This window comes from Neopsephotus bourkii, unplaced genomic scaffold, assembly GCF_033783945.1.
Source record: "Neopsephotus bourkii isolate Nb327-2 ecotype Australia unplaced genomic scaffold, CSIRO-AGI_Nbou_v1 NB_768, whole genome shotgun sequence".
Taxonomy (NCBI): Eukaryota; Metazoa; Chordata; class Aves; order Psittaciformes; family Psittacidae; genus Neopsephotus; species Neopsephotus bourkii.
The window spans coordinates 857,538-1,001,716 of NW_026901264.1; positions in this window are offsets into that span (position 1 = coordinate 857,538).

Genomic DNA, 144,179 nt, shown 5'->3' on the forward strand with positions numbered 1-144,179 from the left:
AATGCTGATTTATTGGCTCTCAGAGTTGTTCCTCTTGATCTCACAGCTTCAGAATGTTGTAACTTACTTAGAGCCGGTATTTGCTGTGTTAGTGTTTATCAAGTGTGGGGCTTGGGCTAAGGTTCCTGTCTCACTGTACTTTATGGCAATGACTTGTAATACGGGCGGGCTCCAGCAGCAGGGCGGGACGGACGTGGCCGTGGACTGGTACCTGGCCCTCCGGCTGCTCCTCACCGTCCTGGCCCTCGCCCTCGCCTCCGTCTGCGTGAGGCTCTGGGGAGCCGAGGGGGGGCGGCCCCGGGAGCCGGCGGCTGCTGAAGGGGGCCGGGAGAGCGGCCCCGGGGACCGAGCGGGAGCGGGGCCGGAGGCCGGCAGGGAGCGGCTGCCGGTGGAGGAGGTCGGGGCGGTCGAGGAGCGGAAGGAGGCGGCTGCCGAGCAGCGGGAGAAGGCGGCGGAGGAGCCGAGCCCCGCGGCCGAGCCCAGCCCCGCGACGGCCGAGAGCATTCCCCGGAAGCCGCCCGCCGAGCCCCAGGAGGACGCAGGAGACCCCGCAGCATTTCCCAGCAAGGCAGAGGAGGAAGAGCTGGACTCAGGAAAAGAGAAGCTGGTGGTGGGAGAGCCGGCAAGCACAGCAGCTACACCAGCCCCAGTGACAAGTACAGCAGCATCGTTTGAGAGTTCTGAAGGTTTTGAATGGCCTTTGGGTACCCTTGGGACCTGCCTGCTGATTGTGATGGGGATCAGCATGTTGGCACACACACAGAGTGTGTTTTACCCACCACCATTTTGTCTGATCTCAAAAGTTAAGCAGAGTCAGGTTTGGGTCTTGTCTGGGGTTAGACAACAATATGGGGGGACCAAGAGATTTTCCCCAAGGGTGGACAGCCATGAGTGGCAGGGCATGTGGGACAGTATGGGCAAGTAGTCCACTGGGCCCCTCCAGTGCTTTGGAAGCATTGGAGATGGAAGGACAGTGAATTATTTTGAGCCTGGTGGGCCCATGACCCTTAAGGCTATCAGAGCAGAGATGCAACACAGAGATGGACTCATGGTCGAGGGGTGGACTTATCAATGGACACTACTGCCCAGGTTATTCACAAGTGTGAACACTTCACACAGCCTCTCATGCTCTGAAAGACTGTTACAAGAGATGGAGCCTGGCATCATGGACCAGATGGACTCAACAGCTTTATAGGGACTGGTCCATGCACTAAGATAGAAGTGCACTGAGATCAGAGTGATGGTATATTGAAAATGTATATTGAAAATGAGCATGATGTGAATGGTATGGAATAAGGGGTGGATAATGTCCTGGGTTCAGCAGTAGCAGTCATGTTTCTCTTTCTTGGTAGCTGGTGCAGTGCTGTGTTTTGACTTTTGGGCTGGGAACAGAGCTGATAAACAATGATGTTTTGGTTTGGCCAAGGACTTTGTGGGCCTCATGCTCTGCCAGGGAGGAGGGGAGCCAGGAGGAAGCAGAGACAGGACACCTGACCCAAACTGACCAAAGAGGTATTCCATACCACAGCACGTCATGCCCAGGATGTAACTGGGAGGGACCCGGAAGGGGCTAGGGTGGACTGCAGGGTTGAAGGAGGTATCGGTCGGTGCTTGGTCAGGCTGGGGGGCGAGTTATCGGTCGGCTGGTGCTGAGGTGTTGTATTCTGTTCCCTTGTTATCTCCTTTATCATTACTATTATTGGTGGTAGCAGTAGTGATTTGTGTTATACCTTAGTTACTAAACTGTTCTTATCTCAACCCGTGGGAGTTGCATTCTTTCTGATTCTCCTCTCCGCCCCTCCGAGAGTAGGGGGAGGGCAAGAAAGGGGGGGAGTGAGTGAGTGAAAGCTGTCTGGCATTGGTTAAACCACGACAGATGGTTTCTTACCAAGTACAACTCTCCATAGAATACCGGGTTGTGAGCATCCATGGGAGGGTGCTGTGGCAAGGAGGAGGGAAGGTATTTCATCATAGGATATTGAGACCAATTCAGAGGTGGTAGAAATTCTGACCTAGTCCACTCCTTCCAGCCCTTGCTTCCAGCCTTCTCCTGAGCTCTGGGTATAGCTGGTGTAGATGGAGCCTACCATCATTTCCAGCCTTCCACCAGTGTAGAAAAGAAACTGGGGGAGCTGGACCATAACAGCAGCTGAGGCCAGCAGGGTGCTGCTGGCAGCGCAGCTGGGAGTATTACATCTTCACTCGGTGTCAGCTGGAAATATATAGAGCTTAATGAAGAGCAAGGAAGGAACACGGGATGTGGGTGAGTGCTAGTAGGGATTAAGGAAAGATCCATTCTGGTGGAAGGAGGAAGCAGGAATGGGAAGACAGAATATCTTCTGAGCAAAAAATTGATTTTCATGTAGATCTTCCTCAGTCTTTGTTCATTGAGGAGTTTATAGGATGCTTCTGAATCTATGGGTTGGTGGGTGCAGCATCCTACAGAAAATCAGATATAGTTGTCCTGCATCTACTTTGAGCTGTTATTTTTGATTTGTCATCATCTGACAGTTTCATTTGAGGATCAAAGACCCTCCTAAATACACAAAAATGACTTTCATAACACAGAATCATAGAATGGAAGGGACCTTAAAGACATATGGATATTGTCACCTTCATTTTTATTAATGACTACCTAAGTGGCCCAGAGACACAGCTTGATCCAGTATCAGGGCATCCCATCTCTCCATCACGTGCTCTGCCCACCAGCAGGACCCCCACCTGCCACATGTGGCAGGGACAGAGTGTACCACGGGTGGTTTTTCTCCCTGGAAGCCAGTAGCAATGTCCACTGACACTATGCTTAACCAGATCACTCTGTGGTCAAAATAGGAAACATTATTCATCCTTCTTTAGGGACTGCAGCAAATCCCTGCATGGAAAATGGTCAGCTAAAGAAGTATGCTTTGACTAAAGCTGCATGATTTAATTAACCATTAGATTAACTCTCCCCAAAGGCACCAGCAAAAACCACCACAAGCATATATGCAAAAGATGGATGGTTGTGGATGGACCTACACAACCTTTTTCACAACCTTTTATATAACATTATTACAGGCTTAGACAAAAAGTAGTCTTGTTCTTTCTGAGCCAGCATGAAGTGCAGCCAGGAAGTGTTAGTCATCAGAGAGTTTTGGTTGTTGTAGTTTGGAACCCCAACTGGAGTGTTTGCTTTGTACAGTGCTAATAAACGCTAAAACATCTAAATCAGGAGTTGGCCACTATCTCTGTCAAATCATGTTTCTTTTTAAAATAGTTTTTGACTAAACTATTGTTGTTAGAAGAAATTTTCCTCTTTACACCTTCACACCACGAGTCAGATGCAAAAGAAACAGCCCTCTCCCCTTCCCCAAGGAACTGAAACAGCATATTTGCTGTAAGATCTTGCAGGATTTCATATTAAAATATTCTGAACTGTGTTTTAATGGGGAAAAATAAAAAAAGAGAAATTATTTGTTTTGTAACCAAAATAGAACAGATGTAAAATTTTTCTCAGAAGATTTTTATTCTCTAGAATGAAACTGAATATTTTTCATGGGTTAGTCTGAAAAACATATTTCCAAATCTTGTGAAGCAATACATCTTTCTTTAGTTATGAGCTGTTCACAAGGGTACATTACCCTGTAGGCTCCTGTGTTCTGGTCACTTTGGAAATTGCCACTTTTGGCCAAATAAACAACATTTTTGCACGGAAATGAGATTTGCTTATACAATCAATATGATTTTCAGCAAAGCATTTGAGCAGTAAGTACAATTGGTTATGTGCACTTTGAATTCCTGAAGTGACTCATAGAAACTCTACCATAATAACGTGCTGTTATTAAGTGCTGTACAGCTACAGTTGCTATAAAAACAAAGAAGAAATCTGAGGGGATGAAATAAATCCTCAGCTGGTACAAGTCAGTGTGGCCTTACGGAACTGATGGGAGCTCCATTGATTTAAACAAACAGAAGTTTTGATATGGCCCATGGTTTATTCAGTAAACTGAATGAACTGTGGTGAAAGAATAGGATTTGTCCTGAAATCCACATTCCTAAGGATCATTTAAGAAGGCCTTCTCAAAGATGAGATACAGTGTGAAAAACAGTGTAGAAGGTATGGTGGATAAATGATGCCACAAAGGAGACAGATGGGAATCAGGACGACAAGCTGAGGCTACCAGGTGCTGGAGCAGGTACTGAGGTTCAGAGGTGGGTGCTGGCTTGAGATGGAGCTGAAGCACAAGCTACCCCGCTTTCTCCAAGCTGCTCACGGCCTCTTTCTCCTGTCCATTCTGTCTTCCCTCTCATGACTATCACTGCCATTCAGCTAGATGGTCCACTGCCCCCCCCAAACCACACAGGGTTAAAATTAATTTGGCAGAAGACTGGGTGGGTATAACCTGGACATGTTCACAAACCATGCAGATGAGGCCCTCAATGCCATGGTTTAGTGGTGGCCTTGGCAGTGCTGGGGAATGGTTGGACTTGGTCTTAAAGGATTTTTCCAACCATGTTGATTCTATGATTCTATGACTCTAGTGAAGCAGATCCCTTATGACTGCTCCACAGCACATGGCTTAGGCTCAACCCCTCCCAGCAGGGTGGGTCTTCTCAGTATGTGATCTCCTCCCATTCCTGGAAGCAAACCAGGGATGTGTTACCTCAGTGGCGGATCTGCCTTAAGCATCACAAAGTAACACTGAGCTGTGAGAAGCGAGACTTCAGAGGAGGTCAATTGAATTCAGGTCCTAACAGGTATGTTATTCTCAGCCCTGCAAGCTTCTGTTTGGAACGTTAATTTGCTTAAAGAGTAAGATTATTTTAATCACTAATGCACCCTTTTCAGGCATGTTGCCTCTATTTTGTGCAGGACTTTGAAGAATTTCATAACAGTGCTCTTACATCATTGAACCCAGACACAATGTTAACCATTGTGAGATAAAACATGTTTTTTACATTTGCATTAGTGTGGAGCTTTCCATTAGCCAATATTTTCCTTTTTCCATTATGAATATTTCAAGCCATGTATGTTCTTACAGCAAATGATAAAGACATCTGTATTTTAGGAAAAACAATGCTGCTTCTAAGTGGCAGCAGAGCAGGGTGGTTGTATGTTACCTACTCATAAAGTATGATCAAGACTATGTCAGAAAGTGGTACAAAGCAGAAGGCATGGAGGTATGATGCACTGTTTCCCACTTCATGGTAGGTCAGCACCCCTGCATGCACTATTTGGACAGTTTTCATTAGGCACCAGTTGACAGAAGGGCTATTTAGGCAGAAGTTCTTCCCTGTGAGGGTGCTGAGGCACTGGCACAGGTTGCCCAGAGAAGCTGTGGCTGCCCCATCCCTGGCAGTGTTCAAGGCCAGGTTGGATGTGGCTTGGAGCAACCTGGTCTAGTGGAAGGTGTCCCTGCCCATGGCAGGGGTTGGGACTGGATGAGCTTTAAGGACCCTTCCAACCCAAACCATTCTAGGATTCTACTTTCCAGCAAATGATAACTAAGGATCCTTATGGACTGCAGTTGAAGGAGTGTGATAGCAATGATCAAGATAAAATGAGATAAGAGTTATTTATATGATTGATATTCTGCCTCAGTGTCTCTGCACAAAGCCCTTTCTCTCTGCCTGCCATGCAGGCACTGCATTCCCAAGGCATTCTTGCAGCCTACACCACATCAACAAACAATAGCTAGCCTTCTTTCATTTCCCTGCCCCGTTTCTGTGAACAGCACTCTGTTGACAACCAACTCTGTTCTCACTCTTGAAGAATTCCAAAAATTGAAGGATATAAGGACAGCCTGTGACTTTCAGGAGGCATCTTAAAGCATCCTATTTTTAAAATTGTGGTTTGCTTCTGCTTTTTCTGTTTTGTTTCTGTTTCAAATGAAACCTACAAAAATGCAGTTACCCTGCAAATCCCTCCTCTGACCAGATATCTTCTGAATGCAGCGTCGCTAGTAGCACAAAAATGCAAATACATGGATTACTTTCTCTGTTTGACCATTCCAGAACAGCCTTTCCTCTCTAAACTATGATGATAATGCTGAGTGCCAAACTGTGCAATGGAAATCTTTTGCACAAGAAAAATAGATGGGTGGATATAGGTTTGCTTTCCTTGACAACCAGTCCCATACTTAAAATGGACAGGACGCATGTAAGATTGAGAAAGCCCAGCCTTCTTAAATGCTCATCCCAACTCCCTCTCTTGTTCCCAAATAATAAGGAGTTTTGGTCAGGGGAGAGGGGAGGGGAGGGGAATGGAGAGAAAAGGAGAGAATAGGAGAGGAAAGGAAGCTAAACTTGCTATGTTGCTACACCATGTCACCTTTTTTGTGGTACTATGTTTCCTTTGCACTACCAGGCTATTATCAGAGACTAGAAAATGAGCAAAATCTCTCCCTCTGTAGTCATCAGGGATAGTTTTCTATTTTGGAAATAAAGAAAAAAATACAGTCAACTTTTAGTGCATTTTCACAGTAATATAATTATTGTTGGTATGCTTGATTTAGGGGGTGTGTGCATGTGCATTTATACTATGTCTATCTGCTAAAGAAGCCTGATGAACTTGAAGCACCCTGTCTTAAGATCACTTCTACAAAACCTCAGCACTGTCTGCATCTTACTACAGGACCTTATATATAAGAATGCCTCAAGGAAAGCCCATTCGTAATTTAGGCCAAATTTGTTCTTGGCTTCTGACTTCTCTGGGTGAATCTGTCACAATCAAGGCCAAAATGGAACATCAATGAACAAGTGATGGCGTCACTGAAAAATTAAAACAATTGGAAAATGAGAGTCAAAGGAACGTGAAAGATCTAATCCCCGGGCTTCCTGTTTCACCTGAGTTTATTCAGATGGCCTCCAGATAATCTAAGCCAAATACAGGGCACACAGACTTATTATGATGTTTATTCCCTTGGCTTTGTTAGCTGTCAAATGCAAGAGCAGTCTATCCTGGATGCATTTATGCCTTACTATTTCCACACATGTTCAGATTTAGGCTTTGATTTATGGTGATGCTATGGAAGCAGCATGGGATTGAGAAAGGGTCTAAGAAATATAAATGAATGAGAAAAAGCAATAAATGTCTGTCCTCTGTAGGCCATTATTTCTATAGCAATTACATATACTTAGTATAAATATTTCCCATAGAATAGTGTAAAGGGACTACTAATACTCAGAAAATCAGTCCCAGATCATGCTAAGTGTTGCCTGGAAGAGGTAGTTAGCTAGGTCAGGTTTAGATAATTCAGCTGTCAAAACAATACAAGAGCAAGGACAAACTACTTTTGTCAGAATCAGAAGTCAAAGTCAAGTCATTTAACCAGGTTGAATACCTGGTTAGGTTACCTTTGCTGCATGTGAGTTAACAGCCTATGGTATCTTCACAGTGAGAGTCAAGTCTATTATCTCCACAGGAGTAACATGGAGGCTGCAGCACTGGAAGTCAAGGTGGTACCCAGAGGGCAGATACTAGCCTAGGCAAGAGGAAAAAAAGGACAAAGCTTAGAGTGGTACCAGCATTGGTGAACAGTAAATGCACACTGGAGAGCTGACAGAATGTTTTGCCTGGCTTATTCCACTGTAAAGACAGTTGTGGTCAGTTTTCCAGCAGAAACGGTTTGCGTTTATCCCTGCTGTAGCCACACTGAAGTCTGGGACTTATAGAAATATAGAAATATATAGAAATTTGGAATTTCTAACTCTAAACCCAAAATTCTCAAGCAAAACAAAGGAAACATTCTAAGTGCAACATTCATGAAACTACTAAGGCAAACAGATCTCCTTAGCAACTTCAAAGTTCAGGAATTTGGTAAGTGCTACAATTTGAACTAGACAGAACTACTGGTACATGCTTGAAGAGTGTTTCTGTCTTATCCACGCATGTGTCCAGGATGATCATATGCGAATATGTAAGAGTATTTTCAGAATACACTCATTATAATATTATTTTGAAATGAATCTTTTTGTTTATTGTTGTTACACTGACTTAGGTGCTTTATCTGTCATAGGTTTTACATTTAGTGCTTCTAAACCTAGGATCTGTTCCAAGTATTATAGCAATCGTATTAATTAAGTGCTACAGCCACTTTCCTTCTTTTATGATACAGTTTATATTATGAAAGCTCTTAAGTCACAGAACCCTGGAATTCATTTTGCATAATACACACTCACTAAAGGTCACTAAAATAATTTCCTGAAGGCTGGTTATTAGTAGCAATTTTAATGAGGCTTGCTCATGTATTTAACTTCAAATGAATGCTTAAGAACAGAACCTGAACTGTATATTTGGCTGAACTGAGAGCAAGAGTTATGAGCCCAATCAGAGTCTGAACAGCTTGAAAGTTGTTATAGATACCCAACCTCTGTCTAAAGCCATGGTAATACAGACATCACTACACACGTTGTATGGCTGTACATGAAAAATGTAAATTAACACACGCACTAAGATATCCTGGTATTTTTCGTAACAGTTGGCTAACTTCAACCTCAAGTCATATGTGATCTACTGTCTAATTACATATAAAATAGACAAGGGAAGTTCTTAATGACCTGCAAGACACAAAATGTATCTATTATACAATACTGATGAAAATTAGTCCTATGTGAGTCTATGTTTTAGGCACAAGTAGTTCCAAGAGTCCCAGTTGTGTGCTGAGCACTCCCAAAGCCAACACAAAGGTACAGGGGTGATAGTGAAGAACTGGCACCCAAAGGCAGCTTGCAAGTTCCCAGCAGAAGGCGTAGCCAGGAGGGGTCCTAGTTGGGCAATCCTTCCCTCGAGGAAGAATTCCCTTCCCCATCCTCTCATGCTGGGGCCAGAGACTGGTGTTCCCATGGGAAACACTCCTCCTTACCTGTTGGCAGAGCAGTAGTTTGTAGGCTGTGCTCTATGGCTGTCATTTGTGCTTAAACATGTTGGCCAAAACTGAAGTAGACTTCTCTTGTTTAGTGTAGGCAACCAGAAACCACAGTGAGTGGCTGACGTCACATTACAATGAGAAGATGAACACCCTCAGTCCCAAAATGGTGAAGAGCTACTTGAGGTGTTGCACCACATGACAGCTGTCCTCCTGGGTTGAAAGCCTGATGACGAACACAGAGGAGGGCTCTTGCCCATCAGGATGTTGGTACCACAACAGAGGTGTTTCTCCTCACCCTCAGCAAAATAGATGGCAAGTAAAAAGCATTTGAGCAAGCTTAATCTGCAATAATTATATATTACAAATGTATTTATTCCATTTAGGGAAAAACTCCTGTAAGGCTCCAGATGAGACATTTCTCACATAGCTTTTCCTTAGGCTTTAATGAATTGCTTTAAATTACAGACTTAGATATTGATTAGCCTCATTCAGTTGAAATCTAGGCTTAGCAATCTATACTTGTCTATAGTTTATTTGTGATATTATTCCTAATAAAGAACTGCAATTAATCCACATCAAGAAAAATCAATTAATACAGATTTGTATCACAAATAAATCCTCTTCATATCTGCCCACTAATCCTGAAGCTTAGGTCTTTCTTTGCTACCAAGGAGGACAGATAACAAATATTGATTTCACCCTATTTTTACAACTTCTAGTGATACAATAAGAGCACACGGAACAGACGGGGCTTATCAATTAAAACTAGCTTTGCATGTGATGAGAGATGAGGACATACAAAGCCTTTGTTCTCTGCATTATTAATAATTATTAATATTATGGACTAGTAGTTCTGTAATGAGAATAATCACTCCATGCATAGCTCTGAAACTGCCTGGCTTCACTTCTGGTAGGGTTATGAATTTTACACCCTATGAGTTCCAATCCAGTGATGGTTCTGGAAGTGAAATTGCTGTTAGCTGCAGCTGCATGGGAAAGGAGGACTATTCTGTATAATTTTACACTAATGATACAACATGAAGAAACATAAGATGTTATTCAAGCTAACATCTTTCTAATTTTATCCAGTTCTGTCATTTTAACCAAGCTAATATCTGACCTAATTTATTAGAAAGAAAAAAAAATCATAGCAGAGTCTTCTTGCAGGAAGCATCACATAAACACTATGAATTAGATTTTGCAATTTTATAAGCCAAACTTTACCCTTGCTACACAAAGAAGACGACAATGTGTCATTGTCCTTTCACAATTCCTACTGTAAATAGTTTATATGATTTATTCTTTTGCATGCTAGATAATTACATATTTTATACCATTGTATCATCAGTATGCTGTTATTCTGACTGCCCTGTGATAGAAATTGTGTATTTTCCCACTGCAGTGAATGCTATTCTTAACATACATTGGCCTCAACTAGCTAAAAATACCGCAGTACTATTGCCTGTGGGAAAGTTTTGCTGCCATTTATTTCTATTAAAAGTTTAATATTGGTCTCTTCCATTTTTCATATTGTCTGTGCCATTCACATTTAATGCTGTCTTCTCTGACACACACTTACTTGCAAGTCCTTCAGTGTCACATATGAGGCAAATAATGCCCTAATTCACTCTAATGCTACCATTAATATGAATGATTAGGAATGAGGTTCTAAAGAATACCATTTTAAAATAAATTATGATGACATATCAACAGCTCCATGAAGGATTAAGGAGCATGGATTATTGCAGGTTAGGGCTCAAGATATCGAATGATATGGCTCTGTGTTTGTTCTTGCCAAGGACACTGAGCAATTAGAGGCTCAAGCAGCCAACTATAATTCTTCCACTGAATGTCTGGGTTACTTGGGGGTTTTTTAACTCCTATGAATTTCTGACAGACAGTAGATTCTGAGAAAAATTAAGGACCGACATGCTGTGAGCTGTCTAAATCCACAGACAGCTCTTTAAAGAGCCATTGAATGTATCTGGCAACCTATAGCCAGTCAGGCAATGCAGATAAAAAGGAAAGCTCTAATTTTCTAAACATTCTCTTTTGAACCTAAATTCACACAATCGATAAAGATGCCTCTAAATTAATATTAAGATTTATTTTCTCTGCTGATCCACCTTTACATTTATCTCCTTGTAATAATGTATTTGTTTTTCTTTCTTTCTCCAGAGGAAAACAGCAACCTATTCAGAACCCTGAATTCACACAACTAAACCAGTAATAAGCACGTTTTATAGCTCTCTACCTACACAGTCTGATCCCCATTCTTCTGATGTCTCCATACAACACTTAAGCATTTCAGCAGCTTATAAATCAATCCTGTTTCATTTAAGGAAGTGAGCAAGGAATTGAGAAACGTCATCTATTCCTTGTTTAGATTATCAGATTTGGGAAGGACCAAAGAAGATACCATCAGCTTTTGGCTCAATCTCCCTTTTAACACAAAGGAGAAAAATATTTTAGCCCCTGAATGTCTGACCAAATGTAAATACCTTCAGCCTCACTGAAGTTTGCAAGTGAAGGAATATCAGTAATCTACATATTATGATTGTTACTATGAAAAAGTGATGGTGCAGTTGAGAAAAACACACAAAAAAACCCAAGTAAATTATCTTCTTTTGGTAGCTGCCACTTAATGTTTGTGGAAGCTTAGGCCTGGTTGAAACCTATTGCACTGCTACTCCAGAAAACCACTGAGCTCCTTTAGAATTCCTGGGTACAGATATATGAATATTTTAAACAAACAAACAAATAAAAGGGGTGATGGTTTAAACTTAAACAGGGAAAGTTCAGGTTAGATCTTAAGAAGTTCTTCCCTGTGAGGGTAGTGAGGTGCCGGCACAGGTTGCCCACAGAAGCTGCTGCTGCCCCATCCTTGGTAGTGTTCAAGGCCAGGTTGGACGGGGCTTGGAGCAACCTGGTCTAGTGGAAGGTGTCCCTGCTCATGGAAGGGGGCTGGAGCTGGATGAGCTTTAAGGTCCCTTCCAACCGAAACCAGTCTGGGATTCTATAAAAGTTATACAGACTATGAATATCTTAACTCTGATTTCAGTAGTTTGTGTTTAATAAGCTGCTGTTGAAACTTTATTAAAGTTATTATTGGAAAGGAAAACATTTAATGATCCCTGTACTCATTACACAATATGATTTTTTTTCTGAAATAAAGCCCGTTCTATCCCTTTTGCCTGATTGTTCTACTATCTTCAGCTAGTGAAAAAGATTAGTATTGTTCAGGTTTTCTGCTTAATCTATTAAAACCTGAGCCTGGTGAATACAGATCTGCCTGTTCTCAAATTTCCCCTATTCTTCTGCAATTTTAAGCTTCTTACTCACACGTATTGCTACAAGCTTCCTCTTCTTCACCTACATAATAAAATATATATAAATGCAGTAGTTATTGTGCCCTCTGTACTAACCTAGAACTTGTTGATGTTTTTAACTACACCTGTCTTTATTAATTGTGGCTTTTCTGAATGCTCAGTGAACCAACTTCACTAGGGTTACTTATATGCTTAAAGTTAAGCACATGTTTAAACATCTCCTTGAGTTGAGGTGTATCTGGTTTCAATTAAAGAGCAAAAGAAGAAATAACAAAATTGGTTTCTCTTAATCTGGAAATGTGAATAACTAGTATGGCATATAGCCAGATTTTAGCATAACTTCCTCTCAGTTTGTTCCTATTTTCTCTTCTAGTCTGTTTCTGTTTGATGTTTGGATTTATTTTCACCTCTTACTCTGTTATTTTAAATCCATCATGCATATATGCCCTTGTGAGGGCCCTCTCTTAGATAATGGTGTTCAATAAACATGTGCACACACACATAAACGCATACACATACACACTTGTTTCTTCACTTGTGTATAATGAACGTTTAACATATTTTTCCAGCTGTTTCACTGAGCTCAATGTACTTAAATGTAATGAATATCCTATTCATTAAACAACAATCATAACTGAACATGAGCACGTTTAATACATGCGCATTAAAAAAATATTTTCCTTTAAAGGTGACCTGCAAAGGGAATTGAGGCAGGGAAATAAATCCTCTCCCCCCCTCCGTTTCTATTTAGCACATGCAAGTATTGCCTGTAAAATTCCACTCTCTCCCCCCTTCCCTCTTCTCTATCTTCCTGATATTTTAAGAGCCTGCCTGCCAGCAAGTGCTTTGCCACTCTGAGTATTTTTTATGGACAGAAACTAGAGCTATTGAAAATGAGTGCATCAAGTGAAGTGTGTCCCCCAGAAGCTAATAAGGTTTTGGGTGTCCGTAGGAGAGGGATTGTATATTAATGTATCAAAATCACTCTAATTTAGATGTGTTGGCAATAATTTTGTGTGCACAAAAATACTGAGATACAGAATAACAACAAGAAATATATTAAAAAAAACCAAGCTGTGAACTCTTTCAAGCTTCCATTGAGAATCATCAAGAAGCGATGAAAAGTATAAATGCAATAAAAATAATCATTTAAAGGTCACTTTAGAGTTCCCATGCACTGTACCTCTTTTATACTTTCCCTTCTTCCTATTAACTTTTCCATCTTGTCTGCTTCCTTCACCTCTCAGCCTTCTGCAGGAGACTGCTGCTGTCTTTACAATCTCACCAGACCTCCTCAGGGAGTAAAAAGACAACATCTTGCCCTAATAAGATTCTGGCACTTCCATTTGAAGCTTCTTCTGGAACCTGGATGGTAACAAGCATGTGAAAATGAGGAATATTGGGAATAAACTGCAATTCACATCTTTGGAACTTCAGAGGGACCTTGGACTGAGGGCTGAGGGCAAGGCCTGTTCACAGATGGATCTAATTACAGCACAAGCAGAGTAAAGTCAGTGTGAGGACTCTGAAATCCAGGAGAGCAGGATTTTCTGAAGGCTGCCATCAAACGCTTGGAGCCCCACACGGCTGAGCATCAGAGCAATCTGTGATAATGTTAATTCAGACAAATTCTGTTACTGATACATGATTCATCACACTGCAAGACATGAAGCCAGGGAGAATCAGAAGGTATTAGTCAGGACATTAAAATTTATTTCTAGCTAAACCACTTTGTAGTTTGTACAGCTTTGTAGTTTGTACATCTTTCTTTCTCTTCACCTCCTCTCTAAAATATTTACATCAAAGTAGGGACCATAAGAAGACTGGTCAACACAACTGGATAGTAGCTTTAGATAGGTTCTGTAGGCACTTCTGTAATACAAATAAATCTTCAGTAATGACATATCACTGATAAACTCCAAAACAGCTCAGAGAACAATGCACAGACATGCCGTCATTTTATATGCATTCTAGGCAAACATACATATATATATATGGAACACATACACCTATGTGTAAATATATTCACACACATATATATAGAATCATCATAGAATCCCAGACTGATTTGGATTGAAAAGAACCTTAAAGTTCATTCAGTGCCACAACCCTGCCATGGGCAGGGACACCTTCCACAAGATCAGGTTGCTCCAAGCCCCATCCAGCCTGGCCTTGAACACTGCCAGCAATGGGGCAGCCACAGCTTCTCTGGGCAACCTGTGCCAGTGCCTCACCACCTTCACAGGGAAGAACTTCTGCCTAAGAGCTCATCTCAATCTCCCCTCTGTCAGGTTAAAGCCGTTCCCCCTTGTCCTGTCCCTTCAGACCCTTTTCCGAAGTCCCTCTCCAGCTTCCTTGTATCCCCTTCAGGCACTGGAAGCTGCTCTAAGGTCTCCCTGGCACTTTCTTATCTCCAGGCTGAACAAGCCCAAGTCTCTTAGTCTGTCTTTACAACCACCCTGATATCTGCTGGAGGGACAGTACGGCCCAGCACAGCAATCCAGGAGGTTCCTTGATTGTGTGGAAGACAACTTCCTTCTGCAAGTAATAGGGGAGCCAACAAGGAGAGGTGCCATGCTTGACCTCGTGCTCACCAACAGGGAAGGGCTGGCTGGAAATGTGACCCTCCAGGGCAGCCTTGCTTGTAGCGATCATAAGATGGTTGAGTTTGAGATCCTCAGGACAGTGAGAACAGCATACAGCAAGCTCACTGCCATGGACTTCAAGAGAGCAGACTTTGGCCTCTTCAGGAACCTGCTTAGTAAGGTTCCATGGGACATAGCCCTAGAGGACAGGGGGGCCCAAGACTGTTGGTTGATATTCAAGGATCACCTGCTACAAGCTCAGGAGTGTTGCATGCTAACCAGAAGGAAGTGCAGCAGGAGGGCCAGGAGACCTCCTTGGATGGATAAGGAGCTGCTGAGGAAAATTCAAATGAAAAAAGAGGCAAGGACAGAAGGTGGAAGCAAGGACAGGCGGCCTGGGAAGAGTACAGGGATGTTGTCCAGGAAGCTAGGGACCAGGTTAGGAAAGCTAAGGCTCAGTTAGAATTAAACTTGGCTAGGGATATTAAGGATAACAGGAAGGGATTCTATGGGTACATAGCAAATAAAAAACAGACTAGAGAGAACGTAGGCCCCCTCAGGAAGCTCTCGGGTGAACTAGCTACACAGGATTTGGAGAAGGCTGAGGAACTGGAATACTGTGTGCAGTTCTGGTGTCCTCAACATAAAAAGGACATGGAACTGTTGGAACAAGTCCAGAGGAGGGCCACGAGGATGATCAGGGGACTGGAGCACCTCCCAGATGAAGATCGGCTGAGAAAGTTGGGGCTGTTCAGCCTGGAGAAAGAGAAGGCTGCATGGAGACCTCATAGCAGCCTTCCAGTATCTGAAGCGGGGCTATAGGGATGCTGGGGAGGGACTCTTCATTAGGGAATGTAGTGATAGGACAAGGGGTAATGGGTTAAAACTTAACCAGGGGAAGTTTAGATTGGATTTAAGGAAGAAATTCTTTACTGTGAGGGTGGTGAGGCACTGGAATAGGTTGCCCAGAAAAGTTGTGAGTGCTCCATCCCTGGTGGTGTTCAAGGCCAGGTTGGACAGAGCCTTGGGTGACATGGTTTAGTGTGAGGTGTCCCTGCCCATGGCAGGGGGGTTGGGACTGGATGATCTTAAGGTCCTTTCCAACCCTAACTATTCTATGATTCTAAATCTGTGCATGTGTGTATGTGCATGTGTACATATCTCACTCTACAGAGAAAGTATAGAACAATTGGAGCAAATATTAAAAACGTTTGAATTCATTATGCTATTATTTAATAACTGCGCTGTGATTCTTCACTAATTTTAAAATGTCTTGTTTCAAGAATTCCTGCAGGAGTTCAGAAAGATGTTAATGGATGGAGCTGTACACCACTCTTGTGAAAGAGCTGAGTTCAAAGTGTTACAGACAGTAAAGCTAAATCTAAAATGCTGCTGTTTAACCAAGTTCATACAAGAGGATACGAGCCCATGTACGTAATGAATGCAAGCCTGCATATCCTACCTGCTGCCAAAAGCTTGATGCTATATGCATGAAACCTAACACAGAGAAACCCAAGTCCTTTGAAGGTCCCTTCCAACCCATTCTATGATTCTAAGGGGCTGATCTGTTCTTTGTTAAATTACTGAGAATTTCACTCATGGTGTGCTATGCATGCAGGGAAGGGATGTCCTTCTGTACATACCAGAAGGGCTGAAAAAAAGGTGGGGTCATAGAGCAGAAAGTTTCTATCCCAAACCTGGAAATCCTGGCAATCCAACACAGCAAGCCAGCTATGACAGAAGGTGTGCAACTGTGTTTCTGGTGGGGTCAGGGGGTCAGGGGCCATATGTTAGAGTGCATAAACCCGTAATTCAGCAATGGAAATCACTTATTTCACTGTGAGCAGGAATTTTCTCCTCTCATTGATGTAAATGGAATCAGTTCCTGAAAGAATCTGAACTTGGCTCTATAGCCTGGAAAAGGGTCATTTCTCGGATTTTGGTTTTGCTTACTTTCTAGTTGCCGATGTGCTTTGCTTCTATCACACACATTTTCTACAGTGAGAATCAGTCATTCTGTCCTCACCCTGTATTCACCACAGCTTCAGGACATGCCTGCTGCTTCCCTTTCTTCTCACTTGGTCTTTACCCCTTTCACATTGCACTTCCCATAGCCCCAGCAAAAAATGAGGATTGCCTGATGCTGGGGAATATCATGTCCTTCTGTTTCCTGACTGCACACTTGCCCTATACAGTCAGAAATCCACCTTGCAGCACTTGTTTGCTTCCACCAGAAAAGTAGTCGTTAATTATATTATCACATGCAGTTTTGGAAAAATGATGGAAAATTGCCACAGCAGCAGAAGAGGTTGATAGCAAGACTGCTACTGGAGTACGCACATACAGTGTCCACTAGTACCGAGTTTAAGACAGATTCAGTTGCAAGCATGGCACTTACCAACAGTGCCCCCAGCTCACACTATAAAGGCTCTCCATGCAGCATTGATTTAGCACATGACAGCTGATGAGCTCACAGCATGTGGCCCACTTGGCTGGAGGCATTGCTCACCCTGGAGAAGAGAAGGCTCTGGGCAGAGCTTAGAGCAGCTTCCAGTGCCTGAAGGGGCTACAAGAAACCTGGAGAAGGGATTTGGACAAGGGCCGTACAGGGAGAGGACAAGGGGGAATGGCTTTAACCTGACAGAGGGAAGATTGAGATGAGGTTTTAGGCAAAAGTTCTCCTCTGTGAGGGTGGTGAGGCGCTGGCACAGGTTGCCCAGAGAAGCTGTGGCTGCCCCATCCCTGGCAGTGTTCAAGGCCAGGCTGGAGAGGGCTTGGAGCAACCTGGTCTAGTGGAAGGTGTCCCTGCCCACAGCAGGGGGTTGGGACTGGATGAGCTTTAAGGTCCCTTCCAATCCAAACCATTCTAGGATTCTGTGATGAATTTACTGCATCACACCTTAACAACATCAGCTGATATCACACTGGTAACATGCATGCCAATGTATACTAATCTTTGTAACTTCACTGATATGGAGCTGTTGCATAATTAATGGTGGGTAATTTACTCACAAGACTTTGTCTTTGTTTGCTGTTCTCATACATTGCGCACAACCTTTGACAACGCACAGTCATATAATCATAGAATCACAGGCTGGTTTGGGTTGGAAGGGACCTTAAAGCTCATTCAGTTTCAACTGCCCACTACAGGCAGTGACACCTTCCACTAGACCAATCAAATGAGTGAGGAAGGTTTCACCACCAGAATATTCTGTTAAGCTGATACAACAAGCACAACGAACCTCTTTCCTCACTCCCTGTAACAGACACCTTTTCATGTTTTGCTTCAGCTTCAACATTTATGAAATGCTACCTTAGCATCCAAGAAATGGGCTTAGTCCTGGTAACAGAAGAGGAAGGCTCCTGGCACAGATCAACAGCTATTGTACTTGCCATTGATTAGATGAACACCAGGAACCCTTTCAGAGAGGCAGAGGAATCTTTATGGCTATCAATTACATCACTTCTTCCAGCTAACAGCAGCTGTGCTGGTGATTTCTTTTATACATGATGCTACACATGTGAAGGAGTAGACTAAACTGCCTCTTGCCTTTTCTTTAAGACATCTAGTCCCTACTAGCAATTGGTAACCTTTTGAAAAGAGCCTAAAGCCTCTTTTCCATAATGACTTAGTCACAGGCTTCCACATAAACTTATTCATTCTGCCCTTCGGGTTGTGGTTACACACACATTTCTCCAGGCCAAGGATGCCCACCATGACTTGCTGCTGCTTGCTCCCACGCTTCTGCCAGCCCTCCAAGCAGGACAAAGAAGGCAGTGTAGGTGCTGCCTCAAACAGCCTGTGGAAGTGGCAGCACGACCTGCTAGAGGCAAAAGTTGCCACAGAGAGAAATGTTTGTGGAATCACAGCCTCAAGCGCTTTTCAGTTGGGTAAATTTATGCCCATGGTGCTCCATGTTACCACAGTTAGACTGCTACCAATGCCTGAGCTCTAGAGGTAACCCAGGTAGATTTCCACATCACTCTGACAGGTGCTTCAGAGGCTTCTGATGCTTTTTATCCTGTAGCTGCTGGTTTGGATTTGAACAGCAGTAGAAATAGTGCCTTTCACTCTTCAAGAAGCTAAGTCCCATCAATTATTGTGTTTCAACAAAGCAAGCAAGCAAGCGTGAAAGTACCTGGAGATGGACAGCCTTGGGCTAACAAATCCTGATCCCAGAAGGCCTACTGCTTTGCCTACTGCAAACACACTATCTCATGACTATAAATCACAAACTCCTTATGTAATGGCCATGCCATTTCATAGACAAAGATGCATTTCACACAGAGCATGGTTTTAATAAACAGGCAGCCTTTCAGTGGCTAGACTGGAATAAGCCAGTGATCTCAGTCCAGTTCCTGTTGGAAAGGTAGTCACAGCACAAAAACCACCAGCACAAATAGGCAGATTGTTAGGGGACTGCAGCAAGAAGCCAAATGGATTCCTTGCCCTGGCAGTTTAGGGCAAGAGTGCTCCTGCCTCGTGCAGTCTGGGGTGAGACAGGCATGGCCAGGGGCTGCTCCTGCCCCACAGCTGCACTATGGACCTGGATACCAGGGGATGCTTGCTGGAATTCTACACTGACTGTGCACACAATGAACTTCAGACCTCTAATTAATGCATCTAAATGTTACCATGTACTAAACGAAGGGATGGATACTACATAGGGCTGACTGAGTTATGACCCAAACTCCCATGTGCAAAGCATGTGCTTCTGCAGTGCAATGGGAAATGCTCATTATTCTTGGACAGAGCTCCTTTTTAGTTCAGCAGCCACAGCAGCTGTCGTCACTTACTACATTAGCAAGCCCTATTTCTGTGAATTTATATCAGTGTGTCCTGGAGTTCTTTGCCAGCAATATGCTTAACCCACTGCTGCAAAATAATCCCATCTATATTGGCCACATATTTGAGATATTATGATTAGACTTTTTAGAGGGTGTTAGGAGTTATTTTTATAAATGTAGTGTGTGTATGTATGCACAAGGGCTTTTTACAATCAGCCTTAAAAGCAAAAGAAGTATAGTTTCATTTTTTAACTTATATTTTGACGTGGCTTCCCCTGGTTTCTGATAGGCATCAGGCTAATAAAGTCACGCTGGTCCTGTGAAATACGTAGGGAATAACTGTATTTTTCTGAATTATGGCTTTTACATATTTCCCATAGACTATCAAATCTGTTATTATAATGGAATAGGTGTTGGTATCTAAGAATATCTGATGATATCATTCAGAACCCTGTGCCTTTAAGAAACAGCCACCTTACTACATTGTGCACTTCCAAATATGCAATAACCTTGTCTTTCCTATATCATCACATCTTCAACACATATTAAAAAACACATTGGGAAATCCCAGATAAAAGCATCTTCAAATTTTAATTGTCATAATGATACAAAAAGGTAAAAAGGCTGACTCTTTCTGGTTTTTACAACTTTCAGAACCCAAAGGCTTCAGTCTGCAGAGAAAATGTTATATATTCCAGCAGAAACACACCTGCAGGTTCATATACAGACAAATCTCTTCTGGAAAATTCATTCTAAAAATTGATTTAATGAAGGAGTATGAATCTTACGAATAATAATCACAAAGTAGTAGAATCTACTGCAGTTAAATAAAATGGCATGTGTGACTGCAGTACATTAGACAATCTCTCACCACAGAGGGTTTGAAAACTTCCATTTCCTCTACCACTGAAATCCAAAGGCCTCTGGGATGGGGAAATGACAGCTCCACACTCCAAAGTTTGAACTGAAGATGCAAGTAGGTGCTTTACCCAGGGAGCAGACTCTGCCTTTCTTCCATGTTTTTAGTGTTCCTTTTATGAGACAATATTCTGTCTTGTTTCTTCCTGCTACTTCCCTCCCTCATACCTTTTAGCGAGCTATATCTTTGCCAAATGAAAAGGAAGACCCCACTGAGCTCAAAAGACAACTTCATTTGCTCACATTTCCTGTGTGCCAACACTGACTCAACACAAATACACTTTTCCAAAGGGCTGGAACAAAGTCTTATTCCAGCAAAAGAAATTCAGTAGCTGTAGGTATCACTATTTCTGATCAGCCTGCAATTTCTTTTTGCAGCTTTGCATAGCTGAACCTGTGAATGCTCTCCAGTAAGCCAGGTACTCACTGTCTTGACTCAAATCAGCAATTCAGGACTGGTGTGTTGTCTCAGCAAACTTGAGCAGACTTGGTCATTGGCACCACCAGTGAGATTGAGACTTCTGACTACAATAGCTAGCAGAAATTTCCATAGTTTGGTGTGCCAGTAAAACAGGGATACTCCTTGCAACAGTTGCTCCCCGAGGGTAGAGCAAATTAGAGGGAAACACGGCGTGAAGTACAGCTACCTTGCACTACTGAATTGGCAGGAGCTGGTATCATCATCTGGCAGAACCTTGCTGTAGGAAAGTGCTACAGCCACGTCTCTTGCAACTCAGCAGCAAAGCTAGAATCATAGAACTCAATAATAATAATTCAATAGTTAGTAAAACTAACTGAAGGGCCTGACTCTACAAAGACATGGTGTACTTACACTGACTGCTTTACAGGACATTTAGCTCCCTTCCAGACTGGATCTGCCCTTCAGAGCAAGTCATTGTAATAAATTCTTGACACTGGTATGACAGTCTGATCCTGTGGGACACTGAATTCCAGGAAAGTTGTAGGTGCTGTGATTAGACTTGTAGATAAAGAAATCCTAAGAGATCTTCCTGCCCAGCAGTTAACATTTTCAGCAAGTTACAGCATTGAGTCTTGTGGAAAAGGGTCTTAATTCGATCTTATTTAGAACGGCAAGAGCTTCTGTCTACAAACTGCCTTGATATTTTTACAACATCAGCTATTAAAATCAAAGCTATGTGTTGCATCACACTTTGGTTCTACCTGCAAGGAAAAACCTGTCACTAGTGCGGAACGATAGCAATCACTAAATGAATGAATTGGGGTTAGTGATACCCTCCAGTCCTTTCCCTATGTAAGTAAAAGAAGGTGTTTTGAAAATAAAGCAGGGTTTCCTAAGAGTCTTGGCAATAACAGATGGTTTTCAGTGCAAACCATGTGAGGAGCCTCAGCAGCAGCTCTCAAGCTGCTCCTGAATTGAATACTGCTTTTCTGCATATTCCCCTTCCTGGAGTCATTTCTGCTAGTTAAAGGCATCCACTGTGCCTTTTACTTCCTATTACATGCGTTTGCAAGCATGGGGGAGCACAATCTGTTTTCAGCCTGACCCCCAGATATTTTGCTTATGAAAAGCATCGAGTTGATGCAAAAGCCACGCCTTCCATACTGTGACTCTCCCCACTCTCTATGCATCCTGTCCCAAATCAAAGTTGCATGTTCTTGCTAACCTAGTTTTGTGTGTGTGCATGCTTCTTTTTTTATTAACAGTAGGCCTAAATCCATATTAATGATCCAAAAAGTGACCGGGCCTCAGCACCTTTTGTCCTCTATACATTAACTATCCAATAATCAACAGTAGCTGTCCTGTACTCTGGTGTCTTTAGCCTAATTCATAGGGACAGATATTTATCATCACCCTTGAATTGGGTGACCCATTCTGACAGGTCGACATCCTTATTTATGTAACAATGTCATAGACAGTAACTGCTAATGAGTGGAGTGACACAGAGGTCTGTTAGATGGAAAGGCAGAGGAAAGCTGAAAAGGGCATGAGGGGTTAATGGGACTTTTCTGTTCCATCCTCCTGGGATGTGTAATTATGTTCTAATCAGAAATGAATGTATTGATTAGATTAGTGTGCAATTGTGTTCGTGTGCACACATATAGTGCCACATGCATATAGGCAGTAATTGTGTGCACCTCTATTTTCTTCAGTATGTGTTTTTAATGTAAAGCATCTTTGTGCTATGGCCAAAAACAAACAGTACACTTCCACAGTCCTCTTCTTGTCCTCACCATGGCTAACTCCTTGTGAACTCAAGTGGAGGTTAGCTGAATAAATGCTGAATTTAACTTTTGTAAACACCAAATAAGAGCTTCAGGATTAGGCCCTCACAAACAAATTATTTTCTATTTGCATTGTTTGGTAGAAACACCTACCATCACTTAATAGAGCAGTAAAAGCAGCCAATACATTGTAAACAGTGTCATCTGCTCAGGAGACCTTCTGCCAGCCGGAGTAGGCCATGGTCATCCCTAATGTAAATCCACTTCTAGCAGCCTGCTTGCAGTAGGGAGGAATTTGGGACAGCATTCTTTCTCATCAAGCAAAATATGTTCCCTGACAGGTCAAGGAAAGCATCCTTCACATGCTCACAAAGGGCTGATTCTTCACAGCATCTCCTAAGTGTATGTCATCTGAACTTGAGGGTGAATTCCCTTGATGGGAAAGACATAGCAATAAAGAAAAGTGGGGGAGAGGGGTGTATAAGGAAAGCATGTTTGAAAATTAGAGCTGCCTATGGCTCAGGAGATGAAAACAGCTGATAGCTGTACTCTGCCCAGAGCCTCTTACTGGTGCTAATACGGGAAGGCAGCAGAATTGCGGCTTTTTATGCCTTATACATACTGTCCAAATTCCAGCTATAAGCACAGCCACCTACCTCCTGTGGACTTGTATGTGATGTTGGAGTAAGGAAGGAATAAACAAGGCTAGCCTGGTAGCAGGAATAGACTTTTTGGGTCCCTTGTTCCTGGGATAATGAAGGCCACAGCACCAGCATGCACAGGCCTTTGACAAATGAGTACCTGCAGTTGCATGCTGGATAAATAAATTACTTTGTAGTGACTCCCTCTGGAAAGAAGCAGCACTATTAGGCTTTAATGGGATTTCCTTCTAATCCCACTCTTGACTAGGACCTTTGTGAGGCAAAGGGAGATGGAAGGGGGAGGAAAAATGGAAGATTCTTAAGTCTGAGGAGGGCCCACTTTACCCAACTATAAATTCTGTGAACTGTGGGTAGGATTCCAGATGTGCTACTCAGAAAGGCTATGTTACACAGATATAAAAAAGGTCTTACAGGGCAAGATTTCCAAACATTTCAGAAATGTTTCAAATAGCTAATATAAGAACACATTGTAAGATCAAGTGTCACAAAAGAAGAACCTCTTGAAAATGGGTTCTCCTTAATCTATTTATTTCCTAAAGAATGAAAGATGGATGGTGTTAAAATACAGCACTTGTAACATGAGGACCAATGGAGACCTCCAGTCTTGCCATGATCATTGGTTAATGATTAAACACAGTTCTTTCCCATTGCCATTCTATTGCAGGTTTTTCCATCTGGGGAGCACTAAGGAGTTATTTTTTAAAGTGGTTTGATGTGTAAAATATTTTAGGGAATATTTAGGGAATGTATTTCTAAAAGAAAATGTGTTTATACTCCCTATAAGAGAACATTAAAATCCAAGCTAGATGTAGCTCTGAAGGTCCACCTTCTAAAAACTTGCCTCAAGGGTCAAAAGAGAGAATAAAATCCTGGCCCTGGTGATGGCTGGCTTCAACAGGGCTGAGATTGCATCTGAAATCAAAGCACTGCAGAAGGGACAGCTGACCAAAATCATGGTATTTTCTTCCAAATAACGTATGATGCTAAAGCAAGTTCAGCATCCAGACTGAGTAACAGTAATGCGCTCTGAAAGAAGAGGCATTCGTAGTACCACAGTTCAAATCCAGAACTGAACAGTGGGTGCAGGGGAGTTAGTTTTTCAGCAGCTGCTGTCCCTGTCACTCCTGATAGCTGAGGTTGAGTTCACATTTGAACACTCACACAAAATTGATTTCCCCATTATATTGATGGGAACTTTGCAATGTAATGAATCATCTTCAGCTGGCTGATTTATTTCGCAGGGCAACTTGAGGCAGCAGACTTGGAGCAAGGTAGCCCAAACTAGGCAGAAATATCTTTCCCTGTCCCATTTATTAGTGTCAGCATCAGCATAAGCTTTTCTCCTTAATGGACCGATCTTTCATTCAGGCCATAGAGGATCCTGAGAAAGTTTTCCTCGTTTCTTTATATTTTGCCAAACTTCTAAGCGAGCTCCTAAAAACTTATTGAAAGAGCATTACTCAGTCTGACACATTCCATTTATTTCAATATGGTGACAAAGAGGGAAGATCTAGTTAAAAATATTGCAATAGCCTTATGGGATACTTATGGGGGTTTTAAATGTAATACATCACAATAGAATACTTTGGTTTTTGTAGAAGGGCATTCTGTATTTGCCAAAAAGCTGCTGACTTAATCATTAGTTATGATGAGAAGAGATTTAGTGCTCTCTTTCTTTACACTGTCACTGAGAACAATGTCTATGAAAAAGCCTATGCTTCCCATGATAAATCACTATAAGCTCCATGAAAATTTCTCCTGGGGTTTAAGTGAGCAGATACTTGCAGATGCAGCCTCCCAGTAGTAGCGCTTTATGCCTAGCTCTGCAAGTTTATGGAATGTTATGGTTCACTCGAAGTCCAGGCGCTACCACTGCATGCAGTTTCCATTGTTCAACAATTTATGAATGGCTAGAGTTTGATAGAAAATGAAATATCTACCAGTTTCTTCCTCTTTGCAGACTGGATATGTTTTTGAAATGCTTTCATTTTTAACATTAAGATGTATCACTGCTTATTTTTTGACTGTCTTTTAGAAAACACAGCATGCCCTCTACTCCTACATCCTCTGATGTTCATGAGAAAGCATTTCAGATCTTATTTAGGGGAAACAAGAACCCAGAAACAGAGTCATTCAAAAAAGAAATGGTTTATAGGTGCTTCCCTTCACTGAATAAAGAACATTGGATCACATCGTCTTAAGAAGATAATTCAACCCTTAAATGATTTGGTGGGGGGGAAGTTCTGAGATGTAGAAGCACCTCTCAAAATAATTGTGTAAGAAATATAGATTTTAGAGACCTAGAATTAAGTATCCAGGTTTAAAAGTCTTCAACCTTCTTCTACACCTTCCCTCATTCCCTCCTTTCCCATATCATAGTCACATACAATGGCTGGATGTTTTATTGTATAAACTTGTAAATAAAAGTAAGAGAGTGAGCATTCCACACATCTGACAGCATTTATTGTTTGTTTGCTGGCCTATGCTGACAGCTTTTTTCTTTGTGTTTCCTAGTTTACTAGAAGTCTATCAAAATGTTTTGAAGAAAAGAAGCCAGGACACTTTTTCCTAGTGTCCTCTAATATATAGATTCATTCTACTGAGTTAGCTTCTTATTTACTTCTTTTCACATTTCTTGAAGATAATTCTCATTCCAAGAGGCAGAGAAGCACTTGTTTCATCACAAAGTGTCTCAATTTCCTCCTTTATGGGTTTAAGTCTGTGAGCCCTGTTCAAAATTCATATCACTGGGTTTGGTTTTGAAAGGGCAGACTTTGATTCAAAGTTCTCAGCCAGCCACACTGGACCTGCAGGGCCACTAGAAATAGCTCTTGTCTGCTTTTTTCCTCAGGAACCAGAATAGACACATTCCCTCTGGTCTGCCCTGAGATATGGATTTAGCTTCATAAGCAAATGCCAGCTGCAGAAGCATTTTGCATAGAAACTAAGAGCCTGTGTCCTCTGAAAAGATACAGTATTAGTTCATTGATTTATCATAACAATTTTTAATTTCTCCCAAATGAGCTTGGAGATGGCCAAGAATGATAGTCCAAAATAAAATTTTTACTGGTCTTTGATTTCAATTTGATTATTGACATTATTACTAGGAATAAAAGTAATTACAAATCTGCAGTGAAACATTGTATGCCTGTATAATACATATCTACAAGACTTTTGTATTAAAAAGTAACAAGATCAAAACACATGTATTATAGGTCCCTGATTATTATCACAGCTCCCAGAGTCACATGCTGGCATGAGGAGTCCAATTTTCACATAAAAGTAAGACATGCCTTAAGCCTCATAAGTAAATAATGCCTGAAAATGTTACCTACCTTAACAGTTTTATGGACATCTGGGATGTCAAGGTGTGCCAGCCCTCTTAATGGGCTGAAATGCTTCCTGGAACAGATGCAGCATTGTGGTTCCCAGGGTCAGCAGGAGTCACCAGCATGGCCTCCATCTCACTGCTGTGGGGCTGAGCTCTCCAAGACACACCTCACCCTGCCCAAAGATAAAGAGCAATTGGTTAAAACAGTTTTCCAAGGAGACGTCAACACAAAAGATAGATGTGTGGGTGACTTTACCATTTACAGATAAAGGGGAAATGAGGTCCAAGTGCAAGCCCATCACTGACTGCCAAAGCCTCAGACTATCTCAATCCATCTAGAGTCTAAAGAGCTTGGAACAAAATCAAAACTCTTTAAACTTCTTGACAGTACCAAATCCTCCACTAATCAAAATCACTAGCATGTGCAATCTCCATCCTCACCAATACTGCAGTGACCACTGACAAGTTCCTCAATCATGAGCCTACTTCCCAGGCTTTTGTAGATCTGTGTTCATGAAAACACCTTCCCTTGCTATGTGAAGTTTTTAATTTCTAATATTCCTGGGGATTGAAAAACCTGTGGTGAAATTAAAGCTAGAATGACACGCAAATGTAACAATTGTTACAGTGACCTCCTTGACTGATCCATTTGCTGTCACTGGTTTCCTTGAGGGTATATGAAGGTTTCTGCCATCCAGTCTTAACACTAATCCAGTCCTCTCCAAAAACACACTGTGCTTTGGTTTTGCTTTGCCCCACAGCTTCTTAAGACACTATGAGGCCAGTCTATTGCCCCTGGCACTCAGCTGCTATCTGGGAGTCTATCTGTGACAGTAACAAATAATGCCTGCTTCTTAATGCTACATTGGTATTAAGGAATTTTTCTCCCAACTTTTGGTGACATACCCAAACTGACCACCCTGGATTTGTGCTAATCTTTCCTGGGGAGGCACTCAGGAGAACAGATGGCTTTCTCAAAAGGTTATTGTCCTTTCTGCAGGATTTCTAACTCTAAACTATAGACAAAAAAAGCAAAGCAAATGTGACCCTTGCAATTGAGATCTGTTAGTCGTACAAGCAGCTCTATTAAAGTTGAACGGGAACATACATCACCATAATTAAAGTGGGCATGAGCTGGCTTTGAATTGCAGGAATTCTGGGTGACCACATTTCACTTTCCTTGTCACTGACTAAGATAGAATTTCCTCCTTCTCATCAAATGGCAACTCCTTTATTTATGGAATACATCTATGCCTTGGAAAGAGGTAGAATTACTGATAAAGTTTTCCTGACAAAACCATGCTACATTTTCTTTCAGCTTCACAGATGCCAGCAGTTGATCACATCTGTTTTCCAGCAGACATCAGTGCACTCAATTAGACAGAACACAGAATGTTTTAGAGGTCTTGGGGTCATTCAGCCAAAAGATTTGGGATTTGTAAAAGAACAAGCCAAATGTACTATGTGCTATTTTTCATGATAATCATGGTAAAGTATTCTGTTAAAACTAGTTATACAGATGTAATCCTTAGCATTAAATATATATATATATGTAAAAACCCAAGAGTTTGGGGGTTTTAACTATTATTATCTTAAAAACTGCAATGACCAGTGAGTTGCAGTCCTGCCCATGGCAGGTTTGGAACTAGATGATCTTAAGGTCCTTTCCAACCCAAACCATTCTGTCATTCTATGATTCTATGCCCATTGAACTGATAGGAAAGGTTGGGGTGTTCATTGCCACAAAATATTTCAAAGACAAAAAATAATTAAGCCCTGCTTTTCCTTGAAAGAAAGAAACCTTTAGTAAATAACATCCACTACTCAAAAGGATGGAAAGGTTATCAAAATGTGGCTCTTAAGTTTTATTAAGTATTTTAAATTTTCATCTTCAGCTTGATACAACAAATTTACTGCATTAGAAGAATCTTCAAAATATGAATGGCATCAAGGAAAACAGAATTCCTAGAGAAATACAAAGGCCAAGATATCAAAAAAATTATCAGTTCTTGGTTCCAAGTCTGAAAATGTCTTTAAAGTATCTCTTTCAATTCATTTCTTGTTTTTTCCACTAATGTTTATGTTTATGATGTCCTCCTGGTACTCTGTAAATAACTTCACAGGATCTGACAACTGAAACCAGAGGGCCTCCAATCCATATGTACAGACTGGTTAGCTGAGTTGGTTTTTGAAAAGGCCTTTGAACCACAAGCCAAAATAGTCTCCCTTCTTGCTTATTCGCTGCTTAGGTAAGCAAACAGGACTACATGAAAAATTGCATTTTCCTCTTCATGGAAAAAAAAGGCAAACCTTGTAATTCTCTGGCTAATAATAAATTTTAAGAAAGGGTCAGCCAATATTAAATTCTATTGCATGTTTTTCAGAGAAACCTTGAACACTAAGAACTTTTTTCTTCTCCATGTTATGTTAGTAACATTAGAGACATTCAACTTTACAGACTCATAGAATCTTAGAATGGTTTGAGTTGGAAAGGACCTCAAAGCTCATCCAGTTCTAACCCCCTGCCACAGGCAGGGACACCTTCCACTAGACCAGGTTGCTCCAAGCCCCCCCCAGCCTGGTCTGCAAATGTTTCTGAAAAGCTAGCATCCTCTCCTGGACTTTAGAACCTTCTGGACTTTGAAACTCCCCTCATGGCAAAGATTCATACCTCATAAGCATTTCAGCAAAGACTGAGACCCCTTGAACTGACTCTTCCACAAGGCATTATCTAACAAAAGCAGATCCTGTCACAGAATGCTGGTATTCTTGGATAGACAATGGCTGGAGTGGATCACAGTCTAGTGTGAGGTGTCCCTGACCATGGCAGAAGTTAGATCTAGGTGGTCTTAAAGTCCTTTTCAACCCCAACCAGTCTGTAATTCTGTGATTCTATGATCATCCAGATACATTTTGACTGAAGTACTGTGATGGAGCTTCCCTCTTGTAGGAGCTGAACCCCCACTTTGGGACTACCAACCAAATGGCCTAACAAACACATTATGCTAGCAGTGTGCTGCACTGCAGCTTTCCTTCCAAAAAGTTTGACCTTCCACTGATGGTTTTGCAACAGAGCTGTTAAACCCCTCAGGACGAAAGTAGCTCTGTGAGACCTTGTTATATGTTGAACATAAATAGGTATATTGTAGTCTTGCATGCAGTCTATTTTACTTGTGCAAGTATGTTTTTTGTTAAACACATAAAACAGAGTGAGATTTAATGGTTGATCAGATCCTGTTAAAGCAAATTGCATGTTTAAATACAAAGGATGAAAGAATCCCTATTATTCTACAAATTTCTAGCAGCACTGCACCTTAAAAGGAATTTTATAGCAAATTTGTAGCTTTGCAACAAGCTCATGAACCAGGGCATAAAAAGGACATGTGTTCCAAGAACAAATGGATTCCATATTTCAGAAATAATAAGTTCTTGCTTGAACCCAGATCCCATCAATACCAAGAAAGGATTTTGCATCCATGGGAAGAAGGACTTTGCTGTCTTAAGCAGAACCTTATTTCTTTATGATTGCTAACCTAGTCTACGTTATAGCCAACCTGAAAGCCTCTGCTGTATACCTGAAAGCCCCAATGCCCTCCTTGACTGACACTTTCATAGCAATCCACACAAATATTCAAGCATCAAGATCTACATGAGTGGAAACACTGACCCTGTTGATCAAGCTCATCAGAGGTGAAAAGATTAAAGTACCCTATCAGCCAAGCCTAGCAATAAGGTTTACAAAAGAAGTACCATGCATCTGCAGGTGATGGTGCCTTTCAGTACACAAACATTCTCTTTATGCAAGTGAATCTGCACATAGCCAGGGAGAAAATTTTCATTTAGTCTTAGCATCTTGCTATGAAATGAAGGTTGTAGGATTCAAAGGTGCAAAACATACCTACATCTCACAGCCTTCAACTACAGTAATACTTGAGCCTCTATCCTGTGTATTGATATGAATGTCTGTAAATGTGTGAAAATGTTGTTGTAAGTTTTACATTGACCTGTGTTTAAGCCAGTGGATTAAGGCAATATTATGCACACTGCAGCCTATGGCTATGAGGAATGCAGATGCCACTTAACCAGAAATGAGAGAAGAAAACTCCAGGTTCTCAGTGGTGTAAAATCTTATTCTGAGAAGAGAATTGGAAGCTAGAGGGCTTGCTGCTTTTCCTCTTCCTTCCTGCCATCTGCAAGATCTTGTATGGGGTAAGACCGGGAAATTACTTGAGCAAATTTTCAGTTTTCCTCAGTTTTCTTTAAATAATGTCCTCAGCTTTCTGCCTTGTGATTTACATAATGAGAAGACTGTGTTGTGTTATTACATCAGTTTCATTTCTTTGGGGAAAAAGGTTCCAGATGTATTTGATTAAGTCATTAGTGCAAACATCCCATTTTTGTAACGTCATTTGCTAGATTGACTGTAAAGACACACTGTTTATTCTGGCTACAGGCTTAGGAGTGGACAGACACTACCACTTGATCTAAGCAGCTGCTTCCTTGTTACTCCCTCCAACTTCATTGTGGAGAGAAGTACAAACCCCTAATAGATCCACAACATAAGCACCGATTCATAAAACCTGGCAGATGACTCCTCTGATAAAAATCACCATTGTAAAAGTATGCAAGGAGAAGAGGAGGAAAAAGGTTTAGCCTTCTTTAGAGAGTTTACTTCCTTTGTCAGGGTGTTTTTCTTCAGTTATATGGGAATGAAATTATTAAAAAGTACAGAGTGCTGGATCCTGACACTTTAGCTCCAGTGGGACAGTAGGTCTATTAGAAGTCCTGCAGATGCTTGTAGAGGAAGGTACTACTTAAGGTAAGAAAGACTACAAAAGCCCTTCCTGACTGAGTCGAAAGTGTCAGTGAAGTGTAACAATGAGCAATGTATGATCCAGCCTAGCTTCAGAAATAAAAGCATTATTAATTTCACTGCTGTATTAGCTGTTTGAGCCGACTCAGAACAAAACCTTGACTACACCCAATTATTCCCCGCAACCATATCCAGCAGGAGGAAGCTTTTTTAAGTGCAGATAAAGCATCATTGCTTATTTATAGTTACTTATTTACCTCATCCTGATCATCAGAAACAGAAAAAGTTAACTAAAATGTGCAGTTTGACATTGTTAGCAAATTGTTCCAGATGGCACGATAGTGCAGGTGACAAAACTGTGTAACCATGTTGCCTGAAATCCTTGAGCTGCCACAAAGCTGTTATAAAGTAGAATATACACAGTTAAGTAGATGAACAGCTTATATAAGAAAATAACTTAAATAACTTATTTAGGAATCAATGTCTTAAAAATGGGTGAGTAATTCTTGTAGAAGCCAACATGCTGTTGTATTACATTTGTGCCACAGACTCTGTTTACTTTCCGGATGCAATCAGAAGATTATGATTTCTTTGTAAAAGTTACAAATTGGACATGGACTGTCATGTACACATACAACAAATGCTGTATTTTTCATTTAGAAATTCAGAAAAGACCTAGCATGATACAAAGATATGCAACAATTACAATGTACAAGTATGGAAATGAGCAAGCAAAAATACCATCATTTTAATATTCGGCATATGCTCTCCTACAGAATTATACCCTGTTAAATGGTAAAAAATTGCACTTACTGCTGTCTAATGGATTTGTCATAACTGTTGCTGTGCAGGAGATGTGGTACTTGCACTTAATTGCATCATTTGAAAGCCTTAGAAGAGAGTATTCTAATGATTAAATCAATGTAAACCAGGTTCCAGAGCCAAAATAATCAGAAGTTTGACCAAAACAAATGTTGACCAAAACAAACTGATCTTGCCAAACACAAGTGCTAATTAACACCTGATTCTAATTTCGTGATTGTGAGAGTGGCAATGGAGCCCTATGATTTTGAAAGTGGAAATATCATTGCTTCTCTCAATTGGTAGATAGCATGAATTGCCTTTGTGGCCAAAATTCCTCCTTTCAATCCACTCTGGGGACAATCAATCAACACGGGGCAGCTACACTCAAGCTGTACAATACTTCTTTTTAAGGATATTTACCATTGCTTGGTGTTTTCCCAACTGTAATGATTCCGAATGAAGTTTTATCTTCCTTGATGATGGTCTTCATTGAAAATTTTCAAATTATTAAAGCTTAAAATCTCACATTGACAACAAATGACAAACCCAAGGGGTCACAACCTCCTTGCTTATTTTCTCTTATGATTGTTTCACATTTTAGAGGGAGGAAAAGTACTCTTTCCGCCAGTTTCTACACATGGACCTAAACACCCAGCACCTCCTATGCCCCATATCAACTCTTTCATTCAGCAAGACACTTATACCAAAAGCCGACACATTAACTAATTTTTGAAGTCACTGGGTGTTTGATCACTCACCTGAATAACTAAGGGTTTTGCCTTGTGTTGAAAAGGAGGAACTCTTTAAGCTCTTTGTAGTGGGTGAAGGCACACAACAGACCCAGCCAAACATCCTAGCACCTAACGGTATCTTTGTTTCCACATCCACCGCCAACCAAACTGCCAAGACTGACTCTGCCAACAGAAAAAGATGGAACTAAGTAAGGAGTGTTTCCAGTATACACAGTAAGTCTCTCCTTTGGACAGCTGCAACACTCCAGACCTTGGGACCATTAATCTAGTGTGGACAGCTGGAATATTCCAGACCTTGGGACTATTAGCCTAGTGTAATCTCCCAACATAATCCCTTTAAAAATCTTTTTAAAGTGCACATTCAATAATACTCTCACATATCTTTGGACAAAGGCATGCTTCAGTGGCACATTTCCACACTGAAACAAAAGTGGCACTCCACAAAATTAAGCTACTGCTACCTTAGACATAAAAGTTGCACCACTTCTCACTTATGATATGCCTGAAATGATCTGCACTCCACCCTCACGTGCAGCACACACAATTACCAAGGCATACGGTATATAAAGCGTCTTCAAAAAGAAAGCTACATCATTTTAACTTCTGACTGTCATTGAATTTGGTTATAAAATCAGCACGTCACTCATTTGATCTACCCAGCAGTTACATTACCATCTACTGTCTTTCTTAATAGTTTACTCAGTCTCTCATTTAAAAAGAGGGGAGAAAAAAAAAAAAAAAGCCAAATTTGGAGTGCAGGATCTGTAGAAATATTTGCAAAGACTCCTAAGTATTTTATTGCCTCTGCAGTGCAAATGTATTTGACTGTGTGTTTAAAGCAACTGCAGTTTGTTCTTATAAAGCTGAATTTGCACTATAAATGGCATGCTCTCTTTAGAAACAATACTTTCTTTATCTACTTGTGTTCAAAAGCACCTAACAGGGAAACCTAACTTATCTGTTTCATCTTCAAACTGGAGCTGCCTGTCAAGCTTCGACAATCTTCAGATCCTTTTGGAAATAGGAAGTAACCCATTGTGTTTAAATTTGCTCTTAGTGACAGCTGATCCCGCAGGAGCATCTAGTTAGAAAATAATTGGTAGCACTTGAAACAGAAAAGATTGCAAATCAGGTATGACAAGTTTGCATTCAATGTCAGTGGCAAAACTAATTGTCCAGTTAAGAAATCAGCTTCAAAAGTGGAAGAAAACTGAAGGGAAAGGAAATGAGAAGTTTGTTTATTGCACATACACTTTCATTCTGACAACATTTTCCTTTTAAAAGGCAGGTCTGGAATAACCAGTACATTAAAGGGATGGGCCCAAAGCAAAACCTCTAAGCTGAATACTCCAAACTTTATGACTCAAGCCCATCTGTAGTTTGTTATAAACAAGTCATAAGACATAAATGAAAAAATCTGGATGCAGAAGGATAGAGGCTCGATCCTGCTACTATTGAAGTTAACAGAAAATCTCTTTCTGACTACAGAGGACTTTGGATCAGGCATTAAAATTCCAAAGTAATACTGGCAGAGCTTCAGTCAGGTGACTGTGTGTGCGCATGCTTGTGCATATATATACACACACAGCCCAACACTAGGAATTTTTAACCCCGAGTCTTATATCAGACTGTGCCACTGGATGTCAGAAATGAAGATAACATGGGAGGAAGTTAATTTTGATGAGGAAATCCCTAAATGCTGTTGAAAATATGCTTGGAATGGTTAATTAGTATGTAGGGGCTTTAAAGGAAATGATATCTTGTAGCTTGACCATCATCTTTTTGCCAGGTTTCCCTTCGATATATCTCTTATCTGCAGGAAACTGTCTCACAGCTTCTGAATCTGCTGCTGGCTAAAAAGAGAAAAAGGACAATGACTCATTGTTGGGAAACAGCACAAGTTCTGTTGGGATATTAATTTCCATATTAATGCTAGTCAATGTCATATCTAATATACTTCAGCCCATCAAGGGGGCATCCAGGGTGGGCTCTGAAACTAACCAAAAGTGAAAGTTCCTTCACAGAAGTAACAAACAGTAAATAAAAAGAAGACTTTAACACCCAAGGGAATAAACCACTGAGTAATGCAAATAGTATCTGTTGTATTTTCTATGACTAAGTCATCAAAAAGGCCTTATTAATACATGAAAGTATTGTAAATAGGCAAGTAACTGGTGACGGGATGCAGGAACTGATACCCCCCCTTTAAGGTAATTGCTGACCAGAGAATATGAAGTATGTTGAGTGCTGTGGCTGATATGCAAAGGACTATTTTCTTGCACCATCAAACAATGAAGGATTCCTTACTCTGCAGCTTTTAGTGAGGGCTGGCAACCAAGATCTGCTTTGACTGCACGTGGTGGGAGAGGTTGCTGTATCTGGCAACCACAAATGGGAGCTGAGGCTGGGAAAGCACACTGGAGGAATGTTTGAGTGTCCTGGCCCCTGAGCTGGAAGTTAAGCTTGTCTGTAAAAGCTGAGTTTAAGGAAGTGCTGCAGGAGGGATGAGATGCATCAGGCAGTCACTGTGCCAACATTAATGCGTACATCAAGGAAAGGATTAAGAAAGGATGGGGACATGTTGCTTCCACTCTCTCTCCTACAATGATTGCTCCAGTGTTTTGAGGTGTGGCTTGATTTGGGTAAGAACTGAAAATTCAGTGGCTTCTCCAAAAATGACATAAAAGGAAAGAATGACATAAAAACACGATCTAACCGTGTAAATATGTTTTCCAGTTTCACAGACCAAATCCCAAACATGTCATGCGTCTTGAATTTTTTATTTCCCCAGCTCTCTTTCCCCAGTGCTGAGCTAACATCTGAAATAAGAGTACACAATCAGTATGTTAATAATCAAGGAGTCTGCTTGCTGCATTCTACAGACATCAGAGGAATTTCTTCTACTATCTGATGAATATTATAAACCGGTCCATTTGTATTAACAGAGCCTTATGTAGAAAATCCAAAAGTGACAAACCCAACAGGTTTGAGTGGTTACATTCCAGCTCCAAATGTCCGAAGTATCAAAGATCACTAGAAACATTCATCCAGGCTGCATGTCGTAAAACAGGGAGTTGGACTAGATACTTGGTGTTGAAGCAGATGACTATGACAATGTTTTTGAACTGCCAAAGTGACATTACAAATGCAATCTGGTATTGTAGCTGGAGAGCCAGAAATATTGTATCAGTTACCAAGAGGGAAAGTATTTGTTCTAGAGAGTGACACTTCAGGAAGTGTTTACATCTGAGTCATCATCTATGACAGCATGTGTGTCCATCAGCAAGCAGAGCTTCTGCAAACCATTTCAGGGAAGTCCTAAGATCTGCAGATCACTGTGGACCTGATTCACTACCCTGAGAAGTCAAAGGAAAGGTCCCCTTTCTGTAGGCTGAGGACTGATCCATAGATGGTAATTCCTGAGTTTAGCAATGGTAATACAAATCCTATGTGCATGGTCAAACTGACTGAATTATGACCTGAAACCTAACATTTCAGGTACAGCTCCTTCCCCATCCTTGTTACAGTACGTAACACGCAAAAGCAACAGGGGATGGGAGGAATAGCTGGAAAGATGAGAATCATAGGAATGCTCATGAGACTAGTAACTAGGGTTTTATTGTTTATGCTGTGATAGTTTCTGCAGGCTGCTCCTGCATCAGCTCTGAGCTTGGTAGCTTTCCTGCTTTTTTCTGAGGCCTTTTCCCTCTCCACCATCTCAGCCCCTTGGGAATCCTCCTGGAGCACATATATGCAGGCTGAAGTGGGAGTGGGTCTGCCTCCTTGCTGCAAAGCATCATCATCAAACACATGCGCGAAGGTAGCGAGGCTGAAATCCTGAAGCATGGTGGACTCTCAGCTGAGGTGGGTGCCTTTTAGGAGAGAAGGCTGCATGTCTCCCAGTTTCATACTTGAAAACTGAAAGGAAATGCAGGGCATGTTCAGACAATTTTGAGCTGACCATGAAGGATTCTCTGTGTCTTCTCTTTGATGACCATGGCTTATGCACCTTGGGACCATCATCCTTGAGGACTGGATCAGAGATGCTGGAAGAAGGAGTTTCATTCACTCAAGTTGGCTGATGCTTATTTGTTGTTTATTTCAACCAAGTCACTTGGGTTTCCAAAGTGGGCCTGGAAACTGTGAAGGAACAATCTTTCTCATGAGATTTCCTGTTGGTGCTGCATCCAGTAGCACCGGAAATATTACAAGAATAGCTTTCCTTGTGGTATTTTATTACTTCTGTTTCTGCTTTTGGCAGGAACTAGGAAGTACAGAGGTGCATGGAAATGAAATAGAGTGGTCAGAGAAGAGTCTGCCAAACATTTGGAAATTGCAACAACAAGAAAGGACACTCTTGTTGTCTCAGTTCTTATTTTCTTCAGAAACATTTCCATGGTGCTGCTTTTGGAAGTAATTCATTCAAGGCTGGCATCAGTACACATTCAAACATCAACTATCTGTGGTTTAGCTGTGAGCACTGCTGGTACGTTCTTATAGAGAAGTGACTTCTGCTTCCTAAAATGTTTAACTGACATAATCCATCATCAGAAGAAACAAACAAAAAAAACCAACAACCCATCCTGCTACATCTCATAGTTGCACTGCCTTTATTTAATCTTACGGCATTATGATTAGTCATATTAGACAATTCTGAAACCTGTGCCTATACCTTCCTTGCTCAAAAGAGCATCTACTTGAATTTATTTCCTGCTCAAAATTGTTTCACAAATGCTTTGTGAAGACAGAATCTGTCTGGCAATTGTTTGTGAACACACATTGCAAATAATTTTCCGGCTCTCTCAGACAGTGGTTCTTGGTGGCAGTAATGACTAAGCCGCTGCTAGCAATGCAGCTGCTAGCAATTCTCCCACAGCCATGTTTGCCCTGAAGGCACAGTAAGGCAGCTCAGGGGCTTGATTCAGATGGAAAGGGAATGTCCAGGCAGGACTGGACACTTAGGAGCAGTTAGAAGAAGCGGAAAGCAAACAACAGGTCAGGCCAGCAAAAGCTGTTCGGCAATTTACACCCTTGGCAGTGCAATCAAAAGTACCTTAAAGCACATGGGACTGTTTCCATTTCCTGTTTGGTTGATGTAACCTTCATAAGTTATTCCGTTTCTTCCTAAAGTGAATTCTCCTTCACTGTAAAACTAATTTTGTTCCATTATTAAATAAGTGTTGGCTGCTAATCAACACTTTGCCTTCCTGAACATGCCCCATTTGCAAGCAAACCAAATTTAAAGGGGAATGAACACAGATGAAGAGAAATTCAGCTTCAAAGCCAGGACAAGTTTTCCTTGTTATCTGACTGGCATCCTAAAACTTTGCTCAGTTTAGGTTATACATGTGAAATTTTGCTAGAGATATACCGATGTCAGAAGGAATAATCCCAAGTACTTTCAATTCCTCTTTTTTTTTTTTTTTTTTTTTTTTTTTGCCAGGAATGTAGGATACTTGCCTCACTCACGAATAACTGAAGTTGTGGGGACTATTTCATAAAGATAAAGGTAAAAGAGATTGGGTCTGTTTTTCTTCTGGTGTTTTGGAAAGCTAAAGGCACATGCAGATAGAAGAAAAGAACTGTAATAGTTGGTTCCGTATGCTCTCTAATATAATGGGACCAAATTCTGCATTGACAACATGTACAAGCATGACAGAAAGCACTTCTTTTATAGCTACAAAATATGCTTCCTTCCTCACTCCCTTACAACTGCACAGATATTGTGAAGCATGGTTCACAGTTCAAAGTAATTATTGTTGTAAAATACCTTGGTATCATCAAGGACTTTGTTGTTGTGCTCTTCAGATGGCATGGCTCCACGCCCAGATATCTGCTCTTGTGCTTTGTCCAGCACAGATTTCTCTTCTTGCTTTGTGCCAAGGAAGAAGACAGTTTGGAGTCATCTTCACAGGTTTTCCTTCCTACCTCCCTAGGCCATATGGTACTGCACAGGCAATCAGGTTGCCAGCCTACTCCTCTCTTGCTTCTACCTGAAAGTTGATCCTGACACAATATCCCATGGTTCTGCTATCAATCTCAGCCAGGGAGACACATCAAATCTAATTACCTACTGGGAGGGGGAAAAGAAGTGGCAAGTTCAGGTAGATCCTAGAATTGCAGGAAGACAAACAGATACACTGTTAGAAGCCAGGCAAGAATAAAAGTTCTGACAAAAACTTTACGTTTTCTGACTTCTTAGTTTGGGATGCAACAACACACGTGAGATATGTTGCTGCTGGAGCGAGTCCAGAGGAGGCCACAGGGATACTGCGAGACCTGGAGCAACTCTGCTCTGGAGACAGCCTGAGAGGGCTGGGCTGGTTCAGCCTAGAGAAAGCTCAGGGCAGAGCTTAGAGCAGCTTCCAGCGTCTAAAGGGGCCACAAGAAACCTGGAGAGGGGCTTTGCACAAGGACCTGTAGGGACAGGACAAGGGGGAATAGCTTTAACCTGACAGAGGGGAGACTGAGATGAGCAGAAGTTTTTCACAAAGAAAAATAAAAAGCATCCTTTATCACTCACTCATATAAATAGGATAGGTCAACTCCCTTGTGTTTCATGTTCTGTTCTGAGTTGATACTGTTGGATGACATTTGGGTCATATGTAGTGGCTACCTGTATATTTATTGCATACCTATACTTTTCACTGTATTAAAAGTTGACACTGAACTATACTTCTGTGGTCAAGGAGAATTGCATGGTATGTTTTATCGGTTGTGCATAAAATGTAGTTACATAATATATGTAATTTGTATGAACAGAGAACAAAAATCACAGGTCTTTTACAAGTAAACTGAAAAGCATTCTTAAACATTAGCAAATGAAATCTGCTTAAGGACTTAAAGATTACTGTAGACCAACCCAAGCAAGTATTCCCTGTTTCAGTATACTTTCCCCCACATTATAACTTGATATCAACATAAAACATTATGGAGATGAACATTTAAACCTTCAAGATCACTCAGCAGCAACCTTAATCTAGGGCACAAGAATGACTCCCCATCATCATCCCAGAACTGCGAAGCAACTTGATGGCCTTTCCTTTACACCTTGTGCTTCTTCAAGTAAGACTGTAAAGGTCTGGAAGGAGAATTTGGGGAGTTTTGACTGAAAAAGACACAAAATCTCTTTTCTCTGGTATTTGTTACCATAGAGTGAGAGTCTGAAAATCCATTACATGCACATACAAAATTCGTTACATGTACCCAGTGCACTTTTGTTTCATCACATTGCATAAAATGGAAATACTGTATGGGAATGGATGGTCCAGATCCCTTTCCATGATATTCCCAAAAATACCTGAAACAGCAACTGTTTTTCATGCTGTTTCACAAGCCTGAAGTGTTAATAGTACACTCACAGCATGGAAAGTTTTCAACGTGCCTTAGTAACTATTGTGGCTGGATAGTAAAAAGTTTGAACAGCTGCAGATTCCAATCTTGAGCTCTGTTTTGGACAGACCTCTTTAAGCTTGCAGAGTAAATGCAAAAAAGCTTAAGCAAAGGCACTGAATACACGTGAGCAGATTGCAAACCACTCAGCAGCCTAAAACGTGTCATTCGACTACAGTGCTACCCTGCCATTTTTTCCTGTTTTCTAGAGAGCAGCAGCAACCCTGAGGGTAGGTGCAGGTTGAAAAACTGTGGCTGTGCTCAGATCTTGGACAGTGTAGAAGTAACATGGAACAGCTCTAAATTCATTCACTAGTGATACTTCACTAGAACTTTGCTGAGAGTCTTTTTTAGCTGACTTTTCTGCAGTTAGAAATCAAAGGAGGAATTCTTCCAAGTGACAGTCCTTGGAATGGGAATGTAATTGAATTAAAAATAGGTGCAAGCTGCAAAGCTCAGCTCTGCCAACAGATTAAAAACTTAAGTGCAATGAAGATGTTGACTGAAAGGTCCAGATGCAGCCAGAACTGGGGGGGTCTGGCCAAATCATAATGTATGAGTCTGGATTCACTTCCATATTTCTCCGGCATTTGGAAGTGTTTGGCTCTGAGGTTTTATGTTGAAATTTCAGCTACCTATTATTACAATTTTAGTATCTATGGTTTAGTTCTTCTCTAACCCTTCAGTGAAACACAGACTTTTGGTTGACTTGATTAACTCAGTGCTCTCTGCTTGACTTTTCAAAGTAGCACCTATAAATTAGAGGATAAGGAAGTAGAAGCAGTTGAGGGTCAGCCCATGATAAAAGTTCCCCAGTCAGTTAGAGCTGGTTGAGGTCCTGTCCCTGCTGCATGGGACAGAACTTGGGTTTGATTCTCAATAGCCTCCTAAAATTCTTTTGTTATCTCTTGCATTTCATGTAAATGAAGGACCAACAATAACACCCTGATTTCCCAGAAGACTTTCAAAGATAAATTAATTCATATTTACAAATCATTTGGATTTTAGAATGGAGGAGGGAGGTGAAAAAATGGAAGAAATACTCAGCTGGGCCACAAACCAGCAGATTCCTTCAGTAAGTGTTCAGCAGACCACGTAAACATGTACTTAAATTTGAGAATGTGCTTAAATCTACCCCAGTGAACAAGGGCATAAGTCCACAGAGTTAATGATGTGCTTTGGTGCTTTTCTAAATAGGGAAAATTAACAGGTATAACTGAAAAATGGAGGGTATACAGCTGAGCACAGCAGGCAGCCAGCACCTTCTGTGCTCCTTCACTGGTCTTCAGGCTGGGCACAGCTGCCTTCTTACTGCATTGAGCCACTTGTCAAATACTGGATCTACCCAGGAGACAATCACAGGCATCAACATTCGGGTACCTGAAAGCAGAAATTGTTTAATTATGTTTGAAAGTTGTAAGGATATAAATTAAATATAAGTTATATAGGTTAGATATTAGGAAGAAGTTGTTCCCTGGCAGTGTTCAAGGCCAGGTTGGATGGGGCTTGGAGCAACCCGGTCTAAAGGAAGATGTCCTTGCCCATGGCAGGGAGTTGGAACCAGATGAGTTTTAAGGTCCCTTCCAACCCAAACCATTCTGTGATTCTAAGTTTTAGAAGTCCTCAATAACAGATGAAGAGAATGCTGGAACAAGCCATGCCATTCGTGAGCCTAAACCACAACCCTGGGTGCAGAGCAGGACTTGGGGGTTGGGGGATTTGTACTCTAGATGAACTTTGCAACTCCTGCTTAGCTCTATGAAATGAAATTGAACTGGAACACATCCGTAACCAGGAGATATTTTATCAGCACAGCAAATGGGCACAGGCTCAGCACTGTCCCATCCCTGAGAACGGAGAGAGCTCAGTTCTCTCACAGTTACTTAAGGAGAATTCTTTTAATATATTTGAAAGAAAGCAACTCAGAGCCTGCAACATTATCAGTGCTGTGCATCTCAGGGTCTAACACATTTTGGATGTGGTTATCAGTTGCAGGAAAATCCACATTTTATAAGCTTCAACCCTTGTGCCATATTTGTAAAAGCTGAAGTGCTATTACCAGAACAAGTGCTTCTTTCATTGCTTTTCTGGAAACATACAGTTCATTTAAAGCCTAGCAAATTAAATTGTGCTTGTCTGGGAGACAGCATAGAGACACAATCTGCTTCAGAAGTCAGCAGGCCCCTGAGTGGGAGGAAAGCTCAATTAATTTGTCAGAGAGCTGAAAACAGATGATTTAAATCAGCACGGAAAGATGACTTCATGGCAGCACCCGCTGCAGAAGGCATAGGTTGATCTTCAGCACAGAGACCAACGCGGCTCCCGGGGCCCCCCGCCCAGCCGCAGCGGGGATAGGGGCACGGATCGCCCCGGCTTTCATGAATAGACACGCCACCCCATTGGCTGAGCCGCCCGCCGGCACTCGCCAATGAGCGGGCGGGCTCTCTGCCGGCCCGGCTCTGTCCCGGCCTATCCCGGCAGTATTCCGGCGGTATTCCCTGCCGTATGCCCTGGCGTATCCCGGCGCTGTCCCACACGTCCTTCACTGCAACTCCCCTCCAGTGGCTCCCCGCACCTCCAGCTCGGCTGCTGGTGGAGGCCCGCCGGGGGAGTGCACTGGAATACCGGGGACCGCAGATCACGGCTGGCCCTGGCCCCGGTCTTCTGCACCCCGTAACCATGAAAACCCCCGCGGGAGCCCCGCCTGAGGCTCGCTGCTGCCCGGGAGGCTGCAGCCTAGCCCTCCCTCTCTCGCCGTTGCTCACCAGGAGGCTCTGGGCTCCACACTGAAATGCACCTTGTATTATATATATATAAATATATTTATATATTAATCATACAATCATAGAAGGGTTTGGGTTGGTAAGGACCTTTAAGTTCATCCAGTTTCAGCCCTCTGCCATTGGCAGGGACACCTTCTACTAGACCAGATTGCTCCAAGCCCCGTCCAGCCTGCCCTTGAACGCTATCAGGGATGAAGCATTCACGACTAAAATATGTCACATATAATGTAACATACATTTTAGTCGTGAATGCTATATATTACAGTATATAGATAATATTATTTCCCACCCAAAAGACAGAGATAATCTGGGAGGGGGTTATATATGTTATATATACAAAAAATAATATATATACACATATATATTATATGTATGTATAACACAAGTCATATTATATTATTATATGTGATATATATATGTGTGTACACATATATAACCCCTCCCAGGCTATCTGTGTCAGTCCTTTCGGAGGGAAATCAAATCCATGACCATGGTTTTAAGAGCCCATACAGACATTGTGCTTCTGGGTGGGATATATTTGCCCTCCCTCTAGCAAAAAGCAAACTCAATGGATCTTATTTTCTTGCCTAAATTCCCCTTTAAGGTCCCTTCTAAGCCAAACCATTCTATGATTCTACAACATATCTAGTAGAACACAAAACTGCAATGAATGCCTTGGGCAGGATAAGCTGCCTGGGGCGATGGCTATTGCTTGGATAGAGGCAACCCACTACCAGCAGCACATTCCCCTACCTGTGCTCTGCAGGACTAAAACTGCCCTGGTTTTCATACCAGTTCTCTGTTCCAGCAAGCTTCACCTATGGTCCACTGTCCTCTTTAAAACGGAACTTGCCTTTGATACTAAGGAATTCCAAAACACCTTAGAAATGGATGTCATCAATTCAACCCTTGGACACAAACCCAAACCCAGTCTCCAAGCATCTGGACTTGTAGTGTCATCACAGGTCACTGAAAAAGCAGAGTTTCTCTCACACAACAGATTTTGTCCTCTTCTATGTAACGTCAATTTAGCATTAACTGGGGGTTGACAGAAGAGAGATAAAATGGATGTTATAAATCACCAGAAGAAAGTCTATCCAGCTCCTAACAAAGTGAACAGAAGTGGGATTGCTGTCTTCAGAGGGTAATCATGAAGTTGTACATATGAAAACTGATCAAGTTAGCTAACAATATCACATCCTGATACAAAAGAAAATGTCTACAATGGGCAAACATCCAGCCATAATGGACAAGCTCGTGCATATCCAGCCACTGTCCTTCTCCACAAGCTACTACCTTGGAGTCAACACCTGGCCAGTGAATGGACAGATGTTTGCTTTGATTCCCTTTGGTCACTGAAACATGCTGGTTCTCCACAGCCTTGGAAGCACTTGGATTTACAGGATTTCCCAAAGGAAATAAAGGATCTGCTTCTCCCTCTGCCCTTACTGTCTCCCCTTTATTTCTTCAGGAAGATCTGGCAACAATGTGGCATATGCTCACTCTTTGGGCACCCAGTATTTACTGTCTCCGGCTCAGCATGTGCTTATGAAATCACACGGGGGACGCCCCTGGTCACTGCAGGGAGGTTAGACTAGATGACCTTTGAAGGTCCCTTCTAACCCAAACTATTCCATGATTCTATAATTCTATGACACAATCTGATGCCGAATTAATTGCTCTGGTTTCTCAATACCTAAAAAGCCCTAACCTGGTACAGCTACTTACAAAGGAGTAACACAAACAGTATAATAATGAATTCATTTCTCAAGAAATGAAGACAAAAAAAACTACCAGAAAAAAAAAAAAAGTCCCTTTAAAAGTATATGAAAGAGGGTCCTGTAACCCTTTCCTCCAAGGCATGGACCACATGATCTCTGATTTCAGTGGAAGCAGAGTGAGTGGTTTTTTGCTGCTAAGCACATGCCAGCTTGTCCATAAAGAGGTTAGCACCCTGTTGCACATGGTGTTGTTGTAAAAGTAAGAAATGATTTATATTCCATAGTCCTTTCCAAACTCAGACTCTAACAGTAGAAGCTAAACTATACAACCACCTGAATCCAAGCAGATAATCCCGCTATTCAAGTCTCAGCTATTGCTGTAAAATTATATTTGTACTATTTATGGAATGTGCAGATACAGGGAAAATGTATTTATAACTGTTTTGACTAGTTCTACTGTGTGCTTAGAGAAGAAACCATGGAATTTGGGGTTTGGAATTTTTGACACCAGGCAAATTAGAGGGCCCCTAATTATATCGCCTGCCATTTGCTCCACTGTGGTTAACAGGTCAGGCAGGCATCTTTGGCTGGAAGTGGCATCACTCATGTCCTCTTCAGCTCATTATCCATGAAGTGCTGTGACCAGCTTCTGTCCCTTGACTGCGGGAAATGCTGACTGAACTCAGCCACATTTTGAAAAAGCTGTCTGATATCTCTGATTTAGAAGAAACTTTGTACTGAATTTACTGCTATTTGGAGTCAAATCTTTCCCCTACACTTGGCATGAGAAAAGGTTTGTAGGTTTTGTCATGAGAAATAAGAGAGCTAAATCCTTTCACTATGACTATAAATTAAATGTCTGCTTTTCCATCATGTTTAAAATTGGCTTCTTTAAGCACTTTGGTATTAAGCAATTATATCAGCCATATGTTCTCAGGTTTCTTTATATCATATTCAGTAAGACATAAAATATATAGTGTTTGTTAAAGTTCAAAGAATACAGCACAGCCTGTTGGTTTGATGAAGATAGTTTATAAGAATGGAGTTCTGGATCCTCCAGTGAGCACAAGGAAGCTGTTTGCCACTTTAACCACTTTTTCCCTGTAAAAATGATGCAGTTGGCTCCTGCTACACAGGATTTGGAGACCTCCCCAGTATACCCAGGCTGTGGCTTCCCATTGTAGTAAATCTGGGGTTGGAGGTGCTACTACCAGATCAAACATGTCACAGCTTGTGACAAAAAATGCAGATCATTCTTATGGTCTCAGTTGTTCAACTATCTGTTGAGAGGGTAAGTTTTCACTGTCAGGGTTCTCACTGAACCAGGTATTGTCTGTCCACACCATTTTGTGGTCTCTGCCTGTGGCAGGGGTTGGAAATGAATGAGCTTTAAGGTGCCTTCCAACCCAAACCACTCTGAGATTCTATGATTTAATTTAGATTGAGTCTTGCTTGCCCTTTCACAACTAGCATACTGTTAGCATAAACTGCATAGCCTGGTGTCTAACAAACTTAACATGAAAGTGATTAGGGACTGTAGTGATAGGACAAGGAGTAATGGGTTAAAACTTAAACAGGGGAAGTTTAGGTTGGATATACGGAAGAAATTCTTTCCTGTTAGGGTGGTGAGGCACTGGAATAGGTTGCCAGGGAGGTTGTGAATGCTCCATCCCTGGCAGCGCTCAAGGCCAAGTTGGACGAGGCCTTGGGTGATATGGTTTAGTGTGAGGTGTCCCTGCCCATGGCAAGGGGGTTGGAACTTGATGATCTTAAGGTCCTTTCCAACCCTAACTATTCTAGGATTCTATGATGCAGTGCTCAAGCCTGATACAAATCAAATTTATACAGCTGTGTGATCTGATAGCTCATGCATGCACCGTTTATGATAACATGATCATGTCTTACAATTATAGTTAGTATAACATTTTATTTGCAGTTACGCATCCTGAACTGATAATTTATCATGCTATTTACTTTCCCTGGTCACTGAATGTTCTTAGGAATAGAGGACCTTTCTTGAATTCCTCATTGGACACAATTACAGAACAAAATATTTCACCAGAACTTCTTTCCTGTGGACCAAATAGAATTATCTACTCATTGGTAGAGATGTGATTCAACAGGTAAGTCATGGGGCACTTTTTGTGTGCTGCAAGCACTTACAGTGTGGCTGTTTGAATGGAGAACTTTAAAATGCATTTTCTGCCATTACTTATGCCTATGTAACGAAATCACATATGTGTATGTCAGAAAAAGGGCTGTGAGCATAGTCCAAGAAAAAACTGACCAGTCATAGATTTTCTTTCCTTTTAAGAATTAGTGTCATTCAGTAAAGCACGCTAGCTTTACTGTATGGGAACATCTTGAGCATTCCTGACTGTGGAGATGCTGTACCATGATCTTCAGATACGCTTTTCCTTTACCACATGACTCCAGTGATAAGTAGAGTCAGGTGAGGCTGCTGGGCTGACTTAGGTGCATGCTGTTGCTGAGAGGGAATGGGTGGTACCCCCAGCCCAGCCAATGCATGGGCCCATCTGCTTCATGTCCCTGTTTCTGATACTCGTTCTAGCCTGATCTCTCTGTGAGCTAATTCAGCCCACTCAGGCAACCCAGGAGAAAAGAAAAAGTGATAAATTGAAGCAGCTTAGGATTTTGCTCTCATAGGGAATTGAATCAGCTTGCCAAGGTGTCATATGAGCACCCACCTCAGCATTAACATAGTGTCCTGCTCAGGAAGGGGAGAGGATGGGTTTGCCTCTTTCACTGACAGCAAACTGTCATCTTACATGAATTAATACAAAGATCAGGCACTGGGACAAGTGAAGAAGAACCATTTACAAGTAAAAATATCAACAGATCCTTGCAACACTATTGCAATATTATGGTCTTTATTGAAGGGAAGACAGAAAATTTTCTCCAGCAATTCAGAATGCTTCCTTTCTGAGCAGGAAAGAAAAGAATCATCATAGCCTAGCATTGTGCTTAGTAATTATATTATTTTATCAGCATCGTTCATTTAGAATCATAGAATCACATAATGGTTTTGGTTGGAAGGGACCTTCAAAGGTCACCTAGTCCAACCCCGCAGCAGTGTGCGTTGACATCATCAGCTAGATCACGTTGCCCAGAACCACATTTGTATATACTGATAGCACTTAAGAGAATCCAATCAGGAATCAGGCCTCTGTTGTATAACACATGAAACAAACACATACTAAACAGCCAGTCCATGCCATCAGTGACTTTATATACTTGGGGTTTTAGAAAACCTTCAAACTGGAATATTTTTTGATGAATCTAGGCATTCCAAAATGAAGCATCTGAAGTAATAAGTAAAGGAGGTTGTATTGGAAAAAGTCATGATTGCATTTAAATAAATTGGCCTAGTTAGATTAAATGAATAGCTTTTAAAGAAGTAATTCTTCCTTCATTCTGTGCAGAGGTTCTGTCGCAGACCACCAGTATTCAAAGTAAAGAGCTTGTGAGAAACAGCTGGATTGAGTGAAAAATTGAGAAACAGTCTGATATGCAGTCAAACCCATTTAATTACGCTTGCTAATTATATTTCCCATGATAATTATACACAGTATTTAAATCTAGCATGCTATTTCCTGTTCAGAGTGATTAAAACCACCCCCATGATTGGTGCAAAGATCTTGGTTACACAGAGGACATTTCAGATGGTGCTGATAAGCCCTGCACCCTCGCAGACAGGAAAAGAGCTGCAGTTGGAGCAGCTGGGAATCTGGGAGGCAGCCGGGGGCAGATTTAACCGCACGGCACCTTCAGGGTACATCATGGCTGTGCCCGCTCCCCACCTGAGAGAAGATGCCAGATAAATCCCTTAAACTATCTGCTCTATCTGTGCTTGTGGGTCAAAATATTTAGATCTGGGTCCTTCAAGTTCAACATCTCGCTCCTTATTAACACATCTGAAGAAGAACTGCGGAACACCCAAGACTCGGAGGGATCAGGAGCCAGGAATCCTGATCCCTTGCCTTTTCCCTGCTGTGCTGGTAATTACTAGTTACAATTACGATAGTGCCCAGGTCCTCACAAGTATTATACTCTACACCTATACAAGAGAATAAGGAAGCTGAAGAGGAAGGAAGCTGGGAGCTGGACTAGATGATCTCTGGGTGGTCCCTTCCAACCCTTGGGATTCTGTGGGATTCTGTGAAAAGGAAAAGCAAGGAATATGGTGTGGAGGAAGCCATGCCCCTATGGGAAGAGATTCTGCCCCACAACAGCCATCTGCAGAGAATCATAGAATCACAGAATCAACCAGGTTGGAAAAGACCTTAAAGATCTACTCCAACCTTCACAGCAGGACTGACAAGGCCGCCCCTAATCCATGCCACTAAGAGACATGAGGCACCTCTTTGAGCTGCTCTTGCTCCATGTCTTAACAATTAGGTGTATCCGTGAGTTTGTAGGACTAACGTACCTGGCCTCAGGGCAAGCTGCAGGACAATGGGAAGGGAATCCCTGCATTTCATCATGTAGATGTCGCTTACAGGAGAGAATTGGATTTACCAAGTCCCATCCATCCCCCATGACAGACTGCAGCAACAGCCCTTTGAATAATTTTCTCCCTTTTGGCTTGCTGAATTCACACACTGTTGTTTTTTGGTTTTTTGTTTTTTTTTTTTTTTTTTGCTAGACATGGAATATTTGTCATTATTGAGAAGGCATGCCATTTAGTTTATAAGCATGTTCTCCTGGACAGTCCCAAAAGGGGAGTATTGCTTCTTGAAATGTTGGAAAGGAAAACGCTTCCAGGAGTTGGCCTTTGAACTAAGTTTCTGCTTCATTTAACTGCTGAATTTGACAGCAGTAGAGCTCCTAATGTCTTTATAGAATGAAATGCTTTCACTTCTGATCAAAACAGACTAAAAGTATTTGCAACACTGCAGGATACTCTATGGAATAGTTATTAATATTACATTAGACATAAATAAGCTGAATACAGCATGAATTTCTGGAGAAAACTACAGACCATATTTTAATTAGGCAGAATACAACAGGAATATTGGATGACTGTTGTTACCGTGGATGCAGCTATAACCTCAGCAATCAGAATAGAAACATCAACCCCCCAGGTCTCGAGAATGTTTCTTACTGGAATCTGCATCTAAAATAAGTGAGGAGAACTTCATGTCAGACTCTGAGCCATTGGGCATTTTTAGCAGGGATAATCAAATAACAGGACTATTTCAGTTAACCAAAACTCAGCTTATTACTGATAGAGATGGAATCAGAACATGCATTAACAGCTTCACTTTGTCAGTAACAGAAAACACAGTCTGTAATATAAGACAGCACAGTGAGATGGAAACCTCTGTATGTGGAACGAATGCAGTCATTTATTCATCTACTGCTACTGTGCAAGATATTTAGCAAATACCAACTGAAAGTGAATGGGGAGTAATTTATAACAATTTATTTATGTTGGCCATTCTTGCAATTTTAAGTACTATTGATAAGCCAGCACAATAAGAGGGAGTTAATTTGTTATGCCAGTGTAAATCTTGTATGCAGGCAGTCTTTCCTAATCCTGAATAATTCCAGATTTATACCACTCTGACCAAGACTGGTATCTGGCCCAGCATCACTATACAAGGCAAGTATATACATCTGGGAGCACATAAGTACCAGAAACACCAGAATCTTTGATTAAAAAAACAAAACAGAATAAAACAAAACCAAAAACCAACACCACCTTTCCACCCCCCCACCCCCCCATCATTCAAACTAAGACATGTGTCTTAATTTACTGGCTTGAGGTTTTCCAGTTACATTCCCTGACTGTCCTTCTGTCTTATATGTTCCTTCTTTCTGCCTCCCTCACTCCTTGTGAGTGAGAAACAATGCCTTTTAGGCCTTTCAAATCAGTTTAAACTCCGACCTAAAGCTCCATTCCCATTTCAATCCCATGAACCAAGCTGCTTGCACTGTTTCAGCAGTTAATTAACAATGAATGCCTGCTTTTGGAGACTGGGTGAAATAGGGTGGGGATAAAAGATGAAGAAGGCTGAGGACAGACATAACAAGAATGGGGAGGGAGCAAAGTGGGTGGCTTATCAAATTCCACAAATACCAGACATGGAGAGGTGTTGATTTGTTGCCGGGAAAACCCTGTTTGTTTATGGAGTTTAATCACCTGGTTTATGTTTGTTGTTTGAAACATATGGGAGACAATGGGATTGTTTGCCTGCAGTGGACTGAAATACAGTACAGTAGGAGCTGAACACAAAGGGATTTTAAGTCCCTGGTATGTATAAATTGGAACAGCTCAGATCCCTAACAGCTAACCTCCTGCTCAGGCTGTGCAAAGGAGGCAAAGATGAATGTGCCCAAGGTTTACATTCAAAAGAAATGCCTTGTTTGTGACCCATAAAATAAATATAATTCTCTGAGGTGAGGCAAAGAATTTTGGATAACAATGTGTCCCACACTGCCCTAATATCTGTCAGCAAGGTCCTAGTCTCTTTTTTTGTTCTTTTCTTTAAAGATGAAGCTGGGTGGGCAAGAGCAGATCTCACTGCATCACTATAAAAGACACACCAATTAAAATGCTGTTTCTGAACAACTCCACTGCTTGGGCTGCTTGGAGCAGAGGACAGTTTTGCATCTCCCCAGAGAGCACAATTCCCATGCCCCATATACAAGCTGCCTGCAACAGGACTCTCCTACTTTCATCTTTTATCACTCTGGTCCTGCCTCCTGCTTATCCTCTTGGCTCACCTTACTGTATCTGACTTTTAAATTTGGTGATGTTTTCTCTTCTGGCACTGGAATTCACACCTTTATGACCCTTTTTGTTTCTGTGCTCTCTTTTCTCTCCTTAAAATTCCCTATCCTCTTCGCTTATTTTAAGGACTGGTTTCCAAATACAGAGATATTGTGGAAATACATTTCCCAGACAAAACTTACAGCACACTTCTGTGGTTTACCTCATGAATAATGTAGATATCAATGTAAACTCATCACCTAGCTATAAACGTAAACTCAACTTGCTTAAACAGTGTTGTGTACTTTCTTTTGCAACTCCATTCCTTTTTTCATCAGGTCTGCACATTCAGCAGCATCTTCAACTATCCCTCAAATCTTATGATACCTTATCCCATCAACCTCCATCCCTATGAGCTCTGCCAAAATGTCAGCTTCTTCCACCAATTCTTCAGGGACACTTGCATCCCTCACCAATAAAGCAAACTTGCAACCAAGCACTTTTGTCTATATGTTTTCAACAGAAATATCTGTAAAGTCACTCAGTTATCTTTCTTCAGATAATGACGCTCACCAGTAAGCTTGTAAAGAAGAAACTGTAACTTTACCTTGCACTGATTGCCTGGAACAGCTTTTTTGTTTATACAAAAACACTTTTCAGCTTGGGCTTAGCTTGTAACCTCTTTGTGACAGGGACCATCTGCATGTCCAGCTGCTAATACAGGTAATTCCTGTTCCATGTGTAGATGGAAATATGTCAGTAGAAAAGAACAGCAAATATGAAAAACCTACAGGCTTTTCTAAGACTTTCAGCTTTCATTCACAGTTGAAAGAGAGCTATTGCCCCTCAGTTTTGTATGAAAAACCATGCCATGCTGGTTCACATTCATGGAAAAGCTCTAAAATGAGAGGAAACCAAACATCTGTTAATTCTTTTTAAATACTAATTTCGTAAGCCTACCTCCTTATTCTAGACAGTCTAGACAGTCACTCTATGGGATAAGGTCTTAAAAAGTTCACACCATTCATACTATGGCAAGCAAGTATCTATCAGTTTCTTCAAAGAGAAAGAAACCAACATCAGCATCACTTCAATGATGTGACTCATGTTGTTGACACGTTTTGGTAACAGCAATAATTTTTATAGTGATTAATGGTGGAGGATAAAGGCTGTCTATTGAGTTGTGTGAGTCCATCCCAATGTTTGCAGGTTCAGAAGGATCATACATAATAGTGGGGTTTGTGAACCTGGATTTTCAACTTGAGCCTTGGGTTTAAGCACAGCAAATTTGTGAGTTGTTTTTCTTTTTTTTGGAAACTGGAATCCAGATCAGGATTCAAACTCTGCAAATTTCTTATCTTCATTTATTTATTTTTATGGACAATATTAAAATCTGAGCCTTGAATACCTACTTTTGTGGAGATCACAGGGAAAACTCGATTTTGTAGAAATGTGGCATGAAAAGAGTGTGAGGTGTCCCTGACCTACGTTCATGGCAGAAATAGGGTTCTTCCACAGACAAAAGGTTCCACATGAAATGGAAATCGTGACCTCGCTCAGAGTCTGAACAAGGCAGTAGGGCAAAATTACCTTGGAGATGGCTGTCTACCTTTATCCTGGCTTCATGGGGATGATAAAGTTGGTGTTTAGATTTTGTTTAACATCTCAGTTTAAAACCAGTCTGATGCTCAGTGTCGTGGACTTCTCAACTCTGGTCTCAACTCTTTACAGACTCCTGGTAAATTGTCAAAGGCATATAAATGATGTAGGAAGCTAAATGCTATTTTCCAAAGGGATTTATATATGTATTAGGAATGTATGAACTCAGCACACTTAGGCAATAAATTCAACTGATTTCAGAGAAGTTCTCAGGTAGCTTTGATATTTTGAATAGGCAGCCCTTTGTCTAATGGGCTGAACTTTTTCTCATTTCCCTCCCTATTACAATGAAATAAAACTTGACTATCTGCCATGTTCTAAAACATGTGCTGGAATTCAATCAGCAAAAATAGAACAGTGACAGTCACAGCTGAAATCTAACTTTATCTAGCTTTTTCCCCCTGCTGAAACTATATTTCTGTGAGGTTTTTTCCATGAGTACCAAAGAAGCCAAGTTCACCTAGAGAATGAATCTGTCTGCTAGCTTCAAATGGGGCAGGTATAGTTGAGCAAGTTGAGCTGGGACCATGTAACATTTGCTTTTATATGTCTCTGACACCAACACCTAAAACATTGCAAGAGAAGACCATGCTCTGCACTGGTGAGGCTGCACCTCAAATCCTGTGTTCAGTTATGGGCCAGATACTCTCTTGAAAAGTTTGGTTCTAGTAGCCAGAAAGATAAAATGTTATGAATGGAATAAGTAACTGTAGAAAAACTTGTTCAGACAGTCACCATTCTGTCCAAAGGGCCAATTCCCATGTGTACTTCAAAAGTCACTGGTGCTTAATGAAACTTATTTTTAACTTTCTTATCACTTTTACGTAGCTGTTTTTCTCCATTGTAGTCCGTCCTTTGTTTGCTATTTGGATATTAAAAGATGGTACCTGCATTTGAAGAGCTCATCTTTGATCCTCACACTGTTGACATCTAACGGTTTTGTGATTCTCTTCAGTCTTTATACTGGAATGCTGTGTTCAGTTCTGGGCTCTTCACTACAGGAGAGACACTGAGGTGCTGGAGCAGGTCCAGAGAAGGGCAACAGAGCTGATGAAGGGCCTGGAGCACAAGTGTGATGGGGAACAGCTGAGGGACCTGGGCAGGTTTAGTCTGGAGAAGAGAAGGCTCAGGGGAAACCTTATCACTCTCTACAGCTGCCTGAAAGGAGGATGGAGCCAGGAGGGGGCTGGTCTCTGCTCCCAAGCAACAAGTGACAGGACAAGAGGAAACGGCCTCAAGCTGCACCAGGAGAGGTTTAGACTGGGTGTTAGGAACAGTTTCTTCCCCAGAGGGTGTTCAGGCATTGGAACAGGCTGCCCAGGGCAGTGGTGGAGTCACCATCCCTGAAAGTATTCACAAACTATGTAGATGAGGCCTTCAGTGCCATGGTTTAGTGGTGGCCTTGGCAGTGCTGGGGAATGGTTGGACTTGGTGAAGCTCAGCCAGTGCGTCGCAACAATATGTTGAAGTTATTTATACCACTTCTTGGCAATTCAGACCAACCCCCTTTTTACTGAAACTGTTAAGACGAGCATCAGCTGTTTCTGATTGTGAAGTGTCTTCCCTGAATCCAAGTTTTGCTTTATGTACTCCAACATGAAGTTATTTGAGTCAGTGGTAGGTGACACAAGAGTGTGACCATCCTGCAGAGATCAATGTTCCCCTGAGATCAGTAAACCTGCTTCAAATACTGATTTGTCATAAGCACCCAGAGACAAAAAATCCCAGAGATTCCAAAGCCAGTGTTTCTAAACATTTGGAGAAGGTGAACCCTTTTGGAAACATCTGTTTTCATGCAGTCCCCTGAGTCAGCAGCCATTCCATGCCCCACAGAGCAGGAGGAGAGTAAGACTCAGCTGTAATTTTGGCTTTAGGGATAAATGCTTGCTCCCCTTCTCTGGAGGAACTGAGCTGCTGCCAGCAATTAAGGCACTGAAAAGCAATTTCTCATTCCCGAGAGAGAGTAACCTCTTGCCACCCATAATTAAAGCTCCTCCTGTGGCTGTGGTTTTGCTGGCACAACCCTCCAGTGGCACTACTCCTCATCTGTTGCTCATGGGTTGCAACATACTACTCCCTCTGCTACACCAGTACAGCTATGGATGCATCTGTGCGATGAACTGGAGCAGGGAATAATTCCAGCTTACAAATAGCCTGGCAGAGTAACACTCAGGTTTTTTTGTGTGTCTTCCTCCAAATTGGATCAAATTCCTGATCCATTTCACAGCAGAGCCACAAACCAACACAGGCCAGGAGAACTGAGGGGCCCATGCACTGCAGGAGGGAAAGATGAAACAAGCAAGAGGGAAAGGCTGGAAAAGGAATTCCAGAAGCCAGAATTGGTGCTGAAGACTTAATCTCGTGAAACCACAGCCTCACTCTTCCAGCCAGGGAAAAGTCAGCAGCTGCTGAGCAGCACTGTTGTTTCTAACACCTCAGAACTCCCTCTGAACTCTCTTTGGACCTGGGGGGATTATAGCCCACAGTCAGGGAAACTCTGTCCTAGGCTGGCCATTCCATCTTAATGCGCTGGGACCAATTTTCCAAGGAACAGAAATTTCCCTAGATGTTGGCACACAAAACCTGTCTGCTGGAGAATGTGCCTCTTTCCACCCAGCAGGGTGAGAAATCCTAGGAATTGTGATGGGGAAAAATGTAAGAGGTCAAATACAGCTCTGTTTAGAAAATCCTCTTCCCCAACAACATGTGTTGACAACAAGAGTTCCAAAAGTATTTTATTTCAAAGATGGATAGCAAAAATTGGTTTTCAAATTCATTGTAATGGCAAACTGTTGCACTGATAAAAATAAATAATTTCTTAAGAGAACCTTTGATTTTAAAAGTGTTGGCCATATTTAAACCACCACTGAAAATGAGAGGTCTTGCTTTGAAATGTTTGTCTGCAATGTACAAAAACTCGCTGAGATTCATAGCAAAATGGAATGATTTGTGACTCATAAGGAAAACATGAGTTTCTTCTTTTTATTTTAGACTATAAATGCAAAAATCTGTGTCTGAACAAGGAGCTAAACAAATGTTTGCATTCTTTGGAGCATACATTTCATCCACTTTGAAACTGAATACCGCTTTCCTGAAAGAAAACAGACTGCTGCAGGACAGAGTCTCCAATTATCGATAGGAATATTCATACGTATCTCGTTGCTGGAGCAAAGAGGCAGGCAAAAATGAATGACAGATTCTTGGAAATACTTGCATATTTTACAGAAGTAATTAAACCCATGATGGTTAAAGAACATTCTTTAACAATATTCTTCCTTTCTGCCACCCTATGTTCTTTTATTTCTTTGGTTATTCAGTGCTTGTATTCCGGATGGATGTATAACTATGTACATTATATTAAGCAAATGTTTCAGTGCTATTGGCTTTAAAGTTCTAAAGTTAACAGCATGTTTTAGTGGTTCCCTGAACAGAGTTTAAATCTTCTTTTCTTTTTTTTTTTTCTTTTTCTAGACCCATTACCTTTAGCTAGAAGCTTTTTGAGACAATAGTACCAATCTTGATTTAGACCTGTACTCTATATAAACAAAGAAGAGTGTCACATTATTCAAATGTCCTCTCCAGTATGGGCCATTATTTACTGCAAGTTGAAGAAAAAAACCCCAAACCAGTCAATTTTTCTAAATGAATTTCACATATTTTCTAAAGAAACATAATTAGTAATTTGGTCTCAAAGATTTTCTGTTTCTCTGGGCATTCAGTTTCTTAAAATGAGTGTTTTATTTAATTTTTCACCAGTAACATCTGAGAATATATTTATACTCAAATTGGATGGCATTGGATCCCATTCAAAGTGACCAGAATTCATCTGGGCTGTGCTTAGTCTTAAAATAACAAGGCATCTACCCCAAAAGAGAAACTGCGATTTGGCCAATTTTATTTTAGGCAATGCCTGAAAGGTAATAGTTTATAAAGGAAAGGCTCAGCATCTCTCCAAGGACTCCAGCAAGCACTCTGTTCTCTTCCAGTGGTCTATGAACCACGGCTTGGAAGCAGAGCAGGAGACAGTAGAGCGGTATGGTCTGACTCCATCCACCTACTCCAGTTGAGGGGGAAATGTACCATTAGATTAGATTGATGCTGCTTTTAATAGTTAATTTACTAAGCAAATTTACCTTTACATCTATTTCCTTTTCCCTTTGTTTTTTTCCTTTTTTTCTTTTCCTTTTCCTCTCAAGCTCTGTCTCTGTGAGAAAAGACGTGAGATCTCTAGTGAGGAGAAAAGAGAATCTGTTAAATACCTCATTACCTCTGTGGTCTGTTGATTTAGACTTCCAGTAAGAGAAATGGAGTTCAGTTCATCTGTGTCTGAACTGACACTGCAGATAACCCTGGCACATCCATCTCAAATTGTCAGCTCAAGACAAATTACCTTCTCTCCAGGATACTCTCTTTCACTGATTACCTACTACTCAAATTAAATGCCAACTGATTTCTGAGAGTCTTTTGTTTATCAGATTCCAATGGATTATGCAAAAATGATGGGAGGAGAATCTAGTGTGTTTGAAGTCTTGGGAATAGAGTGGACAGGCCCTGCTTCCTCGTCCAGCTTTGGTGGAAGAGTTCAGGATTTTCCTAATCTGCTTGCTACCCCACAGCCTAGTAAACTTTACTGTCAATAAGAAAGATAAAGCCTAAAAGCCTCCTGAATAATGCCCTAAGGCAAGAAGATACTGTGAAATCCTAATGTTTAGTGACAAATGTTTCACACAACTAAATCTGAGCCAGAGTTTAGAATGAAGTGCTGGGTTCAGTTCATTTAAATATTTTGTTTAATTCCTTTATTTTAATGTGTGAGAGAAAAAGACTGTCAAGAAATACATCAAAGGTGGAACTAGTAATTGCAATCATGTTTACCTAAAATTTTCTCTCCAAGATTTTTGGACTTTTTACTTCATTAAACTGTGATTGTTTGGCCAAATATTTTCCATGTATTCACCTCAGGCTGTTTTATGTGTTTTGTTTCTTTTTTTTTTTTTTTTGTAGAAACTTTCCCATTTTCCTAAACAAGATAAGAGGAAAAAAAAACCCAAAACAACATTTAGATGTTTTGTAAAAAAGCACTTTCAAGAAAGCCATACTTGAGAGAAAGGATTTAAATTAGAACAGATCAAGGGCTGCCTCCTGCGTTGCTGTTGAGAGTTTGCCCAGAATTAGCTAACCTACAAACTGCTGAGGGGTTAGAGTCTGCCCTATACTATGGCAACACAACAAGAAATACATGTGTGAAGGCTTCAGATATTTAACGGGTCCTGAGCATGTCCTGAGCACTGTCCTGACACGGGTAGTAGGGGCTCAAGAGCCTCCAACCTGATACTGCCGAAGGGACTAAAACCCCTTTGTCCTGATCCAGTGGTTGCTCAGGAGTTTCCACGCAGCTGTGGGCTGCTGTGGTGGTGGGTGTTGGAGGAGAGACAGGGAAAGGTCTTCCTCTGCCCCAGCAGTCCCCAGGCAGAGGCCTGTCAGGAGGATAGGTGATGCTCCTCAGCAAAGCCCTTTGGAGCTGGGCCCTTAAAGTGCATAGTGGATGGTTTAACAGAGAAGGCTATAACGCAAAGCCAAGCAGTTTGTAAGAGCAGAACTTCTCAAATGAGGCACGCACAGTGGGCATCGAGTTTGGAAGTAAATCTCCTGGTGAAGCAGCACCACAAGTAAAGCAAAGAAAGCAAAAGTACCCCAAGTAAAAGTAAAAGATGCTGGAGAGGACTCTTCACAAGGGACTGTAGTGATAGGACAAGGGGTGATGGGTTTAAATTTAAACAGGGAAAGTTCAGGTTAGACATAAGGAAGAAGTTCTTCCCTGTGAGGGTAGTGAGGCACTGGCACAGGTTGCCCAGAGAAGTGGTAAATGCTCCATCCCCGTCAGCGTTCAAGGCCAGGTTATACAGGTCATGGGCGACATGGTGTAGTGTAAGGTGTCCCTGCTCGTGTCAGGGGTTTGGAACTAGATGAGTTCTAGATGGAACTAGATGAGTTTAAGGTCCCTTCCAACCCAAACCAGTCTGTGAGTCTGTGATTCTGAGATGTTGCAACATCTGTGCATTAGTCTGCAGGAGGCAAGTTTGTGTTCACTTACATGTTTATAGGCATTTATGTTATAGCCTGTGTAGTTTAGCTATGAGGCTTACACTCATTTTCGTACATATAATGTATGAATAACAATAAATGTAGATGTATGCATACACATAATAATAAAACTGATATTTACATTTGAAAATATGTTAGAGCTGGTGTCATTCTTTGCACATTTCAGGATTAACCTCAATACAAATGCAATATGTTGCTAGAATTTTTCAGTTACAGCAAGGGCTTGCCCTTACTGCTCTCCACAGGATCTCTGGCTCTTACAAATACGTCAGATGTTGTGTTAGGAAGGTCAGCAAGGATATAGATTGCAGGTATATCTGTGGGTAAGACTGCATCCTAGTGTCTTCCTGAATTCACAAGTAAATGTTCATTCCATCAACTGCAGCTAAAATGTTACTACTAACGTAGTATTTTAAAGCTACACTAATGTCTTAGACTACCAACATTTAGATTCCGTGAAATATTATTTACTAACCTGTTTGATGAATAGCTCACTGATATCAATATCCAACCTGCCAACTCCTGTGAAGACATTGAGAATTTGACCAAATTAAGGAGTGAAATTTAAGTTCTGTGATACAAATTCTTTAGTCTTGAGAAAGAACAGGTTTTGAAAATATATTAAACTGCACATGCCATTTCTGTATGAAGAAGCTCATCATAAGACAATCTCCAATTTAGCAGGTACTATCTCCTGGTACAGGTAACTTAGAGTGCCTAACACTGATAGAGTGAAGGTGAAAATTAACCTTTTTAATTCTGAAATTACTACAGAAAAGCAATCTTTGCTAATAAGCTGCTTACAGAAGTATCACATTCATGCAGTTAACTCCCACCCTTTTTTTTGCTATGCGTAAATGTTTTCCTTAAATATAGCTTTGAAGGTTTCCACTTCGCTGGAGAATGAAAGCTCCTGGTGGTAACATCTCTGGAGACGAGACAGTGATTAATAGTCACACATTGTTCCTGCCAAACTGGTAGAGCTTCAGACAGCTGGGGAGAAGAACGGCTCTGCAGAGGGCATGGAGGATTTAATTTCACATAAATACAGCAGCAACACTGACAAGAATTTGCATCATCCTACTCTAGCTCCAGTGTGTTTCTCCCTATTTCTCCCCTACTCCTGCAGCACACTCCAACACCCTTCTGCTCTTCTTCTGGTTTCCTGAATCCCTTTCTGCTTAGTGGCACAGCTAGGACAGAATGGACAGACAGCATCTTCACCCAAAGCAGTGCATTGTTCATTGGCCAGAGAGCTGTCATGGGAGGTAGGACATGAGTCTTGAGTCCCCTGAGGCAGAGGAAAAAACTGAACCCTGACCTCTTCTGTACGGAGATCAATGGTCATGGGGCCCCTGCATGTCCCATGTCATCAATTTCCCAGGGCTGCGTGCCTTTGGTTGTCGAGCCTCCTGCTAACCCAGTCCTCGCAAACAGTCCCTTTGCATTCAGTCTCACACTTCTGGCTCCCTTCTGGCCACTGAGAGCTGACATTCTTGGTGTCCCTTCTGAGTGTCTGCATGCTAGGTAATAAAATGCAGTAAAAAGCCTCCTTGGCATCCTGCTTGTGCACTCATACTGGCAGGAAAAGGGAGAGAAACACACATTCATCTTTGAATTGCCTTGCTTTAAGTGCACACCTCTTTGTCCTTCTACAGATCCAGTCACCTCCTTCCCATCTTGGTCATCTTTGCTACTGGAAACGCCATTTTCCCATCAAAGAGAGGATCGCCTTCATTGAATGTTTCTCATATGAGCAGTGGTACACGGAGATGGAAAACCATCAGAAGCTGAGATCCTACCCTGATAATACTGTTCACCATTTCATTTAATGTGTGCCTGGGTCATGAGCCATCACTAACTTAAACTGCTTCCCCAGTCCATAGTTTAGTCTTTCTGTTGTTTACAAGTGGAGTTTGGGGCTCCCACTTCAACTCCCTCCTGAAACCATCTTAAACACCACTCATGACATAGCAGGGAGGATCTTCTGTGGCTGGATGGTAGCAGTGGTCACCACTCCTACTGGCTTTGATGAGTTAGATGTTACAGTATGAGATCCCTGCTGTTAAAGAGCAAAGGAAGACAAACTCCTCTTTTTTGAGTTTTTGTGTTTTGTGAAACAGGCTTTGAGCTGCTCAGGGCTGCCAGGAGTGAGGTGGTTGTACTGTGCAGAAGTACAGGATTATAGGTCAAAAAAGATTTTCAAATAAAAACTGTCTCTAGACACAGTGCCTCTAGAATATAGGCACTTCTGGGGTTAGTAGCTGTTAGTCTGGAATCCTGAGAATTACATTTTACATGTAGGTGCCCAAATTTCCCCTTGGGGTTCCTAAATCCTTTTCTGCATCTCACCCACAATATCCTACATCTCCAAACACGGAAGATAATGCCTCCTTTCCTTCATTTCTTCCTTGCCTCATTTATTTAGACTGCAGGATCTCTGGGGCAGAGATAACTCTGAACAGTATTAACATATTCAGTGTATAAGCCTGCAAAGAGTAGGGATTTTTTTGTCTCCTTGGGTTTTCTAAATGTAAGTAATTTCTAGAACATTCCATATGATAGAACCGTTACATGTATGCATGTATTTAAGGGTTCTCTGGCTATGTATAAATATGGAAAGGGAACAGGCTAGGAGAGTGGCTGAAGCACTGGAACGTAGCTACCTCTCCTTGTATACCTTCAGCATGCTCCTGGGTATGGTTTTGGAGAACAGGACAAGGGCAAATGGCTTTAAGCTGATAGACGGGAGATTGAAATTAGTGTTCAAGGCCAGGTTGGATGGGGCTTGGAGCAACCTGGTCTAGTGGAAGGCGTTCCTGCCCATGACAGGGGGTTGAAACTGAATGAGCTTTGAGGTCTCTTCCAACCCAAACCAGTCTGGGGTTGTATGATCATTACAGAAATGTGAAAGAGGGCACCCAGCACCTGGTAGAATGGCATTAGTTATTCATAGCTCGACTTCCTTCTTTTGGCCCTTTGTCCATCAGGCCAAGAAAAATACAAAACTGAAAACTTCACTAAAATGAATGGTAGTTGTGGATGCCGTGCACATCTCATGATCAGATCTGATTTTGTTCACACTATTTTCGCCTCAATTAAGTTTAAATATGAATCTCAGTTGTGCAGAGGACATCTGGACTGATCTCAGAGGGCCCAGCGAAGTCTGGCCAGGGCAGGCTGTGCCTCAGAGACTTCAGGGGATATGAGCTCTCCCTTTCACAGAAGGGCTCTGTATTCTGAGTGTGACTCTTCCAGACTCAGGTGATTTCAGCCAAGCCTTCTTGTGGACCCAGACGTGTTTGTTCAGGAGGCAGAGTTTGTAGGTGCTTGTAAGGAAGGCATGGCCATGATAAAAGATGTAATGAGAAGAAAGAAAAAGCACAAAAGGCTTTTTAAGCTAGATGCAGTAGGAAAGAATTTTCTAAGAATCTAGATACATAATAGGGAAGAACTGGGGAAGAATAGCAACCCAAAGACATTCCATCCCATGGACCTTTCACAACTAGATAGTGATCAAGCATTCTGCAGAGAACATTCCTGCACTGGCATGAATATGCCTAGATGACCTCAGAAGCCTTTTGCTTCCTTAATTGCAATGACTCTGTAACAATAAAAAGGCAACAATGTTGTGCATGATAAAAGGAGCATTTGCAACTAAAAAAAAAGAGTATTTCCACATTAAGAAACTCACTGGTTATCCAACAACAGTAAATATTTACAACTGCATCACAGTGAGAAAGAGCAAAGAAGATAGCAACAAAAGAGAGAGGGAAAGAGAAACAGAAGAAAGGTTTCAAAGGCAAATTTTTCCACTGTGTATAAGCTTGCTACTAGGACAAGACAGGGATAGTATCATCGCTCATTAACACCACCAGGCATTAATGAACTGTGTTGCAAACTTGAAGCTGAAATTCATGCATAGTCATCAGGAGAGAAAATGCTTTAAATTATTTTAATTGCCTTTTAAATCCAGTGGCTACCAATTCAGTGAATCTCTGATAGACTCTGTTTACTAGAACTGCTTAGAACATTGGGCCCAAGTTCTAAATACTAGCCAGCTATTTCCATTTCTAGCAACAAAATTATTATTATTATTATTGAGCAGCTCTGAACTGTACAGTGAAAAATTGATATTTTTTTCCAGAGAAAAAGGCTTACTGTATTTATATAAAATAACAAATGATGATTTAAGTGTCAGCACGATGTGTTCTTAGAGCTTGGATGTCAGCTCCAAGCACTGCAGAAAATGTAGATTCATACTATCGTCCACTGTATTCAGCCCATTGATCTGCATTTCCACATTCAGTGAATGCTGCAGGGTGAGTTCCCATGCAGATTTTCCTCATATGGCTTCAGGAGGTTTTCAGTTCATTACTATTCACTCTGCAACTGTAACTGTAAAATCAAATGCAGGTCAAGAGACAGTACTGTGTAAAGCAAAGGAAACCCTTCTGTTTCCCCTAAATCTAACTGTTGAGTTTAGCATCTAATAGCAAAAGCTGTGGAGATACGCTTCTGACTTCTTAAAAAATGCCTCAGAAAGGTTTTTTTGTTTGGGTTTGGGTTTTTTTCCCTTTTTGAATCTTTCTGAAATCTCTGCTTTTGCTCTGTGCATGTGTCTGGTTATTTCTTCGAAACGTATGAAGACTGGGCCTGTGAACTCAAGCAGCTTAAGCAGCTGTTTAAAGTTAAGCATAAGGCTATGAATATTTATGCTGAAGTACTATTTCACAGCATAATGAAATCAAAGTGCCCAAACTCAGTAGAAGGCAAGTGCTTCAGTTTCAGTTTTGCTGAAAATATTAGCATTTTGTGATTGGGGAGAAAACTAAAGTTTGAGAAAGCACATTTTCTTTCAGCTTTGTTGGATGAAATGGTTTTATAGCCATACCTCATATATTTAAAGGCAGATGAATGCCTAAGTCTGGGATTCCCTTATCCCCAAATACATAATTGCAGTGTAGTGAGGGAAACCCACAGCAGTGCCTATGTCAGAGTTTGTTCCTGACCCGAGTGAAGATAATTAGTAAGAACTTCCATAATATCCTTTGTTTCTTTTCAGTTTGCTGACTGCTTTGTAGAATAACCACAAAGATCCCAGCCTTTCCTTCCTCTGCACTCTCAGCTTTACAGTTCTCCTGGCTTTCCTTAGCTTTGCTTTTCATTATTGCTCTTCTTACACTTCTCTAGCTGTGTAAGTGATTTAGCAATGAAGTCACCTGATCTCTCAGCTGCTGCCAAGCAGATGGTGTTCTTTTGGCACTTTGTGTGATAACTCACTTTTCCCTGATCCACTTTTCTACAGAAGGCTAACAAGGGGAATCCAGCAAACAATTCTGAAGAGGGAATCGTTCAACCATCATGTTTGCCAGCTTCAATACCCACCAGATAAACCATGCCGTCATATTCCGATAGGATACCACAACATTTCTACATAGCAGCCATTAGTTAGAAAATTATTAATTAATGCCTCATAGTAGCAGCTAACAGGGCAAATCCGAGTTTCTTAGTACTTGCATGTAATAAATGTAAATAATAAACAAGTGATTTTGATTTGGCCATGGATGCCATGTAAGTAGAGAATAAATGTTCCCCTAGCTATTTATCTGAAAGTGAGGAAGAGGTGTCTTGCCTAAGATTAGGCACAAGATGAGGCAGCAGAAGGCTCTGGTCCTGGACTCCTCATCTTTCTTTTAGAAATCAGTGGAAAAAACCTGGCCATCTGACAAAGGTCAGAAAGGTGAGCATTTGCCTAGCATTTGGGGGAGAGTTTGTTTGCTTTTGTAACCATAACTAGCCTCAGGAATGTTCTGTCTTGCAAATATTCTGCTCTCTGGCTTGTTTATATCCTTGAAAATTTGACCCAAACTTTTTGATTTCAATGAGAAATACCAGTTTTACAGTGGGTTTATAATGCAAGATTTAGGAAAAATGGATCATGGTTATATCAGGCAAGGAGGCAATAATGACAGAGATGTAGCAAAGGTGAGCTGGTCACCTATTCAAAAATCTAGGATATCAGAACACTCCAGGAAAAAAATCCAGACTTTCCCAGTAGTCAGCAGATGTCAGATGAAGTAAAGGGACTGCTTGAAGCTGAACTTCAACAAAATCAGATTGTCCACCAACACAGCAATGTGAAAGATGTTGCTCAACAGTGGCAGAAGATCATGTCTGGTGGCATCACTTCATTTGGAACAAGTCACATATGAGAGGAAAAGAAAAATAATCCAGGGAAATGCAAGAGAGAACAACCTCCTTTAGGTCAGTCTGACATTGCTGTCCTACTTGTGAGAAAACATTCCCAGCCAAGAATGGACTTTCTAGTCACAGGAGGGTTCATAGCCAAAAATAAACAGTGAGAAGAAACTGGGGGTAATGGACAACCACGAGTGCTCTTGCCTGTTCTACAGAAAGTTTTTTCATTTCTCTCCAATGATTTTGTACACAAAAAAAAATGTATAAAAAGACTTTTGACATTACCTTTGCTAATGCATCCAGGATCTTTCACAGAATACAAACGCAAATTTAAAAGGCTGCTTTGCTAGCTGTCTTCAAAGGTTAGCATTAGTCTTAGCCTGACGTGAAAGGTTTGAGGAGATTGTTCTCAAGACCACAGAATGATTTATTCAGTAAGAGGGAAAAATATTTCAGCTAACATCATATTTTGAAACAGTACTTTGTTTTTATGAAGAATCACATACTGTAAAATGTAAAAGGCATCCAGCATCTCAGGGGCTAGAATGACTTCAAAGCAGGTGCTGGCCTCTGCTAACAATGTAAGTGGAAATTAGACTTGGGGAGTACATGTGAAAGGGACAAACTCTCCATCCCCTAAGACTGTAGCCTGGAAGAAAAGAAGTCATTGACATTCCAGAGGAGGCTGAGTTAATCAGTAACACACCTGATTAGTGTCTCACAGCTTCACTCCACAACAAAGATCCATTCTCCCACTGTTCACATCCCTTAGACTGGGCACTGAAGTAGAGAGGTGCTGCCTCTTGGCCTGAAATGTTTTTCTACAGCAGGGAACAGCCCCTGCAACAAAAAAGTGAAGTTATGGAAACTGATGATCCTTCAGCAGCTCGTGTCCACATGGGTACATCTCACTGTCAGAGATAAATGGTCATTGACATTACCTTCCTTTTGTGCAAACTCAGTGCTGCCTCGGCCTCCTTTGACAATCATATGGTCCCCCCTCACCTCTGGCAAAGTTCAAACAGTTGCTCATGTGTGTGGCCTGATTCAAGTGCATTTTCAAACACCTTGGCCTCAGCAAATCATTCAAGACCTTCTTGTGACTCAAGAAAATGACAATATATGCTTCTCCCAGAAAAGCTTCTAATTGACATCTGATTTTTCTCTTCTACTCCCTATGTCACAAGCTCTCCCTGAAACCTGCGAGAAAGTGTTAAACAAACTATTGAAATACATTGTGACTTGGGATTGCTCAGCAGGAGCAACCCCTAGATCTGGAAGGAATTTCCTCTTTTCTGAGGGCTCCTGGAGTTTATATATGCCTGTGAGAAGAGGAATGAAAACTTCCCTCTCCCACATCCCAAGTAATGATTAATGTTTTTTTAGTGCCCAGGGAGGGCTGCTTCAAAGTAACAAATACATGAACCAACTCCAAGATTCCCTCATAGTACCAGCTTCCCCTGAGAAGAGGTGAAAATGGAACTACAGTTTCAGTGCTTGATTCTAGTTTGCAAAGAAGAGAAGGCCAGAGTTTTGCAATTGCTGCCAAGTGCTTGCAGATCCAAAGACAAGGGAACTTCAGTTCTAGCTGTTTTTGGCTGGCTCTGTAACCTTTTTGCCTTTCCCAGGTACTTCCCAGCACCTTGTAGCTATTAGGCCAGCAAGGCTAAAAAAAAAAATAAAATAAAATAGAAGGAAAAAAGAGCTTAAAGGACAACAATTTAATCCTTTCCAGTGCATGTATCTGTCTCATTAAAGCATTCTCTTGGAGCGGTGTAATGATACATCAAATGGAATCCATTTCAAGGTAAAATGAGTGCTGCTGATGGCTAACACACTGCTCCCGAGGCCTGGCTTAGGCCCCAGTCCTTGTGCAGCCTAGCACTGAAGTAGATTAAATATCAACTCAGGTCACGTTCTCATGGCCCAGGCACAAGTGCCAACATTCTTCCAATTATTCAAGGCCAAAGAAAGAGCAACCTGCTTAACAGAGCTGTGACACAGCTTGATTAGATTTAGCTTAGAAGCCTGATGAAAAGGATACTGTGGTATTTAACTCAGATGGAGAAAGGAACGGCATCTCTTCTTTAAAAAAACTGGAGGGAGGAAAGGAAAAATAAAAAGGCAGAATACATTTCTGTGATGAAGGAGAGTATGTTTTACATTTAAAATGACAGTTTCTCCCTAACGCAGCTGGTGTGTTCTATATGTGTAAAATGGTTTAATTATACAAGGTGGCTTCATTTGGCCTTTATTTAAATAATAGCATTTTTCAAATAAATTGATTTTATTTAATAGATTGAATGACCTTAGGTAAAAAGGGCTGAAGGTGGCAAACAGGACAGAAAAGCATGGACAGACACCAGGGTTGACTTCATACTGACATTTGAACCTGAAACTGTAAGAGGAATTTGGATAGGAGAACACACAACTCCAAAGATCAAATAATCAGAGTGACTTGGCCATGACTTTAAAGCCTAGGGAAAAAGGCAATGTGTGGTCAGTGATTCAGCCCCGAGTCTCACATCTAATCTAACTGGCCGGAATTCCAGGAGTGTAGTAAGTCAAGCGTTGTACTGCACTGCTGATTTCCCACTGACCCTCAGCCAGAAGAATGCTGCTGCTCCATCTCCTGACATTCCTCAGAGGCCTGCTTCCCAAGCATGAGGCAAAGCTCAAAAGCCTCTTTATTAGGGAAAACTGATACATTTTTCCATTGAAAATTAATCTAACAAGAGAAGGAGGAAAGGCAAACGTGAAAATCAGACAATCCAATTTTACATTCAAATTAAAAAATATCTTTGTTTCCACAAAAATGTTTGCCATCATGCTCCCCCATATCTGTCAGGGAGAATTTGGGGATGTTTTCCACCCTCTTTTGTGAGGTATTACTGGATTCCAATATCACAGAATCCCAGACTGGCTAGGGTTGGAAGGAACCTTAAAGCTCATCCAGTTCCAACCCCCTGCCATGGGCAGGGACACCTTCCTTTAGACCAGGTTGTTCAAGCCCCATTCAGCCTGGACTTGAACACTGCCAGGGACTGGATTACTGTGTTAATTCTTGAGATTCGTGAAGGGCAGGATGACTTTTTTGGTGTCAATTGCTGTTGAAAAAGCAGCAGAATATGAACATTTCAATTCAAGGTATCAAGGGACTGCCTGTAATCACACATATTCTTTGAAGAGATGCCAGCTGCGAAGGCAGTAACTCACACATCTAGTAGACTACACAGAGTTTTACATGATTTCACGATTTAGGACTCTCTACACACCTAATTTGCACCTTCAGCTATATTTTTTCTTCCCACAGAGAAAGGGAATATATTAATATATTCCTATAAGATTGTAATTTAATGGAGAGCATGGAAATATCAATACCATCATTCTGGTTAAAGTAAAAAGAAAAAAATAAAAATCCTATTGGCATCCAAATTATTACACCAAGCTATAAACTACATGAAAATCAGGTTGAAGAGGAAATACAATGATGTGTGTGTATTTATGTATATATATATTTAAATTTGGACACCTACATTCCAGAATCCTGTTCAATTGAATGCTGGCATGAGAAAAGTATCTGTGTAAAAGGAAATTAATGACCTTTTCAAATACTTTTTTAATCATACATGAATCTTCATAGCCAAAAGAATGAAGGTTTTGTGATGAATATTCTTTCAAATATTGGGTTTATTTTGAAAGTCTTGATTCTTCATCTCACGTATTTTCAAGACAAAACACTTCATATTTTCATTTTGTAGGAAAGTTTTACTTGGATCTTCAGTTACATTTTATTTAAAAAAAGACAAATTAAATCTTCCAAATGAGATGTCTCAGTCTGAAATGCATTTCCTCTCCCATTTATTGCTTGTAAGCTGGTTTTACTCCCCTCCAATTCCTTCCTCTCCTTCTTTCCCCGCTTTTGGTTCTTACAGAAAATGTAGTTGCACAGCTGAACTCATAGAGCACATATATTTAGATTTTACTACCATTATCTTGGCATAAAAATTCTATTAAAAGTAACTTTTTAGTTTTAGGTTATTCTAAACAGGTATTTAACCACCAGCAAAGGGGCAGAAATTATACAGCTTTCCTGGGTAATGTCAATGTACTCTCATCTGAAGTTCCTTAGCATTTTTTCTGCTTGGGGACATAGTTTATCACCCTCTGACAACCGCATCCCCACATCAGCATATGGAATGATGGTGAACTGTACTCTATCTTGCTATACCTGAAGGCTCTTATGTGCTTTCTGAAAATATTCTGAATTTCTTTTGCATATTACTCTTTCTCCCTCTTTTTGCCACCACAGTATTCCTTCCCACCACAGGTTTTACATGTCTGAGTTGGCTTTCACCACTCATTCAATTTTGTGATAAAATCTAATAAAGGTTTTCTTTTTAATACAACGTGATTGAGAGAGTTCAAAATAGATGTCCTTGAACCTGGAGTCAAAGCCACTGCATATACTCCTTTTAAGACCAGAGCCCAGAGGGACCTATTCTCCTTTTTTTTTTTTTTTTCTGTCTGGAAATGGGCAAAGAAAGTTCATTCTCAGCATTCGGTATCAGTCACTTCATTTTGAGAGGGTTATTGTGACCTACACAGTTTTTAATCTCCCCTTTGCCTTTTCAGGCTTTTTAAGGAGAAGCTAATTTTGGCCTTCTGACTACAGGAGGTTTTTAACGTGGGAGTCATATGGAATGTGACACTAACTAAGCGTCCACATGGGAGAAGTAAACACCTTGCACCTCAAGTGTGGCTTTTTGCACTGTCTGCTACAGAAAGCAGATGGGCACTCATTTGTAAGACAGAGATTTGTTTTCATGGAGGAGGTCTCTGTGCTGAAGGGAGCAGCCTCAAGGAGACAATCCATTTTCTCAACTTCATTCAAGCAGAAGAGACCATGAGGCTTGACAACCTGTCACTAGCAAAATCAAATTCCCTCCCTGGCCAAGGCCACTGGACACATTTTTAACAAAAGAAACGTTCTAAAATGAATGAGTCAAAGAAAGAACAACCTATTCCTTCCATCTCCTAGTATGGCTGACACATAGCACCCTGAAGGAAATAAATCCAAATAAAACATCATGTCACACTAGGAAGTTGCAATAGTTATCAATTACCTTAAAAATCTCAATTCATCTCCAGAAGTAGATGGATTTATCTATGAATGCAAAACTGAATTAACCTCCAAAGGAAAGGCCAGTCCTACAACTCCTACAAACAGAAATGATCCATTCTGACCAAATGGAATCATTCATCTGAAAATGGGTCATATAATCAAAGCCTTCATTTTTTCATGTGGTAACATAATATATATTTTGCCTTGTCAAACAAACTGGAAAAACCACAATGAAACCTTGGGCATCCTGGGTGTAGTATCAGGTCTACAATCAATCAGATATTATGTGTAGTCCTGAAAGAAAAGTGCTGTTATTTCATGTCCACTCCTGTTCCTGGCAATGTCAGTTTTATAAAAAATTACTTCAGACTTCTAGCATTTAGTCTGCTAAACTGTAGGAAAGCGTAAGAACCCTGCCCTTGGACGTGGAAGTAAGTTCCATACCATTTTCCTTACACAATGATCACACAGATCACAAAGTCCATTAGAGGTCATCACAGTTCCCAGTTCTGAGTACTACTTAATACATAGAATCACAGAATCCCGGACTGGTTTGGGCTGGAAGGGACCTTAAAGCTCATCCAGTTCCAACCCCCTGCCACGAGCAGGGACACCTTCCACTAGACCAGGTTGCTCCAAGCCCTGTCAGACCTGGCCTTGAACACTGCCAGGGATGGGGCAGCCACAGCTTCTCTGGGCAACCTCTGCCAGGGCCTCGCAACCAGAATAGGTTGCCCAGAGAAGTTGTGGATGGACCATCAATTGCAGAGGTGCTTTTTAAAGTGCCTATGTGATTTAGGAGCCTGGAGCTCACCAACTTGTAGTTAAAATTTTGTTTCCAAATTGTTTAGGCATTTGCAAATTGTCCTTTTTTTAGTAGAGGACATGACAGAGATGGAGACACTGACTTTCCAGTGGTTTAAGTGCCGTTTCAATGTAGTCACACTGATATAGCCATAACTATATTTGTGTAACAGCCAGCTGAGCCATTTAGACAGTCTGAAGACGCCCAAGAACAGTTCTGCTTTCAGTTTTGAAACTTTGGATTCACTCTTATAAAAGATACTGGACTTGAGCACAGAGACATAACAGTCTCAAAGGCATTCAGGTCTGACAGGAGTCTTGGTAAGTCTTATCTAGCACCTAAACCCTCAAGTTTCTTTCTGGTCTCTGAAGGTCTACCCAACTGTATGTGAAAGATGAGGCACTCAAGAGGCAGTGGGTTAAGATGGATAGAAACCTCATTCTCCCATTGATGTACAGTGTAACTCAGACTTCTGAGAATCTATTCATACTCTTCAGAGGGGAAAAAACCCTGGATATAAAGTTTTGATTTAGAAGTAATTTTAGCAGAAATCTTAATTTTAAATTTTAAATCTAAACTTTCCCAAATGTCATGATTACATACTATTACTGGTTAGACATTTTCCTAGTTATGGTAATTTCCTGAGGTGCTTAGGCAAACAAGAATCAGCAAGAAGGAAGATTAGATAAGGCAACTGACACACCTTCTGCCAAGTAGTAGAAATCCTTGTGAAATAACAACAGAAATGTTAGAAATCAAACCTCAGCTAACAGAAATTGTACTAGCTGCAGTGGGACAAGTTGTGACCAGTTCAGGACCCAAGCTCATAGCTCCCGTTTGACCTCAAACCAAGTGGTACAGGAGAGAAACAGCCTCCACTCCAAGCCTGTTTCACCCACTGCATGTCCACTTCATTACCGTCTATTAGAAACTTAAGATCAGTGTTTACAGGCTGACTTTAAAATGGACAAAATATTGGGGATAAAATCCATCAGAAGGAAGAATATCAAGCTGTTGGATCTCAAGGGATGTAAACTTGCCAACATGAAAGCAGTATAGCGACAGTGTTGGGAAAGATCCTGTGGCATGCTTTTTTTCTGGTAAGGGCAATGACCATTATGTCAGCCAATGACAGTCCTTTGAATCCTGACATTTACTATAATACAGAGGAAACCAGAGTGGAATGCTTACAATAAATAAAACATTTTAAAGCATCCTCAGACCAAAAAGACATCTGCTTCACTGCAGATACGTAGGCAAATGTCTTGAAGAGTGTCTATACTCCACTGCTGTGTTCCTCCTGCTGACAATTACTGGGAGATCTCCCAGTAATCGTGGGCTGGATTTGAGAATTTTAACTTCAGAAACTTGCCATAAAATTCATAGGGAGATGGTTGTGATGGAGTCGAAAGTACCAGAGCTAATTGAACACTGCTTCTGAGTCTGTTCCAAAATCATAGTCACAGAACCATAGAATGGTTTGGGGTGGAAGCCACCTTAAAGCTCATTCAGTTCCAACCCCCTGCCATGGGCAGGGACACCTTTTACTAGACCAGGTTGCTCCAAGCCCCATCCAGCCTGACCTTGAACGCTGCCAGGAATGGGGCAGCCACAGCTTCTCTGGGCAACCTGTGCCAGCACCTCACCACCCTCACAGGGAAGAGCTTCTGCCTTATACCTAATCTAAATCTTCCGTGTTTCAGTTTAAACCCATAGCCTCTTGCCCTGTCACTACAGTTCCTTGTAGGCCCCTTTCGGATACTGGAAGGCTGAAGGTCTCCATGCAGCCTTCTCTCTTCCAGGCTGAGCAGCCCCAACTTTCTCAGCCTGCCTTCATATGGGAAGTGCTCCAGCCCCTGGTCGTTCTGGTCGCCTCCTCTGGACTTATTCCAACAGCTCCATGTCTTTCTTATGTTGAGGACACCAGAACTGCACACAGTGCTGCAAGTGGGGTCCCACGAGAGCAGAGTAGAGGGGCAGGATCACCTCCTCCGACCTGCTGGTCACGTTCCTTTTGATGAAGCCCAGTTCACGAGTGGTTTCTAGGCTGTGAGCACACACAGCTGGGTCCTGTTCAGTTTCTCATCAACCAGCCTAAAAACACATCCTTACAATCCCTCCACAGTGAAAGGGCTTGTTTTGGAGTCAGGGCCAGGGGCTTCTTTAGGTGTCTCCACAGTCAAAAGAAGCCTTATGAAACAACTTTCAAAATAGTACTGGCTATCTCCAGAGCAACTGTGTCTTTTTTGAGCAATTGAAAATAAAAATTATTGTTGTTGATTGGCTGTAGTAATTCAAACTTTCTTTTCTCCTTCTCCAGTTACTAGCTATACCCCCAGGGCATTGCTGATGTTCCAAGGACTGAGGTTCCCCAGTATATGATACAAGTAATCTTCATTGCTGCTGCTGATGGAAAAAGGGAGTATAAATCATGAGGAAAGCTCTGCCAACCTAAACCAGCTTGGTAGTTTTCAGATGCAAAATTCTTTGGCATTGTGTTTAGCCACACTTTAGAAACAACTGCTGCCTTCTCCAGAGCTGCCTGCTTTTGTCTGTGGCTGGTGTGTCAAAGTGCCCTTCCAATCTATACATTTCATTCTCTTTCCCTTTGAAATATTTCACTAACCATTTCTTGTACGTGTGCTGCAGCTTTTCAATGTATTCACTGCCTGGCTTGCTGATACCTACTTCAGAGCTGCCAAGCAGCAGTGGAATTCCGTAGGAGAGGGCTGATCTGGAGAAATGCCAAGAGTCATAGTAATGTCATAAAAATAACAACAAAACCCAACAGGGTATTATAGATGTTCAACACTATTCGGAATCAGATACTTAGTGTGTGAAGCATGGCAAGTTTTGGAGCCTCCTGCACAGTCTAAAGGAACCCTGCAAACACTGTATGTAATGCAATAAAATGCGTAAGAGCATAGGGATCTCTGCCAAGAACTATGGACATTACATGTGGCCATTTGATAAATATATTTGTATGTGCTTGGTATTAACAAAAGCATTACCATGTGTTTACCTTCCACTAATACACATCAGATTTTTGCACAAATCCTGGCTTGTATTGCGTAAGTCTAAGCTAGGCACTGTATCCATCAGAATGGGTGACAAAGGTTTAAATCAAGCAGGCCATGTTTCAGCACGTTATTCATAAAACTAGGTCATGGGATAAATGTACCATTGGAACACAGCTTTATACTAATTTTCCCAGTAAGATGCATTGTAAATATTAACTGTCCTCAACACACATAGGCGGGCTCATGGCCTTGGCTCCAGGCCCTTCACATGGAAGCTGGAGAATGAGTTCTGACTTAAGGTAGGGAGAATGCGGGAACTCTAAATTATCAATAATAGATTCTTTGCTGCCTCAAGCTTTTCCAGCCAAACAGTAAGGCAGCACTGCAACATGGAGCCTGGTCCTGTGACTCCTCATTGTAGGCTATGTAGGTTTCAGGGTTGTTTGTCTTCATATGCTGCCCCTTTAGCAGCTTTTAAACTTACACAAACCTGTGTCTCTTCCCTATTTTCAGGGCAGCTCTACTAATAATGTGGGCCACGGAACATGCAGCTTTCCCTCCTTCCCCAAACACACTCACTCACACACTCTCCATTGTACTATTACCTCCCAGCACAGTTTCCAGCTCACTTGTGATATCTGAAGCAGGTAAGGTCTGCTCATAGCATGCCTCGTATGCTGCGGGGATTTCCCAAAACAAACAGTGTAGCAATATCTAATTATATACAGCAGCAGTGCAAAAGAGGAGATTGTTTCTGATCATGGGTACACATCCTTCTTTCAATTCTTATGGTATTTCCTGCCTGAGTGAAAGGAGGAAGAACCAGAAATCCACTGAGAATGTCTGTCTACATTTTTTTTTTTTCAGTCTCAAGAAGTATAGCCAATAATAACAGTTTTCAGAGTGCTTTTCCCTGATAATTTTCAAAGTGCCTCACAAAGAGGGATAAGAATAATGATCCTTATTTTATAGACTTTAACACGACCAACAAAAGAGCCAAGAATGGAACCCAAACAGCTTGCCCTTTCCTCTGGGCTTTGCTATTGTTGAAGGATTAGGAACTACATTCAGGATAACACCTGAACCACAGACCTGACTTCAAGCATTTGCTTAAGTCACATTGATTTAAGCTCATGCTTAAAATTAGACATATTCTTAAATATGTTCCCTAACCAGGGCTTAAATAACCCTCCAGTCTTCTGGGTGCATGTTCAGATAAAACCAGACTCCAGTTCAAGAAAGAACAAGAGGAAATGGCCTCAAGCTGCACCAGGGGAGGTATAGACTGCATATTGGGAACGATTTCTTCCCCAAAGGGTGTTCAGGCATTGGAACAGGCTGCCCAGGGCAGTGGTGGAGTCACTGTCCCTGGAAGTGTTCACAAACCATGTGGATGAGGCCCTCAGTGCCATGGTTTAGTGGTGGCCTTGGCAGTGCTGGGGAATCGTTGGACTTGATGATCTTAAAGGTCTTTTCCAACCTGGTTAGTTCTATAATTCTAAAAACAGGACTCCGATCAAGCCTATGCTTTATATGCTGCTCAGCTGGAAGGAAAAGAATGTTTTTCAAAAAACACATTTCAAATGTGTGCCCAAGCCTTTGTTGAGGAACATATCTCAAATTCCCATTGAGATTACACTCAATGGGAATTGAGTGAATTACACTCCCTTACTGTTAGCCACCTTACTCCATTATTGGTTTCCATTCTTTCTCCAAGAAAAGAACTAAGGGATCTTTTTTTCTCAATTTAGCAGCCCAAATCTGCTTGAGTCACAATTTAATACACCCAAAATGAGAGAGAGTTAGGGCCCAGTTATTGAAACATGGCCTTCTGGGTAAGCTGATGTCTGACGGCATAGCACAGATATTGCATATAAGATGTCTGTACCTGATATATAACTATTACTACCTAGTCAGAGATATTAATAATAAACACAAAAACAGTCAAACCAAAATTAGACAGACATCATCCCACTGGCAACATACAAGCAAAGACCAGGAGACCCGCCATCCTTAGAGGTTTCTCATTGTCCACCACCAATTCCATTACCTTTTCTGACTTATGTGAGGTACTTATGTTATTGTTAGATAACCCTTTCTCTGGGCTCTTTATATTCCATATACTGTGCTCTCTAAAGATCACCCCTAAAGTTCAAACACTCTAGCAGGATATTACTGGAGAAGAGTGAGACCAAGCCAAATTTACTTTGAAAAGTTCATTTGGCTCTTAAATGACCACAGACTAACGCAGGGTTAAATCTCCTTCCTCATTCAGGAGACCTACTAATGGTGCAAATGGAGAGAAATTCAATTTATCAGCTGCGGAACAAGTGGTAAGTTAGTGTGCTGCATTAAGGGTAGATTAAGAATATCAAAGCTCATTCTTTTGCTTGATGAAAACATCTGTTGCAGCTAATATGTATGACGTGATTATCATGACAGGTTTTACAAATATTGCTAGCGTGAATACAGAAAATACCTGTTTCAAAAGCATCTCTATTACAATAATGTAATCAGCAAGTTTGATGTAAAGTTTTTATATTATAAAATAGTCTTATAATGACACCTGTGATGGTTTTGCCCCATAACTTGAAGCTGCTCCTTTTGTTCATACTTGTTTGCATATAGACATACATAGTGTGAAGTGAAATATCATGAAAGAGTATATACATAGGGCACCTTAATGAGTATTGAGACATTTCCTTTTACTATTAGGTGGGGAAAATTCAAGTTATCAAAACTTCAGCTCAGCCATTCCATATGCCTGTGCATCCTTTTAAGCTCTTGAGTAGTTCAGCTGAAAACAAAGGAAATATTTCTGATTTGACAGGAGCACATTTAAGACTTTTGCTGCCTTTTTAAAGAAGTGTTATTGAAAAATGTTTGGTCAATAGGAAACTCAGAACAGGACAGTCCTACTGAGTAAGTAGGTGGGAATATATTAGCACATGGTGAGAAATGACAGTTTTAAGCCATATCCACAGCTTGAGAAATTCCAGCCCCTGTAAGAGAACCATGCTGATTTCTACCAATTAAAGATCTGGCCCTTTATTTTCTTTTTGATATATTTTACTCCAACACATATACAATACTTTCCCAAAGGTAAAAGTGGCTTCAAAGCATTTTTAGAGGAACATTAAAGAAAAGGAAGTTGTAACACTGACTGCCAGTATTTTATCTAGGACTTTACTGCAATTAAAAAGAATATAAAATGTTGCTGCTACCCTGGACACATACTTTTACATTTTTAGCCCTGGAAAAACACAGACTCTGACTACTTGTGTCAGAGTAAGGGCCTCCGCACATTGTCCCTGCATTATGCTTTTTGATCCTGTTAAAAAATGTTACCCTGTGCAGCTCCATGCATCAAAGGAATGCTTGTACCCACTGGGATCTGTTTCAGCCCTTAGGCAATGAGACCAAAAGACCCTTCTCATAAATTCTAATTCAAAAGTTTTTAGTTATCAGGAGGAAGTTTCCAATTGCTCTCTCACATGTGGGAAAATATGTAAGCTACTGAGAGGACCTTTTGTCTGTGACTTTAATGGGGGCAATTTGCAAGGGGGAGTGCAAAGGTTCTAATATGCAGTGTGCACAGACAGTAAGCAGGCACATATTTGGTATTTAATGAAGTTCCATGAATCATTAGCCATACAATAACCACAGGGTTCTATAAATCACCTGCAAAGATTTTTAGGCCAATGCGTTGAGCAGCACAGTGGCAGAGCAGAGCACCTTGAGGAGGCTGGGAAGCAGAAGGAGGAAGGAAAAGAGAAAGATAAAAGGGGAGTACATGATGTGTTATCTCATAGCTGGCCTGACAATCCAAAATTCAATCCTGTTGTTTTAACTTGTTGGCTTTACAGGAAAGGAAAACAGCAAAACAAAACTGATCCTAATAAAAACCGCTGCGATTTGCTGGAAAATGTGTGGGAGGGAACATTAGATTTTCTCTTTTCTCTGCTTTTCTTTTCTTGTCTTGTCTTTCCTTTCCTTTCCTTTTTTTTTTTTTTTTTTTTTAGAAATTTTTTAATTTTTATTTTTTCTTTGTTAATTCACCTTGCTGATAAAACAGCCCTTCTGGTATTCCTTTCCTTCAAAAACATCAAACCATATCTCTACAAGCTAAACAAAAGCTTGATTCTTTCCAGTTAGCAAAAATATAAATGTTACTTGCTAGACAGACTCTCCCTAGTGGTCTTCTTCTGCTGCAGTACATTCTAGTAACATATAGCTCTGTACCTAACCTGAAAAGACTGAATTTTTCCTGCAATTGTACAGGAAAACAATTTCCTACTTGTGTTTAAAAGGCAGAAATGCCAGTATCCTCTGCTGAAACCAAGATCCATTTGAGTGGGTTGGGAGGCCAGGAGCAGATAAAGTCCCTGCTGAAAATGCTGAAGCAGAGCAGTGGCATCTCACTTCTTTTTTCACACTCACATATATTCAGAGGTGCCACAGAGTAAGAAGTCTCTGGCACTCATTTATTATTTTTTCTTTAGATCTGTAGTCTCAGAAAGCATGGGAAAAGAGATCACACTAGGACTGGCAACTGGCAATGCCATGTATTAGGTCAAGCAAAACAATATCAATATTTGGGGTTGGTACTGCATCTTGCTCACTTCAGACATCTTTAAAATTTGAAGCCAAAACTAACCAATTCACATCCAGTGGAAGGACATGAGGGATAATAATTTAATACTCTAACATCGTTTTCCTTGCCCTTCAGTGAAAGCTGAAGCCTAAGGCAGTCAGACTCTACCTAACTGCAACATTCCCCACCCTCACCCCCTAGCTAATAGGATAAATTAAAAACGAGGCCACACTGCAGCTTTAGCTCAGCTCCCACATCTAGTCTGCATTATCCCTCTCGATCCTATTTGGAGGCTGGTTATAAAATGCAAAGGGCAGCAATCAGCTCTCAAGGTGGCAGCCTGTCCTGCCTGCTTGCCCATGACACGCTAGTGGGTGAGATAAAAGGAGGTGGTAGCACACTGTTGATGCATTTACCTTTAGATACCACCACTGCATGCTAGTATGTTCAAGAGTTTTCAGCTAACCCCTCAGGATCATTTGTTCACATCACAATAAAACCACCACCCAGCACATTTGCCTGTTTCTTCCCAGGAGAGGCCTCAGTACTAAAACAGCAGGTAAAAAATCCAAATAAATTAGTGGAGCAGCACATCCAGAGCACTTGCTCACCCATGCTGTGCCAGGTTTGACACCTTGTCAGAGCTTTCCATCCAGTTTGTCAAGTCAGGTACCAGCATAGGGATAAATAGGGAACTTGGAAAGGAAACCGAGTGTAGAAAAGTTAAAAGACATACTGAAGGGCCCCTAAGTGCCCTAACCATAGCAAGACATACTACAGGATATAAAACAGCCTTCTGCGCCTGTTCTCCGTTCTGAAAGTGATAAGGCTAGCAATGAGACAACAAACCCACCAGTGTGATTCCTAAGCTGAGTGCAATGCAAAAAGTTTGGTTTAAAAGAATAATTGCTGAGTTTGAATCCATATAAGATATTCCAAGTGTTAATGTAAAAATAGCATAACAAACCCACCAAACACTCTTTATGCTACAATCACTAAGGCACTCAAAACAGATTTGATACAATTTTCAATGGCTATAGTTCATCAACACAGTTGCTATGTTTCCATTTTAAAAGTTTATATGCTGAAAATAATGCCCATTTGAGTAAAGAAAGCTCTCTTCTTGGGCAGCTTTTAAAGCTGATATTCAAAGCTGAACTTTAACCTGAGGGGAATAACTATTTCATTGACTCTGGGGCAGTGGGGAGGGAAGGAAGGGCTGAAAGAAGGGGAAATATTTGAGAGCAATAACATCACACAACCTCAAGCTCCAGTATTTTCATCTGAATTTTGATGGCAAATAATCAGCATTTTACCCAGTTCTGGTTCTTTTTATAATTCACTCAGTATTGCCTCATGATAATCCCTTCTATTTTCACTGAGAATCACTTAGTGCAGATAGATTGCTAGGAGGTTTAATTAAAACAACTTATTTCAAGTGATCTTAAACAAGAGGTAAATGTATTTATTGTTCTAACATTTGGAGTGATATAGGATAGAGCGGAGGAATAACAACCTCTCTGGGTACTTGGTATCAGATTGCTCCTTTTATGAGCCATACGGTAGTGATTAGGGAGCTTAGGACCTCAAAGTCTGCAGAAAGCACTGAAGTACATGCTTAGGGTTTGTTTTTGTGTTTCTGATTCTGCTCCCCAACATCACTGCAGAAGACAGCAGCAAGTTGTGTGTGACAATACTGATGACTGAAGTCGTTAGTACTGCAATGCCACTTATTTGCAGCGAGCTTCCTCTTCCTGCTTTTGAAGCTTGTGTGTGCTGCATGCATGCTCATCAATGCCTTTCTAGACCCAAGGCTCGAAATAATCCCAGACATCCAAACACTTCCAGTTCCAGGGGAATTCTGATCCATCTCCAAACGCTGCAACTGATCTGCATTTAAATGTCAATAACAAGCTAAGCTAAATGGTGGATCAGAACCCCCTCTCTGTTCCACTTTTGTAAACATTTGCACTCAGATCTCAAAGTTGCTAACCCTGCTCAATCTTGAGTTCAGTCTTTTCACTTCTTGCACTGAATTATGCAAACAGACATACAAAAGCAACCTGGATTTTCAGTTGTTATGCACGAGTTCATTCACATGCAGGTATAGAAGGGAGAACAGGTAATTTTGCTGGTAAACCACAGAACAGCAGAATTCACAAGTCAAACTAGCAACAGGGTCAAGAGATACAAAGAAATAAGATCATTCGCCTTATACTTAGTTACTTATATAAAAGAGGATTTTCATCCAGATGAGATCTCCAAGATAAGAAACCACACTTTCTTAACTTAAGCCCATTTACTGCTAGTATTTCAGTGCTAGACTTTGGATGCTTAAGGGATGTATTTGTATTGGGAATGAATGAAGGAATATATGCAGCTTTATCCTTGGGAGAACTTCAGCTGAGATGCTTCAATGAAACCTAAACCTCAAAGCAATCCCTTGAAAAATACCCACTACTTTCACTGGAACTAGGATTTCACCCTGTTCACTCATCTGAACCTTCAGTTACTGCCACTGCTGCTGTGATAACACTTGAAGATGAGTGGAGGAACTCCACTTTGTAGCATTTAATAATACAGCAACACAGTGGCTGAAACTAGATGCAGTGCCTGAGTCAGTTAAGCCTTAACTTAAACACTTAAACCCTGTGTATTTTGAGGGTGAGCCAAGTCTTTTTCAGGAGGCTGAAATTATATAACACAAGCAATGATAAGATGTCAGCTCTAGCTAAGTGCTAGAAAGGAGTGTAGCATGAAGAAAGCCTGGACTCATCATTGAATCCTAGACTGGTTTGTGTTGGAAAGGACCTTAAAGCTCATCCAGTTCCAACCCCCTGCCATGGGCAGGGGCACTTTCCACTAGAGCAGGTTACTCCAAGCCCCGTCCAGCTTGGCCTTGAACACTGCCAGGGATGGGGCAGCTACAGCTTCTCTGGGCACCCTGTGCCAGTGCCTCAGCACCCTCACAGGGAAGAACTTCTGCCTAAGAGCTCATCTCAGTCTCCCCTCTGTCAGGTTAAAGCCATTCCCCATTGTCCTGTCTGTACAGGCCCTTCTTCAAAGCCCCTCTCCAGGTTTCTCGTAGCCTCTTTAGGCACTGGAAGCTGCTCTAAGGTCTCCCCTTAAGGAGCCTTCTCTTCTCCAGGCTGAACCAGCCCAGCTCTCTCAGCCTGGCTCCAGAGCAGAGCTGCTCCAGCTCTCGCAGCATCTCCATGGCCTCCCCTGGGCTCGCTTCAACAGCTCCACTTCCCTTTTGTGTTGCTGCCCCCAGAGATGGACATAGGACTGCAGATACTGCCCTTTTGCCCAAGCTCAGCCACATGCCTGCTTGGGGACATCAGTCCTCGGGGCAGTATCCTGCAGTCAGCACTGGTCAAACAAGTCAGCAACAGGGCCATGACACCATGTGGGGCAGGGTCAGCAGGACATGTCAGGCTATGGAAATCCCATTGCCAGGGTGTCTGCAGGTCTGCACTGCATCTAGCCATGTTCCACCAGGATGTCTGTCTCCAGGCCTTTTCCACCTTTTCAACAGCAGCAGAAGTCTATGGCATGTATCTTTTCCCTGATGGCAAGCTGGTGCCATTTCAAGGAGACCTGAGCAGGGACAGAGACTTTAAACAGCCTCCTGAGCACTTACTGCTATTTCCAAGATAAAAGGGGCACTTCAGACCTGTGAAGTTAAAGGTTTGTATTAAAAATCGACTGCCTGCCTTAAAAATTATGGAGCTTGACAGATGGAGAATGAAAGGCTGCAACAGAAGAAAAACATAGGCCACCACCCTTGACACCACTGACCACCCCGTTGCTGACAGCTTCTTCCCACAGCCTCACTCTCTAAAGTGCTTCCCACTTTAAGGAAATGTATCAGAACACAGGAGTTTATCTGCCCTGACCTCTACCCCCGAAGTGAACCCTCTTTCATGTTAATTCTCTTCACAAAACCCACGGCATGTAAGGTCCCTGCAGTGCTTTGGCGTATTTGGTTCTCATTATTTGTTGGTGGTGGTTGTTGCTGTTATGGCAGATGAAGAAATTCTTGAAGCACATTAAATATGACGATCAGTTTGCTGCTTCAGATGGGTTTAAGGTGGAAAGCAAGCCACAGGCTGTTATTAGAGAAGCTTTAAGAAATAAAACAGCTTTATTTCTAAATGTTTCAAATCATGGCAAAAGAAACAACTTCTGTGTTAGGAAGACTAACAGGATTCCTCTACTATAATCATATATTTGGGTTACCCATTTAGGTGGTACCTTTCCACATTTGTAGCTTAAATAGTTCAGAAGCAAATTATTGCAGGGCCTGATCCTCCGGCATAAATAACACAAATCAGACTCTGTCTATTTATAATGGAGTTTAGGCTCCCTACAACAGTAGCAAAATAGGCTAATAAGGGGCAAATATTATATTTACACAGACAATATGTGGCATTATTTCTTTCCAGCAGACCACAAGGGTGCTGAACTATTTAACCCATTTCCATTCTTCTGCTGAACAAAATAATGTTCTGAACAACACTTTACAAGGGAACTGAAGGGCACCGTAGTGTAATTTTAAATTCATCTAGCAGTTCTGACAAGTGAGGCCACAGCACGACAGAAGGAAACTAATTCTTAAACATGAGTGAACCCTTATAAGACTACTTTTTGCTCTTTTTTTTCCCCCTTTTTGCCAGAGTTGTATTTCTGCAGCTGATTTTCCTCCGTTGCTGGTGCTTAGAAGATACACACGAACGTGGGAGTGGGGAACAGGAAGAACTGAAATAATAATTCAGGTATCAGATTGTCAAACAGGAAAGGAGAATGTCATTCCTGGCTTTGCCCTAGTTTTCTGTGTGACCTAGAGCTACTCCTCAAAGGGACTGGGAGCAGTACCTGGCACTGTGGAAAGAAGCCACAAGCAGGGTGACCTCCACAGCACCTGGGCTGAACTGAGCATCTCAGTGCTCTTCAAATAGCCAAGGAGCCACTGGCTGATGTGCTGTGCTGGACAGGGATGCATTTAAAACCCAGGCTTTTGGTAGGGAAGGGTCTAGAAATCCCAATCCAAGCTGCATTGAACAGATGTCAGATCAGGATGTTTGCCCAAAACCCTCTCCCAGATACATACAGATACATTTCTTACTACCAAAACCCAAACCAAACAAAGCATAAAGCAAGCAATAACAGAAAACAGAGCAGAGTTTACTCTCACAGTCCAGTAAGGTGATGTGTCTGAGCTAATCTAAAGCATCTCTGCTGCGAAAAGGGGACAGTTCTCCCTCCTTTCTTCTCCCGCCTTACTTCCCTTTTGCTCCAGTCCTCGCTCTCTGCTGTCACTGTGAGCTCTAGGGTTCATCTGACTGGACAGTGAGACACTCAGTACACTGACTCAGTGGAAAGCTGATTCATCAAAATACAGTTTTCCGCAAGATCAGAGAGTTAAATTGCCTCAGTCTGTGGTCAGGGGAAAGCAGAACCTGCATGAGATGACGGTTGAAAAAAGGAAGGAGCACTTGGCTGTTGGAAAAGGTAATAGGATGTACAGAATGTAAAACACAGATTTATCCCACCTTTGTTTGTTCAAACCCAGGCATATCGGAGCAATTCAAAACCATATATTGCAGTATAACTCCAAGGATTCTATTTTTACTGCATTTTGTTCTGTCTCCAGTGCCAACACATCACTGTCACTTTACAAATTTCCTGTCCCAACCAAAAGAGAAGTTGCTACATTGCACACAGGAGCATTAGTGATTACAACTGCAGCAGACAGGAAGGAATGGGCACCAAGGGCAGCTGTCACTGACACCATTTGCTCATTCCCTTCTCATGACACAATGTGATGGTATATATTTCTCACAGGACCTGATGGAGAGCTGAGGAGCTCGCATTCCCATCACGGATATGTTCAAAATCCTATCTTGAATCTCTCTTCATCTGTTCTGGAGTGGAGGGATTACTCCTGCATTGATAAAATGCTGTTTCTTTTCCAGTCCATTGGAGCTTCAGTCTTCCTCTAAACATGTGCCAGCACCAGGAGGCTATATACAACTGTTCTTTGAAATACATCTCCTGCTTCCCAAGTTAAAAATCAACTTACTGTGCTATGTATTGAAGTGAGGAGCTAATGCACAGAGATGTAGGCCTTCATAAGTCAGGCTGCAGGTGAATGAGGATTTTGAGAACATACATTTCTGGATTAGGGAGGGAACAAAGCATTGGGCCACCTGGGCTGCCCACCCTGTCTACCACAAAGCAACGACCATATGACACAAGAGAAATCAGACTCCTTTTGTTCCCCAAAGTAATTATTTTCATTGTGATTTTACCCCATAGAAAGACATGGTGCTTAAGAAATGATGGTCTACACATGCAAAGGGGAGGTTTTTCTTTAAAGAAGCTGGATAAAAATTTATTGCTGTTAAGCACAACATGTCATTTGGACATGGGACCACCAGGGTGATGTGGCTGTTTTGCTTCCCCATTCATCCATCTTTAAATCCATCAATTACTATAAAATGAACAGATGCTATTAACACTTCAGTGGATTTTGCAGAAACTGTAATTCATTCTTAGCAGTAAGTTAATATAAACACATGAAACCACCTTCAATCTGTTTTCGAAGCCCTAAGAGGGCTCACAGAGTCAAAAAAAGGTATTTTTGTAGAAGATTCTTCTGGTTGCATACTTGTAATAATTGTCTAATTTAAACATGGATACCAGCTGCTTGTAGCTGAATACCTTGGGTGCCTTTTGCTAGGGGATGAAGGGCTATGAGCATTGGACTCAGTAACAAAGATATTTACAGTGTTCTACATGTGAAGTAATTACACTGGGTAGAGGTGCAGCCTCAGAAAGAAACTGAAGCATAAGTTTAGACTAAGTTCCTGAAAGAGTGACAGAAATCTCTTGAATCTCAAACTTAGACAATTCTACAGGCAGCAATTTCTAAACTGTGAATACCATAGGAAAAAAAACCCCACAAACATTTCAACTTCTGTAATCCTTCTAATAACTAATTTTTTGCTCTGTAAGGCATACTTAGAGGCAGGTGGCTTTACTTGTGGTCAAAGTCTGGGACACCCTGCCAAGTTTGGTTAATCCCAGCTCTGCAAAGTTTCCTGTATGGCCTTGGTCAAGTCATGGTATCACTGAGTCCCCTACCTGGGAAAATGGGCCTAATAACAGCATTTACTCTCTCTAGAGAAAATTTACTCTCTCTACACTGTTTAGATTATTCAGGTATTTTTCAGGGTAAGAAAATATCTACCACATGGCAGTAAGCACCAAAGAGCCAACTCTTTAACTGCAAGCTCTAGGCTTTTCTGTGATACAGATAACTATGCCTTAGAATAAGTGTTCCAAGGTAGTGCTAATTATTCTGCCACAAGATATTACCAAAGTAGAAACAACTGACAATGATTGTGTCAAAAAATGCCGATGAATGAAAAGCTATTTTATTGGTGTATGTATTCAACAAGATATTGTTTGAAGATGTCCTGTTGGGTCCAAAGCTGAAAGATTCTAAAATAGCTGATAGCCCAGTGACTCAGGCATTCATCTGTAATGCTGGAACACAACGGAGGTAGACTTGAGCTTGGGTCACCTATCCCCTATGGAACTGGTTCAACCAGCACCAGATCATTTTTCAGCATTTTGTTGTCTTTTCCAATGAAAAAAAAAACCCAAAAATCTTGATTTTGGCTTGCTAAAGAACAGAATATTTCTTGAAGCTTTAAAACCCTGGCAGAAGGGAAAAAAAACCACACCTCTCCTCCCTTAATTACAACTACAACTCCTTAACACAGTCCAAGCCTAGTATCTCTTGTGTCTGTGCCTGGCCACTGGAAATATTACAGGTATGAAAAAATTTCATGCAATTATGGGATTCGGGGAGCTTCCCAGACTTTTGCTCTTTTCTCTTAATTGTCAGGTTCTGTTCAAATACATGAAGTCTGTAGCTCTTTCCTTTGTATGAATAGCTTTCTCAATCCCTATACAACTTAATATTCTGTTGCCCTATTAAGCTAGCCATGCAGAAAACGGTTTCTAGCCAAATAATAGGAATAGCAAACGTATGAACTCTATACCTCAATGAGGTGTTAACTTCAAAGCCTTGTTATTTTGGAGTTGGGGCCATTTAAATGCTGACATTATTAGGCAAGGAAGTCTAAGAAACAAGCACTCAGTGGGAGTCAAAGATCTTTTTAAAAAGCATTTTCTTTATGCTCATCACACCCCAATTCATTTAGGATGGGCTCCTGTTCTATGCCTCCACATTTCCTAATTAAGACTTCTTTCCTTGCCACAATGTTTAGGTTAGAAGGAATCTGAGGCTCTCCGTGTACCCCTTTCATGATTGGCATATTTTTTTTCTTTCCCCTCTTCCATCTCCTTGGTTGTAATTACATTACAGTGGCTTATCTCTCCATCAAAGGATGGGTAAGTGGTCCCTTTATAAAGCTGTTCGGAGCAGCTGTTGGCCAGTCAGGGAACACTGAAGCCTGACTAGGGCTATGCTCTCCCCAAAGGGCTTATCTATATTGTGCTGCATTGAATGTAATGTGAATCAGTGTAGACAAGAACAAATAGCATTCAGCACATGTCAGCTAAGTGCAGTTTTAGCCTGGCCTCATCAATGTTTAATCATGATTAGCTGATGTGCACAGTTTATTGTGGTCTTCACCAGCCAACATATTGTGACCAGTGTTACGCCAATTACTCAGTTACTCAAAATGATGTCCTGACGTGATTAAATCCTGTCATTTGTATAGCTCTGGAGAGACCCAGCAACACAAATTTGCCTCTTTGAGACTTAAGCAGCAAAGGCTCATATCTAGGTTTGAACTTGATTCTTGTCACAGAATGATGCAAAGTGTCCAGACTATCTACTCAAACAGTGACAGCAGGGCATGACTGTTACACATGTTGGTATCTCAGCCTAGCTGTAAACTCAGTTTGAGTGCTGAAAGCAATGAGGTCGGAGCACCACAGGCTTCAGCTGTCAAATAAGCAAATATTTGCTCATGGTTTCAGATAGGTAATATTTTTAGCTTACCCAAAGCCCAAGATGTTGCAGCTTTCCTGTTACCAAGAGCAATGACACAGCTTACTGCAGCTTAGGCAGGGCCTCGAAAAGAAGATGCTAATTGAGGCACTGCTGTAAACGGTCTCAGTCCTGCTGGGAGAAAAAGTGGTATTTATATTCTGAGTAGTAGGAAATAATACTCCTTTATTCCTTCACATGTTTCATCACCAACATTTAAATAACGTCTGCACAGAGGCGCAGAATGAGCCTTATATCTGTAGCAGTAGTTCCACATAGACTCCTTAACAGGTCTTATTGGAGCTGCCCATTCATGTACACTAGCTCAGATCCCTATTTCCCCTATTCAAGTACAACTCCAGCTTCAGTTCCAAAAGTAATATACTCTTGGTTAAACACTCCACTGATACTAATGTACACAAAATCTTTCTCTATACTCAGCATCTTTTTTATAACTGAATAGTCACATCCAAGTCATCAACAGTAATCCTTTTCTTTACTACTTTTAATTCTAGCAATGTACGGTATTAGGTGAATGACAGGAATCATAATACATGTGCCTATCTGATTCAAATTACTTGCAGGGATTTCACAGGGGGAGCTGTAGCAGGCAGCCACTAGCTTTTCAGCTGGAATCAGAAGCCCCATTCTATTTCTGCACCCTATAACAACATAGCCAATGTCTCTATTATCTGTTTGGGAAAGAACATGTGCTATGGGCCCTTCTGCATCTGCTGAGTTTGCATGTTCTGGGGTCGATGGGAGACCACCCCTTCTAATGGTGCCCGCTCCTCCCAGTGCAAAGACATGTGCTTTGGGAACAAAAGGCATTATTCAGCGCCCAGAACACTGGTATCTATGTTTTATAGACTATTTGAAGCTTGAGATTTTTAGGGGTCAGCTGCCTCCCCAGCCCTTGTGTTCACGTTGCTGGCACCCCTTGGGCAGGACAGCCACAACAGAAATGGTCTATTGGAAACCTGGGGATCCTTGGGCTCCCAGAACTGACACAATTACTGTGTGCAGGAAAATTCTAAGTCATGTACATTTGAGACCACATCTGCTGTGAAATATATTTACTGTAAGTACCCTGACCACACAGAGGCAATGTTTAAAAGCCACAACATTTTCACCCAAAACATCATGAATCAGTCATCTTGTCTTTACATTTTTTCCTTCCTAACACAGCAGATTGCTAAAATATTCATGCATACATTTTCTTTCACAGTCTTCCTCCCAGCCTGAATCTGAGGAGCAGGAAAGTGCAATATACAAACCCAGAAATATTTGTTATATCTGGATGTGTGACTAGAGCTCCCAGTTGTGGTATCACTGGAAGATTCCAGGCAAAGAGAAGCAAGCTGCTCACCAAAGTTAGAATCTGGCAGCAATTCTCCTTTTGTTTATTTTGGTATAAAGCAGGAATTTCTCCTCTTCAGTCAGTGGGGCTGTACCACTGGGGCAAATTAGAGGAGAGGCAACTTTCCTGTGTATAATAAACAGCAGTGAGAAAAGAGAACCCTGCGGGAGGTGAATATGAATTGGGTAATTTCAGAAAAATAAAATACCCTACAGGAATAAACTGAAGCTATTTTGTTAAAATGAAATAGCTGTCCCTACTTGGTCTAGGACTAATAGGTCTAAAGCCTCTTGAATTCAACAAATTCCAACTGCTCTCAACAAACTCTTTGATCATGGGATAAGAAGCCTGAAGAGCCTTTCCTGCTCCTGTGCTGAGCAACTTCTTCATCCTCTCCGTCCTGCACATTGCTTCTGCCCTGCCCAGTGGTGGGCAGGATCCTGAGAACATGCGTGTGGACAAGCTGCCAGCTGCACCAGTAGGTTTGAAAAGTAGACATTGGGAAAAGAGAAAGCCACAAGGCCCATTGGGAAATAGAGAATTATACAGCACACAGCATCATCAACTTAACAAAAGAAGGTTTAGAGGCAAATAATCACAGGAAACAGAAAATGCACTGGGCAGGTCAATAGCAGTCATAGTATAGCTGGAATTCAAAGGGAAACAAACCTAGAGTAAAAAGGAGAGTCTGTGTCTCGATTACAAAGTATTACTCTGTCTCCTCCTCATCTCAGTATTGGTATGATGCTATGAGGAGTCTCAGCCTGCCTCCTTTATATCAGGTTATGCTCATGTTACTGTTTTTTGGGTCAATTTATCAAGTGTTTCAGTAGAAATGTTAAACTCAAGATAGTATATTTTTTCCTAAATATCTGCACTATTTCTGACAGGAGTTGACCCAAGGAAGTTCTGTAGAGTGGGTAACAAAGGTGACTATGAAGCACCATCACATGAAGGATTTCTGAATTTAAAAACTCTGGCTTATTTCTGGTTTACAGTTGGACCAGTGGCCAGTGGCAAAGGGAGTGCTTTTGTTCCATCTATGGCCATAAGTGGAGCCTCTAAGAAAGTAATAATTAAGCACAGTGCTCTTGAAACATCACTAATGCTTTATCATTAGTTCATGCTTCCTCCCAAAAGATGTGCTTATTTAACAGTCACTAAGGGCTTGTCTAGATTCATTTTAGTTCTGCTTTTAAATAAGTCTGCCACTGCAGTCAGGGTATACAACCTTTCCAGTGCCATGATGAACACATTTATACCGATATACCGGTTATTTACTGGAGAACTTATGAATATGAGAGGTACCTTTTCAGCATTACAATTGCTTCCAAACTAAGATCTCTGCTTGCCCAGTCTAAATGAAAGAGGCAAAGCAGTGCAAAAAAATGAAGGACAGGCTGGGCCTTAGTTCTAGTATCATTTTCGTTTTAACTGACTTTTCCTTTTGCTGAGTTCTATCCCCAGCAGTGCCTCCTGTCATTAAGGACTGCACTGAATTGCACTATCAGCAAACCTTCAAGCCTCATAAAGAGAACGAGAACATGAATTAGCTGAAATAAAAGACCTTGGCCAGATTTCTTTGTTGGATAAAGCACCTTTGTTGTAAGTATGTGGGAAAGGAGAGTCCAACCACAGCTCATGCAGATTCCTTAGACACACACACCCAGTGATATGTATTTGTGAATATTTTCCACATTTATATCTGCTAACCAAAGTAACCAGTTTTTACTTGTTTAATTACTGCTGAAGAAAGAGGAACTGTCAGTGCTTTAAGAGTTATGCCAAAGCACAGGGTGGGTTCTTTCTGATTCATATGCTGCATGGCTACAGAAACCAAGACCCAGAATCAGGAATGCCAAGCAGTTAAAAAAGCAGCAGTCCAGCTCTACAACATAGTTTTAATCTAAATTCCTCATTAAATTAATGTTATTCCTAACTTTCCCAGCAATTTAGAAGTGTATCAGCCATTTTATCAAAACACAAGGAAACAGGAAGACCTCTGGGGGGTAAAAGTGTGGGACCTAACAGTGCTATGCTAATAAAGCTTTATTCCTCTTATTTTCCAAATACAGTAAATGGATGAAAGTCTTCCCAGCACTGCCTCTCTCTTTCTTTGGCTTCATTGGTACAGGTTATTACCACAAGAAGTAGATTAAAGAAATACATATGATTGTTTTCAAAATGGAAAAAAAAATCTTTCATACTTTGCACACAGAAAGGCAAGAAAATGACCCATAAGCCTTTCTGAAAACCACCACCACCACTAAAAAAAACCCCAGCCCCAGACCTTAACAGTCCAGAAGATAACTAAGAAAACTGGCAGAATTTGGTCCTTCCATTCCCACTGAAGACATAAGTTGATGGAAGAGTGAAGTGAGGATGCCAGCTGCCTCAACTACAGCCTAAGTCTCACAGGAAGAGTGGGAGATGACATACAATAAGAAAGAAAAGTTGGGGTATTATTTTCATGGATATCTGAGTGGATTAGTACTAGAGGGGAAATTATGATCTAATAAAGCTCCATAACATTATTACCATAATGACATCTCCACCTGGCTTTGTGAGTACATACATCACACTATAAGGAGATACACAGGAAAGCAGACCCTTCTATATGCACAGGAATGCAGCATTTAGCCCCTAACTGAATATGTATGGTGACTCCAAACAGTTCCAAAGGCCTCAAGTGTCTCCCTATATGCATAGTCGCCATGCTGGTTATCTCTATGATTAGACTATGCCATTTCACCTCTTTGCTCATTTTTTCCATCTGCAGAAGGAATAGAGTAATATTTCCCATTCTTGCAGAACAATTTGGGAATTAGAGAGGTGAGAGTGCTGCCTCTCAGTGCAGTCAGTGGGCAAAATATCAGAGAGATGCACGAAACAAAGTCAAGCTTTTCAGGTAGGAATGAAGGACTGACAGGTGGACAGGAAAAGCTACACACTTCTCCTGGGACCTACAAAATGTAGCTGTCTAAACCTTGAGATTTCACATCTAGAACCACACATTTGATACCCTTTTAGAAGCCTTCCTGCAATTTACTCTTCACAGGATCCAAGACAGGTAAATTAATGTAATTACAACCATCTCACGCTTGGGAAAACTGGGACATGGCAATGAAGCAGCTCATTGCCACCACCAGCCTTACAGTTTAGACCTTCCTGAACAGTAAATCACCCATCAGAAAACACTAACTCAAGCTATAATTTCTTAGTATATGATTCAACCCAATCCCATGAGATGAGCCAAGTGTTTCTGAGGTTATTCCGAGGTAAACCAGGATTTGCCTTGTTTGTTTGAGTGAAATTACACTGCTGAAATGGTGATAAAGAGAGAAGTTGTTAGTTCTACATCTTAGTTTTAAATCTTGCACCTTGCAAGCTCAAGTACAGTCTAGACAGTGTATTTTATGCTGTGCTGACATGTATATAGAGGAACCGTTGAAGCAAGAAACCTCATAGCCATGCTTCACAGAGGAACAAGAAGGATAGTGTTCAGGTATGTTTTTATGTCCTCAGACCATACTGATGGTGCCAGTACGAGTTTCCTGGGGCCAGGTTCTAAACGTGGTTGTGCCCTTGAGTGTTTGAAGCAGCTCCCTTGGAGCCACAATTGTGTTCATAATGAGTAAGTAAAGAGCTGTATTCAGAATCACTGTATGATTCTTACTGTATCTACAGTAATTGCAGGTGTTGGGAGCTGTACTACTTCGTTTTCAGAAACCAAGTGACATGTATTGATAAACTCACAGTACACAAACTGGGGAATACACATCTTAGAGAAGCAGAACAAGTTTTGGAAGTGACTTTTGCTTACTATCAACTCCTACCCAGTAGAAAAAATGCACTGTCAGTTAGGAGGAAAGATTAGGGAACTTTCAGCACCAGAAAGGTCATCCCAGAGGAAATTGCTCTCTGTTGAGGAGAATCCAGTTTTTTTCTGCCCTGAGCATATCAGGTTCTGAAGGTTTCACACAAGGCTTGAAACAATTTCCACTGCTAAATGATAACAAGGCTTTCAGACAGCTGTGGGATGTCAGGATGTAAAGACCAAATGAGATCCGTTTACACAAGCAAAATGAATATTTAAATAAAAAGCAGCCACCATCAAAAATGTCTAAAAAAATGCTGGTTTGGTTAATGCAACATACTGTATTCCTGCCAACAAAGGCAGTTTCTGATCAGGATGCACTGCGTTTTTCTCTGGAGAGCTTGCAGGCAGGGTGGTCTTCCACATGGGACAGGAAAGGGCTTAGTTAACATTACACATCCTTCATATATGCAGGCTGGTAAATGTAAGGCATTACAGCTGTGCAGTTTGTCACCAAAACCTAAGCTGAAAGGAGTCTAAATACAGGAGACTGACAATGACCTAGTCACTCTTAACACCTTTTATCCTCCCCCTTCCTAATAAGGCAATTTCTCTTGTGTTTGTGCAGCCAGAACTACTTGGTCTTTAGAGACAGTGGTCAGATGGTAAAGGCAGGAAAAAAAGGGATAGGACAAAAAATGCCATAATAAGAGATGCATTATTTTCCCATAGACTACAAAAGAAGCCTACAGCCCCATTATGCTACACTGTGTTTATTTTGATAGGAAAAAGCTTGGGCACTGGAAAGACTGCAAAGAATAAAATCCATTTTGGAGGCAGGAGTTGCTCTAAAGACCTCAGCTTCCTCTTTCTTTACAGATGACTGTTGAAATCACCTTTATGTAAACTAGGGGAGTAACAAGTTGACTTCACTGGGACAACATATTGCTCCTATTTAAGAAAACATCCCTGAACAGTGCATGCTAAAATCCAGTGAGACCTGAGCACATGTTTAAAGTTAAACAGATGCAGAAATCTTTTCCTGAAACAGATACATGTGAGGAAACACTTATCTGTTGGAATATGGTACTCATTCTCTGGCTCATCTCCTCTTTTCCTCCTAGAATTTCCACAGTTTGAAATGCAAAGCATCCACCTCAGTTAATAGGGAGATGTTGATTTACCTATATGTATATAGCAGCTCCAAAGAACCCATTCTCATTCTGTCAACACAAGTGGTACAATATTCACCTTCTAGGCTAAACAACTTACTAAGACCACTTGTTTTATATTGACTGATCCTTAAAAAATCTGCAAGTTGAAAATTGAGTGGCTCTCCTGGAAAGATGAAGCAAGGTAACTGAGTTGCAGCAACTCACAGATACTAATTCCAATAAAATCATTATAATATCTATCATACATATTATAAACATTATTATAATAGCAGTGGTTTCCACCCTGTGTAAAACAAGCATTTGGAGCAGGGCATCAGTATAAAACCGTTATACCATTAGAACCATTTTCCTTTACTTCTGTGATTAAGACTAAAATGACTCAGGAAACCTATTTATCAGATTTCTTAAATTCCAAAGGTTTTAGCTGTAAAAATCCAGCTCATGCAAACAGAAATTGTTTAGGAAAAGATGCCATCATTTTTATTTATCTCAGCTAAAGCTTATTCTGAGAGAATTTCCACTGGAATAAATGGGAATGTTCACAAAGTCAAATCTATTCAGTATACATGCAAGTGAAAGAATGTTGCATACAATTTTGATGCATTTTATTACTCACTTATTTCCAAGTTACTAACAGTATGACCACTTTCCTCACAACATGCAGTACTTTTCCAAAAGCACAAGTCCAGCTAAGGCGGGATCTCCAGCAAGTGAGATCAGCAAACACCTGAGCACCTCTAAGAGCACAGCTGGACACACTCTCCAGGCCGTGCCTAATCCCAGTTAAGAGTTTGTGACCCTTTCCATACTTACAGCCACTGTGCCACCATCCCTTTTCCCTTCCATTTCCTCAGGTTTGCCACATCTTTTGGCCACATCTCCTTCCAGCTGGGGGTTAAGGGAATGAATAATGTGGCTGGGATACGCAGGAAGAGTAAGCTTGACAAGCAGCAGCTGAGGTAGCACATCTGACCATACACTGAACCTGAGCAGCAGTGCTGAAGTCCTAAATCAGCTGATAAACTTGTATCAGTACTGTGATCCAGCTGAGTAAATTATATAACAGAGCTGCTTTTCTCATCCATTACTGTGGTTAGTGTCTTCCAGGAGGAAGAATACACAGCCCCACCACAAACTAGGATGCTTGCATTCAAGGCTGTCTAAATTGCTGGGGGTTGTACCACATAATCAATCCCCAAATTCTAACATTAATCAATTCAAAGGTCTGCATTACAAAAACCTTTGGTGATACCAGCTAGGGAATATTAGAGAAACAAACCCCAGCTACAACCTGCTCACCTTCAATAGTCTTAACACAGCACTCACCTAACACAAAAACACTCAAAAAGAACATGTTCATTAACATTTCCTGAAGGAAACTTCCCAAACTGCTACAGAAAACACCAAGATTTTGGGGTACTTACTCAAAAGATAAGATGGAGAATATGCAGAGCTACTACTGTGTGGAATTACTATCACTTTCATCAGCAGAGGAGTGCAGTACTTTGTCTAGACATAACAGATGTAAACACGGCCTTTAAAGAGATAGCAGACATTTTATGTGCTGGTGTAGGGAAGACTGCAGTCTCTTTGCAGTCCCAATCTTTCCCTTCTCATTCAGATACTTCAAACCCAGGGTAGAAGACAGGATAAACTCAATGCATAAAAAGTTATGAAAGTGTAAGGCAGTGAAGAACATCAGTGGAGAAAAACTAAAAAACTATGGCTAGAAATCCTTGGGATTCTCCAAGCCTTATTAATCAGGTAACTGATAAGTTAATCATGATAACTGAGGAAGCACTCACGGGATGAGGAAGGTCATGCTTAACCAAAGGTACTACAGAAAGGCTAAGGTAAGAGATGCACAGCAAACTGAAACTTGGGTCCTGTGTTGGAGAACTCCAGAACCTGCCTTTGCCAGTGAAAACGCAGGGGCTGGCTGGCTGCCTTAAGTACCTTCATGAAGAATTGGGAGGCCCTTCTGCTTCAAAGACTGATGTACATTCTTGATATTACATCCTTGTATAGCCCATTGATTTCAAATCCTTTGACAGGAATAAAACAGATGATAAACCATCATTTATCTCAGGAGCCAGCAAAGCCAACAAAATATGCATTGCAGTATGTCCTTATTTTTCTCACAGTACTTCATAAACCATTAGCTTGTGAGGTATATGCATCTCATTTCCATATGTCATAAGCCACAGATATTAATTATACAGTGTTTTGTTGATTTTTTGCATAGGGATATTTCAGAAATCTAAACTTGAAACATAGTTTCTGCAATAACATTTCCCCCTCTGGACAGTAAATTTAAAAGAACAGAAGAATAAAGAAGTCTGATTCTCAAATTTGCTGAGCCTGCTGTCATTTACTCAATTAATTAATTGCATAATGGAAAACAGGCTTTTAAGGAAGATATCCAAATGCTTGTATCTCCCTATAGTGGGAATGGGTAATGGTAACTTTCTGCTACACTAACTGCTCTGAAACAGCAATGCAAATTAATAAACCCAATCCAAACTGATTTGGTTTGGTTCCTTTTGTATGTGTGTGTGTGTTTTTCTAAAGGGTGGAAATGTTTTCCTGCTTATTTCCTGACTCATGAAAGACACCAAACAGTGATGTGGATGATGTGGTGAAAGCACAGAAGGAAAAAAAGAATCAGCTGAAGTCAAAGAGTAAGGGAAGTTGTCACTCTGCGAGGTCATTTTCCTGTGAGACTCTGTGGCAGCTGGGGAAAATTAGCCAAAATCTCTTCATTTCAGAGAGGTATAAAAAGAAGAAAGGGAGGGAAAGGGAGTCAAATGTCTTGTGGAAACCTGTAGGAATGGCAATGGCTTGTTCAGTCTGGTTTCCTGACAAAATCATACAAAAGTAGGAGATTTTTAAAGCCTCTGAAGGTAGTCAGGCAGCCAGCTCCCTGAAAGTCAGCAGGACATTCATTAAGCTTCAACAGATTAACTGGATGGGAGCTTTTCTCTTCTGCAGGCACAGGGACCACACAGAAATTCTATTCCTGCCTCTTTATTACAGTTTAAAGCTTTACAGATCAGTCACACTTCCAGAGTGGAAGAACTAGGAAGGCAGCAATAATACCAAGGTAATCAGATGGACTCTTTGGTTTTTGTTTCTATCATTTGAATGACAAATTTGCTTCTACACTAATTCTGAATCCCTATCACTGGTTTTGTTTTGCAATAAAATAAGCCCAACATTTTTCAAACCTTTTCAAAATTAGTATCTAGTCTCTTAAAAAAACTCCCACAGGTTTTCATCCCAGGTGAATCTCTTTCTCTCTGGTCAGAACCAAACCTGAGCTCTAAAATTCAAATCCTGTCAAAATGAGGAGTGTATTTTTTATGAAACATTTTGATAGCACTAAAACTGAATATTAATTGAAACCATACCTTCCTCCTTTAGAGCAATTCCGTCTCCATGGATCTTCTGAACATTCCAGACTGCTCTGCAAAAGCAAAACAGGAAAACAAAGTCTCTTTGAGGTGAAGAAGCTTGCTGGGGTAATTTCAAGCAGTGACAAGAGAAATCAATTCATGCATAAGGAATTCTGAAGTAACAAGACTCTGCCTAAGCCTATCTGCAGCTCCCTGCTCAGGAGCTCCTTCAGTGCGAATCAGACAGACAGAAGGATGAAGGCAGGACTTCGTAGATGACTCCCATAAGTAGAAGTAGGGACGCGCAGTAAAAGGACTGAAAAGCAGAATTAAGTTTTTTTTTTTTAGTCTTCCAGCCATTACAGTTGAGGTAAAAACATGGCACAGGTGTCGTTTAGGCAACTGAAAGAGAGCCAGGTTTTACAGGTGAGTCTATATCCATGAGCTCCATCTGGTACAAAGCCAGATTTCCTTCTGAAAAGCCGTCTACTGCTTTAGCTTTATTGGGAAACTGAGCTTTTCCAAAAGTCACATGCAAAAGTGATGAGCCTTTCTAAAAATGCTGACAAAACAGACAATGCTACAAGGTGGTTTAGACATTGCAATCCTGTGCCAGATTACAAGTGGAGAAGCAACTATTTCATATCTGCAACAAGGCTACGTGTTGTGATGTGATCTGGACATTCCCCATTACCAGGAGATTTCCCACTCATTGCATCAAGGATAAAGTAGCATAACTTTAAACTAACCAAAGCAGCATCCTTGGAGAATGTTGCAGAAAGATTTCATGTGATCTCCAAAGTCCAACTCAGCAACACTACATTCTTTCCATTGAGAAATACCACCAATGTCTTGTCCTCATAGGCTGACCACTTTGTTTAAAGTACACAGGTATCACTATGTTAATAGTCTTAATACTTACATTAATACTTAAATTAATACATAATTACATAATACTTAATACTTTTAATTTAACTTAATATTCTCAGACAGTCTTATCTACATTGTGGAGCAAAAAGAAAGCAGTATCTAGTTAAGGAAGGCAGATCTGCTTATTTTTTTCCTAAAAATTTGTTTTGACTTGCCTAATCTCTCCTTTCCTTTTTCCTTCAGATGATAAATAGCTGTGAAGAAAGTTAGAGAGCTCCAGAGAACAAAATATGATGAGGAAATTTGCGTTGCTAACCCCACTTAATGCTCACCCCATGATTTGGGATCTGATCAAAAAAGTTCAGGTAAGTCCAAAAAAAACCCCAAAAAAAGTCCAGGTAGCTCAAAAAAGCCCAAACCATTTAGAGAACAGATAATGGTTTAGATAAGCATAAAATGTCCAAAACTGCACTTAAAGTTAAGTAACTCAAAACTATGAAGCATGTTGCATTAACTTTCTTTTTAGAGGAAGCATTTCATTCTTACACTTCTGGTCTAATTTTTAAGTGTACCAGAAGCAGAAGTTTGAAATGTCATGTGAAGCCTTGTTCTTATGATTGCTGCTTGAGCTCCACCTCAGTGAGATTCAGAGAACTTCAGATAATCTATGTAGCTTGTTATTCATACCCCTATCTTTACCAGACACCTTTTTTTTTTATCCGTTAGTGCCTTGAGGCCAGCCTCAAACCTCTCCCCACAGTGGGGATTTTCTTGACCTGGTCATGACTATGCTTATCCCTGCCATGACAGTGCTAGAGTAGCTTTCCTGGGTACTCTAACCACTTAACTGCTGTTCATAAAGAAGGAAAATTAAAACAATTCAGGAGAAGCTTACTAGTACTTGCCATATTTTCATCTCATTTTTTTTATTGTGCTTAATTTGATTAATTTTTAAAAGGTAGATATTGAAATACTTCTATTGACATCCTATTATCTGTGGTTGTTTCTGTATGGAGGATAAATCCTCTCCTCCACTAAAAGCCAAAATAAACAGGGCTTGTCCAGGCAAAATCATGGTAAGAGGCTTCACGATCTGACTTCTTAAATATATTTCAAGGAACCTTTTTCAAATTGGCCATTTTAATCAGAGAACAACGTATGCAAAAGCCCCCAACCACTTTTTACTAAGGTGTGGGGTATCTTCACAACAGATATTTGCAAGTCCAAAATGATTTGATTTTATTAAAAATAATACCACAGAATAATTTATTAATAAGGATTTACTAATTTACTAATTAACAATTTACTAATAAGGATAATTTATTATTATCCTTATTCTTCACTGAATTCTGTGTTTGAAAACATACAAAATCTTTCTCAAACAAAAATAATTTGTAGACAATCTCTCTCTCTCTATATATATGTGTATATATATATATATATATATATATATGTAGCTACCAATATATAGACCAAAATTGATAATGCAGTGTTCTGCTTAGGAAAAAGAACAATTTTGTGATTCAAATGTATGCATTAATAACCAAATAATGTCTGAGAACATGTATCTGTTAGAAGCATGGAGATTAGCACTGAAGCTGTATGAATCTGTGATCTGTACTGTCTGCAGCACAGTTGAAAACTAGAAAAACATATAATTAAAAGTTACCAATATTTATCATGCTGAGTGATGTTCTGGTGTTTGCTTACAGGTAAGAGCTTTCCTCATCATAACCTTATTTGTCCTGTATTATCATTTAAAGAGGGGATAACAATCCTTGGAATTATTTTCTGCTACTGGGAAGGTGGGTAGATTACAACTGATTTTGTTCCACAGATCAATCTTCAATTCTCTGCGTACAGAGTAGACATGAAATGTTACCATTAACAATTTACACCCACTTGCTGGCCATACATGACTTTAAAGGTTCAAGGCAGTGGATTGTAAAACTGCTGACTTCATTGCTGGAGCACTAAAGAGAAGAAACTGGATGAGAGAGTGCAAGTCCTAAATGCCTTCCATAATTAACAAACATGGCAAGACAAGTTATGAAAAACAAAGGAAGGCCGGACAGATTTATGCTTGAAGTCTGGTACTTTTGAAATTCTGTCCAACTACGAAAGTCTCTTTTGATCTACATTATTGAAAGCACTTCAAATTCAACCACGCATTTATGGCCACATGTTTAAAACTGACTTACAATCGTGTATCTGTATCTCACTGGTCAGACTGGAATGCCTTCCTTGTGCATCCAGCAGATATAAGTCTAATGACAGTCAAGGTATTTAGTTCTAGCTGTAGAGTTGCATACTTACAGCATCAAAAGTCCCTAAATTCAACCCTAAGTAGTTTTCACAATGGTACAATCATCACAGAATCCCAGGATGGTATGTGTGAGAAGGGACCTTAAAGCTCATCCAGTTCCAACTCCCTGCCACGGGCAGGGACACCTTCCACCAGACGAGGTTGCTCCAAGCCCCATCCAATCTGGCCTTGAGCACTGCCAGGGATGGGGCAGCCACAGCTTCTCTGGGCAGCCTGTGGCAGCACCTCACCACCCTCACAGGCAAGAACTTCTGCCTTTCAAAATCCAGTGTTTCACATAAGTAACAAAGGCATCAAGATTTTGAGGAGCTAGGTCATTTTTAGAAATCCAATTAGACTAGGAGAAAGACTTATGAATCTGACAGCCTGCTTGGCAATTAAAAAATCCAATTGGCTCATTTCAACATAAGTAAGTAGCTTTCTGGAGAGCCTATCATCAGAAATGGTGGAAGATCATCAGAGGATCTGCCCTCCACTCAGTTGGCTGGAACTATTTCAAGTAAGATGTAAAAAATGAGTAATGGATAATATAATCAATACAAATTGGCATTCAGGATTTAAATATAGTCAGCATACATTTAGATTTAGATGTAGTCATCGCTTATCTCAGACAGCTCATTTCAATAACCACTTGAGGAAATGATAAGCCATACGCAGATAAAGACACTTGTCCTCGTTTGGTTTCTTAAGGAAATGAGAGAATATGATTTAACTCGGTGTGGCACACTGCTTTGTGATCTGATGTGAGGAGAAGACAGCAGCATCTCTGTCTTTTTTTAGGAGGAAGGAAAGAAATGGAAAGGAGTTTGCAGTTTGAAGTGGTGAGTGGTCAGCAAAATCAAACCACCATGCACATGGCTGTGAAGAAAGGGTTACCATAAGCCTCTCTTTTGACCTCTTTTGAGGTATGAGAAAGAATAAGAAAGTTAAGTAACCACATTTATTCCCAAGTTTGCTCTCAGAACAAAGCCTGCAACACAAACCTTATATACTATTAGAAAACATCTAATTCCATGTGAACGAGTAAAGCAGGGACTGCTTGCCTAGATCCACCAACCTTCATCAACAGTAGCTGCAGGAGCAACATTCAAGCCCAGCTTTGAAGCCTTCAAAGTCAAGCCACTTATGTATGTATTATATTCAAGATTCAGGGAGTCCTAACCTTTTAGTTCCACCCCCCAAAACACCAAAAGATATAAAAATTCCACTGAAATATTTTGTTCAGTTTGAGGAAGAGTTTTATTAAAAGCTCACACTATTGTATTGTCTTGACTAATGGTTTGTGTGACATGCATAAGGAAGACCAGATATTTGCACCCATTATAATTAAGGATTTTTTTGCCTGAGGACAACTTGTAAAAGCCATTAACATGGATTGTTTCTGAGCTGATGAGGAAAAAAAGAAAACACTGAATCAGACTTTCAATACTTTATTGGTGTTTCTGAACTTTTATTAGCCGTACTTGCTTCCATAAAATCAATTTAATAAGGCGAGCAATGTTTTGGTAATGCATCAAAAACAGTTCTCTTCAAAGGACATCTTTTTCACTTAATCTCTTCTCTAAAGACAGTGACATTAGTTTTGTAAATTAATAAACAGGCCAGCATCTGAGGACTGCATGAAGCCTCCATCACCCCTTATTGTGCTTTCTCTTCTGACCCCACTTTCCAGTGCAGGGCCCTCATCTCGACAACAATACCCTGAAAGCCTGTGTGGCACTCTGGGATCATACTTGAAAAGGCCTTTGGCTGAGGCTGGCTTTTAAGAAGGGGGGACAATTGGCAAGAGGCCTGTGGCTATTCATGCAGAACAGGCAGTGAAAAATGCCTGAAGTCACTTTCAGGGGTGGGCAATGCCCAAAAAAGAAAGCCCTCATAACATGAATGGCTGCTGCTAGGAGACTAAAACCAAAGGCATGCTACGAGCAGGCCTCCATGTGCCGACATCAATGGGTTCATCCTATCCCTATTAGGGGCCTAAAATGATGGAGAAACATGAGAAGGGACTATAAGCAGCAGAGGAAATTAATACCAAAGTACACAACAGTCGATGCTTATGTTATACTAGACACTGGAGAAGGAAATAATATTTTTCTATGTTTAGTACTTTTTCTGTTAACAATAGTTGCATTGGTTACAAAATCTAATTAGCAAAATAATTATGGTACTTTTCTGGGGGGAAGAAAGCTATGCACTTTGAGAATTGGTTATTTCTCATGCACATAATTAAACATGATTATAAAAACATATTGGAAAAGCCAAGCCAGAGTTTCAATTGCTCTAGACCTGGTGCTGGATCAACTCCAGTCCCATGGATATGCATGCACACAGTTCAGTTTGGTTCCAAACCCAGGTCAGAGGGAAACAGGAGGTCTACATGGTGCTTAAGGGAAACCACTGTAGTGTATCATGGAAGCCTTTCAGTGGCATACAAATGACCCAAACCTCAACCCAATGGTGCTTGGGGTTAGGAAGCCTGAGGGGTGCTGTCTGCAGTGTGCAGCAAAAGGCCTCCAGAACCAAAATGTTAGCTGTGAAGAACTTACCTCACTTAAAAGCCATCAGATAGCTCTAGGGTTTTTAATTTATTCATAAAGTACAGTTAAAAAAATCATATTCTCCTGCTAACATTTTACACTGGAAAGTCCACTCATGGACTGATAGACTCTTTTGGAAGAAATAAGACTGTTGACTGAATTTCACACTTAATTTCAGCAGCATTCTGAAACTGGCACCCCAGTTGCTTTAGAAACACCCCATCTTCTCTAAAATCCTTTCCACCTCAGTACAAATGTAGGCTCCTGGCTAGCAAAAACCTTGAAACGAATTACACTGTCTAGTCATGTTTGGACTTATTTCTAGGTATGACCTCAGCTCTTAAAAATTATCATATTCTTTAGTTTATGAGCAATAATGTCTGACTAGAAAAGGTATAAAATACTATAGTAGTAGTACAATCAACTGATTTATTTCAAGTGGTTATGTTTATTATTATGTGTTATTATTCAGTTCAAGAAACTTCCGCCACTTCTTTTTCCAGTTACCTATTCCTGAAGTCTGAATTTCCAATCATTCCTGGGTTTGATAACAACTTTTTTCCTTTCCACACTCAGAGCTCAGTATTTCTGCTGAAAGGAAAGTAAGGCCCTCAGTGCTGCTGTACTCAGCTCTACACAAAGAGTAGGAAGAGAGTGGCAGCTATTTGCCAAAAGTGGTGAGAGAGAACAGTGTGAGGTAGCCTCAGACTTCCCTCATATGCATTTCTGTTGTATCTAAAATTGATCCTGTAAATGGTTTAGTTAGAAGGGACCTTAAGGTTCTTCCAGTTCCAACCACTGCCATGGGCAGGGACACCTTCCACTAGACCAGGTTGCTTCAAGCCCTGTCCAACCTGGCCTTGAAGACTGCCAGGGATGGGGCAGCCACAGCTTCACTGGGCACCCTGTGCCAGTGCTTCAGCACCCTCACAGGGAAGAACTTCTGCCTAAGAGCTCATCTCAGTCTCCTCTCTGTCAGGTTAAAGCCATTCCCCTTGTCCTGTCCCTACAGGTCCTTGCCCAAAGCCCTTCTCCAGGTTTCTTGTAGCCCCTTTAGGCACTGGGAGCTCCTCTAAGGTCTTCCTGAAACCTTCTATTTCCCAGGCTGAACCAGCCCAGCTCTCTCAGCCTGTCTCCAGAGCAGAGCTGCTCCAGCCCTTGCAGCATCTCTGTGGCTTCCTCTGGACTTGCTCCAACAGCTCCTTGTCCCTCAACTAGTTTTATAGAAAATCTGTACCAGTGTATCTCATAGTTTACTGATGAACAGCAATTGCAAACATTAAGGCAGTTAGGCAAAGTCCAAAGGACACAAAAGCATTTTTGGGTTTATAAATAAAACAAGTGTACATGGGTAAGAATAAAGCAGCTAGACTGCACCTTTGCCAGAGAAAATGTATGTCTTTGTGGCTGTGACTCCTGTAGCCTCTCAATGGTGCATATATGGGACTTGAATTCATTCTGAGGGAGGGAAGCAAGTAGAAGATTTCATGATATGTGAGCATGCCTGACCCTCTAAATTAAAAAGCTTAAAACTCTGTCACAGGTTCCCTTCATCTTATCTCAAGGCCACTGCTTTTCTTCCTCTCTTCTTTATGGCTAAGCAAATAATTTTCCATCAAAATGCTGTGTGCTTGCAGTAGCTAATAGTTCTGTAAAGCACAGAATAGTATTTAAGAGACTTAACTTTTCTTTTGAATGTCAAACATCATGTAAGGTAAAAAGAGAGTCGAAACCCATGAGATTCAGTCCTGCCTTCATGGGTGAACCATAAATCGTCTATATTTCTAAGGCTAGAATTTTAAGAATCCTATGGTTCATATCTTCTGATGGACACTGAAAGAGGTTTTCTGTGAAGTTAGTATAGAGCTACATATGCACCCCCATGTGACTAGACAGATTAACTCTCTAGGTATGTCTTATTCTGTTGAGTGACTAAACTCATATGAGGTACTTAATATTATTTGAGATGAGTCTAGACTGCAATTTTACACTGAATCTGTTCCAATCTAAACAGCGGGAATTTTACTGTTCAGGATTTGAGTTTAGCTTGCACAGCACTCTGAATATCCTGCATGTTGTAAGGGGTATTTTCACCATTTTCTTGTCTATTTATATTAAGACACTCAAAGTAATATATTCAGCACACAATAAGATTTAGCAACAGAAAAAGCATCTGAATGTTTCAGGTTTTGCAGGATTTTTCAATGGATTTTTAACGTAATCTGTGTCAATCTAAGGGGGACCTTCCTGGCTTTGGGAATTGTGAAAAAAAGCCTTCCAAAACCTGAGGAAATAGATCTTTCCTAAATTTGTGAGATCTGAAAGGAGAGGGGTGGGTGGTCTTACCCCTTCAGAAGGTCTCTGATCCTCTGACCTACTAGACCATTAGTTCATCTAACCCAACCAATAGCTATTCAAGTCTAAGAGTACAAAGAAAGGTTGTAATAAAAATAAATTACGAAACAAAAGAAATAGAAACAAGCAATTCAAGAGTTTTTTCATCCTGTGAAATCCCCAAAGTGCATATGCTATTCCATTCTAGCTATTCTGCCAAGATACCTGCTCAATCTTGCCTAGAAAAAGTAAGATTAAACTACCACGGGTACCAAATGGGTACCCAACTCCATGAACATGGTATGTTACTGACATTTAAAGTATGTGTTGTGTGTATACTCTTAACCCAGCTGCTCAGTTGTTTGATGTTTAGCCACTGTTTTCTGCTTAGGCCAAGAGATTTTGCATACTGAAGCCACAATTTCTAACTATTAATCATTCAACAGCTAATCCCAAGGCTGTTGGGAGAGAAGGGAAGTCGCACATGGATCCCCTGGCTGGTCTACAGGAGCTGCTCTTGTACATGTCTCCCAGCTTCAGCTTCCCACAGAACAAATGGTAGCTTTCAGACTTTTGGCCACGGGTCCATAACAGAGTCTCATGTAACTTACTGTTTCCTTGCCATTGCAAACATTGAGGGAACGCAATACACTGCATTGGGTCTAACTTATCATCAGTTTTGGCCTCCTCTTTTTTTTTTTTTTTAAGAGCATTCTCTAAACTTCTCATAACAGCAAGCAGAGCTGGACAGCATGTGGAAAATGAGAATGTCCTCCTCATAAAGAAACCATTAGACAGCACTTGCTCTCTATTTGAAAACCAGAAACAAGATGATTTTTCAATCAAATAGCAAACATTCAAAGACTCCCGAGTCTGATTAGAAAGCATAGCTACAAAGGAAGGAATACCATGGCTGAGGCATTAGAATGGAGCTTCTGTCCATGTTTTCAGCCACTCTTCATGCTCCTGGGTAGTTCACTTGATCTCTCTGTTAATCCCCTTGTGCAGAATGGTTCTAAGAATATTCTTGTCTCTCTTTCTTTGCCACTCAGTGAGGGAATATGTCTTAATATGTGTTTGTAAAGCACTTTGCCCCAAAAGACATTCAGAAACTGCTAAACCACAAAGCATAAGTATTGCATATTCTCACAAACATTCCTTTTTCTCCCTTGCAAGCCCATTCCCAGTTCCTTATATGTAAGAGTTTGCCAGTATTTCGCCAATTACAAGGCAAGGGACTAATCTCTCTAGTGTGAGGGATTGAGTTTATGCTCATGGTGTCCACTGAATCATAGAATCCCAGACTGGTTTGGGTTGGAAGGGACCTTAAAGCTCATCCAGTTCCAACTCCCTGCCACAGGCAGGGACACCTTCCACTAGACCAGGTTGCTCCAAGCCCCATCCAGCCTGGCCTTGAACACTGCCAGGGATGGAGCAGCCTCCTGCAGTAGCATCATGTGGGTTGTACAACAGATGTAGACCTGTGTGTGCCACCAGTTTAACCACAGAAGAGATGCAGTAGAAATACCTAATGTTGGCTCTTCGCTATGCTAGCAATGGTCTGGATTTCACCAAACGTCATTAAGAACACATCTAAATTGCCTGCATCTCTAGATTATAACCACAGCTGCACAGTAGCTTCATTTAGAAGATGGATACATGGAATGCCAAGCCCCAGCTATTTCTACTCCCTGTTGGCTTCAACATGGATTCAAACACCACAGCATGTTTCTCTGAGTGTCACCATAGTACTCACCACATTTCGTCCATTCTTTGGTTATTTCTTGGAGAGTCTCATTGCTATCATTTTTATTTTACAGCTGGCTACAGTCCTGGAAAAAAAACAAACAACCAAACCTGAGCTAAAGCTTCATGCCAAGGTAAAATATTACAAAATATGAGCTAAAGGTTGTCTGCCCACTGACTGTATTCCAGTGGTCCTTTACTAACTTAAATGTCAATGGGAGTGTCACTTATCAATGTCAGTGGAAGTGTCACTTCAGCAATGAACGATTGGGCCTACTTAGTCAGTAAGTCTTTAAAATCTTGCTCTAGCCTGAATAAAATCACTGCTATGAGGACAGAGAATCCAAATTAGTGGAAGAAATTCACTAACTGTAAGAAGATAAAAGTGTACACAGAAACCTGAATTTTGGGACATTTGAAAATGGATTTGATAGATGGCCATATAGAAAAGTTGCAAATACAGTGGCAGCACACTTTGGTGGTTGTTAAGACCAGACTTGAGGTAAAGCATTGCTAATTATTGCTAAGCACCAGTGTAATAGTTTTGTTACTAGATGTTCATGAGTGTTCTCTTGTCCAGGAATGATTCCTTTTACTACAGTCTGAAGATAACTAGTGGAGCAACCAAGTCAACTGGACTGTTCACAGGCTTGAAGAAAATATTACAGAATCATAGAATCACAGATTTGTTTGGGTTGGAAAGGACCTTAAGATCATACAGTTCCAACCCCCTGCCATGGGCAGGAATACCTCACACTAGACCATGTCGCCCAAGGCTATGTCTAACCTGGTCTTGAATTCTTAAATAACACCCTGAATATTCTGAATCCCAAGTTTTGGGCAGGAAATGTAGAATTTCCTAAGCCCAAAGATGTGGATAGTCGTATCTCTTTTCAACTTGCAACAGGGGATTCCCTGCCCATCATGTCCCTGGGTAAGATGAGACATAAGCATGTGTGTGCCAGATCCACCCAGATGTTCTCCAAGCTCTTCCCAATTTGATTCCAGATGACTGCTCCTGACAGCAATGCAAAAGTACACAAGGGACTCCAGAACAGAAGAAAACTTTTGAGAAAACAATATCTTCTTACTGCTTGTCTCATTTGCTGCTGTTCATTTTTCCCACTTCCCTTTGTGCAAGTTCTGTTCAAACTAGTGCTTTTCTGCCTGCAGAAAGTAGCTGTGAAAAACCAGAAACAGCAGGTATTTATTAGCTGACCTGGCATTTGAAGTCAGAAGGAATTCACATCCACTTTCTCTAAAGAGGATTCACCTATTTTTATAGGACTTTTATAATGTCTAACAATAAATTTACTTAAGACCTACGCTGAAATGATCAGTTCCCTGTAACAGGAAAAACTTTTAATCCCACATAATACATTAAAAACCTAAACCAGATTTTTTTTTTTCCCCTCTGGGTGAAATATAGTGCTCCTTATTTTCCATCCTTTTTCCATAGTCAAGCCACCTAAAGTTGCTCGGCAGACATCCCTAGGGATTCAGAATGCTTCAGATCTATCAACTACTAATTATATTTTTAGGATTTTAACATATTATATAATTATATATAATATAATCATATATTAATTCACCTCATCCAATCCAATCCTCCCCTTGTTTTAGGTTATTCTTTGAGGTTATTCTAGTTCTGGTTTTGCTGAATAAAGAATTATAGAATCCCAGAGTGGTTTGAGTTGGAAGGGACCTTAAAGCTCATCCAGTTCCAACTCCCTGCCATGGGCAGGGACACATTCCACTAGACCGGGTTGCTCCAATCCCTGTCCAACCTGGCCTTGAAGACTGCCAGGGACGGGGCAGCCACAGCTTCTCTGGGCACCCCATGCCAGCACCTCAGCACCCTCACAGGGAAGAACTTCTGCCTAAGAGCTCATCTCAGTCTCCCCTCTGGCAGGTCAAAGCTATTCCCCCTCATCCTGTCCCTACAGAACCTTTTCCCTTGTGAAGGGGCTATAAGAAACCCTCTCCAGGTTTCTTGTAGCCCCTTTAGGCACTGGAAGCTGCTCTAAGGTCTCCCTTCTCCAGACTAAACACTCCACCCAGGTCCCTCATCTACTCCTCATCAGACTTGTGCTCCTAGCCCCTTCCCCAGCTCTGTTGCCCTTCTCTGGACCCACTCCAGCACCTCAATGTCTCTCTTTCAGTGAGGGGCCCAGAAATGAACACAGGATTTGAGCTATGGCACCACCAGTGCCCAGTACAGGCGAACAATCACTGCCCTGACCCTGTTGGTCACACTATTGCTGATACAAGCCATGATGCCATTGGTCTTCTTGGCTGCCTGGGCACAAGCTGGCTTACGTTCAGATCCATCAACCAGCATCCTCAGGTCCTTTTCCACAAACAGCTTCCCAGCCACTCTGCCGCAAGCCAGGAGCGTTGCATGGGGTTGTTGTGGCCCAAGTGCAGGACCTGGCATTATACCTTGTTGAACCTCATACCAGCAGCCACAGCACATCAAACCAGCCTGTCCAGATCCCTGTGCAATATACCACAGTCTATTGATCCCTCTGTCCAAACCCCTCCATCATAACCTTTAATAGAATCATAGAATAGTTAGGGTTGGAGAGGACCTTAAGATCATCAAGTTCCAACCCCCCTGCCATGGGCAGGTACACTTCACACTAAACCACCTCACCCAAAGCTTTGTCCAACCTGGCCTTCAACGCTGCCAGGGATGGAACATTCACAACTTCCTTGGGAAACCCATTCCAGTGCCTCACCACCCCCACAGGGAAGAACTTATACCCAATATCCTTATTGGATATAAGAACTTATATCCTCCTTATATCCAATCTAAACTTCCCCTGGTTAAGTTTTAACCTATTACCCCTTGTCCTATCACTACAGTCCCTAATGAAGAGTCCCTTCCCAGCATCCTTATAGCCCCCCTTCAGATACTGGAAGGCTGCCATGAGGTCTCCACGCAGCCTTCTCTTTCTCCAGGCTGAACAGCCCCAACTTTCTCAGCCTATCTTCATATGGGAGGTGCTCCAGTCCCCTGATCATCCTTGTGCCCCTCCTCTGGACTTGTTCCAACAGTTCCATGTCCATTTTATGTTGAGGACACCAGAACTGCACACAATACTCCAAGTGAGGTCTCATAAGAGCAGAGTAGAGGGGCAGGATCACCTCTTTCAACCTGGTCATGCTCCTTTTGATGCAGCCCAGGATACAGTTGGCTTTCTGGGCTGCAAGCACACACTGAAGCTGGATCATGTTCATTTTTTCATTGACCAACACCCCCAAGTCCTTCTCTGCAGGACTGCTCTGAATCTCTTCTCTGCCCAGCCTGTAGCTGTGTCTGGGATTGCTCTGACCCAGGTGTAGGACCTTACACTTGTCATGGTTAAACTGCATGAGCTTGGCATCAGCCCACCTCACAAGTGTGTCAAGATCCCTCTGGGTGGCATTCCTTCCCTCCAGACCAACTGAACCACACAGCTTGGTGTCATCGGCAAACTTGCTGAGGGTGCACTCAATCCCACTGTCCATGTCACCCACAAAGATGTTGAACATGACCAGTCCCAACACCAATCCCTGAGGGACACCACCCATTACTGGTCTCCAGCTGGACACTGAGCCATTGACCACAACTCTGCATACAGCCATCCAGCCAGTCATTGTCATTAATCATTGATTTCTGTTGAGAAAAGTGAGACTGTGTTGAAACGCATTTCAACATGTCTAGAAGGGTACAATGCATTATGGTAGGATTTCCATGCTGGTATTTGGGAAACAGCAAATAGGTTTTCCTGATCTTAACAATCCACGCAGAATTTAAGCTACTCTCAGTTTGTCTCTTACCTAAACTCTAAACTTGCTGAACCCAGAAGCAAGGCCCAGGGCAAGGCAGATGCTAACAGGCATGCGCAGGAGCACACTCAGGCCAAACACATCAGAAACAGAGACACTCTGCTGGGCAGTGGCAAGACATAGGCAGCCACATTCCCAGACTCTGGAAAACAAAACAAACATAATTTGAATGCTGTAGAACAAATTTAGGCCTATAAAGTCCAGACTGAATGAAACAGAGCTCAGTGCAAACATAATCCAAAGGCAGTGGAAAGCAAACTTAGGCAAATAAACTCTAGGCTCTGAAACAGAGCACAGATAGACACACTCCAAGCACAAGCAGAAAAGCAAACAGAGACAAATATAGTCTAAACTTAATGAAGTAGATAAATGAAACAGGAGCTGTCTCACTCTCTCAGCAAACTCTAAGCAACTTACTCCAAAATCACCAAGCTGGAGCAACCCTGGTTCTCTTACAGGCAAGATACAGTGCTACCTTCCTTTCTCATATCCTTCGCACCTTCCACAGACATTCAATGTGGCAGTCTTTCTCTTCAGTGATCCACAGGAACTGCTGCAGATCAAAAGCTTTCAAATGCTCTTTCAAGACATCATTTGACAAATGGACCAAGGACACCCCACACAAATTTATAGACACAGTTTTCGTTTTGCAAGTATCTAATGCTGCTTCAGAGGGAGTGAAATAAAGACAGCAGACTAGACATCAATGAACATACGTGTAAAAAGCAATGAAGAGCAGAGAAAAAGGGAAACTAAAAGCACCAGGGACGTTTCTACACTTGAGAGATGCATAACTAATGTGAAGATAATTTATGGAGTATTTAAGAATCTGACAAAGTTTCCAAATGGTTCAAGGTTTTTTGAAGAAGATAACACTGTTAGTGATGCAGATAAACGTTGAGCAAATATTCCTATCCCATACTGGAATAGAAAACGATAAAGTACTTATTCCCTTGAGGATGACAAAGTTCTCCCCAGTCTGTTAGTAATTCAGAGGATGGTAAAGAGCATCAGTTATTGATAAGTACTTTAAACCTAGCTGCCCATAGGTTTAGCCCCCAAACAGTCCTAAAGACCTGCCTGAAGAAAGTCTCTGGCATGTTTTTTATGTATCTTGGAAGATCAGGAAGATTCCCATGGAATACTGGAGTGATATATTCACAAAGGGCAGGCAGGATGACCCAGGCAGCACCAGGTCATTAAGGCTGACCTCCGCCTCAGGGAAAATAGTGATCCAGTGGTTGCATGAGTCAACTAAGAAGGAAATAAAGAAAGAAAAAGAATTCATGTCATTCAATGTATTTAACATGGCATGTCATACAAACCTGACTGCATTCTCAATGGAGATTACGAGTAATTCTGTACAGTACAACACTATGGCTAAAAAATAGTGCCATGCAGTGACTTTCAGGCACGTGATAAGAGCATTAAGAATGGGTTGAATAGTCTTTTCTTTTTTTCCTAATCTATCAATGAGGAATCAAATTGACTTGATGGCATTTCAGGGGGATTCCCCAATGGCCAAATCTTTTCAGTGTTTTTATCAATGCTTTGAAATAATTTTTAATATTTGTTAACAACAAAACAAACCAAGCCTTTCATCTCCAACAAAGAATAAGTGAACATAAAACCAGAACATTTGGACTGAAAAATCTGGAGCAGGGGTAAGTGTGGCCCATTTGTCCTAATAAATGTTACATCTGTAAGAAAAACTGATAGACAAAAGTAAAAACTAGCTACCTGTAATGTGTAAAGCAGTGCTGTGGAGGACTTAGAACTTCAAGATGCAGGTAACTGCACAGACAAGACTGAAATGCTGAAGCAGAAAGGATTAATGTACTCTTGGAGAGACAACCAGGAGAAGCTTAAGAAGGAAAAGCAGAACGGCTGTGATCCTTGATAGATGCTGGGAAGCACAGCCAAGACTGCATCATTAGGTTGCTAAGGGAACAATTCAGCTCTTCATAGAGGCTCCCAGAACTCTTACTAGTTAATCCTGGCATGAGTACCCAAAGTGTACAGTGGCTGCTACCTGCTGCCATTCAACTGCTGCCTCCTAGATTAGGCTGAAAATCCTGGGAAGGGAAGAGAATCAGTGGCTGGGGACTGAAGCCCTACTCATGTCCCTCTCCAAGCCATCCCTCCTGATGAATCAGAGGCATTTGTGTAACATGTAGATAGGTCTTGCATGCTGCCTTATTCAGTAGCCCCTGCATGATGGATACAAGAACACTGTGCCAGTAAAGACATCAATAATTTTATGCAAAAGTCAATTACCAGCTTCATCTACCAGCTTATTACTCTTTCAGGTGGTTCTTCCCATGCTCACTTTGCCAGTTTCCATTAGATTCAGAATAACTTAGTTGCTCTAAAATAGCAGAGTAAATGCAATCTATCCTAAGGGATCTATTCTACCTTTTACCTACCAAAGCAAAAGAAATGCAAAGCCCAAGTAACTAAAACCCATCAAGGCTCCCCAAACTAGTAATACACCACACTCAACAACTTTTAAATACTTTCCTATTCTGTTATGTTAGCTAGATATAATTTTCCTTATTCCAGGAGGTGTTTTGAGTACCAAATTTGAAGAAAATTTACTTCTGATATGTACTTTATTTACCAAACCAGTTTGATTACTCTCTCTGAGCGTAGTTCCCTGCCACCCCTTTTCATTTTCTTTGGAAATACCATGTGCTTGTATCAGAGCTCTGTTCAAGTTGCATGGCAAACTAAAAAAGAATTGCTGTTGTCTCTATTCATTAAAAGATGTGATTTAATGTGATAAATCAGGTCCTCAGTTGATGGACATCAGGACAGCTCCACTGTTGAGCTATGCCAATAGTATGCATTGAAGGATGAACCCATTGACAGAAGTTAAAAGGTAGTGCTGCTTGGTTCAGTATTAATAATCGACTAGCTTTGGTTTTCTCTAAAAACAATCATTAGCTAACATACTATTTTGTTTCTTAAAATAGAAATAGAAATATAGAAATAGAAAGCTGGTAGCTAATAGCAGACCTACTAACACAGATCTAAAACTCAAGTTCTGTCAACTGAGGATCTTCATGTTCACTTCCTTCCTGAGATTTCACTTACACTGGGACTAATCTTCCCAGCTCCACTCATAAATGTGGGCTCACAGAATGCTCTAGATAATGGAAAATACATATCATAATCTCTCCTAACAACTGGGAAAAATCTGTTTCTTTTCGCATAGTCTGAAAACCTGAATTTGATTTAAAACAGAGAACAAGAACTACTACTTTGCTTCTTATGGCAAAAGGGTATTGTAGACACTAATCTTGCAATGGGTGCACCAGTGAATTTTCTAGCTGTGTTCCTATGTATTCAAGTATGACATACAAACACCCTGCTCTGACTACTGAAAGGTACATTGTTCCTATATATCCCATATATTCTCAGAAAATAAAACAGAAAAATCTTGTGACTTTTTTATGCTCGTTCACCTTTATCTATGCTTAAAACTTTTTATATTTGATCTTTAGTTCATATTTATAAACTATATACATAATCCTTTTATGGAAATACTTGAAGCTTCATCACAAAGGCAGAGAAGAGTAATTGGAGGAGTTACGTGCTACAGTGATAGAAATAATTCCCAGACTTGCCATGCCAGTGACAATTTTAGCATCATAAAGTGAGCATAAGCACCATTCCTAGATAAGTCCATGAAGCAAAGCCTCTAAACAATCCCTATGCTCCAGTGTCTGCTGGATATGCAAATGAAGGGTGGATGCATGCTGTCAGAAATGCTTTGCCACTGCAACCCAGTGACTGGAAAGCAAAAGGAAATGGTGGAATCACTGTCCCTGCTGTAGACAAGACCCTTAGTGACATGGTTTAGTAGTGGACTTGGCAGTGCTGGGGCGAAGGTTAGACTAAAGAATTGACAGTGCTGGGGTGAAGATTAGACTAAAGAATTGGCAGTGCTGGGGCAAAGGTTAGACTAAAGAGTTTTTCCAACCTGGTTGATTCTATGACTCTCTGTCCCACATCCAAGGTTGCCTCTTTCTCTAGAAACAGATCTCAGGGCTCAAACTTCCCAAGCACAAGAAAAGAAATTCACAAAAGCACATAAAAGATAAGCTCTTTCACAACCTTTCTTACCATGGGGGCTACCTACAAGGCTTTGTGTGTCAGGAGGAAGGGGATAAACTCTTCACTTTCCTATTGAGAGTATTCCATGAGGCCAAAAACTGGAGATAGAGTCTCCAGTCCAGGATTAGGGCAGATCCAGCAGATGTTTATTATAAACTACGGGAGCAATCATCAGTGCAGGAATGCTGGGACTAGAACCCAGGTTCTCTTTAGTTGCCAACCAAGGACCCCAGTTCAACATTAGCACGCCTTCTCTCAGCCCCTCTAGTCCAGCAAATTCATTAGATTTTTCTACACAGTAGAATAGCTTCAACAGGAGGGATAAAAAGTGGTTCCTGCTCCAAATATGGTTTAGTGGTTAGGGCATCCTCAGCGCACTTGGGCCATATGGGCCTGAAACCCAGCCAAGATAACAGGGAACGGGCTATTCATATTCTGGGGTTGTGAATACTGTGAGAAAGGGTTTGGCAGTACTTTCTTGGCTATACTTTAAAAGAAAGGAATGGTCTCTCTGATAGTTTCCAAGAAAATGACATAAGTACCTTATTCCAGGAAAGGTTTCAGGGAAATACCTCATTGCAGCTCACAGTTAGATACTTAAGCCCAGGAGAAGGAGCTGTGGAACTGAAGTCATTTCCTACTGACCAGCAAAGGAGTCTCTCTACTCAGGGCACTCACTACCAGGAGGCCCAATCTGAGGCAGCTCACTTTCCTCATTCCTTTTATAATGAGCAGGAATGTCTAATTCAGGGTTCTGGACTACACCCTTTACAACCTTTAAATCCAGATGCATAAACAACTGCAGAAGAATAAAAAAAATAAGTAAGCAAAGTGACAAAATCTGAAAGACCTGTCTCTAAGGAGGAAAACATCCAAACATAAAAGGACCAAAGAATGGACTCTATTCAAGAACTCTATTCAAGAACTACACAAGAAGTAACAGCAGCATGAGTGGAACTGAGTGCCCAAATTGAGGTGAGCAAAGGAGAGCTCAGCAATGTGATGCATGTACGTATGTACACCCAGGCAGAAGTGTCAAAGCAAGTCTACGCTCCATTCCTATGGGGCACATTATCACCATCGAGAGATGATTAATATTTATTTGTCTGGCTTATGCACACACACCAGCACTACATTTTAGATGAAGCCTCTCAAGTCAAACAGTCAAAGGAACAATAAGACAACTTGCTGACAACTCCAGCTCAGAGTAAAAGAAACAGCCAGGAATCTCATAACCTAGAAGTTACTCAAACCAGTTATTCCCCCATACATTCTCATTTCAGAGATAAAATGCCACGTTTCTCTTTTTAAGTACTACTTAACTTGGTAGGGATGTGGACTGCATTTTCATGCTGTAGACTTCAAGCACATGGGACAAACAGAAAGGCCCCATACATTATCTGGAAGAATGACAGGTCAGGCTGAGCCACTGCTTTGACCTTCATGGGTTTTGTTCCACTTAAACCAAATGACTTTGTCACATAGACGTTTGCAGCAGATGTGAGGTTCTGCAGTTTGTTTATATAAGCTTTACCGAGTTTATGCTTCGAGAGTGCTGAGTGGTTAGGGGGATTATACACAGTAACCTCTTGCCTCTTTTGGGGAAAAGTGTATTAAGCTGTCATTTTTGTGTGCATAAACGGGAAATGTTGAACCAACTGCTGATTCTCTAGACATCTCATTTGGTTTTCAGCTACATTTTTTCTCTTGAGGTTTGATAATTTACTTGGTGACTTTGAACATTAGCACCAAGAAAAGCCACTGAAATGCCATTCTGTCCATGGGCTTGGGAGCACTTTTGATGGAAGGTACAGATGGCAAACATATAGAAAGAAAGTGGGAGATACAAAGTGTTGTGGAACCTACTCCTCCTGTGCTTGCCAAAAGTATGTAAAATGTTACTTACCAGGACTTGGACTGAAATTCTTACATAAAATGATGTTTCCTGCCTATTAACTTCTAAAAATCACAAAGTGAGATACAATAATACTGTGTTTTCTAATGTCTTGGTAATGGTTGTTTTCAGAGCTGTCCTAAAACCTATCTCAACCCTGAATTCCAGGTGCTGACCAAGAAGGGTCACATGTTGGGAAGCACCTTAACTGTACTAAGAAATCCTAGTCCATCACCTTTAGTAAATATCACTCTTGAAGAAAAATTACACTGTATCAGTTAAAGCATTTGGCAAAGACGGTGGAAAAACTTCTCCATTGACTACCATGCTGTGTAGGCTTTGAATGTACCACAAACATCTATTGAAATCCCACAATCAAGATCAGAATCATAACTGGGTGCATCTTCCTTGTGTGGTACAGGACATGAGGTGATAAAGAGCTGTACTGATGTGCAAAATGCTCAGTTCTATGCTGATGTCACCAACAACTGAGTTGCACTTGAAGCAAGCCAGACTAATACAGTGGTGAGACAGACCTGATGTACCTACTGTACGTTGTATCTGTGATTACAGCTTAAAAGATCTGCTTCAAGTGAGTGAGATGTTTCAATTATCTACGTCAGCACATGAAACCACCAGTTTTTTCTTATGGGTGGCAATTATTTCATCCTGGAAGGTTACTCTGTTATGCACCTATCCAAATGGATATATTACATTTAAATATTAGCAGTGACTCATGGACCACTAACAACTACAGAATCCTAGATGATGAAAAGTTGGAAACATGTATTTTTACAGATCCTTTCTGTAGTTGGCATCTTTAATAATGCCAAATGATTTACCAGTGTTTCTTAAGAGTAAAGCAGTAAAGACTTCCATCTGTTAGAGGGCTGATCCAGCTTGTTCTCAGGTTTTTGGAGTCAGTTTATTACCATTCGGGATCAGTTCTCAAACTGGTTCATCTTTTTCTCTTCTGCCCTCCCCCTTTCTGTTTTAGGGAGATAGCATAAAAAGAATAAGTCATAAACTGGAATCACAGACTGGTTTGGGTTGGAAGGAACCTTAAAGCTCCTCCAGTTCCAACACCCTGCCATGGGCAGGGACAACTTCCACTACATCAGGTTGCTCTAAGCCCTGTCTAGCCTGACATTGAACACTGCCAGGGATGGGAGCTAAGAGCTTGTTGGCTTTTTTTAACACTGGATTTGCAATCCTACAGCTCTTTTTGTGGCACGACTGATCCCAGCAGGGCTTCATTTCAGCCTCAGAAAAGGGGAGGCCTAAGGAGATTCCAGTTTCTCCATTCTGGGATGCTTCCCACACCACCAGCAGGTTACTTCCTCCTGAGACAAATGGCACTAGCAGTTGAACTCACCATTACCAGTCTGCAAAGGTGGGGATTATTTTAAAAGAAGCAGATTCAAGACAGCATGTAGGTAAAGAAGAATGAAGAGAGGAGAGTTATGTAAGGAAGGCAGGGAGGAGGATGTAGAAGAATTTAACACGGTTGGATATAGGATTATGGTGTTCCCAGCAGTGAGAAGAAATGGGAGATGAAGAAATGAAATGGGTAATGGATTTTTGCACCAAGAAAAAGGAATGTATACACAACAAGTTTATTACATTCTTCAGTAGTAATCTGGAACAGCTCATGTGAGGAATATCTAAATAGCCACATAAGCTCTGCTTAAAAACCCTTCAACCTTTCAATCCTCTATTGCTTATTTCTGAAGTTTTCATTAGCTGCATCTTTCTTCCATATTTGCCATTTCAAAGTTATATTAAAACAGATTCAGACTAACATCCTGGCCTGTTCAAGTGGTGAATATTCAACAGCAGCAAGCAAAGATCTCTCTCCCTAAGACCAAGCATTTAAAACCAAGGCAGGTTCATGGATCTCTCTGTCTCAGCCCCAGTTAACGTCACAGAAGCCAGCTGTTTCAACCAACAGAGAATCAAGCCATCATCTCCCAAACCACAAACATACTACAGCTTATTCAGAGTGAAATAAGAGACATGTTTCCTTTTGACACTTTGGGGAACAGGTGGGGAAGATTATAGTGTCATTCTGAGTATTTTGGGCTAATTATTACATATTTTATGCTCTTACAGCTTTTGTGAACACTATCACAGAATCCCAGAATGGTCTGGGTTGGAAGAGGCCTTAAAGCCTATCTAGTTCCAACCCCCTGCAATGCAGCAGATACTTTATTAACTAAGAAGAACAGAGGCTTTACATGGAAAACAGAAGCCTTGCATTTAATTGAACAGAGTAATATTCTGTTTTACTGTTAATTCCACATTTTATCCACTTTCCATTTACTTTGGTCCTGGAAAACTTTGGAGATTAAAGCCTGAAAGCCACTGCAAAGTCTGTCTATGCACTGGAGAATGTCATGGCCTGGTCTTGATGCATGTAGGCAGCAAACTGCACCCTGCTGACAGAAGAATTTCCACATGCAAATGGTGTGGCTGTATTTCTTGTGCCTGAGTTTTAGTTCCTTTTTCTAAAATAAAATATAGATATTAAAAATGTACAGATTAAAAATCACCAGAATCCACTAACCTTTCTCAGTACAGGCCAGCTGATACAGGGTGACAATTTAGCCAACAGAATTGTTCACTTGGTCTAGTTCATTATTGAAATGATGCTTTCTGTCTTACTGCTACCATTCCAGTTTTTGTTCAGTCTGTTCTCCCTAAAATCTCCTTATGCATTTCCATAAGAACACACTAAGCATGCAAGTATGCAGACGTAAAGTGTAAAATGTCACTTTGAGCTCAAAATAACCTCCATTTCAAGATCTGAATCTTTCTTCTGATTTTGCTCATCTTCCCAATACTCAGACTGTGTTCTTTTCCCTGTCTGGTCCAAACCTCAATCCCCATCCTTAATTGCTTGGTGAATTTCTACCTCAGAACTTCCAAGCTGATAAACAACAAAACCTGCTGAGTACCTTGCAGAAGGAGGTACTGTTGTGTTTGGGAGGCTGCCAGGTCAGTTCTGTAAAGACCTTGGGGTTGGGGCCATATCTCCATTTCTGTTTGTGAATAATCAAGCCCATGTAGAGCACTTTGGGTCTGATCCTGTATATCATACCATCAGTGATGTGGGACCAGATGCTGTATGAACAAATGGGAATCTGTTGCATTCATATAGCGCCTTTTTTTTTCCAAGGAACTCAAAGCACTTTACAATCTTTAAGCCTCACCACATGCCTGTGGGGTACAGCAGGGTAAGTAGGCCTGTAGCATTCTTTATCGAGCCAAGTACATTTATTCAAATGTAGCTGCATAATAATAATGCAACCATGACCTTCCATGACACTTACGTTCCTCAAGAACAATGAAACTGTCAGCCACAAGGGTGAGACTCATGAGTCTGGGTGACAAAACTTCTCCGGCAGCTGGCCCACGACTGTAGAACTCACTTCCGTAATAGATTAGGATGACCACGAGCTCCAGCGCAAAATGCAAAACTGGTTTCTTCAATCTCCTTTTCCCACCCTATCGACAAGTAAGCAAAACAACCTTGATGGAAAACAAGAACTCTTCTATAAGGTTTTGTGAGCCAGGCTACAGATTCTAACAGACAATTACTGGAGCTGTTTAACAGACTTTAACACCTCCCCCCCACCTCCCACCCTGCTTCAAGGGTTTCATTCTTAAATGGCTTCTGGAGCTTTTTAATTAATTTAAACAGAGCATGATTATAGCCTTACATTTACAGAATTACTTCTGTGGGGGTGAAGTGGTGGCAAAGGAAAGAATTCACCTCAATTTCTTCAAAATGCATTTTTTTACACTGCTATGAACCTGTGCACACTGAGAAGTAATATACTTGTTTCCAATTCAAAAATGAAAGTGAAGGAGAGATTAACAAAGACCACTCCCTTCAAGAACACAAAAACAAATGAAAACCAACCTGCAGGAAATATCTGGGAGCTGAGACATCAGACTCCTCCTCTGGGAGTAGCATGAACTTTGGAAATCTGGGAGTCAGAGTTACTATTACCAATGAAACAAATCTATGCGATATGGATTAACTTTGGCACTTCAGGCAACACTCCCATCACAAGTATTGGAATGGCATGTCACCACGTGGCTGCTTCAAACTGGCAGCTTCCCAGAGATGGATGTTAAAAAATTGCATTTACCAATGTACCAACCACTGTATAATGTGTAACACTGCTTTGCTTTCCAACTGGTTTACTGTCTTCCAGAGCAAACTTTATTAAACTGAGCAGAAACAACCACTATTCCCCACACAAATCTCTTTGTTGTCCACTCTAGTTTGCTAAGATGCCATTTTCCCCCCTTGTTTCCCAGTCTCCTTACTCTTTAGCAAGCACTCCTCCATCCCCTTATGTTCCCCTTGTGCATATAGTAAGGCTGGAGTTGCCACAGTCTCCTTAATGTCTAATCCTTTAACACTAGGAGAGCATTGTATTGCAGCCCTAATGCAAGGATGAATTCTGGAATGTGGAGCCTGGAGAGAGGCTTATAGAATAAGAAAGAAAGAAAAAGGGAAGAGGAAAAAGGAATTGAGAAGAGAAAGAAGTCAAAACCACACATGGGACAGAAGGAAAAAAAGGGGATTAGGTGACAATATCCGACTGCACTGAAGGGTCAGGAGAATTAAGCTTCAGAGCAGCTTGCTCAATGTGTGCTGGGATAAAAAGACTCTGATATGAATGGAGGTGGTTCAAGTGCACGCACATTGTGGAATGCAATAGGAGTCTGCTAGGGAACATTTAAGAGAGTTGTGCACCACTTTCATGTAGCAAATAATATATATTGTTTGCTGGGCAAAGATCTGAGCCTCTCTATCACTTTTACAAGGTTGTTACAGAGGAACCAGAAATACAAGAATAGAATAAAATGGAATAGCATTACATTAAATGAAATAATAAATCAAATAAACAATCTGAGTATGTGCTTCTAAGATTTATTACTGCATATGTTTATATCAAATGTAAACTTGCAGCAATAGATCCCTATCCAAAGAAAATCAGCACATTTGACATCAATGGAGTTAGATTTGGTTTTAACAAATACTTCAGAGCCTGAGTTTTAGTACCCAGTTGCACTGCATGTGCAACCGAGTGCATAATCTTTTCATCAGACCAGCTTTACATGCAGTTATTGATCTCTCTAAGCCACATAGGTGCTCTATTTTGGTGGACACCAAGTCACGATTTTCATATATAATGAGTGCCCTTCTACACAGCTCAATTGTTTAACTGGAAAATCACAGATGCTTTAACTTTCCAGGCAGTTTATTTTCATTTTCCTATTTATTCATGTACTTGTGACACACCAAAAATGTAGATGCAGCCTAAAAATGACAGCATGGGTACTTAAAAAACAACAGCTCTCTACATCTTCTTGCAAGACAGGCACAGCATAAGCAGAAACTGAGAAAATACGTTTGGTCCTTCTGACATGCTTTCTGCCCCAACATGGCTTCCTAATCTAAGATGAAATAACAGGCTCATCTCAGTCTGGCATGACTATCCATCTATGAAGCAGAGAGAAAACTGAGAAACATGAGAGATGGAAGAAACAAGTCATGAATAATAAAAGAAAGTGATTCTTAACTATGTAAAGAGAATTCATTCAAGTCAACCATCTGGCAGAGGGCACATCCTGCAGAGAGAGCAGCCATGGAAAAATTACAAAGTCACTTCAGTTAATATTTCCTGAGAAGACACCACAGGAGACAAAGCTGGAGTAGAGTCATTCAAATTACTGATACTAAAATCAATCTGATATTGGTATGAGATGACACCAGTCCCCAGGGCCTGCTTCAGACAGATTCAAAGAACTCAGGTACTTTGGAAAACCCAAAATTGCTTTCTGCTCACTTGTAATACTCTTGCCTTTCCCTTGCTGCAGAGAGGTTTGGGGGAGAAGAGGAAACTGAGGGGTGACCTTATTAGTGTATATAAATATATAAAGGGGGAGTGTCACGAGGATGGAGCCAGGATCTTCTCAGTGGCAAACAATGATAGGACAAGGGGTAATGGATGCAAACTGGAACACAAGAAGTTCCACTTAAACTTGAGAAGAAACTTCTTCTCAGTGAGGGTGACGAAACACTGGAACAGGCTGCCCAGGGAGGTTGTGGAGTCTCCTTCTCTGGAGACATTCAAAACTCGCCTGGACACGTTCCTGTGTAACCTTATCTAGGTGTTCCTGCTCCAGCAGGGGGATTGGACTAGATGATCTTTTGAGGTCCCTTCTCTAGCATACTGTGATACTGTGAATCTCACAAGTAAATCTGAAGATGGCTGTATATGTGACTTACATGCACTTTGTTTTCAAAATAGAAGGGAAAAAATAACTCATATCAAAACCAAACAAAAAAACAACCGAAATCACACCAGCCCTACAGAAAACACAACCCAGACCAGAACAAACTTCTTGGATGGAGTGAGTAGGACATGTTTCCTTCCTCGTCCCCAGTGGTAACACCTATGACCTGACCCAAGACTTGACCTGGAAGCTGAGAAAAGAAGAAAAAAGACAGGGTTTTCAGGGTTCATGACAGTGTCTTTAGAAAGATACATGGCTGTGCGTAGGCATTCTGGAAGTACAATGTAATTTCTTCCCTGGAGACACAGATGTGAAAGTGCTGCCCATATATATTTTCAACTCTTGCTTACTTTCCTTTGACAGAGGACAGAAAAAAAGGTCCCAGTGAATTCAATGACAATATTTTTATTTACTTCAGTGGAACTGGAGTTTTACTCCAAGGTTCTAAATATATCCCAAGAGTTCACAGTCATATCAGCAATTCCTCCCCCATCATCCATATCCTTAAAAAATACATATATTTCCTTTATTTCCTGCATCTTCTTTGAGTTAGCTGTGTTTGCTGCTTTTCCCCTTAGAGTACAAGCCAGCTGAGAGCTGGAGCCTCGAAATCTGAACAAGAGCCATATATGTTGTAGCCCGCTGTCTGCAGGGTAGGTCTGACCAAGGGATGCAGGTGCTGAAGCATTGCCTTCCTCATGCAAGTGGGCAGCATGGTTGGGCACAGTCCCTGCGCTGCTACATAACATGCTAGACTGATCTCCCTCTGTGCATGTACACAAACACAAACAGAGCCAAACCATTAATCTCAAATCATACAGAAATCTCCCATAAAAACAAAGGTTTTGCATGTGTTGTTTTACCCCTTTTCGTCACAAGCCCATCCCAAAGAGACAGATATCTTAGAAATGGCTTTTTGCATCACACACACTTCTGCCCACATCCTTTCTTCTGCCTCCTTTTGCTCCTCAAACACACATAATCTATTGATAATAAGAACTAGGGAGAAGAGAGGAAAAGAGAAAGAAGTTCTTTATAAACACACTAAAAACAAAGGGTAGGGTTGCTGATCCACATCCAAAGTCACTCTATAGGTAGAAGAAGGTGGGAGGGAAGAAGAGAAATAACTTTTTCTACTCTGACACCTCTGGGCTTCATGCATTACTAGAACAAAACTTGCACAAAATTGTCACTTTTACATCTCAGATGATAGAGGAAATGCTCCACAAAACCTCCCAAAAGCTGCTACCTCAGAAACGCCAAGCTGGTTGGTGTAGTTGAACTGGGACATAAAGAGGCTGTGAGGATGCTAACATGAAGGGATGTGAACAGTGACAAGCAGTCTCTACAAAGGCTGGACCTTTCCTCATCAGCCACCTCTTAACACAGCACAGCTTTTTTCCACCCCTTATTTCTGATGTGCGTCTAGAACAATCAATCAAGCCTTAAATAACATTTGCCTGACTTGCCTTTAAACTGAACCCAAATGTAAGAGTTCACATAAAGTTTGGGTAGAAGTTTGCTCTCATCTTCAGTAAATCACAAGTCCAGCTGGAGCCAAAGGGAGCAAAATACAGTAAGGAAAAGACTAATTTTACATTGCTGTTATCAGATGGCAGATACTCTTGGAATCCCAAGCAGCAGCTCACCTGAGCCCATTCTGCAGACAAGAGACTGCCTGGGTAGCCCAAATAAGATTTGACAATATCTAGACTCTTGTGTTCATGTCTAAACCGTAGGAAATCATGTAGTCTAGTCATAGCACTTATAAAACTTCTTTCACCATTACAGTTTTCCCTCAGTAGATAAGGCAGAGTGGAAATTGCAGTAACTTGCAACTATTTTGAGATGTCATAAAACATAATGTGGTTTTGTGTAATTTTGCCCCACAGAAATCACACCCCACGCCTCAGACTCAAGCTCGTTGTTCTGAGAAAAATAAAAGCATGGGAAAATAGAACAGCTGATCAAAACCTTCACCTGCTGTCAGGTAGAGGAAGGCAGTGATAATTTTTAGTGAAGAACCACTGGATGCTTTGCCTGCAGTGCTCAGTGGATGTCTCCCCTAGCATTTTTCCTAAGCAGTTATCTTACTGTGGTCAAGAGAGAAGGCAACATGTTGCTCAGGTGGTTTCTGGTGCAACTACCAGCACGCTGATTGCATTTTTCTCCTTTTCAGTGGAGCACATCTCTTCCTGTGACAACACTCAGTCTTTTTTTTTAACATATCACTCTTGAGTGCCTAAAAGCAGCATGCACTTGCAACACTTCCAGATCAAATGAAGGTTGTCATTTAAAAGAACAGAAAGTGTCATTATAAGCTTTATTTTGAAAATGAGCCCTTGCTCCAGGGATAAAATTCTGGTTTCTAAAAACCTCAGAGGATGAAATACTGTTTTTCTATCTGTTCCCATCCATGCCACAGGTAACCCAGCCACTGGCAATGCTACCTGTGAGAAGTGCCTGCCTGCACTCACTCCTCAAACAGCCCAAGTGAATGCCTGGAATCACACCAGCTATTGTTTCCTTCACATTTAGCACCACTGCTGAAGCATGAAGGAAATTCTCACCTTCAACCTCCCCTGCTCACCCTCCTTCCCCTCCCCCTCACCCCACACACAGAGATGTGAGAAAGGAAGCAGATCAAATAGAAGCAGTGAAAAATTCTTCATCTCCCTTTGCACTACCATCTATCTCCCGGTGCAGCACCAAGAAAGAACAAGGCAAGGGCTTCCTGGTGTATAGCAGATGTGTGATCTAGCAGATGGTCATCTGCCACAGGATCCTGCCTTTCCCTATTTTTCCACCTTTGAGCATCCAAGAATTAGAGAAATTAAAGATGAAAGCCTTTATGTAATCTTGTGAATGCCTCTCACCAAGGGCAGGGCTGTGCCATGCCTCCTTCAATGTACAGCAAAATTTCAAAAGGCGTTGCTGGACTTCACCTCCCAAAACTTATCACTAATGAATCTCAAGTTCAGGAGTGTTTTGGTAGCCACAACTGGGGGGGGGGCAGAGTAATATTCACAATGAATCAACATAAAATTCCCGAAGAAAGTGCCTGGTATCTTAAGAATGTGTAACATCTAAAACAGTACTTCGTTTTGGAAAACACTAGCCCAAAGTCTGTTAGAATAACATTCTTTTGTGGAGCATCCATCACTTAATTGGAGTGCACTTCCCACATGACAATTGCACTTCTATTAGAACATACGTACTTATAGTAGAACAGTTAGAAGTTCTTTAGAAGTAGAATCCTAAATCAATGTGCCCCAGAGTCTCATACAGACAGCTTTGTAAGATGGCATGTATCATTCCTTGCCCATGACAGGGGGATTGGAAATCTACAATCTTAAGGTTCTTTCCAACCCAAACCATTCTATAATTCTATGATTCCTTTCTCAGGTCTAGTTTTAATATAGGCTTCATAATTCCTTCACCAAAAGTGCTTTGGAGTAGAGATATAAATAAGAGAATGAATGCAGAAGGTTGTGTTATACAGGCAGAAACTGGAAAAGTCAGTGTCTTTTACACAAAAGGGCCAGTCAACAGGTGACTTGTCTCCAAGGGGAATTCAGTAAAAGATCAGTGGTCTGTACTGAACCTTGAGGAGGGTGCAGGGAAACAGAGCCAGGCTAGTTTATTATATTTAATAAGTAATAATGAATGTGCCATAAAATATTGTGGATTTTGCAAATTATTAGTTAGTGTTTAACTCTTGGACATAATCATACTACTGATGTGCTTACAACCATGGATGCTCAGTTTGTGCTTGTTCCTAGTATCTACCTCTTGCTCTTCATAGAAACAACCAGGTTGGAAAAGACCTTTGAGATCATCAAATCCAACCTTCACCCCAGCACTGCCAAGTCTACCACTAAATCATGTCCCTAATGGCCTCATCCATATGGTTTGTGAACACATACATTGTGGACTGGTGTTACCACTGTTGAAATCATGAATGGCAGCTCCCAGTCTTTTCTCTTATGTTTCTTCCTGATGATCTCTTTCACTGTGCCTCATCTTCAGTGAAGAGAATAGTGCAGCCTGGGGAAGGGAAGTGTCTGCAAAGATGAAACCAACTATCTACTGAGACACCTACTTAGAAAGTTCCCTGAGAAAGGTTTTAGAAAATTTTATCTTTGTAATAGAATAAGCTTTGTTTGGGGTTTGTTGATGAACCTCATATCAAAGTCAGTCTATCCTATTCTATCCATAGCCCTTCACTGCAGTGCCTGAGAGCCTCCCAGTAATATATTACACAAGGTGATTAACAACAGCCACTTGTTGTTTGTTTTTCAGCATCTCCCCAGGGATAAACTCAGTCTAAAGTGTTTCATTGGTGGGAGTTTTTGCTTGGGTTTGTTTTGAAATATATGAGAATGATCTGGCAAGTGAATATTGCCAGGTTATTTTCATTAAGTACAAGATTGATCCTGAACGCTCTTCCGTGGTACTGCTTCACAGGCAGATAAGAAGATACATGCTGTCTAACATCAAGTTTGAGGAAAAAACTGCCACGATGAGGTTTAACTGGCAACTCACAAAGAAATTATGATCCAATATGCTGAGCATATTTTGAGTGGTGCTACATAGCCTCACCTCTCACTGGCCCAAGAGGTGTCAAGGCCATTGTAGAACAAATCACTCATTTACAAGATTTGACTTACAGAGAGAACAAGTAATACTCGAAGGACTCTTCATCAGGGACTGCAGCAATAGCACAAAGGGCGGTAGGTTCAAACTGAAACAGGGGAAGTTCAGGTTAGGCATTAGGAAGAAGCTCTTTAATGTGAGGGTGGTGAGGCGCTGGCAGAGGTTGCCCAGAGAAGCTGTAGCTGCCCCATCCATGGCAGTGTTAAAGGCCAGGCTGGACAGGGCTTAGAGCAACCTGGTCTAGTGGAAGGTGTCCCTGCCCATGGCAGGGGTTTGGAGCTGGTTGATCTCAAGATCCTTTCTAATCCAAACCAGTCTGATTCTATAAGTCAACTTCCATCAGGTTTGGAGTATCTCCCAATGAATAGAAGACCTGCAATCACTACCAAAGTAAAGGTAACCACCAGAAAAATTCATCACAAGCAAAACCTGCTGAATGTGCTCACTTCCCTCAACAGCACCATCCCCCAAAAAACATACCTCTGTACAAAATATATGTGACTTAGATGTGCTGAAAGTAACGTGATGGCTTCTGCTCACAGATAATTCAAGTCAGTACGAGTCAGATATGCTAATTAAATCAGGAAGAAATATTGGCAGAATAAAACAAAACACCAATCCATGCATTTTCAGCACAGTTTTGATGTATATTTTTCTGAATCTTTACATATACCACCTGTCGCCTCTCCACCATCTTGTCTGTGTTGCCACAAGGGCCATTAACCCAGCTTTGAAGGCAACACTTTCTTTAACAACCCAAACAATTGCCTCAACATGCCTAAATAAGTAGTGCTTTTATTTTTTAAAGAAAAATATAATATTCCGCATCAAGGTAAATCATTCCTTCACACTAAATTAATTGTTTACATGGAATTTATCATGCATAAATCCACAAATTCCAGAACTACAAAAGAGTGGGAGCCCTCCTCATTTCACAGATGGGAGAAACAAGAGCTGATGTTAAAGGATTCTCCTTAAAGACAGTTAATGCAACAAGTCCTAGCAGAAAGCAACTGGGGCTTTCATATCTGAATGCCTTGGATATATCTTGCATAGAGTTTAACTGAAACAACCATCCTGCACACAGGAGTGACAAAAATACCAGGAGCAGACCAGCTCATTGCCATAAAACGTAGGAAGAAAACTGATGATAGAAAGCTGAAGAGTTGCTTTGAGCAACGTCCAGCTTTTTGAGCCATATTGCCAAATACAAAGCTGTGAAACATAATAGGCCTGCTTGAAGCTTTCTCTCTTTGGATGAAACCAATATCAAATGTAGAAATTCAGATTTCAAACTCTTATTTAACAAAACTAGGGACTCACTTTACCCTACAGTTTTTACAACAAAAATCATTGTCAATAAATTCTAGATTTGGAGAGGAAATATACAGCATTTCTGCTTGATAGTATCCTCTCAGCATTGAAGATGTACATCCTCCTCTCCCCACCTCATCTAACATCCATACTACTTGGAAATGGTAGAAGAAGATTCTGAAGTAGGGAAACTGGCTCTGATGTACAGCTTAAGATGAGAACCAAATTATTCAAACTACTGATAGTAGGACAAAACCCCACTATCACAACGTACCTCTTAAAACGCTCATCCTGTCATCCATACAAAGATAAATTCAGAAGTACCTCAAGACCCATGAGCAGCTGCTCCAATGAGCCTGTGTTTGTCATGAGATGACAAAAGTTTGAAACAAAGTCAGATTTTGTATTTAAAATTATATTAGAACACAGTTTTGCCATAAAACTAAGTGTCGTAGTTTAAGCCCAGCTGGTAATTCAGAACCACACAGCCACTCACTCACTCCCCCTCCTTCTTTATGACCCCTCCCCCGAGGGATGGGGAAGAGAACGGAAAGAATTTAACTCCCACGGGTTGAGATAAGAACAGTTTAGTAACTAAGGTATAACACAAATCACTGCTGCTGCCACCAATGACAGTAATGAGAAGGGAAATAAGAAGGGAAGAGAATGCAACTGCTCACCACCCACAAACCAATACCCAGCCTGACCCGAGCAGTGATCTAGCCTTTCTGCCTAACTGCCCCCAGTTTATATACTGGGCATGATGTGCTGTGGTACGGAATACCTCTTTGGCTAGTTTGGGTCAGGTGTCCTGTCTCTGCTTCCTCCAGGCTTCCTCTACTCCCTGGCAGAACATGAGGCTCACGAAGTCCTTGGTCAGAGTAAACGTTACTGAGCAGCAACTAAAACCATCAGTGTTATCAACGCTGTTCCCAGGCTGAAAGTCAAAACCACAGCATGGCACCAGCTACTAAGAAGGAGAAAAATGACTGCTACTGCTGAACCCAGGACAGCAAGGAACCGAGTTTGTGATTTCATTTGTTATTTGTGCTTCAAACTACAAACTCGCCTCACATTTGAGTAGATCTGGTTCCAAGCATTTTTTTTTCCTATGCAGAAAATGTATTAAGTAGTTTAGTTTTTATTTTTTCCTACAGTTCTCTGCAGGGATGACAATTTGTGTTTGCACCCTAACAAAAATATTTGATGCTCTGACAAAGCAAATCAATCTTCCCTCTCTCTCCTTAGATACTAATGATGCCATCAATAAAAGATCTCATCATAAACAAGTGTTCTGCGCAGAATGGTGTGCATAATAGTATGACCCCTGAGGATGCAGGGCATGTCATTTTGAATTTATTTAATCTCTGGGAGCCCTGTACTAATCTTTGAGTCTTTGGAGTCTCAAGCAAAACAAGATCCTAATGCCCCATACAGAGTCAGAAACCAAAAAGCTTGCACCTGCAAGAGCCCCTTCTTCCCACTGGTGTTCAATGGTGCTGCTTGTTTCAGAGGGTTCTCTCCACAACACTGGACCTGAGGTAGGAATTCCATCTTGGGAAGTGAGTCAAGGAACAGCCTTGTACTGCTGACAGCTCCAGAGCTGAGTTCTCCCTTCATGCTGCCAAGAATGAGAGAATCTGTCCTATAGACACCACTTGGTATCAGGGTTTGTATTTCATAAATCACTTAAACCCCACCAGATAGTTGCAAAAGCAAATTTCAAAGTGGATCACAGGGAAGAGAAGAGTTTGGTTTTAGAATCATAGAAACCCAGACTGGTTTTGGCTGGAAGGGACCTTAAAGCTCATTGAGTTCCAACCCCCTCCCACAGGCAGGGACACCTTCAACTAGACCAGGTTGCTCCAAGCCCTGTCCAACCTGGCCTTGAATACTGCCAGGGATGGGGCAGCCACAGCTTCTCTGGGCAGCCTGTGCCAGCGCCTCAGCACCCTCATGGGGAAGAACTTCTTCCTTTTATCTAATGTGGACTTTGTCTGTGTAAGTTTAAACCCATTGCCCTTGTGTGGATCCTTGTATAGTTGAGGAATCCCAAAGTGCTTTCACATACATTGATTCATGGCATGTGCAGTGACTGAGAAGGTAAAACAGAACAATCAGCAAAGCTGCAGCAGTGGTCAAGAACTTGCTTTTGAACTGGCTACATGCTGAAGTGTTAGCAACATATGTTCCAAAGAGGCAAAAATCAAAGCAGAAATATGGACAGTAAAAACATGTCCATAAAAGCAAATAGAAGAAATGTTGGTTTGGGCAAGAAAGAAACCCCTTCAAACCTCAAGGATTTGCTTGTTGGTTGGTTTGTGGTTTTGTTTCTCATTTTGGCCTAGACAAATTCATTCTTTGGTTTCTAAGTTTTACTGTAAAAGGTGAAACTGTGTAGATTTGACAGCATGTTCTATGAAAAATGTCAGTTAGTCAAAACCCCTCTTCTCCACTCAAAATCAGTTCTAACCACCCTTTGTGTAATACTAGGAAGTTCAAAGGCAGATTTGGGCTCCTGGTGGAGATTTGCATTCCAGATGAAGTAGTATGAAAATACTAAAGATAATGAGTGGGAAGAACCACTTTTATGATAAGCCAAAAGAGAAGAATACCTCTAAGACATTCAGGGTCTCAAAAGTAAGAGACTAGTTGGAAGGTAGAGCCTCTGAAGGACTCAAAGGCTGTGGGCAGAGTGGTGAGTTAAGGATATGATACTAGAATACAGTTTATTCACACTAGTGAGGGAACTAAGATACTCAGTGTTGAAAGACTAAAAGGAGAACATAAGCAGATAATAGTTTTCACATCAAAAAAAGGCAGGGGTGAAATCAGCATTTGAGGCATTTTGTTTAACACCATCCTTAAATTCACGTTTTCTGCAAACAAAAGGAGGAAAACAAAAGTATTTTACTGAGAAAGGACAGGAACCACACTTGAAAATGCAAAAGGTATTGAACACTGAATGTACTGATAAGAGCATAACCAGAGCATTATTCAGCAATTAATTTCACGAGAGACCAGTGAAATCTACCTGATGCGTATCCCCAAAGGAGAGGAACAGAATGATTCCTCATGGCTTTTAATTCCTACAGAAACACACTGTACAACTCTAGGGCTTTTAAGCATGCATTTTAAAAGCAACGTCCCATCATTTCCAGGAGGTTAGTAGGAAGTGGGGTAAAGTGAGGTTCGGAATTGTGGTCCACCATTCCAACCCTGGCACAGCACACAGAAGAGAGATGGACCAGACCACAGGCATTCCCACTCCCATCTGTGATCACTGGCTATCAGCTGCTCTTGACCGAACCCATTCAAACTGATGAGAGCTTCCTGTATCATGATCTCTGGTTTTCAGGCTCTGGCTCACAAAGCCCAGCTGGCAAGGGCTTAATTACATCAGCATTTGCAAACGCTTCAATTCTGCAGTGAAACATCATGACACTTTTTAATAGAACAGAAAGATATCCAAGATGCAGCAGCTGAAAACTGGTGTTTTGCAGGCTTCCACGTCCCTTCTCCTGGATATAGAATTTAAGAAGAAAAACAGTTCAGGGTCAAATGTTTCAGGCTAACCTTTATAGCAGTGCCCCTTTTGAACACTTTTCCTTCTGCCTGCTACAAAGGTTAAGAGTAGGAAATGCCCATTATTGTCTGACTTTGTGTCACAGGGACATTTTAAGGCCCAAATGTGTACTTAATTTTAGTCCAGGCTATTATTTTGAAGCGAGGCTCAAGTGAACAAAATCAGCAAACTTCACAAAGAGAGACAATGTAAAACAGTGTCCGGCATTATCTTCCCTTTCAGCTTGACAGGAATATTTGTCTTGATGCTAAGAATTAGTCCTATGCTTCCTCCAGGAATGTTGAATAACTTCCGCTCACGTTACACGAGCGCCTGTCCCTGTATCACTTTCCTGTGTGGCCACTTGGCTGCAATGCATACAAAAGCTTTGTAATCCTCAGTTCTATTACTATTTCCTAAGGATGCATCCTGCTGGAAAAAACAGCAAAGGAAGGGAAACAGTATCTAACATTATTTCCTAATTAAACTCTTTGCATCACCCAAAGTCTATGATGAGTTCCTTCCTTTTCTTTCCTTCCCTTCTTGTTTACTAAAAGCAGGAGATAAAAAAAAGACAGCAGGAGAGATGCACAGCAAATCAGATCCTAATCTCTAGCACAAAAGGTAATGAAGCTTCTCCAGGTTTTTGCCAGCATCCTGAAGATCAAATTCTCTGTCAGCTTCCTAGCGTAAACTTGCTGAGAACAATCTCCTGTGCAGACATGTAAGCTTCACTAAAACTGTTGGGAGTTTTATAACTGGAGATATGGGAAGCCCATTTATAGTGCTTGGGATGGTTTGGAACAAGGCTCGGTTCTGGATCCAAGCTTTCCCTATATTCAAAATTGTTTGTCTGTATTACTGTCTGGTGTTTACAGAGATGGGACTGAGCCATAAGGCTCCCATCCAGATTAGAATTGTGAGCTGAGCTTCTTCCCCAGAGTTTGGGTATGTTTGATCCAATGCCTAGATTTGGGCCTACCTCTGATAGATAGGCCAGCTTTGATGAGCAATGGTCTCTCATGGCTTTATAATCTATGCATCTGAGAATATGGGATTTCATAACTGCCAAACACTTAACAAATATTAACTGCTGAATACTGACATGAGCTCAGAAGGGTCAGGCTGAAATGTAAGGACTATCACTTCCCACCTCCAAACCAGCAATACCAAGGCAGAGACATGAAACAAGCCCTTGAGGCTGCAGAGCAGCTCAGCAGCACCAGGAGGAGCCTGGGACACCCAGCTTCACATCCCAGGCTCTGATCCCCAGGTTAGGCTGCCTTTTCCAAAGAGAAACTAATGCAAAAGCAAAGAACTGTGCAAAATAAAGCCCTTCCAGAAGACTCTAGGTAGAGTTAAAACTGGAACAAACCAACTACTCATGGAGGCAGTTCTCCAAAAACTCAAGCTTTTGACACAGCCTACTTTCAGAAATCAGGCCTTGCTTATAAGTTATGTTGATGTATATTTTATTTATCAATATTGTTTATTCAGTGAATGTGTTAAGGTAAAGCTAGAGAGAATTATTCCAAGTAAATACAAAAAATAACTTTAGGAAACAGAGGGTAGGAAGATTGCTTCCACAGGCCGCAAGAGGAACTCTGGTAATAACATACTAGGATGCAACAGGGACATCTTCCATACAATCAGCTTGGGTACCAAAAGCTCTCCAGAGGTTGCATCAGAGCTAACATTCCTCTCTGCAAACATGATATCACTAATGCAAGTAGTATTTCAAACCAGAAACATGCTACAGGCTCCCACGGACTAGCAAATGATGCAAGGGATTGGCTACCACACTGGGAACCAGAGTAAACACAGACACAGGACATGGGTCAGATGGAGGTGTTCAAGCCTTGCCAGCTTGAAGGACTTTCAGCCATTGTTACTCCAGCTGTCAAGTGACCTCTATAGGGACCTCCATCTCCTGTGAGCCACAATAGTCCTCTTGGCTTTGGCAGAGTTGACCCAATTCACGTTCACCCAATTCAGGCTTTTGTCTTTGCAAGCACCATTCATAACCCACAACGAAGAGGCTTGAAGAATGGGGTCAGAGCACTGAGCAGGTCTCTATGGAGAGAGAGGCTATATATAATTTATGCTATGTTTGTTCATGTCTGGGCCTGAAATACTCCAACCTTACTCCTGCAGCTAGCCAGACTTTCAGCTGCCTATTTTCCTTCTCTCGTGTGTACCTGCTGATTTAGAATTCTTTACAATGATGAAATAAAGATCTCTTTTGAACAAAGTTACTGTTCTATGAAGCACAAATAGTTTATACTTGTACATTTACATTAATTTCTCAGTCTTTCATCAGGGTCAAAAGCCACATATTGTGCAATGCCAGTTTTATTAAGCTATACAATGTGTAGGTAGGGTCAGATCCTGGAAGTTCTGTCACCTCAGTGTACACAAGTTATCTGTGGGCAGAAGCTTTCTCGGATGAAACATGCCACTATGAGAAATCATAAACTGTAAAATTTAATGGGCTGTGATGCAAAGATTAACAACGAAGACCTGATTCCACAATTCTCACAATGTTCACTACAGCATGTTAAAAACATGTGTGTTTTTCCGTGTTTTAAGGATTCCTTGACAGCCTGGCATTTAACAGTTGTGACTAGGGCTACTCTGCAAAAGCTGTGAACAAGTCAGAAGCTGTAGCAAGAATTGCTTTTGTTCTTCAACATAAATGTCAGCTGTTTTTAAACTGACAGCCAGCTCTGGTTGATCAGTAACTGGCACTCGCTTCTCTCTGGAGAACAGAAGGCTGTGTGAAGACCTCATAGCAACCTTCCGGTATCTGAAGGGGGCCTATAAGGATGCTGGGGATGAACTCTTCATTAGGGAATGTAGTGACAGGACAAGGGGTAATGGGTTCAAACTTAAACAGGGGAAGTTAGATCGGATATAAGGAAGAAATTCTTTACTGTAAGGGTGGTGAGGCACTGGAATGGGTTGCCCAGAAAAGTTGTGAATGCTCCATCCCTGACAGTGTTCAAGGCCAGGCTGGACAGAGCCTTGGGTGACACAGTTTAGTGCAAGGTATCCCTGGCCATGGCAGGGGGGTTGGAACTCGATGATCTTAAGGCCCTTTCCAACCCTAACTATTCTACGATTCTATGATTTGATGGTATTAAAATCACTGGAAGGGAAACTGCCAATTGCTGTGGGATTTGGGGGATTACATCTCAAGATAATTTAGGCTGCCAACAATGACTCTGGAAGAGTTCAGGATACCCACATTCATAGATTGGTTTGAGTTGGAAAGAACATTAAAGCTCATTCAGTTCCAACCCCCTGCCACGGTCAGGGACTTCTTCTACTAGACCAGGTTGCTCCAAGCCCCATGCAACACTGCCAGGGATGGGGCAGCCACAGGTTCTCTGAACAACCTGTGCCAGGGCCTCAGCACCCTTACAGGGAAGAACTTCTGCCTAAGAACTCATCAATCTCCCTTCTGCCAGGTTAAAGCCACTCCCCCTTATCTTGTCTCTACAGGCCCTTGTCAAATCCTCTGTCCAAGAAAAAAAGATTTCTTTAGCCCGTTTAGACACTGGAAGACCACTATAAAGTATCCTCTGAGCCTTCTCCATGCAGAAGTCTTCTAATAAGCATTCTCCTAGCTGTGTGCTACAGGAGCACACATGCTCTTGAAGACATTGAAAGCCAGCCTACGAAACTACTAATATCAGTGTATGCATATAGCTAGAGAGAGATACATACTCACATATATCCACAATCCCACTGCATGGCTAATATGATAACTTATAAAGGGATAGCCAAAGCTTAACTTTCTCATTTGGCTGCAGAAGAAAACTATAATGGTAACGCTGTGCATGGGGATCAATTCTCCCCTCTGACAAGTTGAGGTGGCTCTTCAGTTTAAAGAAAGTCAAGTTGCTCTGCTGCATTATATACAAGTGAGAGCCAAATGTTAGCATCCTCCCTGCATTCACCCAAATGAACGTTTCAAAGGATCCCTCTAAACCGTTCCTTTTGCTTCACTAAATGTTGTTGAAATAAAATGTGCACAGGTTATGCCCATACAGGAAGCTGAAATGCACGTAAAAGAAAGAAACTAGATATATAAAGAAGTCATTTAAGGAAGATGAGCCCAACCAGTGTGCTAATGGAAAGACATAGATGAGCAAATAGAAATTCATAACCACAAACTCTCTTCCTTTATGAAAGATATACAGTTACTGTTATTCCTGTGGGGAGGGAATAACAGAAGTACAGGCAGAAGTACAAGTCTGCTTTCCCTGCCATCTGAGACAGACAGCAAAGGAGGAAAGGGCAGTCCTAGATTACCAGCAATAACTGCTGAAGCTGCAGAAGTTATAAAATATCTCCCCATCTAATAGTCCCAATCCTAGAAACATTTTTTTTCCTTTTTTTTTTTTTCTTTTCCAGTTGTCTTTACCACTTGCTGGTTCTTGGCAAGGTTAGCAGACATTTACAAAAATGAAGAAAAAACCCCAATGACACCACGACAAAATCCAAAACCACACTTATCCCAGTGTCTTCAGATTAATTCAGGGCCTGATCTAAAGCCCATTAAAGTCAATGGAAAGACTCCCTGGAGGATGAATGAGAGAACAAACCACATGTGACAGATGTTAGTCATGTTGCTTAACTCACTATTGGGAATACATAATACAGCAGAAATGGGGGTATGAGAAGTGATCTACACTAAGAAGCAGCACATTAGCAAAGGTTCTTGATTTAGGCTCAAAGCTAGGTTGCCCAGAGAAGCTGTGGCTGCCCCATCCCTGGCAGTGTTCAAGGCCAGGTTGGACAGGGCTTGGAGCAACCTGGTCTAGTTGAAGGTGTCTCTGCCTGTGGCAGAGGGCTGGAACTGAATGAGTTTTAGGGTCTTTCTCAGCCCAAACCAGTCTGTGATTCCAGTTAGTATCAGTAAGCTTTCCAGAGACTTGGTGAAAGCCCAGTGCTGTGGGAGATCTGTGTCATTCAGGTGCAGTCTACTAAGGAGATGCAAATCAACTATCCTGATGAACCCCAAAGGTTCAGAAATATCTTTGGTAAAGAAATACTTGTTAAGAGCAAATTATAATTCACACAACTCCACTCTACATTTTGTCATGCACACCTTAGGCATCACACGCCAAAATAAGGCCACTGTATTATAACAGAGACAAATGCATTTCAGAATAGGTCACTACACTTCCCTGTCAGTGCTGCAAAACATCACCTTTGAAATATCTGAACATCCAAGTTTCTGAAAGATTAACTAGAACTGTGTTGCCATTTCACTAATGAAAGAGCAGCACCACTGCAATGATCAATTGTCAGTAAATTAGTCCAAGAGCAGAAAACTGATACACTGCCATGAACAGTGAAAAAAAGTGGGGGAAAGCAAATAGTCTGAGCAATGCTACTTAAAAATGTACAGAGGTGTATCTAGAAAGCTGTCTGAAGTAGCTTCCTCTTGAAATATATTGTGCTGCCATTGAAAAATATTTAAAAATGAGCTGACCATTACCCAAAATTTAAGAAGAGAAGGAGAACTACATGGATTAACAGAGAAGAACATCCCAGAAGGGCCCTGGCCGAGGAAAGCTAGTGTGTAGTGATAACCAGCTACTGTTTGCATCAATGGTGACTGAGAAAGTCCACCCTAATCCTTCTGATCACCAAGCAAAGGCCTCACTGTCAAAGGCCCCGTAGGCTAACCGTCACCCTTTAGGGTTAGGTTAATGAGCTCAGTCTTTGCCCTGTACTGACATGGTCACCCTGTGTCTGTCTGGCTCCACTGGGTCCTAGCTCAGGCATCACTGAACATCATGCCCATCATCAGAATGGTGTCCTTACTGACATTGAAGTGCAGAGCCAGGCATCTAGATCAAAGCCTCAGGTCTCTCTTACTGTCTGCCTCAGTTACTTTATTCTGCTGCATTAAGCAACAAAAGCATGAGAGGCCAAAGCAGTTTTATAGCTCTTTCAGACATGCACTTATCTGCACTTGAGAGCATACTCAGGTCAGATACTATACTCAATGTCCTATGGATCTAATGAACAACTGTTCTAGTGCATTGTCTACTTACGTTAATCCTCTGTGCTAAGGGCTTATTAACTTGGTGTGCAGAGGATTTACTAGCCCAGTTTGAACAAATGCCCCTGGCATCAACAAGAATGGATATTAGCACAGGTAACCAGCCTGCAGCAACCAGTTTCATGACCATGCCATGACCACACACAAGGAACCTTCCTCTCCAGCCCGCCCCACCGACAGCATTCGCTCACCTACCTGGCCCATCATCCTCACCATCTTCACCAGCTACCAGCTGGTCACAGCTTGGGCAGAGACACCTACTCACAGCTTGGCTCAGCACTTCCACACTGGCAGTTACTGGAGTTAACCACTGCAGGCAGGAACTGATTTGTGCCACAGGGTGTCTGCACAAAGGCACAGAATGACTTCCAGTAACTGTGTGGAAATACTTACCCCTTAGCTTTATAAGCAACTTTACATAGGCCTGAAGAGGTTGCCCCCATCTACCATCTGGCAGTGGTTTGTGTATCATCAGTGGTATGTATATTACAGTTTGGAAACCTCTGCTTTATACCAAGAGTCTTACTAAGGGTTTCTCTGGCTGCCATCCACCTGCTGTAAAGGCTCTTCACCCTGTTTTGTACCATGAGATGATGAAGACCCTCCAGAGCAGCTGTGTAACTGTCTGCGAAACCTCCTATCTCATGAATAACAATTTAAACTTTCCTTAAACTCCACTGGCGTGAAGGCTGATCTAGCTGATTTATATCTGAGTAAGAGAAAAGAGAGATTCTCGGCCTTTCTGAGGCTCTTCTCATCTCACTAAAGCAAGGAAACTCATTTCCTCTGAGGCACACTGGAGAAGAAATCCATTAACAGCTACAAAGGAGAGCTGAATGTTACTATTAACATAGCTATAAGTCTTTAATTCTACCCCTATTACTTTAACACAAAAACATGGGTCGTCTTTATGATCATGTTACTAGGGTGTCCCTTAATTGTTACCTTCTCACCATAATTCTGTTGCATACAATTTAAAACCAATAAAACAAATACATTTAATTTTGTGATAACAGTCAAAAGCAGTCCATTTATATTGGTTTCTCTGTAGCATGTCCATTTGTTGGCCACTTGTAACATCAAGCAAATGTGGAGCCTATAATTTATGGCAAATTGATGTTACCTTTTAAGTAACTAGGACATGTAAGAGTTACTTGAGGTCCAGGATTTAAACTGAAAGGAGAGGAACAGGAAACAGTTGTTTCATACAGGAAACTGTATCTCAAGCAAGCCATGAGGCACAGCAGGTTGTGACTTGGGTGCACTGGTAAATACCCATATGGGCTCGAGGCTGAGCAGCCTCAGCCGTCCAACGGCTCTCGTGGTGGTCTGGGGTGGTCCTTTTGACAAATACTGAAATGAAAAGGGGTATTTTGAAGGAAAAATACAATAAAAACAACAAATCTGTATTCTTACTTTCAATTCGTATTAGAATATTTCCTCTTATTTAGGATTTATTTACTTCATGAAGTCATTTCAATGGGGTTTATTTCATATGTGAATATTTCTACTTATTTTAGGGGTGGGGTAAAAAAGGAATGGAAGAAGAGGGAGCACTGGGGCCTCCCAAGGTAGGCAAAGTTCTAAAATAAAACACAGGAGACTGACAAACTTCTATTTGAAGAGTGCACAGGATGGGTTTCTTACTAAAAAGCAACCGGTTTGTACTTTGCTATGCAGGAAATGCATGGGTACTTTCATTCAGTGATCCTGATCTTGCAGACCTTGCTCATGTGCACCATCCCTGCTGAACAGCTCCAGAAATGAGGCAATTAAACTTCTTGATCCCTCATTTTGACTTTTGATCACTTTTCAGCTTCCCCTACGTGATCATCCTCTAACTTTCTTACTCGGTGTTAAAGAATCGCATGTGAAGGGGAAAAGAAAAGGAGGAGAAAAAACCTCTTGTCAGCCAAAGATGATCCAGTCACTTACTGTTATTCCTCTTGGTGGTAAGGAAAATCATACGCAGCTGCCTATCAGAAGCAAAAGAAGGAGCCTTACAGTTCATGGATTATGGACCTGCAGCCAGAGAATCTTAGCAGAATGAGAAGAGATATAACTCAGGTGGTATTAAAATGAGCTGGAGATCAGCCTGAGTTGCAGAAGCTTTAAAAAATTTTTTTATTTTTAATCATATTTAGCAAAGTGTCAGGAAAGAAGCCACGTGGCCTGTGAATGGAAATGCAGGGGTCAAGGTTGTAAATATAAGCACTGCTTTTAAACATCTGCATTTATTAATAGACAATGTCTGCTTGTTTACGTGGGTTTCCATCAGCTGGAGGGCTGCAGAGTGTATTTTTAGTGTTAGCAAGTTTTAAACGAGTACTTTGGGACTTTGGTGATTTTGATGAACCTGTTTAGCTCCTTGTTTTTGCTAATCTTAATGCAAGGGTGACAGACACAAATTAAAATGAATTGCTAAGGCAATCCTATTTGTATGTCTTATATTATTTTGCACATCACCCCAGTTTGCAGCTCAAGTTTTCAATTCTTTGTTTGCCCACATTATAAAAGTATGAAGTTACAATCCACTGGAGAAAAGCCACGCATGGGATGCAGAGTTTTATGTGAAGGCTAAGGAAGTTGTTAAAAATATATATAATCTATTTCTTTCAATGACTTTTGCATCCTGATTTTGAAACCTGGCAGAAGACTTTGAGAGTCCTTGATTTTCTGCTTCCTTATTTCCCCTTTGCAGTCTTTGACAGGACACTTTAATGTCCACTGAAATTAACATGTCTCAGGCAGATGTACAGGGACTGCCTGTCTTTAAGGGTTTAGCTCACTAGCAAAAGGTTACTCAATGCTGGATTCAAGTACAGAAAGTGACAGTGCAAATGAAAAGCAAAGAGATGCTAACATTAAGAGTTTGATGTGCCAAGACGTTACCTTTTCAAGTCAACTTGGATTATATCTAGTCCACAGTTATAAGTTGATGTATTCACTATATACACTTTCATAAAATGTAATGGTGGGTGAAGTGGCATGAATAAAGTATGTAACAGCACAAGTCCACCAAACCCAACCACAAGCAAAGGCTTTTTTTTTTTTTTTCTTTAAAAAAAATCATGAAATTTTGGTATTTTTCATTGTATTCTGTTTGTTCTGGGTTCCCTCTAGAAGGAGCAGTGCCAAGACACTATGAGAAAGGCTGTTCTTGTTCTATTTGCAGCGCAGCTAGAAGCAGGAAGGACTATAAATCTCACAAGAAAGTCTGTTCTGCCAACAGTTAACCCAAGTTGTGTCATAGCCTTCAACACGGCTCCAGTCAGGCTGAATCATCACCTTTATAGAAACCAAGAAGCTTTAGAAGAGTTTGGATTGAGATCAAGAAAGTATCTGAGCACTGACTATAGGTCCCCGAATCAGATTGCCCCAGCAGTGTGCTAAATGGGGACATGGACTAGTGACACGGAAATCCAGTTTCTGAAGGAAGGATTCAGAGGCAAAACCCTGGCGATCTGGAAAGAAATGACACGAGTACAACTTCATTCAGGTCTGTGTCCTGTTTCCCAGAAAATACATTCAGGATAGAGTTTTAGACAGGTTTTATTTCTTTGCTAGATTAAAAGAAAAACTATCCTGCTGTAGAGATCCATTATGGAGTTATTATAAATGGCTAACCTGCATTAATGCAAGGTCTGAACCTTACAGAGTGATATAGATTGTTCCCCACGATATAGCTAGTGTCCCACATGCTGGCCCACCAAGAATTAAAGAGCAATTAGGCCCTTAGTGGTGGAAAAAAGTTGTGTTTACAGAAATGTGTGCACATTTTGGACAAGCAAGCCTGCTTCTCACAGATCTGGTCTTGTTACCTCAACTGCAGTCTATTTGCCTTTCTACGTGAATGCATACACTTGGAAGCATATTCTCAGTCAATACAATGAACATTTCCAATGTGTTAGCACAGGAGGAGCAATTCAGGTATCATTTACAAACTTTTGAATTCAGCTTAAATATAAATGCAAGCAAATCAATACAGAAAATCAATGTAGCATTTGGCTGAAAATGAGCATGAAGTCACACTGGCAGGGCTGCAGGGTAGAAATAATTAGCAAATTGTTTCTCTGCCCTTGAAACCATCATCAAAAGCCCTTTAAGGAGAAGCTACAATAATATCTGGATGTTTCCCTCCCACCCCCAGAAACAGAAAATGACCACCTCTGTTACCTCTCCCTCCAAACAACAATGGAAAAACAGAGAAAGAATCATATGGCAAGTGGGATGTCATCCTAAACTGTAAGACATACAGGTCCAAGGAGCTACTGCTTGACCCTTCCTCCCTCTCTGAAATATAAACCCCATCAATATTCTGGAAAGAGGAAACCTTTTCCTTATTCACCTATCAGAAATTACATTCTTATGTTGCAAAATTTCTGCTGAATATAACATTGGAATTGGTACATTCCCACAACTCTACCCAAGTCTACTGAATCACAGGATTTCTACTCAGCTCTGATCACATGGAATATTGATGTATAGTATATAGAGCCCTCTAAACTACCCAAAGGTAAAACAATTGAACATTTCAGACCACAAAGATTTCCCCACACTCACTGTGACATACATGTCTGTAGAAAGCTGAGCACCCTACACATCCCAGAACATGTCTACATGATAAACTAA